We start from the raw sequence: 144,179 nt of genomic DNA, 5'->3' as shown, positions 1-144,179 counted from the left end.
TTTGTTTGATTGAGACTACAGAGCCATTATCTCACTTCCTTATTTTGGTTACAGAGATGGTACAGATGCAATGGGAAAAGTAACTGGTAAGCAGCAGAATTGTAGAACTCTTTATTTTCTGAGTTTCTTTAATGTAATTTGGAACTTATTCACTGAAAACAGATCTGGAAACTTCATATTCTTCATATATTGTACTGGAAAAAGAATCCCAAAGGGAATTAGTGTGGCTGCAAGTTTTTCCCAATATATATTACAATTACTCTTGCTTAACCTCAAATGTAGCCACTACTTCCTTTATGCAAACAGAACAGAGCACAAATTACAGAAGGAAACTTCATTAAGAGAAACAGAACAGGGCTGACCTTTTAATAGGGAGTATTTTTCTCAATTACCTTATCTCTACATAAAAGCCATACATCAGGTTAAAGGCAGTTCTACCTGGCTTGGAAACTAAGTAGTCCTTGGAAATGAAGTAGTCCTGGAAATACAAATTGAGCATTACCAATTTGAGAGAGTTCCAGCAGAGCACAATGTACAATGGCTCTAAGAAAAAGAAAAAAAAAAAAAAAAAAAAAAAATTGGAAACAGTGCTAGCAGTAAAGGAAGACAACTTCACATTTTAAAGCAGCATATGAGAGGTCTGAGCGTGTTATGTTGACTGGCTTCCTGAATTGCTAACAGTGAGAGCAAATTCAGTAGTTTCTATACAATATATAAATATTTATTTCAAGAGGCATTTCAATTGCCATTGAGCTGTTTGCAGAGTGAGTGTACAGAAAAAGAATGTTTAATCTCTTGATTATTTCCTCATTGCTCATTATCTTTGAGCAATTCATATATCTGTGTAGTATATCCACACATTTCCAAAGTATGGGCAAAACCGAGTGCATAAATATGAGTAGTAAACAAACATTGCAAACACAATGCTCAAAAACATGCTCAGTCACAGGGATGGGTTGTTTCTTAATAAGGAAGCAATAATTTAATATAGCAATAAGCTATATTAAATTATTAATACAATGTAATAACCTTAAGAAAACACACCCTAGTGCCTGTGGAGAATAGCTCCTTTACAAATCCTAGTCATGTGCTCGATGACCTTTGTGAGAAGCGTGATTCAAAACCTAAAATTCTGTAGTGAGCAGCTGGAGGTGACACTGTGCAGGTGCCTACACCACACAGCTGTGGAACCTGTCTTATAGGATCTTTCACCTCCACAGATACAGTCTTGGGTCTCCTAAAACTCCAACACCCACAATTCTTGCACATGATAGTTCAGAAAACACTGCTCAAAAATGGCTTAGAAAATAAGTTCCTAAAACATTCACTGGCCTAAATTTCAGTAGATGAGATTAATCATTTAAATCCTCAGATAGGAACTTATGTTATTGTCTTTCAGCATCCAGACTTCAAAACCATGGCACAGAATGATCTGACCTTTGAAAATGGACACATAAATGTTACAAAGAAATAGTGAAAATAACAAAAATTACTTCAACAATCTTTCTTCTCACCTTTCTTCTGGAAATAGCCCACCTTTCTTCTGGAAATACCCTTCTCAGCCCTGCAGAGAAGGACTTGGGGGTTGTGGTGGATGAAAAGCTTCACATGAGCCAGCAGTGTGCACTTGCAGCCCAGAAGCCCAACTGCATCCTGGGCTGCATCAAAAGAGGAGTGGCCAGATGGTTAAGGGATGTGATTCTCCCTCTCTGCTCAGCCCTAGTGAGGCCTCACTTGGACTGCTGTGTCCAGGTCTAGGCCCCCCAGCACGAGAAGGATGTGGGGCTGTTAGAGTGAGTCCAGAGGAGGGTCACAAAGATGATCAAGGGACTGGAGCACCTCTCCTACAAGGAAAGGGTGAGAGAGCTGGGGGTGTTCAGCCTGGAGAAGAGAAGGCTCCAGGGTGACCTCATTGTGGTTTTTCAGTACTTAAAGGAAACATAAAAAGAGAGGGAGCAACTCCTTGCTCAATCAGATAATGACAGTATAAGGAAGAATGGTTTTAAACTAAAAGAGGGGAAATTTAGATTACAGGTTAGGAGAAAATTCTTCACTCAGAGAGTGGTGAGGCACTGGAACACTTTGCCCAGAGAAGCTGTGGATGCCCCATCCCTAGTGGTGTTCCAGACTGGGTTAGATGAGGCCCTGGGCAACCTGATCTAGTGGGTGGCATCCCTGCCCATACATAGCAGGGAATTTGCAAATGATATTTGAGGTCCCTTCCAACCCAAGCCATTCTATGATTCTATGGAATATCACTTTTACTATTTTGCATAAGTAGTAAGTGAAGTAATGCACTTCACTTTTAGCTGATGTCCTCAGGTTCAAACCAAAATTTAAAATATTTTAAAATAACTTTGTCAGGGGCCCTCTTGAGTACAGGTCTTAATTACACGTCAGCTTCTGCCCGATTTCTTCTAAAGTGCCAAAGCCACACCTCTTCCTTATCTCCTGGAGAATCTCATCAGTCTCTGGGTCTTACACTGGGGAAAAGCTTCCCTCAAACCTTCACCAGCTCCTCACCACTTGCTAGTCCAAAGTATTTTTGCCTTCAGGAATTTGAGATTGGTGACCAAGATTAGCAAACTTGTTCCACAACTGGAATGAGACTTTAAAAAAAAAAAAAAAAAAAGAAAGAAAAGAAAAATGACACTAGCTAAATAATCTGTACGCACTTATCTTTCGTCTTTCTGTACTTGACAAATGTAATGACTCTTCTCTGGAGATATGGGAGCAAAAAGGCATTTACCTTCCTAGTGCCTGTTCCAGTCTCCTTGTAGGGGGACAACTCATTTCAAACTCTGTTTCAAATGGTCTTGATAGCTCAGCTGGACAGTGGGACAGAGGCAGCTGACATCCCTAGGGATTTTATTTCACACAAAGAAGCAGAGCACAGAATTCCCTGAGCTCATGCTGAATGGTAATACATGCAGCTGATGCAACGCAGTCCCATGAGGGCAGCCAGCCGCACATCCCAAAAGCAGTATGGCTATGGTTTGAGGTGATGTACATAAGCTAATAAGCTCAGCTGTCCTTGCACTTGTTAGGAACTAATTCAAGGATCTCTGTTGTGCACCTGCTGGGTTGCAACATTTGCCTGATTAATGTTTTTTAGTTTGAGCTAGTAGACAGTGATTACTTTTCTCTGTTTCTTTAAGCAGCAAGGCTGCTTCTGATACCAAGCATCTGTAAACATTTAAGGGACATTTCATCTCAGGCAGAGGATCCATGCAGTATGTTCATCAGGGTGCTGCTAGATCATGGTCACAAGGCCCCACTTACCCATTCAGGTTTTGATACAAGTAGTCTCATTGTTGTTTGCATCCAGTTATTTGTAAATTTTACTTTGAGATGAGAAAGAAGGGAGAGGAAGGAGGAAGGAAGGAAGAACTGGGAGTTGTTTCTGTTTTTCTAATTTTAACCAATCGTTAGCTCCATTTTTGAAACGCCAGAGAGGACAAAACCCGACCACAACTTCCCAGAAGCTGCTTGTACTTTCAACAAAGAAAAGGGCAATTCCTCCAATGGAAAATATCTGAGCACTCCCTTGTGATACAGGATTTCAGAGCTCATTTCTGTTCAGCAGGTTATGTTCCCCACATGTAAAACTTTAAGAAATTAGCAGTGAGATCCTGTCTCAAAGGACCTGTTCAAGTGGCCCAACACACACCTTTAGGGTTCCTGTAGTTCCTACTCCTTTTCAGCTTTTCTCCTCAACTTTAAGTTTATGGGTTACTTACCTACATTTTTCAGCTCTTCAACATTGATTCAGGACTAGGATTAAAACAGATACGATATATTTTACCTCAGAGGACTGAGTGCTTTGTGATAATCTACTCTCTCCAAAAAGAGGAAACACATTTTTAACAATCCTTGGTTAAAACAGAACACATACACATCCAGTTATTTCCTGAGGTTCTATGGTTCTATCTTAAACTCAAAAGCATAAACAGAAGAAAAACAATGAGGGGGAAAAAAAAAAAAAAAAAAAAAAAAAAAAAAAAGTACATCCCTAAACATACGTATATTTTTCATATATATTAACACCAGCAAATTAAACTCACAAAAAGAAAATTGCATAATTTCATGTTTAATCACATAAATGAGTTTATCTTGTTTTAATTTTGGCAAAAATTCTGCTACTAACAATAAAGAGTAGAGAAAAAATAATGAAAAAGAGAATTATAGCTTGGGAGCACTGAAGTTAGAAGGAAACGTGGTTCTTACTTAGGAGAGAATGTTATTGATAGAATATAGCATTAATGAACAAGTCTGTTTTACATCAGAAAGCACAATGCTTTTGCTACAAACACAAATTAAAGTATTTATTTCTAGTACAGAAATCTATCCTATCAATTTGTCCTCAGAGGCTGTGCTTTCTCACTCCTCAGGGTGCCTGGCTGTTGGAAAAGAATAAACATTGATTTAAAACCCAATCCTGCAAGACTTTTAATTGTGGGGGTGGATCTTATTCACAAGTTATCCCAGTGAAGCTAATGGACTTGCCTGTGTGCATATGTATTAGATGGGAGTTTTATTTTTAATGTCCTTTCTTTTCCCCTTGAAACCATTTTTTTTTCCCATGGATACTACAACTTTTGAGGAAATGTGATTTTTTTTTACACTGAACTTTCAGTGGGTGATCTTTTTCCTGGCCAGGATGGAAGAGAGCAAGAAGAGTGGTTAAGAATGTGTGCTCAGGAATGCTCACTGTTACTTGTCCAAGGCACATCTTCCCAATTTGAATGTTCCGTCCTTTTCTAAAATATTCAGTCGCTCATGGGGACAGAGATGAAACTATCAGGCTACATGTCTGAGATGCCAAGGATCTACACTGAGGTGCCCAGACCATATGTACCTCCGTGCATGATGCAGCAGTTCCAAAGGAAGGAAGGCCTGAGAGGGGTACCATCCATTTGATTAAATTTCTAGACAAAATTAAAGGACTCGTGGAAAGTGGGAAAAATAGTTAGCAGAGATTCTGCCTTGGATCTCCCACATTAAATTTAAAAAAAAAAAAAAAAATGCATTCCTTTGGGAGAGGAGTGTTTTGGCTGATATCTGTTTCTTTCACAGATCTGGAAAGGGGTTTCTGAAATACTTTTTCACTCAAGAACACTATTCTGTGCACTGCTTCCTCTCCTGTTTTTAAGTTCTTACTTCTTTCTAGGATAAACAGTAATATTTAGTATAAGAGTGTAATCACATAAACAGTTCTTTACTCTTTGCCACAAAGCTACTTGGATTCAACCTCCCATTTTCCTGCAAAAACAGCTACCAACATAAGCAGTAGAAAGAAATATTGTAGGGCTGCAATCATAACTCCGAATCAGAGGAAATATTCATATTGATACTGTATTACCATATGCTGTCAAACAAGTAAGAGAAATACTTCAACTCTTCTCTTGCACCAGTCAGCCTCTAAAGCAGGTTTTCTCTGAGCTATAGCACAGCAATAACAAGCCTGACATAACCCAAATTACTTGAGCACCTTTACATAAGCCACAGAACTGAGAGCATGTCTTAGATCCAAAGTATTTCTCTGTTGTCATAGCGAGTCCTGCAAGTCCAGAGAAGGGCCATGAAGATGATCAGAAGGCTGGAGCACCTTTCCTATGAAGACAGGCTAAGAGAGCTAGGGGAGTTCAACCTGGAGAAGAGAAGGCTCTGGGGTGACCTTACAGCAGCCTTCCAGTAGCTAAAGAGGGCCTACAGGAAAACTGGGGAGGGACTCTGTGTCAGGGAGTGTAATAACAGGACAAGAGGTAATGGATTTAAACTAAGAGAGGGCAGATATAGATTAGATATTAGGAAGAAATTCTTTACTATGAGGGTGATGAGGCACTGACACAGAGAATCTGTGGATGCCCTATCCCTGGAAGTGTTCAAGGCCAGGCTGGATGGGGCTTTGGGCAACCTCATCTAATAGAAGGTGTCCCTGCCCATGGCAGGGTGGTTGGAACTTGGTGATCTTTAAGGTCTCTTTCAATGCAAACCGTTCTGTGGTTCTATAAATACAGAATCTATGAGAAGACAAATGTTAAGTGTTTCCCTGATATGGCTTTTAAGGCACACTTCACAGTTCAATGCCACATTGTGTGGGCTACCTTTTCAAGCAAAGTGTGTTTCTACAGGCATGGCACAAAGTGACACACTGATATACAGAATCCAAGACGAAATGCAACTCTATCAGCATTGTATTGTACTTGTGTTAAATAAATAGTCAAACTTCTGACGAGAGGAATAGAAGTCTTGTTTATGACCATCACATACTTGAATTTGTACAGATGACCTTTCCTATCAGCATCTGGTACAGAGAAAATAGATTGATCTAATTAAAGCATTAGCCAAGGACCCAGAGAGATGCATTCAGGTCTCCTCAGCTGGATAGATTTTGCTGTGGGATTTGGCCAACAGCAAAGTCTGTCTGTACTCAAGATTGCCGTTTGCAGAATGTGGAAAAGTAGCTTTTCATTTCTTCCAGGGATTTTGTGCAGATAAATATGTGGCACTTACAAGTCCCATGTAAGAATGTAAAATAGAATCTGAACAACCTCAAGAAGATGAGTGTGATACTCATTCTTTTAAAGCAAGGATATTAAATCAGTCAAGCAAAAGTATATGTCATTAAACTATTCTTCTTCCCAAGGTTGCAAGTGAGATCATTCCCCTGAAGGTGACTTGTCAGGAACACATGCATTCTCTGTAAGTTACTGATTTCTATTTGCAGTTTGTTGAATATTACTGATAATAGAAACAAGGTATTTATGCCTCAAAATGTGGTATTTTCAACAGCTGCCTGCAGAATCACACATCTGCCAAATTTTCCCATCATGGAACAAGATGTAAGAAGGTAAGAGGAATGGGATTGCTCTTCCCTAATATCACAGCACAGACATTTAAATCTGAGCTAGTCATCCGAAGATTCATTTAGTGACCATGGTGTGACTGTATGCCTTCTAGTATGCAATTCATTTATTCCTAAAGCAGACACCTAGAAATAGGTCAGAATTATGTCTTGGAGCATTTTCACTTCTGTCACCTGGAAGCCAGCCAGCATAAGAAACTTACATCAAAAGGTCTATACAGTGCCCTACCACATATCAAATTCGTTTCATTGTTTGAAGTAGGACTTTTTTATCTCACTTTTCTTGTATATGTTTAGAAAATCTTGTGGCATAGTTTAACATATCAGTTTTCTAAAACTTAACATTCTTAGAAAGAATATTAAATGCAGATTACACCTGTTGTGGTTTAACATTTCAGGCAGCTAAGCACCACACAGCCGTTTGCTCGCTCCCCCACAGTGGGACGGGAGAGAGAATAGGAAAAAACTCATGGGTTGAGATAAAGATATTTTAAGGACATAAATGGAAGGTAAAATGTTAATAATAATGATAATAATGATATTAATGATAATAATAACAGTAGTAATAATAATAAAAAAATATACAACACAATTGTTCACCACCCACTGACCAATGCCCAGCCAGTCCCTAAACAGTAATGTCCTTTCCAGCCAATTGCCCATGGTTCTATCATTCAGCAAGACACCATTATGGTGTGGGACATCCATGTTGGTCAGCCTGGGCCTGCTGTCCTGGCTGTGTCCCCTCCCACCTCCTGGTGCACCTCCAGCCTCCTCACTGGCAGGGCAGCATGAAGAGCTGCAAAGTCCTTGGCTCTGTGTAGGCACTGCTCTGCAGCAGCTAAAACATCAGGGTGTTATTAGCATCATTCTCATCCTAAATCCAAAACACCAAAACACAGCACCTATCAGGTACTAGGAAGAAAATTAACTCTATTTCAACTCAGGGCAGGACACTTTTCCCTTCTATGAGATGAATATTTTTCATGCAAATTATTTGTACTGAACTTTTCTGGAGCTTGAGTTTGTCATACTTTTCTACATAAAGATTAGAGAAAGTTTTAAAGACATGATGGTCTTCCTTCTGAAGCAGTAAATGTTCCTCTTTCCACAAAAATGTAGTGTTTCCTGCAGGCAGGCTGTACAAGCTATTGGATAAGAAAAGTATATTTGGCATCCCAAAGCTATGTTCTTTTTGAAAAACACATTTTTTCAAGTTCTTAAAATAAATTTAAAAAAAAATACAGTATATGATTTCATGGGGCTAACATATATATATATATATGTATACAGCTTTCTGTGTGATGAGAGGTTCTGTAGCCTGCCTGCAAGGAAAAGGTTAAAAGCACAGCTGGCCCAGAAATACAGCACTGAGTATTTAAAGACACCCTCAGAAATGTCATAAACAATGAGAAGATATGTACACAAGAATAAAGCTCTGTCAATACTAATTAGGAGTAAGTTACATTCTGGTAGCTTAAGAAAAAAAAAAATCATTTTCCTCTTGAATATTGGGATTTAAGAAAGCATTTGTGTCTTAAACAGAGAACAGTTTCCAGAAGTCTTGATGTATTTTCTTAATTTAGCTTCAGTGATCAATAACATGTTTTCAGTAGAGGCACCTTGGGAAGACCTACTTAATTAGCAATCACATTCACCAGAAATACCCTCTTATTAGTAGTTATTTTATAAACTATTATTTCTGAAATGAAAGATGTGAGTAAAATTATGTTTAAACCATTGTCATTAATATGCCAAAGAGGACCTTAAAATGAACTGATTAGGAAAGATATCATATGTTTTCATGGCTTTTTCACACATTGCTAATGGAAGAAAACTGCATTTTAGTTACAGAGCAATAGTACATACATAGTTGCTGTTTTTATAATCTTTTAAAGGGAAAAAAAAAATCCTCTAAATTATGTTTTTAATTCATTTTAGAATAAAATGGAGAAAATGGAAGAAATTAGAGGTTTTTTTTTTCCTTATTAAATGTTCAGTTTCTCCTTTCATTGATTAAGCTCTTTATTTGTCAAAGAAAATTTCAAAAGTTGTGAGTTTCCAATAAAAATCTATTCAACTTCTACAAGGTAGGGTCTGCATTAAAAGGCTATTACCACTTCTAATAGCCAGATGGAAACAGATTTACTTTATGTGGGCTGCATTAGTAGGGGAAGTGCTGATATGTGCCTGACACCTGAAGCAGTGGAACCCAAGAGCATCTGCAGATCATTTCCAATGCTCTTCAGCTGTGCTCTGTCCTGTTTGTTGTGCTGGGTGTCCATGTCAAGGTGTTGGCAGCAGGGGGTCTTTGGGGTGGCTGCTGTGAGAAGAGGCCATGGACAGTCCCATGCTGGGCACAGCTGGTTACAGCCCATGGCTGAACCCATCAGCCACATGTGTGGCACCTCTGTGAACAAATAAAAAATGAAAGGGCAAAATGACACACAAGCAGAGGAGTAAAGGGAAAGAATGTGAGGAACAGCAGTGTGAGCACCAAGGTGAGAGAATAATAACAAGGAGGAGGTGCTTCAGATGCTGGAGCAGAGATTGTCCTGCAGTCTGTAGAGGAAATCACTCTCAAACAGTGAAAAAAATGTGAGGAGGAAGGAGCAACCAAGTGGAACTGTTATGGAGTGGCCCAAGCTCCCTTTACCTACCTGTCACTACACCATTTGTTGTGGGGAGGAGTCTGGAATGAAGGAGTAAAAGTGAGTGTATGAGAAGGTGAAGGAGAGGTTTGCTTTTAATGTCTGTCCTTCTATTTACCATTACCTAATTAACAATTATATTTTATTTTTTATTGGCAATAAATTAAAGTAACTTTCCCCGGGTTGAGCCTGTTCTGTCTGTGACAGTAATGGTAAGCAATCTCCCTTTAACTCAACCCAAGAGCTTTCTTATTCTGGTTCTTCCCATTTTCTTCCCTTGCCAGGCTGAGGGAAGAAAGTCAGAGAACTGCTAGCCAAGGCTAAACTGCATTTCTATACTGCTGCCTAAACATCAGTTGGTACAACATAGAAATTTCAGTCTGTTAATAAAATTTTGACCACCAACATTCATTAATTTAGGATTTAGTCCTACCAGTCCTCACTAATAAGAGTATTATTATCCATTGAAATATACATTTAGCGAGCGTGATAAAATAACATAGTATTTCAAAAAAGTCCTTAATATCCAATGCAGAGGGTGAGAGATAGAATCATAGAATCATAGAATATCCTGAGTTGGAAGGGACCCTTAAGGATCATCAAGTCCAACTCTTGACACCGCACAGGTCTACCCAAAAGTTCAGGCCATGTGACTAAGTGCACAGTCCAATCTCTTCTTAAATTCAGAACAGGAGCTTTACACCCCCACCAAACCTGCAGCTAGGCCTCAGTTTAAGCTAAAGTAACTTCAAAGATGCATTTAGAAATTGACGTCTTTTTATGAACTCAGCAATTAAGTTCAGTATTTCACAAGAATTCAGTCTCGCATGCATGCGTGCACCAACACACACTTGTTTTCTAATTTCTTTCTCTTCTTGACAGAGCTGTGTAATAAATTAGAAATGGTAACAGGCAGAATTACCACACGGGAGAGATGAACTGGAAAAATACATGATAGTATTTATGTTCATAATTTACATTCAATTTGCGACCTCATTCAGAATTCAGCCCAATAGCCAGTTACAGTCTGCTCAAGTGAGTTAAATAAAAGACTTTTATTATTTCTGTTGAACTATCCCTCAGCTTGCCTGTAAATACAACTATTTGTTTTGTTAAAAATTGGTGAAGTCTCTGTAGGTAACGAACCATTTGTGACACAATCTGTCCACACAAATAAAAAGAAATATATGAACAAGAAACTTGCATATGAATTAGTAGAATAGTAGAATCAGTTCTGGCACTTCTCAAGTTTGCAATTATGGTAAAGAATCTGTCTGGAAAAACAAATGCCAAAGTAAAACTTAATAAAACTGAAGAAGGGAACAAAACAAACAAACAACAACGACAAAAGGATATCTGGACAATTTCAGCTAGTTTTCAAAATGCACTTTTGTAATGTGCTACCAGAAAAATTGGAATTCTCCTAAGAGATAGAGTACAATACCAAATAGATTTTCTGACATGATTCTTTCAGGCAAACTGGTGAAATGACATATAAAAAGATACAACTATTTATGTCAGATATTAAAATACTAAAAAAATGTAGTTTCTCCTGAAACATGGCAAGTTTTGATCTCTCTCTCTCTCTTTTTTTTTTTTTTTTTTTTTTTTTCCCTAAAATGAAACTGTGTTGTTGTTTTTTTCAAATACAGTCAAGGTCAGCAAAAATCATACTTGTAGAACATACTACAGAAAGGATTTCCCAGGAACACCTGTGTTCCAGAGGCAATGCACAACTTGAAGCCCATCTTGAAAGATCTTTGGCATTTTCATTTTATTTTTTCTGGGAATTGAAAATTCTTTTGCCCTGTGAATAATTCTCGTACTTCCTGCTTATTTCCCTAAACAATTCACAGGGTTGAGATATTCTGCTTACTCCGTAGCACAGCTGCAGTACAAGGCTGGAAAAATCTTAATTTCAATCCTCTCATTGGGAAAAAAAAATGCCAATAATTTGAAATTAAATTTCCATGTTGAGCAATATACATTTCTGTGTATCATTCCAGCAGAAATTTCTAAATTAATTCCACTTTCCATTTCTCACATATGGGAAAAAAATGCTCTCCATTCTGGCAGGGAGACTCACAGGGTCACATCAGCCTGCTGCCATCTTTCCCAACATGGAAGAGACAGGCACATGGGCTGTAACCCATGCAAAATACTGCAAAATATTCTTTTGGTGGTGGTGGTGGTGGTGGTTGGTTGGTTGTTTTTATGTTTGTTTTTATTTGTTTGTTTTTTTGTTGTTTTTCAGGGTTTCCTGGTCTCTGAAACTATTCCCTGAATTTTTATCCCCCAGATCATGATTTGTAACATTGGGATTGCAGAAGGCCCTTGTTTGCAATAAGCTGTATATTTGACTTCATGTTTTCTGTCTGCAGATCTCTCTTACCTTTTTGCCCCTTAGAGACTGATCCATGTCCACATTTCAATTCTTCCTGAACTACAGGTAAAGTCATAGCTAAAACCATTTCTCTATTGAGAAACTATTTTCTAGGGGGAAAAAAAAAAAAAAAAAAGAAGTTTTCTGTCACCAAAAATATGAAAATATCAGCAGTGATGAGACCTAAAAGGGTCTCTACTATGCATACAATCCATGCTTTCTGTTATTTGTAACAATTACTCTGTACCAGAAAGTGGATCAGTTTGCTTCAGCTGTAAGAATGGAATAAGCACAGATCAAGCTATGGTGCAGATGATTACAAATCTACATATATTCCCAGCTTCATCATTCAATAGAGATTCTTTCTTCCAGAGACAGCCTGAAGGCTGTTCAGAATTGTTCAGATTAAAGATATCCAAAACTTGGAAGAGGAAAAATGGAGAAATGGTTAGGAGAGCAAAACTCCTTCTTCATTTGCTGAGAACTTGTTCTTGCAAAATATTTTTGCAAGCCTAAGCAGCAGCCTTAAAGCTAACTCAACTCCTTTTCAATTGCTCACGCAATGCATGAACAAAAGCTCAGATACTCTGCATAAAAACAGGATTGAGATGATCATCTCTGTTTTCCTTCCATTACAGAGAAATATAAAACCTATTCCAAAAGCTGTAATGATCAAATGCAGCAAATAACAGTCCTAAAGCAGTTTTGTTAAATGCACTCTTCAGTGACCAAAAGCTTGCCCTAAAGTTCAGTCCCCAGTGACAACTACACCACACAGCCCTGTAAACTTATCTAGAGAAAACATATTGGATAGTGTACATTTCTGTCTCATGCTCTTATTAAAGGAATGCAAATATAGCTGCAATCTTGCCCTAGAGACCCACTTATTTACATTTTTTCCTCATAGAATCATTTTGACTTATCAGCATGACTGTAAGTTATCTGAAACATGAGGCAATATGGTGATCTCTTCCTCAAAATTGCTTTCAGAAACTGGCAGAACCCTTGATTTACCTTGTTACTAAGTACGTAGTATGCCAACCATAACCAACAATTTAGAGGAAAATGCCACATCTGGAGTGATAAGCTATTTTTCCCCACTTCATAAGCACTTCAACATTCACTTTATTCCAGGTCACAAACTGAATGCACTTGCCAAACTTAACCTTTTAAACAAGTGCTTTCTGCCAGTTAGTTTTCTAAATGTTCATGTTATACTTTAAGATCAAATTAAAACCTTCTCTGTACTAGAGAGATACCTTTTCCATTTTTCTCTCCCCACTCATTATTCCCTGTCTTAACAAACAAGGTCTCATAGATTGACTTCAATATTGGAATTAAAAGAAAAAAAAAAAAAGAAAGAAAGAAAAAAAAAAATGAATGAATACTATAATAGTACAGTGCATTATCCATTCTTGTAGTTTTTAAGACTATTGTTAAAATTTTAACATTGGTCAAACTTGGAAAAAGTAGTTTAGTTTGGAATCAAGCCAGAACTAATATGATAGTAGATACCAGAATTTAAATACAGTGTACTGTTCAGCCTAAAGCTTAAAGGGATTTGATTTCCAGTAAATACCTATGCTTAAGAGGCACACAATTGAATATGTACACAGTCAAGACACAAACATCTCATTTGGGCTTGCCTGACTTAAGATTTAGAAGCCTGTTAAAATAAACAGTACCTGTAGAAGAAAGTGTGACTTGCAGGTTAAAGTAGAGAATGAAATATGATCAGGCACAGAAAACTGTCTTGACTTATCTTTTCTCCTCACCTTTTTTTTTCTACCTATATGTGCCTTTAGCCTGTTCAAGCTCGATTTCTCTAGAGGATGACATTTGGATTGTGCTGGTAATTAGCCTGTGGAAGCAAGACTAATGACCCCAATTATTGCAGGAGGCACGGCCAGTCAGCTTTAGAAGCTAAAGTTTATCTGAGTGTGTATGTCAGGTAGGGATACAGCGAGCTAAAATACAAACAGAATAGCTTTCCCTGACATGAAGAGATGAAGAATCTAAATAGGATTGCAACATTCTTGTCATGTGCTGTAAATTGAAGATGGGGGCGACGAGGGAGTGAGGGCACCCAAAAGAAGAAGAAGAAAAAAAAAGTACTTTAAAAAAAAAAAAAAAAAAAGTACTTTTAAGCAATCCAAATGCTGAAGATGTGCGATGTGCTGATGACAGTATTTTTGAGATACTTAAGCATACATTTTAAAAATGGCCACATGTATTCAAAAGTACCTTTTCCTGTTTTAATTGTGCAGCCGTGCAATGCAGTATTGCCACTGCTAATAACAAACCACATTCTTGTACTCCTTCTGGATTTGCAAGGCTGCTATACTGATACAGCCAAACTTTTCTCAACCTGCTTGTAGTTATGTTTTACTTGGTTTAGCCATGATCCTCTCTCCAGTTGACCTGGCATCTCTATGTATATACATGATGTCTATAGCATCTATGTCTATAGCTTCTATGCTATAGACATAGTGTCTATAACATGTTTTACTTGTGTTTATCTCTGTGGTACAACTGTAACTTCATCTCTGTAACAGTGACAAGCAGCTGTTCTCAGCAAGATGAGGTATTTATGACCCTAACACAAGTGCAGAGAAATACAGGCCTGCAACTAGAGCAGCAGAAGCCCTGAGAAGCAGGGGCACAGGAGGCTGAGCAGAGGAGTGGGATGGTGAGAGTTGGGGCCCCCATGGTGCTGGAGCCCCCATGGCTGTGCACAGCTCCCCAGCAGTCTCTTCATGAAATGAGGATCTGGAGCAGGACAATGCTGGTCCTCAGGGTAACAAAGAGAACACGGAGCTAGAATCTGACATATGCAGGGTACTGCATACAGGAGAGTTAGATACCAGCTGCAGCTGCAAAACAATGAAGAAAGAGAAAGATGTAAAAGCATATTAGCAAACATACAACCAACCCCAGGTGGATCCTAGGAGAGGAAACCAACAACATGAACATCATATTGCTCCTGGTGGAGGACTCCAGGTGCGGGTGACATGTTGCAATACCCCCCTACATCCAACATCAGAGCAAAGCCTCCGACCTTCAGATGCTACAGAACAGGGGAGGAGTGAGCATAACCGCAGGAAAAGGGGTAGATATTTAATGTGTGCTACAGTTTTGTTTTGCTTTTTTTTTTTAATTACAATTATTGTGTCGTTTTCTGTATAAGTACTCTGATCGCATTATTATTCACTTTTGTGTAATGATTAGATACAGACTAATGATAATGCTTAAATTAGATTAATAAGATTTCTATTATACCTGCAGGAAGATATTGGCTTTTCAGACAGACTGATAGACAGACAGATATATATATATGTACACATACATGTATGAGGTGTAGTTCCATTGCCCATAAACAAGATTCTGAGCATAAAAATATATCGTTTATAAAACACTATGAGTGTATTTGTTAATTATAGTTGTTTGCTTCACAACAAACCTCATGATAGCTCAAATCAGTCAATGCTTAACAATACTATTGTCACTAGTATTGTTGCTCTGTTGGACACCTTGTCTTTCTGGTCATCCAAAATGGGTACCTTCTGCAAAGGGACCCAGGAACACAGATTACAACAGCTGTCTCATAGGAGAGGGCTTGTGGCAGTGTCTGTCTCTCATGAATTCATGTTTAAAAAGATCAAAAGACTTATAAGAAAAGTATGAGAAAAAACTAACAAAACTTTTTACTAAAGACTGAGAACATGGCTATTTAATTATATATATATATATCTGCTAGTAGTGATTATAAAGAAAACCTAGGTGTAATGTTATTTGAACTTTTATGGGACTGTAGTCTAGAATATATGCTTAATTTACACCATAAGATGTATTCAGATTCTCCTAAAACACCTGGGAGCTTTCCTCTCCAAAGTTCATCCCAGACATATGTTTTAGTTTTGCCCTTTCCCCAAGTACTGCTCAGTTTCATGTGCAAGTGCCAGCCTTGAGTGAGCATTTCTTCTCAACCCAACAGCACACGCAAAATTTGCTCTGCACAAAAGATCACTGCAAAGAGCACTCCAAACCTGGGGCAATTGTGAGTTCTGCATGTCCTAAAGCCATCCATGAGGATCTTTGGAGGTAGCATCTAACTCCATTTTAAACCTCTATTGAGAAAGTGCAGTTGAGATGGGCTCTTTCATGTTCCCCAGGCTAGGGCAGGGGGCACACATAGAGAACCACACCATTTTTCTTCTCTCAAACTCTTTTTATTTTTGCTGCTGAAATATAACATCCCTCTGAAGTGCTACACTAGTTCCTTTGTTTATAATGAGACCTTTCATGTGTTAGACGTGTATATAGATCATGCACAAGTGTAAGTCACCTCAGGGGCTTTGTAGTTCAAAAATGAGAGAAATTGAAGCTATATCTCTGTAACACTTTGATAATTATTTACATTTGGTGAAATAGTAATAATCCATTTCATAAAGCAGAAATGAAATACACATAGACAGTAACTTCTCTGAATTTTGAAGATAGAATTTCTGAGAATACTTCTATACTTTTTGGCTCACTGAGCCTGAAGTCTTTTTCTGGGAACAAATGGACCCCATGAATGTTTAGTTTTGTAGTTATATGTGTATTCTGTCTGAACAATTCTGCTGATCATCACCACACAGAGATGGCCAAAGCTATCAACAAAGGACCCATCCTCGTCCTGATTCTGAATTAACATCTCCAGTAACTAAAGCATTGCAGGTAAGAAAAGCATCTGTGCTAAATATTGTACTTGTGCAAGATCAACACAAGGAGAAAAAATCTTATACTTAATTTATTGTCCTGCATTGGATTGGTTTGAATTCACAAAGTCATCTAAAGACCAAACATCAGTAAATACACTTAAGAATCTGCATAAACAGAAGCAAGAAAGTTAGCTAATGCATTCCTAGGGGTTCACATTCTTCCTAACCTCTCCAGTTTCTCCTGTGACACAGCCCCTTGGTCAATACTGTAAAAGCTTTATCGTTTCATGCAGCTGAACAGCTCATTAGTACTGCAGTTGATAGTGACGCACGAGGCAGCACCCATACTGTGTCAGAGCTGAAGATAAGAAAGAAAATGAAAGTAGTAATTTTCTTTTGCTCAGGCTTTTTCCCTGCTTTGATGTGATTTGTTAGAATGCACTGAGTAATTTGCTAGCATTCTTTTTCTCCCAGTCAAGTTCCAGCAGTACTTTAAGGGCACCCCAGGGTGCCTGTCACTACCTGACATCTGTTACTATTGAAGGCCATCAGACGGGTTTGCACGTCGAAAACAAATTCTCAGTGGGTTCTGCAATTTCTCTGTGCTGTTGCTGTGCAGCAAAGCCGTATCTATTGATCACTGACTGGAACTGCGGCAGGTCAGCAATTACTGCTGACGGGAGCTCTCCTGTGCCTTGGTGCAGCAGTGTGCATTTATGTAGCTCTAAATGAGCAGGTGGAGGGGACGGTACTGTGGTATACAGGACAAGGAAAGTGTCAGCCCCTGAGAAGAGCTTTTGTGAAAAAAAGAAACTTTAAAGCACCTGAAATTATGAAAATAAAACCACATTATGTAACACAAAGTATCCATCTGACACAGGAAAGAAAAACAAAAAGACCTTGAAAATTGAGACTTACATAAGATTAAATTAAATATATCTACATTAAGAAATCAGGGATGATAATGAATCATTCCTAAAGCCTCCCAATATTCCATTAAACATCTGATGCTTCAAATGCAAACACATATGCACGGAATTAAAGTACTAATGTCTACTGAAAAGTAGTAAAATAATTTCTGCTTGGAAGTGAAGCTGTTTTACATAGTATTTCTTCCCCTCCCTTTAATATCATTATAAGATTTTGCAATTACCATCCACACCATAGTCAAAAATTACCATGCTAATTGTAGGTAGGAGAATTTTAAGTGATGGCACTCTTAAATGCTGCCCTGATTTAGACACTTTTTTCTTTGTGGGAGGGGGGAAGGGGAGGAGGGAGTGTAATTTAGACTAGAAATTTGACAATAAAGTGGGATTACATGTGTTGTTTTGTATCAGAGGAGGTAATATATAAACATCAACCCAATCTCACTGGCCAGAGCCTTGGTATTAGGACAATTAGATTTCCAAAACAAAGATCTGGTTTCAGCCTTGGGGGTTAAGACAGAGCCCAGAATGAATGCAGTATGTGATACTTCACTGTCAAGCCTGTGGGACACTGAGCAGATCCAATTTTGACCTTTCTATCTCCCTCACTACAAAAAGAAATAAACTGTTTAAAGTGTAGGCTCTACAAACTGTGCCCAATGCACAGGTTCCAGAAACAGGCCCAGGAAGCCTGTTCTTGATTTCCCTGGGCCAGCTTAGAGCTGCATTTCTTGAAAAAATTACCAAGGCCCTGGTTTTCTCCCCCCCGTGACCCTGTTGCTGGTAATGTGGCTCCTCTCCTGCCAGGCTGCACAACTACCTGGGGCAGGAGGTCTGGAGGGGCTTGAGCTCCCTTATCTTTCTACAACCCCACATCTTCAATCTTCCAAATACAACTAAACTCACCAAAATAGTGCAAGTCTGTTTTCTGAGCAGAAAACATACTTTGACTCTGAAGCAGTCCATAACTGGTACAAACCCTGCCTCAGTCCTACAAGCTGCTCATGATCAGAACAGAAATAGTCTGCTGAATCCTTGTTTTCACCAGCTCTACCTACAGTTTTGATGTGATAATGAAACTAAAGAACAAACACACACGGACTGACAGACCTTCTTCTAGAAACAGAAAACTCCATTTATATGGAGAAAAGAGACTTTGTCACTCTTACAATGACACATTAAGGATGATTTTGCTTTATGGCACCTCAGCAGAGAGCAGGGGTGGGGGGAAACACAGCATATGGGAGCTTGGTACTGACCATTTTTCCATCAACAAGCAAAATAAATAAATAAACATAAATTGGAAAAATAGCTGTATTTGTTTTAAATTATAGCAGTTTTATATTTGGAGACTGCATTAGAAATATCAGAAACGTCTAGAAAAATAACAGGAAAAATAACTGATAAAATCAATTTTATGAAAGTGCAAGAGCCATTTGAATTATCCACACCAGTATGACTTAGGCAAAGGGGCTAAAGCATTTCTAATAACGTCTCTTTCCACTAATTAAAATGACACCATATGGAATTAAACCATGCCCACATTCTTGCTGTTTTCAATTAAAGAATATAATTTCAAATTTGCAATAAGAATGAAAGAAAGAGACTGAATATAAGCTGGACAAATGAAGTAGGATAAAAAGTTTTGTGGCTTCAGTCATACCTGAAAAAATAGCTGGTGATAACTATAACATTAAAGATGCTCTCTTTTTGAACAGTAACAACACAGTGCTTGCTATGCATTGCTTGAAACTTTGAAAGCATAAAAAGTGTATCAGAGACATAGACCTTTTTCTCCTAGGTAATATATCTATTTGTTTCAAATTCAGCATTTCTAGTAGGTATGCATCACTGGATATCTAAAAGCATATTTGCCACTTCTCTAAAAGCTTTTTTCCCTTCCTTCATTTTAAAGAATGCAGCAGACAGCAAAGTGCAAGTTACTTAGGACACAGCTGTAGTGCTGATACACCAGCAGCCGCAGTCACAGCAAGTACAACTAACTGTATGAATACAAACCAAGTCAAGTGCAGACACACAGTTTGCTCTATCAGAAGATAAAGTCCTCACACTGTTTTGGGGGGCATTTTTTGTTTGTTTGTTTGTTTGTTAATTTGCGTCTTTTCTGAAATGAATTTGAAATGTGTGACCTTTTTTTTTTTTTTTTTTTGGCCTCTGATTATAACCTTGTCATGCCTTTCTGCTTCTAGACCCTAGTTTTTCAAATTTGCTGTCAAGTCTCCAGTAGTTACGTGCTTCAGTTTAGCCTAACCTGCTTTTCTCAACAAAGTTTCATTTTTTTAAGGCTCCAAATTCTCCTTCCTTTACTGTTATTCCATAACAACATTTAATGTGGTCAGTGATGCTGAATTTTAAAATGTAATTAACCACATTTTAGCAGCTTTTACTTGGAAGATTTTTATAGTGTTATAAACCAAGTTTAGTCATTTTATTAAGAGTTTTAAAATAAGTAAATAAAAATATATATTTTCATACTATCACTTAATGATATCCAGATATAAGCTGCATTTTTTTTTTTTTATTTAGCTGTCATTTCCAGACCACCTTTATTTTCTGTCCCCATGCTTTGATTGATTGAGAACTGGGAGGTGGTATACCTGTAAGCCTTGTGGATGGTGTAACAGAACACCAGATTTCTCACGCAGACAATAAGAGCTAAGCAGAGACAGAAAAGGCATAAACTAAGCAAATGTTAAAAGTTCTCTATTATAATGGGTTCTGTATTGATACTGAGTTAAGTATCCTATTTAGCATTCTAATGAGCAAAAAGAATTTGAAAAATCAAATTCTTATAAGTCAGGTAATCTATATAATATACATTTTTATGTATCTGTAACATTGCAAAGAACCACCATATAGACTAATGCTGCTAATCTTACTTGAGACCACAGATGTAATGAGACAATTTAAGTAAGCCAGAGGATAAGCTATGCTCTTCTGTGTGATGTTGAATTTCATGAATAAAAAGGTGCAAGAATTACCTTTAGCAGATTTTGTAAAAGAAATGAGCAGCAACTGAAATTGTGAGAAGTGCATGCCAGAAATTATACTAAAGCATGTCTGAAGAGAAGCAAAAAAATATATTAAAATTAGGTAAATGCACTGTACCCTGCTCTTCTGCAGTGCAAATTGCAATGCAGTTCCAAAACGGTCAGATAATTTAAAATAAAAAGAGTAGTGGAGTCTGTTTCCACATCAGTGGCTACATGCAGAGCAGATTTTGCTGAAGTAATCCAATTATTCTTTCTACTATATAATTTGATAGCATGCTGCCTCCAACTAATTATCAGAAAAGTTGGATGGATGTAATTCCATAGGAATTATGCTGCTGCCAGCAGCTAATATTCAAATACTGTCAAATATTAACTGCTGAGAACAAGTTAGTGGAACACTTCATTCCTAGATGGTGTTATCCATTGACATAAAACTTCTGCTCAGTGATCCTCAGGCTCCAGCAGTTCCTCCGATGACTCTTATTGCAGTGATTTAAGACTTTATCTACTCCAGATCTCTGGCAGACATCTGGCTTATTGCCAGAGATGACCAGCAACTCCTCCTCTGTCCCTATTCCCAATGTGACATTTAGGGCAAACAGTTAACAAGGGGCATCTTTGGTTGATTCAAGCTACTGCAGCTTGGTCAGGAGTTGTCTGTGAAGGATCTGGACCTTTGCTGGCCAAATGTCCTAGAGACAGTCTTTGCTGTGGCAGCACATGCAGCACTTTTCTGTTCTGGACCTTACATTTTAGTGGAGTGTGAAGTGATAATCATGGCTGCTGTTAAGAGATTAAGGTTAAATAAAAAGAGAAAGATGTAAGAATCCCTCAGAAATTATTTACTTATTTTTTTATTTTTATTTTTTAAAATATCCTTTTAACTACTAGGAACATGTTTTTTGCAGAATGAGCAAAAGTTATCATAAATTTTTATTTAGAATCCACTATGGTTCTGATAGTCTTTTGTAAAGGTACCATTTGACTCAACAGCAGTGATCTGCATCCTATACTGCCTTTTTTTTTTTTTTTCTTTTTTCTTTTTTTCCCTCCCTTCTCTCTTTTGGGAGAATAGAAAGGAAGTTTTGAACACCATCTGGGGACTCTACCTCTTCCACGAGGTTATTCAAGAGAATAAACTATCTGCTGAGTCACAGTCCTTATCACTTATTTAAAATTTCAATTTTAAGGGAAAGCAATTCTTTCTTCTCCACTAAATTAAAGCTTTCCAAGAAATGGACATGAAATGGGACAATTTCTTGCACCATAGAAGCCAAATGTTCTGTCACAACTCTGAAATGGAACTCAGTTCAAAAAGTACAAAAGTTATTTTTTGGTAGGCATGTGTTGTTATTTTCTTTGTCTTTCAAAACAAATGTGCAAAGTCTTCCTAAATAATCTGAGTAACCAGTCCATGCTAAAGCTTTGCAAATCTACTTTTGAATTTCTTGTTCTATATCCACTCATTCAGTCCAGTAATTCAGCTTCTCCTTGATAGACTGCCATTAACAATTAAGATAATTATTGCTGGCAGTGGTATTTTCATGCAGACTCACAGCCTTTGACTCTTCTCTCTTCAGTCCAAATGACTGATAATTTTTTCTCTCCTACTCTTTTTTTAAAGATCCAACCCTTTCTTTCTGAAACATTGTGTTTCTAGTCATAATGAAAGAAATTTACACATTACGAGAGAATTCTCCCATGAAGGGAAATTAGAGAAAGTTGAACCTTTGGTCTTTAAAGGTTCTTACAATTAAATATTTCCCATCATTAATTTAAACACACAAATTGCTATCTACAGTCATTGCCACTGAAATTGCAGACTTCAGTCCAAGAATTGTTCAAGCAAAATTCTCTACAGTAAACTGAAATACCTATATTGTTTTGTTTCCACACTCCTCCCCTGATGGCTTGGTCAGACCTGCAAAGACATATCCCATAACTTGACATGCAGAGGGAAAGACCCGGCCCTCAGGGCTGCATGTGCATGATAAGCAGTCATTTACTCTTTGACAAACATATTTGAGGAGTCTGACATGATATCTGCTGTTCTGAAATCTGCATCAGGCTCTAAAAATATCATCAAAAAGGTTACAGGGAGTAAATAAAAGGAACAATAGCAAAAGTACATTGCGTTTAGCCCTGCTGAAAACCACTGGAAGTATAGTGGAGCCAGTAAGAAAAGATTCCCCACTTCAAATGAAAATGAAATAAGGCAATATATTTTGAAAAAAAAAAAAAAAAAAAAAAAAGTGTAGGGGTGTAGGTGGAATAGAAGCAGAGGGAACTGTATCTCTTCCACATATTTTGAATCTCTATATTCGTATATAGAAATTCCATATTTAGGAAAAAAAAAAAAAAAAAAAAAACACAATTATAGTTGCATGCACTAACAGGATCTGTACTTACGGTAAGTCTGGTTTGATCATCTGACATTTAAAGAAAGATGCAAACCTAGGAAAATGTATATATATAAATTTTTTTTCATTATTATTCAATATATATATATATACTGGAAATATTAAACAAACTAGTGACCAATTTGAAACCTGAAAACACACCTTTCTGATAGTTTTGTACTCTTGTCTTGTCATGTTATTAGCAGTCAACTTTTAATATTATTGCTTGTAAGCAGAATATTAAAAAAAAAAAAAAACTCTACTGATTCTTGCTTTATATATTCAGAAATCTTGAAAAATCTACATGAAAAAGCTTATGTAGAACATTAGAAAAAAAAACAGAAAAAAAAAAGCAAGTGATCCATTCACAACTACTATATAACTAACACTTTATGACTAAATACTCCTCACAATAACTTCCTTTTTTTTTTTTTTTTTTTTTTTTTTTTTTTTTTTTTTTTTTTTTTGGGAGCAGGGGAGGGCTGCTGAGAGGAAGGTTTTTCCCATGGATGTGCTGGTAATCCCCAGTGAATGTCCCTACCAGACACCAGAACCTGCACCTTCAGCTCCCAGGAACCTATCTGCAGTACCACCAACCGTAGTGCTCCAGTGCACTTTTAGACATCACAACAGCATCATGGTGCCTTTTGTGCAATCAGTTCCTACAAGAAAACTTTAAACTAAACTACTTTCTCTCTGTTTTGCAGAGGAAGAGAGGCACATATATGGTCATTCACTATCTGCTTTCATGGGAGATGATTACTCGGTCATCAGTGAAGGCAGGACAGTACCTGAGAGACATGAAATGGAAAGTCCTATAGGATCATAGGTTCATAGGATGGTCTAGGCTAGGAAAGACCTTCAAGACCATGAAGTCCAACGGCAACCTAACCTACTGAGCTCAATCACTATCCATGTCCCATAGGATCAGACAGACAGCACAATCAGTACAGGATTCATCCACAGCTGGACCAGAATTATAAAAGAAAACAAATCTAGAAATAGACAGATGGGATAACCAAACTAGCAATATTTAGAAACAGCATAACAACATACTTCACAATTTTTCCCCCCCTTCTTATGCCATAGAATCATAGAATCATTCAGGTTGGAAAAGACCTCTAAGATCATCTAGTTCAATCTTTAACCTTATATTAAAGTCCGTAAATCATGCTACTAAGTTCTAAATCTACATGTTTCTTTAAGACCTCCAGGGAAGGTTACTCAACCACTTCCCTAGGCAGCCAGTTCCAATGCTATACCACCCTTACAGTAAAGAAATTTATCCTATATCCAACCTAAACCTCCCCTGGCTCAACGTGAAACCATTTCCCATCTTATCACTTGGTGCTTGGGAGAAGAGCCTGATTCCCATCTCATTACCTCCTCCTGTAAAACAATAAGGTCTGCTCTGAGGCTTCTTTTCTCCAAGCTAAACAACCCCAGCTCCTTCAGCTGCTTCTCGTAAGACTTGTTCTCTAGGAAAAAAATAAAAAATAAATTAAAAAAAAAATCTGTCCAATAAGACTACACAAATTGTTCAGGAAACATTTATGCTATTTAAATATTCAATGAAATCATCTTCATCTTTGTAAAATTCTTACCCAATAACAAAGACAGTATCGAGAAAAGGACTGATAAAGGAATTTACTTCATAGTAAACTCATAACAACATAACATTGATATCCAGGATCTGAGAAGTTTATAGTTTTACAGATCATTACCAGCAAGCATGGTAAATGACAATTTTTGAATAATGTTCTGAAATAACATTCTTTAAGTATTTTCCAATGAAGTATATAAAAATGAACATAAACTGCACTTCTCTCTATTCTGTATAGTAAAATCTGTTCTCAATTTAATTTTGTGGAACAAAAACACACATAAAAGAAAGGGAGTGTAAAAAGGCAATATACTGTCCTACAAGTACAGTTAAATCAGAAAGTTTTGCTAAAATATTTTTCTTTCTCCACTGAAAGCACTCTATTGTGAAATCCTGATATTCCTCTGCTACCCATCTCTCTTCACTTATTTTAGAAGAGATTTTTCTGTGCATATTGCAAAAGGAAGTGTGTCATTAAAGTCTTTTCAAAGTGACATTGCTGAGCACATTAGAACTATTTTGTGTTTTTCATGAATGACAGGCTGCATGACCAAAGCATCAGCTGTGTGCAATTCATTAGTGCTACAACTGCAGCAAATGAAATGACTCCTCAAAGGGAGTAATAGGCAGCCAGCTTTCACTGGCTGAGGAAAGGATGAATCCTACAGAACCAGTTTTTGAAATTTTATTTTTTTAATATAAAATAAATAAACAAAGAAGGGATATATATATATATATATCCTATATATAGGATACATGGATATCTTTACAAAGAACTTTTCTAAAGAGGACAAAATGGAAAGCAGAAAATTGTTTGCTGGGAATTGTTCTTGAACAATCCTCTATTTTTCTTTGATTCTTTGCCTTATACACTGTAGAATTTCTTCAGGGAAATCCAACATAGGCTCAAGAACATCCAATATCTGGAAAGGGTACATGGAGCCACTGCATGAAGAAGTATACTTGAAGTTTCCTTAAACGTGTTAATATATTTAGACTTTATATTTAAATTATTACTGATTCAGAAAGATTTTCTATAAATTTAGATGTAAGTGGATGCAGTGGGTTCAGTTCATTACCACTCAGCTCAGTTTCCTCAGCATTAAATCCATGCTGTCCTATATGACTAGATTGTCATGAATTGAAATTTAAGCAGTAGATTAGGCTTGCATGTTTCCCAATATTTTGCATATGGGGAAAAACTACAGCATGAGTTACTTAGGTCTTGCAGTGTAGAATAATTCTGAAGGTTAATTATCTTTGTGCTAGAGCATAGGATATTCCTTACCAAAACCTGTTTACAGAGACAGAATATTTTTTAAAAGCTTGAGGGAATGTTTTGTAACATTTTCTATTAGTTCTCTAAAACCAATTTGTAAAGTTTAAACCTGAACTGATGAATACTTTCAGAACCTCTCAGAATGGGGGTGGAGGAGTGCTGAAGGAGAAACAAAACTTCCCATCTGCCAAATTGTACTGCTGAGGACTATGAGATGTAAACAGACATATATATGTATATTTTAAGCATAAATGTAACTGGTTGCTGCAAGAACAAACAACCAAAACAACCCACTTCTCCTAAGATCTATCTGACAACCCCTCCTACAATCCAGGACACTGAACAGTACAGAAGCAAACTTGTTCAGCCTGATACCATACACCAAAATGAAGATTTAAAGAGAAGGCAAGTGCCACATTTGTTAGCATGCCCCATCGAAAAAGATTGGAATTCAAACATCATTTGAACCTTCAGAAGGATCTCAGCCCTGACTATCTGGCATATTCTCATGTCTTCTTTGCTTCTTCTTTTCAATTTTAGAGAGGTAAGATATCAGCAATAGCCTTAACAAACTTCAAACCTCAAACAAAAGATTTCAGGCTGGTTAGACACTATCCATGCTTCATCTGTCTCTGCATCGTAGCACCATAGAATATCCTGAGCTGGAAGGCTCCACACAAGACTACCCAAAAATCAATACATACATGTATGTCTGAGAGTGTTGTCCAAACACTCCTTGAACTCCAGCAGGCTTGGTGCTGTGACCACTTCCCTGGGGAGCCTATTCCAGTGTCTGAATTTAGAGAGTATAGAAAGCTGTTTTCTAGTAGATGCTATTGACATGTCTGGAAAATGCCCAACACAAAAGCAATGTGAATGTGGTTGGTCACTGACTGAGTGTAAACTAAAGTCAGTGCAGATCAGCTTGTGACGATGGATTGCTTGGCTCTTAGGAGATCCATAACTAGACATCATTAATATACTAAAAATGACCCTTCCCTAATGGCTATCAGTGAATGGCAGGTTTGACAAGACATAAGGTGGAGAGGGGTAGATGCGGACTGCAGACTCTTCATTCAGGAAACCAGGTGTTGCATTGGCTGCATGATCACAATGTTCCTACAACTGAGTGCTTTCATAAGCATCTCAAAAAATAAATAAATAAATAAATAAATAAATTATCCATACTGAAATGGAATTTCCAGCTCAAAAAGAAAAAAAAAAAAAAAAAAGCACAGTAGATAACAGCATTAGGCATATCATCATCCAAGACATGAAAACAAAGCTGCACGTTATCACCACTAAGGAGAAATGAACTTCTTGTGATCTGATAAAATGCACAGGTTAACAGCTGGAATTAGAGCTGCCATATCTCAAGTAAAATTTTATTTTGTTCTTGACAAAGCAGAAATGATTTCTTCAAAAGGGAAAAAAAATACCTTTTGTTCATCCTTTTTATTGTGTGCCTCATTTCTTCAGTTTTTCACCAATAAAAAATGTCATAAATAGATCAAATATAGATTAGATGCAAATCAAATGAGAGATATACATCCTACATTACATAAAAGGAATTCTAAAGTAGAAAAAAAAAACAGTTATTTAAAACTTATGTCTGAGGAAAGCATCACCTATAATCACATGATAACCAAATACTGCCCCTGTTTTTTGACCTTTTCTTTAGTTGTTATTTGTATTTTATATACATACTGCTACAATGCACCAGAGAATTGCATAACATATTGGTGTGCTCATAACACAGAGCACTCAGCTGAAACGATGGAAACGGTTAGATTCTTTGTTAGCCAGAAGTTTGTTTGCTTCTAAAAACATATATTTATTACCAAGATTTTTTTAATCTCCTAGTATTCTGATCCATTTCAAAAAGTAAAAGATTTTGTATTTTTCACCCTTCAGGCCAACAAGGGAATTCATGCTTTTTAAAGCACTTTAATGGTATCTCACATGCATGTATAACTAGGTTAACATTGAGGATATAGGATATGAGTTCAAGCAGATGCATTTCTGCATTTAGCTTATTAGGTTTGTGTTTAAACAGACCTAGTTTTGTGCACTTTGACAGAATAAGGTTATAGATTAAATTAATAAATAAAGTAAACAGGGCCAATTAAGTGCATAGAAACCTTTCCCTAGTGTGCTTGTGGATACATTTGTGGCATTGAGCAATTTTTTCTTATGTTAAGTAAGCAGGTCTGTTGCAGAGCAGAGCTCTTTTATCACTTGAATCTTTTTTCCAAGTCACAGGCTTGAAAAATGGTACACTGCAGGAGTTCAAGGTATTGCTTCTAATATATCACGAAGCTTTGTTACCATTAAATTAATTTAAATACTTTAAAATAACTCAGAGATTTTAATTTATCTTCTAGGCATATTCCACCTTGCATGCAGCACATGGTCTTAATTGTCTTTTAAGGTCCCATATGAGTATTGTGCAAAATACTCATTAATTATACCGTGCCAATGACAAAGAAAGCTACTAAGATAAAACCATACTCCATCTTGTGAAAGGTATGCAACAATGAGGTTTATTAGGCACCACACCACAGGAATGGTAGATTACCCATGGGCAGCAGCATGGTGCCCAGACTGCTGACTATTCAAACAATATAACTTCTGGAAAAAAATCTCAAATGTAAGATACCCATGGTATACAAGAAATTGCACTTGGACACTGATGGTCCTAAACAATATTTTGGTAATAATAAATAAATAAACTAAAATTGCAAAATGTATCCATTGAGTAAAAGGGGCATTGTTACAGGCTTCTCACCCATTCTTTTACAGTGAGCATAACACCTTTCTGGTGTTACTCCATCCCTTCTTCTACACAGTTCCACATTTTTTTCACCCATAGGCAGCATCTCACCAGGTGCCTGGCCCTGACTGGGCAAGCCATGCTATTCAGTAAACAGACAACATTTATATAGGACCCCACTGTCCTACATAAGAGGCTCCTGCATGGAGTAATTGGTAGGAGCTGGCCTTAGGCTGTAAGCTGGTACATGGACTGTGCAATGGGCTTGAATTTTGGGACCTCCATGAATGATTAGTGAACAAGTTCAAAGAGCAATAGCAATGTTTCTGATATTATTGCTGTAATTCATCATTTAATTCCAATATAATACACAGATCCTTTAACTTATTAACTAAGGCTTCCACATTCAGCTGTAGGTAGGTGCTGTGACTGTAAATTGCTCTTTTCTTCTCCAGGAGAAATAAATGGGTGAGCTACAGTGAAATTTTCATTGACCTGAGCTTTAAGAAAGAATCTGAAGGAATAACACACAGTGTTGTGGCTATAAAACTTGATGCTTAACAGCTCCAGGTAATAGGCTATATTTGAGGAGATTAATTCAGCTGTGGTCAAATTCAACCCAAAGTTCTTTCATTCCCCTGTAATTTCCAGCCAGCCATTGTTCACCCATTTAATAAACTACCACTTGCTTCCCGGGCTCCAAAAAAAGCATCAGGCAGATTGCCATCATGGCTATAAAGACAAAAACAATGATTACAAAGTTCTCAGCATGGCTGTAACCCTAAAGGTAACCTACTGTGGTGGTTTTACCGTGCTAGGCAGCTAAACACCACAACCACTCTTTCACTCCCCCTCCTTAGATGAGGAGGGGAAGAAGTAAAGCAAAGACCAACTCACGGGTTGAGATAAGAATAATTTAATTAAAGGGGGGAAAATAAAATAATAATAATTAAGGAAATATTATTATTAACTAAATTTAACTAAAGGGGAAAAAAAAAAAAAAAAGGAAAGGGGAGGCGGAAAGGGAAAAATAAAAATAAAGTAAAATAAAAATAAAGGTTATGTGGAAGTGCAGAGGAAAGAAATTACTCTCTACTTCCCACAAATGAGCAATGCTTGACCACGTCCTTGAAGAAGGGCCTCAACGCACATAACCAGTGTTCAGGAGAAGGACAGATGTTTTCACAATGAGAGCCCACCCCTCCCCTCTTCTTCCTATTTCCACCTTTTATTGCTGAGTGTGACATCATATATTATGGAATATCCCTTTGGTTGGTTTAGGTCAACTGCCCTGGTGATGTTTCTCTTCTCACTTTTTTGCCCACCTCCTTGGAGGGTTAGAGAGAGTCCTGATGCTGTGCCAGCACTGCTCAGCAGCAGACACAACACTGGTGTGATGCCACTGCTGTTCTAGCTACAAGTGCAGAGCACAGCACTGTATGGGCTGCTGCAGGGAAAGTTAACATCCCAGCCAGACCCAGTACACCTAGCACAACTCCTGACTCAGATCATCTCACCCACGCACACGGAAATGGACAGACAGACAGAGTGTGTTTGTCCACAGCAGTTTTAATCAGTTATGATCAAACTAATTTTGATTTTAAATGGTTCAGAGGGAGGTGGCAGGATCAAAATCTTAATCACGTACAAACACTTACTCTGAAATAACAGTCATTTGATAATCCCATGCTGCTGTAATCATTAGTCAGTGTTCCTTGTTCATTTTGCACTCCTACAAAACAAGCATTTCTAAACATCCCCTTCTGATGTACAAACATAAGGAGAGCAAAAATTACATGTGGGAACCTTAACTAAATGACAGTAGAAGTAATCAAGCTGAAAAAACATCTGCCATTACTGACTGTGCAGTGAAGTTTGCTGTAAGAACTACAGTGTGGGAGTCTGATCTCATAAGCAAACAGAAAGGATATCCTGGTTTAGCAGCAGGGAGAACCAGCAAAGCCCAGACCTTCAGATGCACATCAGACTCCATGTTTGCAGACATTTTCTACTATTTGTGTTGCTGCAGAATCCAGAAGCTTTTTTATTCATCCAGGACACCTGAGCATGATGTGATGCAGTGACACAGGGTGGGAAATGAGCATTTCTTATTTAGGCAGAAAATGTTCTGTCCTGCTGCTGTCTTGTGTTCTGCTTGGAGGTCCTGCCAGCACTAGGCTCTTTGCAGCTGCTGCAGTTTCACCATTGATGTTTCCAGAAATTTAGATATTTCCACTGTCCCTCTCTCTCTCCTTGCTGCTCAAACTCTTCCAAACCAAGCTGTCACCTGTGGTCTGACCCTTCCCCAAAGCTCTCCTGAAAGCCATCTGAACAAGACCATCTCCCGTGGCTGGGGGTAACATCTGGGGAAGGTGCAAGCACACCACACATCCCCAGGCACAGAGACTTTTCAAATGGAATGGGGAGAAGGAGGCGTGGTGAGAGCTTTTCCCCACCTGAAGAGTAATGAAACCCAGGCTGAACAACTCAGTCACGTGCATGCATACAGGGCAACAGGATGAATGTTGCAGATGACAAACTGAACTGTCCTGCTTCATGCAAGAAGAGTGTTACCAAATGTGGTCCACTTACTTAGCTCCCCAGAGAGAATATCAATCTCAGGATGTAAACAGAAAGAAGAAGAAAAAAATGCTTGAAAAAGCATTTGCCAAAAGGGGTTCTGTGACATACAACATGTTTTCCCACTGGGTAAACTGAGGCACAGGATAGTGACATGCAAGTCATCTACAGACCAGGGAAGGACTCTCACATTCCCCCCCAGCTTTCCTATATCTCTATTACCAAGAAAAGCTGTTTCCCTGGATTCACTGGCAGAACTGGTAATTTGTGGGTAGATCTAGTAAAGGGATCTCACAACTTTAGCATTAGTATTGCATATCATTCCCTAACTTTTGAACATGTTGCCTACAGAGTGCAGGTGCCCCTGTTGCCAGGCAGCACTTTAAAGCCTTAAGAAAAATTTTGGAGACAGGCTCTTTGTTTTCAGCTTGGCATTTTGACGGATAAAGATTGGCATCTTTAGAGGAAATTAACATTGCTCCCTTTGGTCACAGTGTAGAGGGTCTATATTATTTCAGTCTCCTGTGAGACTCATACCAAAGTGATATTCCACAGCACCCCCCTGCACATTCTTGTCAGCCCCTTCTTAACTGCAAATTTAAAGGTACACATGGCATTAAGCATTCTCTACCCCAAGTCTGGGCCAAGTGACAAGGAGGGTAGGGGGAACCACACAGGCCAGGCATAGCAGGAAGTTAAGAGGAAAGGCTGAAGAAAAGGTACAGGGCTAGAAGGTAAGTCTGAAAAGTCACGGTTTTAGGAATAGGGTATCTCATTCAGTCACTGAATCAAAGAAGGGCTGTGGGTGGAAGGGATCTCTGGTGGCCATCTGGTCCAACATCCCTGCTCAGGCAGGGCCACCCAGAGCAGGTTTCACAGGACCATGTGCAGGCAGCTTCTGAAGATCTCCAAGGAGGGAGACCCCACAACCTGGGGCAACCTATGTCAGTGCTTCATCACCCACTCATAAAGAAGTGCTTCCTGGTGTTCAGAGGGAGCCTCCTGTGTGCCAGTTTGTGCCCATGGCCTCTTGTCCTGTCATTGAGCACCACTGAACAGAGCCTGGCTCTCTCCTCTTTGCACCTCCCTTCAGGTATCTATAGACATTGATGGTTTCCCCTGAGCCTCCTCTTCTCCAGGATGAACAGCTCCAGCTCTCTCAGCCTCTCCTCATAAGAGAGATGCTTTAGCCCTGCAATTTATCTTCACTGAGACTGAAAGCCCTAAGCACTCACCTGATAGATGCCTATGCTACAATTTTCTCATGAAAAAACAACCAAAAAAAAAAAAAAAAAGTGCTAACACCTTCCCTTTTATTTCCTCAGTTGCTGAAGTAGCTGAATTACTACAGGAGAAGTTTTCTAATATTTTCCCTGCCCCATCAAAGGAAATATTCTGTCATGGTGAGAGATGGGGTGTTCACAGAGAGCTCTGGCTGAAGCAGGGCTGGTGAGACCCCACAGGGAACAGGAGCTAGGGGCCACAATGGCATCTTGTGGCCACCAGTGAGTTCATCCCAAATCATCTTCAGGGGCAGCCACAGTCCCTTCCTCCTCCACCCCACAATCTCTGCATATCTCCCACCTTTTACCTCTTTCCGGACAGAACTGTCCCTGTGGCTCTGCCCTGTTGAGTACCCACCCCTTTTCCTTCCTCTCCCCTGTGTCTCCCTGTGCCTTCCTCCCCACTGAGAACTGCATTTAGAGATGTCTCAGCCTAACTGTTGTCTTGCCATTACTCATTATCCCCTCTTTGGGTAGAAAAGAAGTTCTGGTTTTAATTTGTTCATTTGAGGGTGACTAAAATATTTAAACATACCTTGAATAGGAGGATGAAATTCAAGTTCCTCCTCTTCCTATCAAAGATTCTATGCACCAAAAATAATGTTGTTAGCTGTGTTTCTGACCTAATGTTTACTGAGTTATTCCATGCAAATGAGAATAATTTCAATTGAAGAGATACAGAAAATCATGTTTTCTTTAATCTACTACACAGAATAATCTACAGCTCAAAAGTTAGCACATTGTCCTTTTTTCAAATGAGACAGTTAATTTTCTTCCTAGTACCTGGTATGGTGCTGTTTTGGATTTAGGATGAGACTAACAGTGATAACACACCGATGTTTTAGCTGTTGCAGAGCAGTGACTACACAGAGCCAAGGCCTTTCCAGCTCCTTGTGCTGCCCTGCCAGCGAGGAGGCTGGCAGTGCACCAAGAGCTGGGAGGGGATGAAGCCAGGGCAGCTGGCCCAGGCTGCCCAAAGGGATGTCCCATACCTTAAGGCATCATGTTGAATGATAAAATGGGGGAAGGTGGCTAGGGTGTGTGTATGGGTGCTGTTGCTTGTGGTCTGGCTGGGCACCAGGCAGGTGGTGAGCGATTGCATTGTACATCATTTGCTTTGTATATTCTTTTACATTATATTATATTTTTGCCACTTGAACAGGCTGCCCGGAGAAGTTGTGGATGCCCCATTCTTGGAGGTGTTCAAGGCCAGGCTGGATGGGGATTTGGGCAACCTGGTCTGGTGGGAGGTGTCTTTTAGATCCCTTCCAACCCAAGCCATTCTATGATTCTTTATTATTGTTGTTGTTATCCCTTCCTTTTCTATCCTATTAAGCTCTCTTTATCTCAGCCCATGAGTTTTTACCTTCTTTTTTCCATTTCTCTCACCCATCCCACTGTGTGTGAGGGAGAGGAAAGAGAAGAAACAGCTGAGTGGTGCTTAGCTGCCTGGAAAGTTAAGCCACAATACACGTTAAAGTGCAAAGAGGAGTTTCAAATGCTGATGTATGGCAAAATTGTAAATGCATACCACATACATTCAGTGGGGCACTGTTTACAACTATTTCTTTGAGGTTTAATATACATTTTAGATTGGACCGTAAAAGAGAGTTGGATAAAAATCAGGTTTGCAGAACCAAGGGGTTTCAATGTGAATGAGACCAACCTATTCCAGATCTAAGGGCCTTTGTAAGTGAAATGTTTTCTTGCTATCCTCTAGTCTATTTGGAAATATCTGGGAAAATTAACTGGTGGCCCCTTTAGTCACACTATGTCAGAAGTCAAGCAAGGCTGTGTAATAGCAGCCCAGCAACTACTTACCAGAGCCAGAAGGTCCTGCTGGGACTTTAGAAGCTTACAAAACCTCAACCTCAGAAGCTTCCTATGCAATAATCATCAGCATGCTTTTCCGTGATACAATATTGTCAATGCTATTTCACATTTTCTCTTTCATTGGTGTTCATTAGCCCCATTCCATCTCACCTTTTCCTACTAGTAGACTTCCAGACCAAACCAAGTCTATCCTTCATGCTTGTTCTCTCTCCTTGTTTTCTGCTTCATCTGCTCAGCTCATCTCCTAGCATAACCTTCATCTTCCCATGAATGTTCCATTTCACAGACTTCAAAACAACCCAGAAAAGGCCTTGCTTCGAATCAGAACAAATTCTTTCAGGAAGAAATAAAATGCAAAAACTAATGTGAAAAGAAACTCGCTATACTCTACTTGCAAGCTGTATTCCTTTCCTACACAATTCATCTCTTTGTCTTATACTTTGTCTTAAACTCTTAAAATAAAGGATTATTTTTTTATATACATATTTTTAACAGCGGGGTCCTGTATTAATTGGAGGTGATAGCAGAACTCCTATTGATTTGAATGGAATCAAGCTTTCATCTTTTTGAAGGCTGCAGCTGCTCTTTATCAAGACACATTAGTTATATTTGCAATTGCAAGCAATGCTGATGCTATAAGTAAAATCCAAGTTAGATATTTATATTCAGTTTAAAGAGATGAAGTCTCTAAAATATAAATTTTTAGTATGGCAGAGGATAATACAGTGAGAAGCTTACTGTTCAGCTGTTTTCTTTAATGATTTTATTGTCTGTTCTTTGCTGTATCCCTTAGCGCTAATTAGAAAATTGTTTTGACATGGAGCTTTAAAAATTGACAAAGAAGCATAGTTGATGCCTTTGCCATTATCATTTCTGACCACTTTCAATAGCCTTTCCCCCTCCGTTTTTATACTGCTTTTGAGATCTCCTAGAAACTTAGCAGCAAAACAGGGATCCATCATTAAAGGCTTAACAAAGCTGTCATACCTTTGGGGGGTGGGAGGTGGGGGGGGAGAGAGAGAGAGGGAAGACATAAATCTAACATAAAGCACATGTAAACAAATACACATTCTGCTCCACAGTGGAAAAGACCATGTTATTGGTTTGTTTTCTTTGTTTTGGTTGTTTTCAAAAGAGTTATATACATAAAAGAGACTTGGTGTCCTGCTATTTTGCAAAAGCTACACTTCTTAGATAACTTAAATACCTCTGCACAGGATTCACAACATGCAGCATGGTAACATATGAACTAACTCAGTTCACCAGCCTAAGAGATGGAAGCCTAAGAGGGGAAAAGATGGTTTTTATTCACTTCCATAAGTTCTCTCAGCACAGATCTCTACTTAGCTGTCACAGAACTTTAATTGAAAACCTTTGTTGTTCTGGTCTTGAGAGGAGACTTGTGTCAGTACCTCTTCCCTTGTGGAACAGCATTATTCACCTTCTTTGAGGTCTGAAGCACAATGCAGCAAAAGTGTTTTGAGCTTTCAGGACAAATTGAATAGGAAAATACCTGTTCTGTGATTCTCATTAGGGCTCACGTGAAAATTAAGTTACATTAAACCTCATGGCAAGCAACACAGATGAGAGGCAGCTGCTTAGTAAAGAAGCTTTGGAAATACAAACTTCTATCTTAGGTGCCTAAAGTGGCAGCTAGAAAATTGAACTCTTTTGTGGACCTTCACCTACATGATTTGCAAGAGCCTTTATTTATTTATTTATTAAAAAAAAATAAAATAAAATAAAACTTCTTAATTCCTTTATCTACCAGTATAAAATGTGTCACCTTTGATCATTTCCTAAAGCAGACATTCTCCTCTCAGCATCTTAGACAATCAGTGGCTTGCAGTTAGTGACCACGGGAGTCCATATAAAAGATCAATGATGGATTCAAAAGGCAAGATTGCTGTGACAGAAATAAATGTGTCACATGACATTTGCTACAACCACTGCAGAAAAAAGAAGGACATTAGTGTAATAGTTTGAATGGCAGTAAAATAAGATGTCATGCTTACAGGAAATATATGTATACATTTACATTTTAATGTATACATACATTAATATACATACATTAATTGGAATTTATTGTTAATCTCAAATTAAGTTCACATTGTTATCACTCCCCAAAATGTCTGTTTTCTCCCCTTCTCCACACACACATACACAAAACCAAAACCAACCAACAAAAAAAAAAAAAAAGTGACTAATTTTAAAATCTGATTTCTGAAGTGAGATGTGGTCATGGAGATGCATACCATATTGTTAAAGAAAGATGCACTAAGTATTAAAGAAAAACTAAAATCCCAACATCTAGATATGGCCGAAGTCACTAAGTGCAGGTGTTTAAGATGAGGATTGTATTACAGCTTTCTAGAAGATATTCATACACTCTATTTTACAGACATGAGTGTGAAATAGAAGAGCTGTGGAATGAAGCAGTAGAGGATTTCCTAAGGAGAGAGTTCTTGCTACCGTTTCCCACATCTCACAATGTACAAACTTTGGTCTGAAAGCTGCTTAGCAGCTTGTGCTATTTGAGCTAACATATCCTGCCAACCTTTGCATCTGTGCAAAATCTCATTCTGGCCTTTGAAAGTTCAGCACTCATTTCTTGCCTCTGATACCACAATCCTTTAGAAATGTATTTTGTTTTTCAAGAGAAATTGAAACTGTGTCCGAATAAGATTGTTGCCAATGCTCATCTCAGCACTGGCATCACTAGCAAAGCTGAGATCATGCTGTGGAAAAAGTATTACAGATCTGTTTGTCTCATGCTTTAAATAAGACACTTTTTTTTTTTTTTTTTTGGCCAATGTTTAATATATCTTTCAATTTTCAGAAGTAAATCATCAATTGCCAGTAAAGTGGTAGGACTCTCAGGGACTGCAAAAATACCACTTTGCGTAGTTCAGAGGCTTGGACAGCCACCAAGGCTGTTGTTGAAATCACTGAAGGTAGGACTTGCGTCTGTTTGAAGCATAGCTAGAGAGGAACTAGGATGGACAAAACTCTTGTTGCAGCCCTTGGTAGCAGTGTTCCCAGATGCCCCTGCTTCCCCCCATCACCTACAGCTCTTTCTCTGAGAAATGGTGTAGCACTGGGGCAGGTTTTAATGCCAAATGTTTCAGAACATTTAACACGTATTTGTTTCATGCCTGCTGCCTCCCTTCCAGCTCATAACCATAGGTGATGGATTAATGCATCTGCACCACATACTCAGCTCCAAAGCTGAGGAACAGCAGCCCCACACAGCAGCTAGGTACAGCATGCACAGCAGCAGCCAGCTACTGCATCACATAGTCCACGTACATGGCACGGATTGTATCCCACATAGTAGTTTTCTACAAAGCTGTGGGGATTCTTCACATCCCCAAACGTCCAACCTTCACACATGGTTCTCAAGTAAGCAGTGGTATAAAACCCAAAATGGCTTGGGCAACTGAAGATACCTCATGCCTAAATTACACTGCTAGTCAAGCTCTTACAGACTCTTCTACAGAGTGGTACCTTAAATTTCTAAGGACAGAAGGCTCTAATAACATCAGCAATACTGTAAAGATATCAAACCACATTAAAATGCACCCTGGAAAAAAAACCATTGTACTACGTTTTCAAAACAGAAATCTCAGAAAACATATTTAGAAAATCATAAAAAGTATGTAGGATTATGCATCTTTCAGCTATGTAGCTACACAAATTACTCAAACACCTCGTTATATAAGCTTCAACGTACTTTTTTTTTTAATGCCTCTTCAACTAGTTGTGTCAACACAATCTTTAAACCTGCTGTAATGCAATACTGCCCTCTTCTGGTGTGATTTGATACGCACAGAATTTTTGATGCAATTCAGCAGAAAGGTGAGAAATTTTTTTACTGAGTAAACGGAACAAAAATACTGCATTATGTTTGCTCTTGCTGATTAAAATATGCAAATCTACTCTATCATTTAGTAGAGAGAATCAAAGTGAAGGCCAAGACAAAAATTAATTCAACTTCAAAAGCTTAAAAGCAGATATTTAAAGGGCTTAAAATGTCGAACAAAATCTGGTTTCAAGTTAACATACAAAGATTATTGATTGTATGGATGTGAGAAGAAATATGAATGAGTGAATAAACTGGTCTGTTGTTACTCTTTATCTGACAGTTACTTCACCCCTATATATGTTTCCCATCCTTTGTTATTTTACTCCTGCTTGTTCTTATCCTTCCAATCATGTAACCCTGTAATACTGCATTGACATTGCCAAGAACAGGTGATATAGTTTGTACTGAAGCAGTTCAAAGTTTCTACAAAGCCTGCTACATCTGAGCATTTTTTTTAATTTTTTTTTCCTGCTTGTAACTTATGTTTAGTTTAACTGTGACCTCTCTCCACTTAACCTGGCATCTATAGCTATACATTGTGTCTATAGCATGTTTTTATCCTGTTTATCTTTGTGGCACAATTGTAGCTTTAAATTGATAGCAATGACAAGCAGGATGAGGTATCCATGACCCTAACATAAGCACAAAGAAATAGTGGGCTGCTACAAGATCAGCAGCCCCAAGAAGTCACTCTACCACAGAAAGCCACCAGGTAGGCCATGCACGATTTGCCCTTGGTGAAGCCATGCTAGCTGTTTCAGATCGCCTCTTTTTCTTGCACATGCCTTGACATCATTTTCCAGGTTTCATTTTCCAGATTTGTTCCATATCTCTCCAAGTACAGAGGTTATGCTCACAGGTCTATTGTTCCCTGGATCCTCCTTTTTACCCTTACTATTTACAGAAAAGAATGCTGCAGGGCTACAGGGTGACCTCATTACACCCTTTCAACACTTAAAGGTGTTTTATAGAAAGGATGCAGAAGGATTATCTACTTGGGTAGATGATAGGACAAGGAGGAGAAGGGTCTTAAACTAAAAGAGGGGAAGATTTAGATTAAAGGTTAGAAAGAAATTATTTGCTTGGGGTGGGTCAGGCACTGGCACAGGTTGCCCAGATAGGTTGTGGATACCCCACCCCTAGAGGCGTTCAAGACCAGGTTAGATGAGGTCCTGAACAGCCTGATCTAGCGGGTGGCATCCCTGCCTATGGCAGTGGGGATGGAAATAGGAGATAGTTGAGGTCCCTTCCAACCCAAGCCATTTTGTGATTCTAAAAATGGGAGTGATATTTCCCTTTTTCCAGGCACTAGGGACTTTTCCTCTCATGATAGAGAAGGGCTTGCAACTCCATGAGCCAGTTCCCTCAAGACCCAAGGGACTCCTTTGAATAGAAGCCATTAGGCTTCAAAAATCAAAGTGTACACAGCATGCTAGTGCAAAACCACAAAAGGATGTCTGAAAGGCTTAAAGACATAACACTGTACCAAAGAACAATAAAAAGTAGGTTTGTCTGCAATAATTTCTAAATTTGTGGAGAGCATTTATGCGCATTACAAGTTTGAAGGAGGTGAGTCAAATAAGCAAGGAAGTAGCAGGAGGATGGCTCTGAATCATCCTAAATGAGAAAGCGCCAATGAATGAGGAAGATTACAGCAAAAGGGCAAGGACATTGCTCAAAGGAAAAAAAAAAATATTGATAAACCTTCTACTTCAGTTTCATATCCTTCCAGCCACTGATCATCGTGGCTGCAGGTGAACACATGAAGGAGGAAAAGAAGTATTTTACTGCTTTGCTCCAGCAAAGAAGTAGTTTGTAAAAACATCCTGGAAAGGTGTAACAGATTCCTAGTTTGCAGGCAGCAGAGGAGGGAGCTTTAGGTGGGAGGTGCAAGTTTCTTAACCTCCCCTAATAAACTTCTGAAACATTACAGAATAGAAAACATGGCAATCTAGAAAGAAAATATCACTATCATATTAGCTATTAGAAAACATTGATAAATCCATATTCTTGGTTACCTACTGTCCATACGCATGGTGCAAACCTGTTCCTACATGAGACAGCTTTATTTGCAGAGTAATTCGCAAAGCTGGCATGCATTCTGAAGTTACAGAAGGAAAACAGTCATTTATCTAGCCGGCAATCTAGATTTTACTGTATCAAGAAACACTTAACTTAAAAACTCCAGTGATTCAGTAAGGAGTACAAGGACCTTCTCAAAATAGGTTTATGGAAAATATCTCACACAATTCTACTGTTGTCAGAGTAATTACTAGCTCATTAAGGTAGCCTTCTGTATACACATCTAGGAAGAATACAGCACACAATTCCTTTAGTTTTTATAATTGATTAGTAAGTCACAGAAGGAGAAGCTTTCAATTTTAATCAACTACATATACAATGGAAGGAGACACTCCTGAGGAGAGATTACTATTTAATGAGGTAAAACAGCATTAATCCAAATTGAGCACATTCATTTAAATTCCTTATTTGTTTTCAAACTGACCAGTAAAAAGTAGCTTAGAGAAAAGGTGGGTGGCTATACTAAGAAAACAGTACCCAACTGAACAGACCTGGTCCTGTGTGTTTAAATGTGAATAGATAGACGTTTTTTGGGGATGGCCATAGTTCAGTTTTTCATGTATGAGATTAAAAACTTCAGGTCTCCCAAAAGACTGCAGTAGTCTCAAGACCGCCCTCCAGACCAAAGTAAAAGGGAAAAAAAGCCTAAAGTTCCTACTCACCACAACCTTTCTTACTGTGATTACAACTATAATATTGCTAGTCAGCTTAGCCTACCCACGTTTTGCTGTCTTCTAAGAACATATGGCAATACCAAGACAGCTTCGGTAAGCACTCTTCAGTAAGTAACGTGACTCACTATTTGCTCACAACCCTTGCTATTCTTACCTCAAAGTTTTATTTTGACCAAGTAGTAGCTTTGTTCAAGGTTAAACCAATCTCTGTATTTAGGAAAAAAAAGTAGGAACTGTTCTGGAGTGTGTGTGTATATATTTCTTACATATATATATCTTAACTGTATACTCAAGCTTATGGGCTCACCAGAAAAGCTAACTTTCTACACACGTGCTTCAGAAGTAATACTAGGCCCAAAACAGCTTTCCTGTGTCACGAACAGTATCTCACCCTACAACCTCTAAAAAATTCAAGTTTTATGAAGATTTATCCATTATTTCTGAGCTTCAATAATAGTCTTTATTATGAAGTCAGTGACCTAGCTATGAATACACCAATACCTGAATTTCCAGACGATCCAGATGAACTTGATACTTTCACAGAAACGAATTCGAGCAAGCAGAAAACACCAGAAAAACCATTTTATTGCAACAATGTCCCCATCATCAACTGAGATGGCAAAAATCAAGTTTTAATACAATTTGCATTTCTACCTTTTTATTTATGTAAATATAAATTCAAGAGTGTAAAATAAATCCACATATAAAACACAGAAGAAACATTCTCTTTCAGTGAATGCAAAAAACTTACATACTGAATAATCATGACAAATCATCCGTTGTCCATTTTTCCAAGTACACAGGAGTGAAAGAACGCAGAAGTTTATTCTCCAAAAGCATCCTGTATAGAGTCCTTAAAGTATTTAATATTCAGTAACCTCAAATCCTTGAGCTTATAGATGTAGATTCCAAGAAAAGGCTAGAGAAACATCTCAAGCTTCAGATGATCTGAACTCCATCTAAAATAACCCATTTAAAACAAGATTATGCTCAATTCTTACAGCTGAAGCATCACAATTACTTTATTAGTATCATTATTTTGGAAAACTATTTCCTAGTAGTTTTTTCCCGCTTTTAAAATAGTCAGGAGTATTTATTTCAAATAGTATTGTTTACTTATACTGTAAATATATTGCGGAAAGTAACTCCACATGCTGGTACAACAGGCCTTCAAGAAGTTCCACTTAAACATTACTACAATGTACCTTAAAAAAAAGGGGGGGGGGGTCTAGAGCATGAAATGCATAATAAAGAGTCAGTATTGTGGGATTATTCGTCTTCTTTCTCATCTTATATATTTCAAAGTCAATATTGGACTGTTAGACTGCATGAATATTGGCTGGTTATAAATACTTAGACTACGAACCTTTAGTTTTAGAAAAATATTTTCTCATTATTACACAAAAAATATTACCAGCATTATAAATGCATCATGCAGGGTATTTCTTCACAAGGAATGTTTTTCACTGGGTCCAACAGGCAGATTGTTTCAATGACTGTGGCTTTTAATGCAGATCATGCCAAATTCTTAATAAGCAGTGTTTTCCCTCATGGTTATGTTACAACACAGATTGAAGAAATTAAGATGTTAAAAGCAAACAAATTTAAAAAACAAGAACTGCAAGTAACTTCACAACTAGGAGAGGAAAAATTGTAGAAGGATTAAGTCAGCACTATTGTGGGTCCCCACAGTTGCACTGCTACTCTTAGGTTTCCAAAAGATGCATATGATTTTATAAATATTTTTGTGCTAAGAGCCATGCTCAGAAACAAAATATAGGCTAGCACAAGTCTACCTTCTTGGAGATGCATCTTAAGTATAAAATCCACTTACTAAAGTGCATTTGCCAAACAAATTCTAACTTCTACTATAACAGCTATTCCAAAAAGCAATACAAACTAAATTTGTTGAAGTTCTACCTCTACTTAAAAGCAGTAAATATAGATGACTGAAATCTACATTACAATCTTGTATTGCCAAACATTGTGTCTCAATGCCATGAGCTGTAGAAATAAACAAAATGTACTGTCCTAAGCTTCCCACAACCAAGGAAGTGCCTCCACTTAGGAATACTGAAAGCATAGAATGGAGTTAAGTACAAGCAGAGCTGAAGTAAGCATTGCTTTGCTTTATATTCAATGTTTCTTTAAGGCTCTGAGAAAAGCTATTACTTTTCTCAAGATCTTTTGGCAAAAGATGCAGAAGTAGCAGGGCCATCTGACGTTCCAGAACTTGTGTTTTCATATTCCATTAAAGCCAGCTCGTTCAGTGTCTGTATACATTTATTGCACTTGTGTTGTTGGAACACATCTATACCAACATAGGAATAATGATTGCAACAAAGCCATAGTAAAATAAACTTTTAAAAGGGTCTGATACCAACATTAGAGGATAAGTGTCTGCATGTTTAAAATGTTCCCCTAATAATAAATACAGACAAATTGCTCAAGTCAGATGCACATGTTTAACAATTATTTAGCATATATAAAATTTCACTCATCCTTTATCAATACAAATCTGTTAGGGATCAAAAAGACTTACCATGCAAAATATTGATTAGTGCTGCATAATGGAATATATATTTCTATCAGAGTTAAAACAGCATTTTCAAAATTTAAAGAAAAATAGATTTTTAAAAAGGGAGTCTACTGTTGAATGCAAGTCTTCCTCGTAGCAAAGACAAGATAGAGATAAGTTACAATTTATCGCTGTACTTCAGTCTTGATGAAAGACTAGTAATAATTTGTCCACCTATTTCTTAATAAATGCTACATTTTCAAGAATAAAGGAACTATCAGTAGGCATTACTTCTACTTAGAACAAGTTACTTCTCTCTGTAATATGTCAAGTATGCTTTTAAAGATTCAGGTAACGGTAGACTCATAATTTTCTCTCTCAGTAGATTTCGAGGAGGCTCTTCTGGCTTCAAGGCCTCACTGTGATCTTTATCCTCCTCCTCTTTATTATCATCTTCCATTCTTTCATCTTCTTCACTATCTAAAGGCTGAGGAATGAGCTGATTACCAACAAACACATAGGTATTAATCCTGCGTCTACGACATCTCCTGCGTTTTCGTTTTGGAGGAGCCTTCTGAGCAATACCCTTGGCTTTCATCTCCTCGTTTATGAAGTTTCTAAGGGTGCGTCTGATATATATTCGAGCTAGGTCCTGCAGATTCCTAACAGCACATGGAGCTAAAATGAAAGAGAGTGAGTTAGATTCACTTAGCAAAATTTTTTTGTAACAAAAACATCTGCAAGACAGCAAGACTTTTAAGAACAAATGAAATTTTAAGTACAGAAAGAAATATACAAATGAAACAAGGGTAGAGAGATCTTGGCAAACCATTTAGAATATTCACAAGTGTTCCTTACTTCAGACATACTCAGATTTGAGCTGAAGATGACTTCTGGAATATGACTGATCTTTTATAGAAAATACCTAGTCCAAAAATTAAGAGATCTTTTGACAAGTGCAAGTAAAGCAGAAAAACATAACAGATTAAACAAATTTCAGGAAACATACACCACATACTGTCGTATTTTAGGTTTCTGACACAGCCTGGGACAAGCCGCTAGCATTCTCTTTTAAGATTCTGCTGATAGAGAAGTTTCCCTACCATATCACATTAGTTTAAACAACTGCTTTTCTTCCTTTCCACTTCTACTCGCTATGATTTTTCCTGTTTCTTGCTGATGAGGGAGAGCCATGTCAACTTCACAGCTGACCAACCAGGTAAATCACCCTTATCTTTGCAGCAGAAAAGGAATCAAAATTTCTGAGGTTCTAAACAAAGCAAGCAAGTAACAAAAAACAAGAGCACTTAAGTGATGATTAAGTAGCACTTAATCATCACTATGTACCATTTTTTCAATGGTACATAGTGATGATTAAGTGCTACTGAGCTGGTGGATGACCTGTCTTAGATGACCTATGGCTGGATAACTCCAAGGAAAACAAAGCAAAAATGGCACACCAAACACACAGTCTGTTCAACTTTGTCATTTTTGGTCCTACACAAAATAGAATAAGATTTATGGGGGTTACAGAAAAGGAAAATTTAGTGAAGAAGTTTTGATCAAAACCCTTCCAATACACATAGCATTCAGTTTTAAATGATTCAATTTCAAACTTTTTTTTTGTTTCATACACTGACTTCAGCTACGTGCTAGCTAGTCAGAGTTTGAGACAAAAAGATGTTTAGTACTGGCAATACTAGCTGCAGTTAAAGCCAACAAAAAAAGTGTATTTAAGCAGTGGAAAGTGCATCTTACTAATTTCACTTTACAGGGCAACTTCATCCCCTAATGAATTTATAATTGTTTAAATAGTGGCAAGGTGGTAGCATATTTGTATATTATTTCCTTCTTCCTAAAGAGTTTCTCACTGAAGAGTGAGAGGATCCTATTAAGCTATGTACAGGAAACACTTATATTGTGTCATAGATCAAATCTGAATGCCACTGGTCCGTACTGTTTTCATCTGTAGTATGAGCATTCAGGAGTGGTAGTAAGGGAATACTTAAAAATCCTCCTGTATCTTCTAGGGAATTGGGTTGTATTAAATCATATTGAGACCAGAAAATAAGTTTAAGCCACCTCTGTATTTCACTGTTCATCATGACACATTATCTATTACGGACTAAGTCTAACGTAAGGAACAGAATAAAAGTCTTGTATTAACAAATGAATTCCAGGAAGTAACTTTGAGGTCTGAAAAGCAAGCATTAAAGTGAAAAAAAAAAAATGTTATTTTTGCAAATAAGTGATTACGTAAGTGAAAGGATCATCTGTACTTTGAAGAAAAAAGTTAAGGTAACTATAATAAGGAATCATCCTTTGCAAGCTTACACATACCCTCAAAATTAAAAGCCACATCAGTAGTTACAGGCAATGCAACCTGACATGACATCCTGGACTCCTGAATGGTTTACACTGTTTTTCATTTTAAAATTGTGCATGAAGGTAAGAAGCATGTGGTAAGTACAGGGAAATTAGTTCACATTGGTCATATGTTAACACAACAAAACAGTAGAGAAAGACTGTTACTGTCTAGTTTCTTTGCTGCATTTCAGACCCAGATGCTACAGAAGCCCTGTGTACTACTCTACTCTACTCCTAGCAGAAGTTTTCATCTCTATAACTTCCTCTTTTTAACCTCTTTATTATCATACTATCTTACCTTGGCAATGACCTGTTGGCTTTCACAAACTTTTTAAACCCCTTTGCTAACCTAACTCAAGAGCCCTGCAGTTAGAAAGCCCATCCTAGCGACTACTAAAAACAGCTAGGTGTCACTGTATTAGCTGCAGACAGACATAAGCACACTCAGCTATTAACATTCTACAGTACCAGAGTAGTGTAGACCAGTTTCTTCCTTTTCAGGGGGAAAAGGAAGTTTTTCTCTGGAAGACTGTCAGAGACAAACTTAATATTGACTCAGTATGTTATCTGTGCCTCAGAAAACAAGAACCTGAACGTGAAAGGAAAAGTAGTCTGGAAAAATAAGCAGGAAACACCAGGATCATTTTAATTTGGGATATTAACTGCAGAGCAATGCAGAATAGCAACCAGCAGATAAACTTATCAGTGAGCTACTACTGTCCTAGACTGTGTCTGTTCTATCTATACAAGGATAGTCTTCCTCATTTCCAGAATAACACCAACAGGCACTCTGAAAACCCAACAAACCAAAGGGAGCCAGCACAAGTGACACTTACGCAGTCCCACAGTATCATGTTTGCCGTTGTCATTTCTGTTCGGTTGCACTAGTGGAGCAAATGAAACAGCAAGGATGTTTTTACTTTCCCACGTGTTTTGTCCCGTTCTCAAGATTTGTGTTAGCTGCGTAAGAACAACAACAAAAACAAAAGTTAGTGGTTAGCTTTGTCATACTCACTATTATTCAGACTCGTATTCAAACAACAGTATTTTGATTTGCTTCAAAATGAACGTATAAAGTTTGTTCTCTGAACAGCCAGGACTTTCATATTCCTTAAGTATTTAGTCACCAGAGTACTGAAGATGGGTCTTCTGCAATGGGAACAGATGCAACAGGAAAAAAAGCCTAAGTCTTGCATTTTTCCTTAAGTTTTCCAATATTTTAGGTTGGAAACAGCTTCTGGCATCCAACCTCTAACTTGTAGCTAGCTTTGTTCAAGCAAAATCAAGTAATTCAGAAGCTTTTCCAATGAAGTCACAGAAATCTCTCCTAGGACTGAGATTCCACAGCCTCTCCAGACAAGCTGCTGTGGTATTCAACCAACTCATATCATTATGAAAAAATATTTTCCCTCTATCAAGAGAAATTATCCCTTTGCTGTAGTTTTTAAAATTCTTCTTTCAGTCCGCTGTGCACCTGGGACAACACTGTTTACAATCAAATCCCACACACTTTTGGGCAGCCAAATCAGGAGGTCTGATGTTCCTGATTTTTTTTCTTCAGGTTAGACAAACTGAGCTCTTTGAGGCTCTTATGTTTTACAGGTTCTAGTGTCCTTACTACTTGTAAGGCAGAATTACTCAGTTTTAATTTTATGTCCAATTTTGGTCTACTTTTAAGTTCAATTCCATTAATTTCAACTGATGGTATCTTAGCCCAATAAATATTGGATAAAGTATTTATGGAACTGGATGACACAGGCTACATTTCAACAACTTGTTTTTTTTTTGAGAACGTAGGTATATATGCACTGTGACAATTATTTTTGGAAGGTAACTAGAAAACTTATCAATTTAAGTGTTTCAGTAATTCTCTGTATTCATGAAAATAAAGTGAGTCATAGCCTTTCTTTCTTAACTTCCCAATCAGTAAAACAGGGAGAATACTACTTACCTTTGTAAAGCCTTTTGAGATCTAAGGATGAAAAGTGATAGAAGTGCGAAGCATTATTAAAATAGTACACCTGTCTGAAAATGAAAAACGTCTAATCTAACAAGAAAAAGCAACACTGAAAACTGCTGGAAATAAATCTTTTGTGTCTCCCCTTACCATTTTCTGTTAATTATAGATATTTCATCATATTTCTCTGAAATCAGCGTTCCTGTTTTAGAGGATGGTTTTTGTTTTGAAGTGTTGACTGAAAGTGTGTGTCACGGAAGATTTCAAAGCAGTTCTGGGAATGACGTAATATTCTTAAAACATTTACAAATGGAGTTCTAGCTACACTGAAGACAAAACGGTTTTGTTACAGACAAGCGGGTTTCAGTGTTTTAAGGGGGGAGTTCAAGACTGCATTGCAAAAGACTGATTATCTGCTTAATTGCAGCAATACACTGAGTCAAGATGTCATCAGCTGAACATTAACTTAGTAAAATATACATTTTAAAACATTTCTTAAAATTAGTATAATATATAAAGATAGCAAGGGGAAATTGTCACTAAGTCACCTGATCTTCTATAGGCATTACTAAAATGCCTCCAACTTTCAACAAAATTTTCATGTAGTTTTCATGGTCTTTCTGGACTCCAGCTCCACAGTAAATCCGGTCATACTGATGACTGTCTGAAGCTATTTCCAAACAATTACCAACCACAAAGGCAGGTTCACAGAACTCAAATCTAAGGGGAAACAAAAAAAAAAGAGGGGACATTTCAAAATTAGGATTTTTGAGAAAAGCCAGTCCAGACGACAGAAAAGTATTTTTCAGATCTTCCCTTATGTAATGGGAACAAATAAATAAGCATGCATATTTCTTTAAAAAAAAAAATGTATTTTATGGAAATACTAAATAACAAGTCATTTATTGCTTCTGTCCCATCAAGGACCAAATAAAAATTCTTAAGTTACAGTCACTGTATTACATAAGAACAAGAAAGCCTGAAAGAAACACCAGACTTCCTAACTATAAGCAAATAAATTTGTTTAAAGAAACCTTACAAGCCATACAGGAAAGTCTCTTTAAAATAGAAGACTTGTCAACACTTGTGCAATACCCAGCCCATTGAATAAATGTGGAACCACTCCAATTCCTAATACATTCTCCCATCCCAGCTTTTAAAGGAGTATGCTCTGTAGACTCATTTTTGTGTCACACAAATTTCCACCTTGAGCCCAATCTGTTTTTCTCCAAAATAGAATTTAATGGAAAAAATTGGACTACACACAAAGAAAGGGAATATAGTATTAGTTCTGAGAAGCATCTGTTCTAATTTTCATCAGCAAATGAAAGTTACATAACTGCCTTTAAGTGGACTTGAGCATATAAAAGAAGTTGCCAAAAGTAGTCGCAAGGACTAAGTTCTCTTGGACACTGCATAAAATAGCAAAGAAAAGATGCATGGGATAGAACTTAATTTCCAAAGCTGTGTATGTTTTCTATTACAATGATATTTTCCTGACATTTTCCAGGTCTCCACAACACATTATTGCTTACATTGTTAATGCCATGATAATGTAATTTACATCTTTGTTTAAAGAAACACAACACCTCTCTACCTCTCTACACACACACACCCCAACAACATTCAGCCATTAACTGTTTGCCCCACCACACACACACTTTAAGATGAGAAGTTACAGTTGTTCATAGAAAAGAATTACGGTTTTCTTGGAAAAACCACTAAGTGAAGTCTAACACTTTGTTGTGGCATGAAGTAGTTCATAGGTCATCTGACAGTATCAAAATCCAAGACCCCTCAAATTTCACCCAGGAAAAAATAAACTTGAAGAGTTCTAAATACTTCATTGAATGCATACAGCCATTTTATTAACTTTATAGCCGACATTCAAAAGGAAATTTTGACTTGGCTTGCAGTAGGAAGTCCCAGTACAACTAACAACATTCAAATCAGTATTTCCTGCCAGGCTTCACTGTAACCAAGTTGTCACTGCTTAGGGATACGGCCTATAAGGCTTGGCTGACTCTGATCTACAGTATTGCCATTCACAAATTAAAATTCTATTGAACTAAATTTTTTGCTTAGTCTATTTTATTTCCAAGATGAGGTGCTTGACCTTGGAAATAATTCAGGTCTTCCTTCTTTGACTAGTCAAGGACAAACCCCAGAATCCTTTACCAACCAAGTAACTGAAACTCCCTTATGTGATGTATGTGGCCAACAGTCCATGTTGTTTCCTCACCCATGTCCAGTGGAAGAAATGAAAGCTACAAACACTGAGAAGAAAAAAAGGAAGGGGGAGTGAGGAAGAACTGCACACAACGAGGCACAGCTAGCCTGAACCGTGGATGAAATAATTTCAGAGGAAGAAAGAAGTATCTGGAAATATGTAAGGCAAGGTTAAATGTTAGGAAGAAAATTAAACCCAAAGCACTCATTACTTCACTGAAGAACTCATCTCATTTCACAACTATGTGAAATATTGTGCGTTTTTTAACATTCAGTGAAGATCTGACAGTTCTACATAATTTTAATTTCAGGTTGCCTACACATGAATTCAAGCATCAACACACTGATTTAACTTAGGTTTGAGCAAGGTACCCTTCGCAGTTTTAAGACAGTACAATAAGAACAGGTGGCAATAAAGCACTTCTCTAAAATGCAATTTTAGATCTTATGACATTCACTGGTTCTATGTCCTTAGACAACAGAAGAGAGCCTGCCTGCCTGCCTAACCTGGCAACTTTCACAACTTTTTAGTAAAATGCTCCTCCAAAAGCTGAGAGGATTACCCAGTATTTCTGAACTGCCTCCTCTACTAGAAGCCACCGGTCACACCCTCTGAAAACAAACACCAAATCCTCCAAGGATGCAAAACCACAAAACAAAGACCCACAAAACATTTCCCAGACACTATTTACAGACATTTCTATTTACAAAGCCTGGATGAAAAAGGGCTTATAAATACAGTAAACGCTAAAAAAAGTTTTTCATATAGCTTCACAGCTTGAAGCCAGAAAGACGCTAAGTGCCAGTGACACAGATGTGGCTTCCTATTACACCTGTAAGAATCAGACAGGCTAAGCAGTGGAGACCAACTCTGCCTATAGAGGCATTACATTGTGGGTTGACCATGTTATCAGTACAAATTTGTGGAGACATGGCTTATTACCCAGACAGACAGGTACTGGTTAGTTCATTTACTTCAAAAATACCTCCTTCACCCCAGTAGCTTCAGCTAGTTCAACCCAGTTTGTCAAAAGCAGGAGCATCCTGAAAGACTTCTGAGAGCACTATGATACATGCAATTTCCAAAGACATCTCCTTAATCCATGTCAGATGAAAAACAAGGGGGTCTACTCAGCTCACTTGGCAGTGCAATGGTAACACCCATCTAGACTACAGTGGTATGCTGGTTGCCCATTCAGATCATATAGGGTTCTAGAACTGTCATCTTTTTTTCTGGGTATCAAGAAGCTAACAGCTGGTAGAAGTGGGGCAGAAAAACTGGAGTGGTATCTCATCGTGGCAACACTTGAGCTCAGAAGCCAACGCCATCCATTTATACTGCCTGTAGAGTTAACAGCTTTGCATGTTATGGTATGAACAGTGACAACACACCAAGAATAGAAAGGCATATATGGCTGATACTCGGGAGAATTACAGACTTAAATCTAGTTGTACAACAGTCAACCTTACTTTTCCTCACTACAATACAAAATAAACCTAACTGAAGAAATTAGACTCCTTCTCCACTCCCTTAATCTTCAACTGATTCCATTATCATGAAAAGATGCATGCACCTTAGAATCAGAAAGAATTCATAAACAAATATACCAACTTGTGGTATTCATGTAATCCAGCACCTTTGTGAATATCTTCTAGTAGAGCCTAAAATATTATTTATGAGAATTTGTCATTAACTTGCCCAAACCATTTGCAAAATGAGCAAGGTTGAAGTTCAACCTCACTGAAGCCTCCCCTCAATCTGTTAAGGGAGTACTCTAAAACAGAAAGATCCTGCAAATAAACGGGAGTAAGCAATTTTAAGAGTACCTGCCCAACACTAACACAAGCTTGTTAGTCTTACTGTATGAAAATAGTATCAACCACATTGTTTTACAATGGAAGTTAACCGCAAACACAAATTTATTTCAGTCTTATTTGACACTACGTTCAACAAGCAAATTTCATTCCCATTGCCTTTGGGATGTCAAAACAGATCAGTTATTCAATCTGTTACACTGAGCTATTTCTAGTAGATTATAAACTTTGCTGGAAAGGAATGGTTTATTGCTTTAACATGTAATAGTGACAGTCACATAAGCTACCTATTAAGATGAGGTAGTATTTCATCTAGTTACACACTTGAAATGGAATTATGAAAAAGAGTTAAGAAATGTCAAGTGTTATTCACCTTTTGTTGATCTCTATCAAATTGCCAGGGTAGCCTTAGAGACAACTACATAGGTAACATGGAAAAAATGTTATTTCATAGATTAGATGCCAAGAAGTGTACTGGAACAAGCCAGAGAAGTTTGGATCACACTAGGTTCTTCAGTTCAATCTGGTATTTTGATTAAAAGCAAGCAGCCAACCAAAGAGAAATTAAGAGTTCCCACTATTGATAGCATAGCAACCAGGTTTCTATGTCTGAATGAACACTTGCCACAAGGATAGATTTAATTTCACACAGATCTTGTTTAGCAATGGCCCAAGACATTCAAGTACTTTCAAGCTGAAGTGTGCTGACCTAATCTTGTCCTTTCCTTTGTATTTCTGTATTCTGTCCCCCATCCTCCCAGTATAAAAGGATTATAAATAAACAGCCACAGCACTTCGCTTTCAGGTAAGCATCAAAAATTACCTGTGGAATTTAAAGGGCATTTTTGTATTCACTACAATAGCTTAAGAGAATAATTAAGGAGTAGATTGTCACTGCATGCATTCAAGTGAAATTCTCCATAGGTACCAACAAAAGAAAAACACTACCATTCTAATAAAATGAACATCCATTTAAAAACATTTCGAGTAAAGAACTAAGATTAAGATTTATTGCTTTTGTATCCATATCCACCAATCTAGTATTTGTGTGATAAAATATTAGTAAAATATGACAGTACAATAGCCTACCCTCTAATAGTTCCCCACACACATGAATTCATTTGCTGGTCCTCAGCTAACACCTATTCACACAACCCACCATTTAAGTACTTCTGACTATGAAGATGTATAGCATGTTTTTTTTGGCCAAGCTCTTCTGCCTATATGAGTGCAGGACATTATTAATTCTCATGTCTCTTGAGGATCAAACCAGAGGCAAGAATTTTTTTTAGGTAGGAGATGTTCATTTCTACAGAATCAAGTACAAGTTCAATAGACCTATGCATAAAATTATGTAATTTGAAGGAAAAACAACCTTTAGCATCAACAGATTTGTGTTTGAAGGATAAAATATATCATAAGATGCTTAAAAAAAAAAAAAAAAGTACTGAGGAACTACTTAAACTGCTGTCTTTACCTAATAAAAAAAAAAATCAGTTTTTAAAACCACTATCACTCCAGCTACATTTTACACCTCTCCTATAATTCATTAGCAGGACACCACCTAATAGTATACTTCTGCTCATTTTACTAACCACACTCATATCAGTTTGCTGCTCACAGTCCTTACAGAAAAAAACAAACTTATCAGCATGAATTTAAAATTTCTGTGTATTTGTTCACCATCCACATCCACTTTCTTTGATCAGACAACTCAAACCCCTCCAAAAGGGTCTGAGATTTCAGTATCAAATGTTCCAACTGATTCACCTCATAGTCTAGAGGACTATAGTTTCACAAAAAAAAAAAAAAAAAAAGACTTAAACAGTAACACTCAGCAGCTCCAAAAAGGCAAAAAATAAAACAAATGACTTTTTTTTTTTATACACAAAGGAAGAGTAGTAAGGCAGGTACACATAAGATTATTGGAATTTACAGCACAGAGGCTGGCAACTTAATACTTGCTGTTTCAACTGTGATGATGCTACAGCGGAATAAGAACTCCAGAGCATCCCAAGTTTTGGATACAGCCATTCCTGGGGCTAAAGTAAAGTTTTAAAATGTTTTAATGCATATATGCAAACAGCAGTGAATCCAGTTTAAGAACTCACAGGATGAGATTTACATTAAATTCCCTTAATATGTTAGTAAGCAGACATTAAAATGAATCTGCAAAGTGTGGAGACTCTGAAAATGTATGCTGTAGACTATTTCTGCTACTGTAACAAGGAAGTAACATACTTTTGTCCTATACTATACTAACTATACTGTTGACCACATTTTTAGCAGAAGGATCCCTCAGAATGGGGGATGAGGATGACAAATTAGATTAAGATTAGTAAGCATCTTTTGAATGATTTTCACTAAAATGAAAAACAGGCTTATCTTTTTTAAAAACACAGCTACAGAAGTTGGAAAATAATTATTTCCAGAAGTTATCTGGAAGGACTTAAACTACAAATAATTTAATCTACAAACTTCTGTCTCCTTCATCCATTTGTACTATAAAGATAATACTAAGAGCTGCTTCTATATAAAAGAATTTCATAAAATCTTAATCTAAATCTTACTCCAAGTACTCCTAAAACCTGAAGGAAACCTTCAAGAAGCCCTCAGATCATTTAATCAATTTCAGTTTTTAAACTGACGTAAAACTTTCTTTGAAAACCACAGGTGGAGGTCAATAGTCTCAGTTGGGCTTGGCATAATACAGCAATGTGCAACTAATGAAATTTTCCAATTTTCATGCCTTATTAACATTTTTCAACTTACTGTACTGCAAAACTAATATAGAAGTAGTATCAAACAGATTTAAAGGTGTTTATTTTATACAGGAAGCAGTTTTCCCATTTCTCAATAAATATTTCCCATGTTCTATCCTGACAGTGATTTCAATTTAAGATTAATCACTAATTAAGAAAACTACACTTAAGATTAAGAAACTTAAGAAAAGCAACGGGTAATATCAGAGAACAATTTTTAAAAAGTGTTAGTTCTTTTCTGATTAACTGAAACAATAGAGTAGCAAGACAGCAAGTTCTTTCCATCCTTTTTCGGCATTTTTCTCCATTGTTCATTCTGCTTTGTGTACGTATTCATTCAAGCTCTTTAAACAAAACTGGTTCATATATAAATGCATTTTCATGACTTGCTACTATTTCTACTGCAAAATTACATGTTACTATTTTCTACACGTACACTGTGAACATTAGAATAAACGAAAGTATTAGATCTTTACAAAGAAATACAAGTTAAGATCTACAATAGCAACTGAAATTGTTTACATCCAGTTACAATAATGGTAGTTAGCATTACGGAAATAGCCAGAAGTGATACTGGCGTAATTTCTATCCAGTAGTCTTTTCCCTGTACTTTTTTTTCAGCTTCCAGGCATTACTGTAGGACAGTAAGCAAGAAATATAATTCAGCTTCATTTCTGTTTCTCAGTTTTTCAACACAATTGTCATGGTTCTTCAATCATGTGACTTCAGCTACCTTGCTTATGATTTCTGATACTCAGTTTCCTCAAAACCCATTCATTTCTGAAAACAAAACTAAGGGCTAACTTCACTCTCCCCTTCAACACTAGTTTACAGAACTTAAACTTCACAACTGCAAGTCATGATAGACAAATCATGATGGTAAAAAGTGAAAAGATATTCCTTCCGTTTACTTCTTTAATTCTGCAGTGAATTTTAAGAAAGCTGGACTCCTAAGAAGTACAGAAGTCAAGTAAGTTTTTCACTTCAGTTTGTCAAGGCCCTATTAAATACAATGACAGATGTCTGAAGAACAGTCTCTTTCTGGACACTATACTACTGCATACTGCAGGCTTTTCTGAAGCCAGTGATTTGTTAGCAAAGCACTGAACATTTTCATTGGCTACTTTAATGTAACAAGTATTATAAATACTATCAAAACTTGCAGTAACTTAAGACTTCCAAAGAATGACATTGCCCACCATGGGACTTACTTTTTATTTCTAGAAGATATTTTATATGTAGCTTTGAGAAAGCAAGAATATGGATTTCTCCAATTATCAAATACTTTAAAAATACGTTTTTCTTCCTAGATAGTACTAGACCCATTGCCATTTTTGGAGCATTCTGGCTTATAGGGTAGAGGTGTATTGCTTCCTTTTTAATGTCTCCAACTAAAAAAGGGATATTCCAAAAGCCCTTTTTTGTTTGTTTGTTTAATGCAACTTCTGGCCTCAAAGAATCCCACTAGATTTCTTACAGTCCTATGTTCTTGGGATTACTCAACCTCAAGGAGAATTGATTCACCGCTTTAAAAACACATCGTGTTTACTACTTGAAATTAAGAGTAAGTTACCAGTAAAATTTAAAATGAAAAAAGCCACAGGTGATTTTGAGATGGGATGCTTTTCCTGCTTAGATTTTTACTGCTATCATTATCCGGCTGCACAGGAAGGAAAGTGCTTTTTCGTCATGTTTATATAAGGAACTTTGTTTTAACTTAGCATTTATGAAAGTGAGCTTTCAAACACTGTATCACTAGCCTTGAATTTCAAGGAAGATGAATACTTGGTTGGAAGAATAAGCTATTTTTCAATGCCCAACACAATTTATTACAGGACTTCAGAAAGAAGTTTCACCCATAACAGTTATCCCAGAAGTAGTACTAGGGTTCTTGTCACTTACCATTGAAGTGGTTTCTTTTGATCCCGAGAAGGGTTCGTGATTTTCTTTCACAGCAGGGACTTCACCAGCTTACCCAGGTTTGGTTTTTGATAGGGTGCTAGAAGATGGGCAACCTAGCCTTGCCCTGTGGCTCTCTCTCCAAGCTGGATATTCTAGGTCTAGAAGTTGACTGGGAGCAGAAAAGACAACACATTCCCCTTCAATAAACAGGTGAAGCGGGGCCTGGTACTTTCACAAATGTGTTTTAGATAGAGCCTTCTTAAGGAATGTTTTTTCCCCTTAATTAGCATGCATTCCTTTAAGGTTTTAAGCATGAAAGAGAGCCTTACACGTGTATCAGATTCAGAACTTTCTTTACACCTAAAATCTTTTACACTTCAACCACGACAACACTTAAGATGCTGAAGACAGCACATCTCCTTTGCTTCTCCTGGTGAAGGTGTTACCAAATAAAACCAAGGCATGATTTTACCTCTCAGAATGAACAACTCCACCTCCATTTAAAAGGAAAATATTCTGATAGATTGGTAGGATATGGATACAGATACAAGTGATTATTGGAATTATCTGTCATTCTGAACCAGGATCTGAAAAGCTTCCCTTCTAATGAATAGTTCAAGAGACAACAGATAGAAGGACAACCTGTCCTTTGAAGAGAGTGTCTCAAACCCTTTTGTACATTTTTACTTTGCTATCAGATTTCAGTCAAGCACCTGCCCAATCATAGAAAAATATTACATTTCAACAACATTTTTAGTAGTAATCATTAAAAAGCATTGTATTACACTACACAGCACTGGATTATGCCTTCATAAAAAGTAGCATCAAAGCAATACTCCCTTTTATTGGAGAGGGGAGGAGTACACATCATAATGACCCATCTCCGTGCCCAATGTCAGATGCAAAATTAAAGGCGTATCACTTCAAGTGGAAGAACACCATAAATAAAGTATTTATTTAGGATACTAGTTGAAGATTTTCAAGGATATACATATAAGGTAAAACCCATTTTATTTCTGCTTCAAAAGGAGACTGCTTCAAAAATTCAGATCAGACTGAAGAATGTTATCCACAAAGAAAGAACACAGGGAAAGGACACCACAGTTTTATAGCAACCCCCATCTTTAAAACTATGGTCAGGAAACCATGGTGTGGTCTTCTGTGCTTTATCCTCTATATACCTCTTTAAAGGCTGCTGACAAGTGTAATGTACTTTTCCCCAAAACACGCACACATCCACTGAGACAACTAGCTTCATTCATACCAGTCTGCCAGATAAAATCCATTTTCGAACAGTAAGGACACCTGCTAGGTGTACACCTGTGTGCAACAGTAGACAGGCACTGAACACCTTAGGAATCCTTTCTGTTTGGTAGTCTTTCACCCAAACACTAGGTCGACAAAATCATTAGTTCAGAAGTCAGCTCATGGATTTTTTCGCATCTTTCTTTCGCAAACCAAGATTCAGGAAAAAGTTATGGAAAAGTTACTGATTTACTGACCCAGAGCACATTATTTTGAGAAGTAGATTTAGACACAATGCACAAAATTAAATGTTTTTAATAATATATAGAAAGGACCCAGTCAATCACAGAAAAAACACAACCCCATCTTCATCAACTATATTAAAAGACAGTTAACCAGGATCAGCTATGCAGGCATGAAGTTACAAAGCCTCCCACAAAACACAAAATCCAAACAGATCGGTATTATGTCATCTACAGTTCAGTTATTACTAAGTAGATTTATATCAAAAAGCACTTTCACAGATATTTTTAAGGTGGTGAGGACGGTGCTTCTATAGCCATTGCTGAGAATTTTTCTGTTGTGAAGAAAAGGTGAATTATTGGAAAGTATATGCCAAGTGATATATGTATAAATTACTCAAAGTTTAGAGGATATTCACCATCCTGCTTCCATTCCCTTGCTGGAATCACACTGTAACTGAAGACCAGTTTAACTATCGGTATAAATAACACAACATTCAGAACAATGTTCCCATAGCCAATCCATCACTGAATTAGCCAAAAATGCATTTATTCTGCTTTGAGAACATTTACATCTTTTTAATAAAAAAAATGCTCCTTTTTCCTTCAAACAATACACACACTGTAACATTCAGTTACTCCAAATGTAACGACTTTGAAATTTTTTCCTTTTTTTTTTTATAAGCTTCAAAGTGCAAACCCCACTGTTCTGCTATTTATTCATACACATAACCTAATCAGATCCATTTTGTTTAAAAAAATAATCACATATTCCTTTGGTATCCCTCCACTCAAAAATCTCCTCATTTATGGACATAAAGGTATTACCAAACTGGAAAGGCATTTCAGTCAAAACCATCTTTGTTTTGTATGTCGGAGTACACATACAGGAATAGAGGTACGCACAGGAATTCATTAGCTGGCAGTTACATCCTACTTACAGAGCCATTAATGCAGTACTAGTAACGATCATGAGTAACCACAGTTCTCACTTGTATATGTATTAACATCAACTAAGGTTAAAAGCTCGTATTAAAATCAGGACAGTGATGACGACACATACTCGTATTTCATGTTACGTAAGTATAGTAATATATTCCCTGTGTTCTTCTGTAGAAAAAAGTAAAGTTCTCTAACAAGTGTTTGAAGTACAGAATTGAATACAGGTAACACTAGGACAACTCTTTGAACTAAACTTCATACTCCACACTCCTCCTTTTATGCAGGAGCAGAAGGAAGAAGGCCTATGGTTATGACCACAGCTCCTGAAGTCTGGTTTAAGGAAAAAAGTGGGCTGAACTTCAGATAAGAAAACCAAGAGCACATCAGTTCCTGAAGTACATTACAAAGGCAAGAAGATAAGACTTTTCTCTGCTCCCCTGTGAGCAAAAGAAAATGAGTAAGGACATGCAACTCTTATGCTTTACTGACAATTCAAAAAAAAAAAATCTGGATTTTCAGCAGCTACTTTATAATTAGTGCTGGAGAACATACTGTCTGTAAGAAAGTCTTATTCTCTGTAAAGAGGACTAGAGGCCTGTTTTTCCTTTCACAGAGGCAGAGAGGCCAAAGATGCAGACTCTTACAGGAATGCTTAGAACTAGTAATAAATTGTTGAGTAAGTGGAACCAGTATGTTTCACAGCCCTGTAACCCTGAAGTATATCAGTAAAAAAGAGTTGTGTATCAGCACAGATGAAGACTCCAAAGTCCATCTCTTCAAGTAAAGATGAATACAATCAGGTAAATTCACCTGTTTTTCATTTCTAGATCAACAGTAGTAGATTACAAAAAAGTTAATTCTGTACAGAAAGATGCCCAGTTTTATTATAAAAAATTACATATAAATTGTCCTATACATGCAAAGACACCTACATAGCACACATCATTCTTTATATATATACACACACACACTTACCTGCATGTATATACACATACCCAAAAATGCAGTGAGATCAATTCTGTTAAGTATGACACAACTGAAATACTCCCACACTTTCTAAGTTTTAACTTACCTCATGAATTAGAGTGACAAATTGGAAGTTCTTTGTTGCAGCAACAAATACCATTTACCATGTGTGATGCCATTCTCCTCCTCCCCTTACTAAACTCGTTTTAAACTGACTGCATCATTGCAAAACAAAAACTGCTGAAAAGTGAACTAGACAAATGAGATACTTACTTATCAAAGCTATCACTGTATTTTATGAAGCTCTCCAATTTTTCCTTCGCATATTCTACCACATCTGAATGAAGCTCTATTCCATGATTTATCCCAAAAGGTCCTGTAAATAGAAACAGCAGTTTTGTTGTTTTTCTTTAAAGCACAACACAAACATGTGGAACAATATTGTACCTTTTGCCTGTAAAGTACTAACATCACATAAAACAGTGGAGTCATCCAACACTCTACACAGAGATAATGATCTGTAGTACAGATAGAAAGATACGAGGAAACAAGGTAAAATGCCAAAGGATCAAAAAAAACAAGGACAGAACCATGGCAAAACAGTTTTGTACAAACAACTTTCACCATAAGGATGCATAAAATCTTGACGGATGCAGAAAGCCTCGACTATATGTAGGACAGTCCAAGCAACTTCCTTTTCAATATGTTTAGTTGGAATACAACAAATTCAAAGTATGATTTAGTCTGTATTTTGTTATTCAAATTTTGAAAGGTTTTCTTATCGTAGACTTCTCAGTTCCTAAGAATTCAGAGATTTTGTATTACATTTATCTACATGGGTTCATCTATTTATTAAGTTTCTAAATCAGAAGCTCACTCCTGATTTACTCATTCAGTAATTAACTTCCACCTAGAATACTACAATTGACTTGCATTATGTTAATTCCTCACAATACTGTAACAGTTGCACCACTGCTTTTCTGCAATCAAATCCAAGTATATTTCCAAGTTAATTTGTGGGCCAGAAGGTAAAGCTTTTTTTTTATTATTATTATTTTATTTTTTTTTTTTTTAGGAACAAGAAGTCATGAAAGAGCTTTATGACTTATCTACAACAGGAAAGAATCTGAATCAAATAGTCACATTTGCTGTGGGGATTCTATATTTAACATGTATGCAATAGACCAGAGACTTCAGTAATGGAAACATATAAGAGAAGGGGAAGAAAAGAAAGCAAACATCAATAGCATTAGACAAAAACTTACATTTAAATCCTCTACTGCATTCTAAATCTCACCTAAATATTTGACTTAAAGATGTTATTCCAATAAAATAGAGTAAAATTTGTCTTGTCTTGGACACCAATGAAAAATAAACAGACCTAGGGTTACTGAGAAAACATTTTCTACAGTAAAAAAAAAAAAACACTAATATATGCTTCTGGGATCATTAATAATTGCAAATTTTAATGCAGTTTAGAATATTTTCTATTACAGTACCAAACAATAGATAACTATACATGCTGCTCACAAGACCTCTTCAGCATCAGCCAAGAGGTAGATACATCATCCAAGGGATGTACTTTGAACTTGTGGAAACGCATTCAAAGTTGACATTCACGCCAATTTTAGTTTATTATCTATCACACAGAGAAGCATTAGTACAGCACATATTTTAAGGTGTTCATTTAATGTTCCCTTGCACAGTAATAGCCTATAACATTCCTAACCAGCAGTTACACTTCTATGACACACTGCAGCATCTAATGCAAGTTTTCTTTTTATTAAAATTAGCCTCTTCACTAGAAACAGTCCCACTTGTCCCAAAACTCACACGTGTTCCTTTCAAAACTCAGTTTTAACAAACCAAAGGACTAAAGAATTGTATGTGCTGGTTTTTCCACGTTTTAAATTAAATCTGTGAATGTAATACACTACCACGTTAGGATACACCACAATAAAACTAATCTAAACAGAAATAAAAGATATAGATTTCATTCTTTCATCAGTGAAGTCAATTTCAAAAAGAGTCAGCTAATCTAAAAAGTGAAACCAACTCCTCTGTTGCTCTCCAAAGTTAGCTGGTCTCTTCCAAGGTAACTGGAAACAATTCCATCACCTAGTTTGAACTACATTAATATTTTAATGATGGCAACACAATCTCTACGGAGAGCCTTTTTTATATATAATTTTTTTAAATATATGTCACTATATTTGCAAATGTTCACCAGTTCCAACTCACTAATTTCATCTATTTAATTTTGACACTGTCAGCATGGCAAAAATACACTCACTATATTGTCAAATTGAAAGATGTCCAACTACTGTCAAAGAACACATGGTTCCGTTACTAATTACGCTACACACTGAAATTGGTTTAAAAACATGGGCTTTTAAAAATATCCGTGCTTTATACTGATCAGAAGCATACTCCTTTACTTCTATATTTCTACTCCTTTTTAAAAGCTGGCGTTCCTTTGCTTAAAACAAAAGCAAAATAATTATTATAATTAGTGATTTTATCCAAGGAAGCAGAAAATAAGAAAATGAAGAACTACACAGCCATGGAAATCCTGCTTTTGTCACTGCAGCAGTCACTGCTACAGGCTCCTTGGCACTGCTAGAAAAGTATCAGCACCTGAACTGGCAATGTGGAAACATCTGTATCATAACTATTTTCCTTGGGGCTGTCAGCCAATCTCACCCTCTGTAGAAGACAAGTGTTTTCCATTTTTATTTCTTCAACTCCGTATATAATACTCTGAAGGAGAAGGATTCTGCTTGATAAGGTCAAACCCAGGAGCATTCAACAAGCAACCAACAACCATTCATAACAGGTTAAGTACACAGATACAGGTGCAATATATGTGATCCAGTACCTTACGTTTAAACAAAGTCCAGAAGCAATAATGAAAAAGCAAAGCGTTATACTACAGAGAAATGGATGAATACTATTGCACACTACTCTTAGCATCCATTTTAGAAAAAAATAAATTAAGTTAAAATATTCCTAATTAAAATACTTTTTTCATAAATAGAAACTCTCAAAAGTGACAAAGCCACTCTAATGGAGTAGGTATCTTTGGTTTTAACTTTTACCTGTGAATGAACATTATTTGTTTGCACAATAGAACAGAAGTTTGCCAATGAACTGAAATACAACAAAAGACCATCAGAGATGCCAACTGAAGTTCGTTATATGTATTACTTGTAATTTCTACTTTTTAATCAGAGAATGACAAAAACTACAGATGAACAAACCAACTATTCACACTTCAGCATTGTGCATGTATCAACATACTCCGAAACTGTACCACTTGTTACCAAGTTTTCTGCAACCAAAGAAATACAAAAAAACTCCATTTAATTCAGTCATTAAAATTACACCTGTGAAAGGTATATTCTGAAGTCATTATATAAGAAAAGTTGTAAAAAACAACTGATTTGCTAGCACACATTCTACATTCTCATTACCATATAGGTGTTGGGAATTTAAGCATTTTTCTCTAAGATAGCTTGGTTAAATTTAAAATTCTAAAACAATTTCTCGTTTTACCTGTTCTCCATATAGGAAGTGTATTTGAGGACAGAACAGAGAATAAAATAAAATAAGCTAAATAAAATAGCTTTTAAAACCTAAACACTGCTGAGTCTGCAGATCTGCAGTCTACATCTCAGAACTGATTCAATACAACAAAATGATTCAACAAACATATCATGAGAAAGCTGTTTACATGCTCATGGAGACTTATTTTTCAATTAAGTTTCTCCAAGAGATATAGCCTTCAGAATTTACTTTTTTAGATAAATAGAAAAAAATCAAAACAACCTAGAGTAAGGGCGTAAATATGGTAAAAATGCAAACTAAAATTTTAGCACTCAAATTGTTCCTCTATGCTTTTCCATTTTATGTGAAAAAAAATACTGTTTCCTTTCTCTCAAATTAAAGTTTTAGGCTATAGAAAAAGACAAACATGAATAATTGCACCTTGCAAGACACTCCGTGAAGTGTCGGTGAACATCTGTATCAGAATACATCTTGTAGATAACCTATCATATTGTAAAACCACAAACACTCAGTTTCAAGTATAGAACTATATTTTGAAAATGTACATTTTACAGGGCCTGTATAATCTTCAAAAAATATGCAGAAACAATGTATTAAAAAAATTCAAAGTTACCTAATATTAATCCCACCATTGTACTCAAATATCCGGTTCCACTACCCAGATTTAGAAAAGACAATCCAGGTTGAAGCTTCAGAGCTTCCATGACTTCGGAATAAATGCAAGGAGCTGACAAGTGTATATTTCCATGCTTCCAGGCCAAGTCTTTGTAAGCATTGTCCCTGTATCCTTCCAGATAATAATCACCACGATCAATTGCTCTGAAGGCTTGCTCCACACTCTCAGTGCGAATATACTGAGCTTCTTTCAAGTTATCAATTAAATCATCATTGTCTTCTCCAGCACTCACAGCTCCTCCCATGCTGAACTCCTATGGTGATTCAATTAGTTTGCAAAATACATCAGGAGGAGTTTTCCAAAAAGCTTTAAGTACGTAATGGATTCTTGGTTCTTCTTTCAAAAGCACATCACAAATGAATCCTGGAAAAAAAAAAAAAAAAGATGTTTACATAACTTGAGTTTCCAAGAGAAACAAATCAACAATGAATAAAGGGTGATAAAACATCATTAGTATTGGACCACTTCACCAAACAACCATTATAGACTGGAGAGTTTATTTCATAAAAAAATCTGCCTTTCAGATTCATGCCACCTCAATCCACTGCTCTTCAGCTTACCTTTAGTATGTCAACACGGCCTGTCTACATTAGCAAGCAACACAAGAGTTTATACAGACAGTGAAAACACTAAGAGCCTGTCACCTATTACTACCTAGATTTGTGGGGACAATAGCTGTCTTTGGACTAGCTCTAGACCCTTCAGAGGACTAGATGTCCAACAGCAGTTGAAGCACACGCCAGCTTAGTTATGTTTAAAAGGAGCTGAGTTTACATGCTGTGAAGTCACCCTGCAGTGGGAGACAAAGCCAGGTGATTAGTGATGACCATGAGATGCATTTCAGATACTCATTTCTGAGTTGAACCAGAATACTCATGTTGATAACCACGTATTGTTCTGGTCTGGATTCAGCACCAGGAGTGGTTCTGAGATCCTCCTTATGCCTCCCGTATCCACTAAAGGATCACCATTTCCATAAGTACCTAAAAACTCTTATCTTACTAGCTTTTAAGCGACTAGAAGGTTTTATGAATTCCACACTACGTACTCACTTCAAAATAATTCCTTCAAAGCAGTATTTTATCTGCATTATTACATAATTAACCACTAAATTAAAGCTAGATGTTAATGTTTTGAATTTTACATGAATTAGCAAAATAGAGTACTGGAAAGGAAAGCTTTTAATCCACCAGCACTAGACTAATAGAGTAACTACAGCGAGCTAGTTGTTAACATTTAATTAAGTCACCTTAGCCAAAAGAACAAAACCCAAGGAATCTTGGTCCATATGTTATGTTATCTTACTTCCCTCCTTTCCTTTCCCCAGCTTTGTGTTTTGTTTGAACCATACATCTAACAATACACAATTCAAGTATGAACACAAGCTGTTTTTCCTAATATTTGGTAGATTTTCCTCAATAAAAATATTGGCTTACAATACATAAGGCAGACTAGTTCACTTCTGAAAGTATTATTCCAACTGTACAACAAGTAGTATGTTAGACAAAATAAGACAGAAATAAGCAAGTGCCACTTTCCGTGCTTTACTTCTACATGCTACACACAAATCCAGTATCCCATTAGTTTCTACAAAATAGAGTAATTCTACCGCCAGCATGAATGACTTCAAGTACATGATACTGATGCTCACAAAGAAATACTCACCCTCCTTAATTGCATTAAGTACCACCATTTTTAACACAAATCCACCTGCTTCTTCAAATATATTTAAAAAAAACTGCTCAGTGAAATATGAGTATTATCTTTTGTCTGAGATTACTCCAACAAAATCCAGCATATTCCTGTTTCGTACAAATTAGGCAGTAAGTAACTCATGGGAACAATCAAGATACCAAAGATACCAGCAGTCACCAGAACGAAACAGGTTCACAAACCTAGATTGTGGGGATCATTGCTCCATAATTTACAGTTCAATACTTTAAATGAAAACCTTCTTACACTAATGAATCCTCTTCCATGTAACAGGTCTGTATCAAAACTGTACTCATAAGCCTTTCCATGAAGACTAGTGGAAATCTCCATAAATTATGACCAACTTCTAATTCTGTGTGTTCCCCAGCCACCAGTGCACAAGATCTGTGCTTCCTGGAGTGCTAAGAGGATCAGAATAGTGAAGCTCTGCAAAGGAGAGCTAAACCTAAGAAGGCATTGCTTGAAGCCATTCACTGTAGCTTCTGAAGGAAATAAGACTTAAAAACTCATATTAAATCCAGAAGTAAACCCACACTTACTAACCTGAGGATTGGAATTTTATTTCAAGTAGTGTTACTTGGTGAGGAAAGGGAAAAACAACTCAAAGTTTAACAGGAGAAGGAAAAATACCACATGGAACTGTTTCAGCTGAAAGATTACATATTCAAGATACAAACATCCACTTGTAGGATGCACAAATGCACTCCCAACCTGCTCACTGGCCAGGCAGTGAGAGAAGCAGGTAAGACCTTGATCCTGTGTAAGCAGCTCAACGTAAGGCAAATCATCAGTTGTATCAACAATATCTTCATCACAACCCCCCACAAAACAGCAAATGAGCTACTACTATGAAGAAAATTAACTATGCCCCAGCCAAAACCAGTATAACAAGTAAAAGTCTAGTGACAAAAACAGTTTTGCCTTCCCTTTACTCTAAAAGCACTGTAATTGTCTTGACAGATACGTTTAGAAAGAATTTTAAATAGAAAGTAAATGTTAAGAATCAAGTTTTTGAAGATTAATGCAGCTACTTCACAGGTTTGAAAAAGAAATACCACTCTCAGCCCTACCTGCAGAATGCATTCACTACCTCAAGCCAGCAGGTGGAGAACTTCACTAACTATTTATACTCCACTGGTGAGCAGGCAATCTGAAACTGTTCTGAAGGAAAAAGCCCGTTCTTTCAACTTAAAGCTTTACAGAGTTTCTATCAGTGTCCTCAGTTTCACTGCAAACTGTTTCCCTGTAAATAATATTTTCCAATTTCAAGATAGTCACTGAACTAAAATAGAACTTATCAGAAAACACCTAAATTTTATGGTCTTGGGATTATTTGATACCTGAAGTTAGTTAAAGTATCACCAGAATTTCTGCTGATGATACCCACAAACAAACACTCTAAGTTAAAGAAAACAAAGTAGACCTTTTCATGAAAAATAACTTCCTGTGCTGTAGAGAAATATTCTGTCAAGGCATAACATACTTCCTTCTAATGCTTTTATGTAAGCTTTTGCCTTTGTGAAGGTAAAATTACTTGCTTCTAACAGAGACAAGAGATGCGTGAAGTCAGATAAACTTTCTGTAACTTTACATATACAAATGAAGCCACCCCACAAGCTATTTTAGTAGAGGCTAAAGGAAAAAGGCAAGTCAGTCCAAGGTTCCTTGTGACTGCTGACCCAGGACCAAAATAAGCACAGCATAACATGCAATGATAAAAACATTCTACATAGCTGCACTCCACAAAGCTTACAGAAAGCATACTGTGAAGCTCAGCAATCCAAAACTGCAACACCTGCAGAGACAGAGCTTAAGGATCATTCTGATGACTGTATTACAAAGAGTTACAGAAATTACAGAAGAAAAGTGCATAACATTAACAAAATGCAGCCACTGTCTAAGCCCCTGGAATACAGTAGCCAACTGAACTTGTAGTTTAGGAATTTGAATTACAATGAAGTCTTAATAAAAAGTTCATGCACTGATAAAAACCAATTAAAATGTTTCTCATTCTACACTACTTATGAATGTATTTTTATAAATTGGAACATTTTTGAATTTTCTTCTCATATCCACAAATAAAAATATCACAGCTTTCAATTTCGGTAAAACGCCACACAACTGCAACACCCCACCTCTGACCTGTATCTGACCTAACTTAAGGAATTACAGTAAAAACTGGTTATCATAAAGAGCTTAGGTTGAGGCTTTTTTTTTTTTTTTTAAATGTATTGTCTCATTAAATAAACAGGTTCTTGGGCTATGAGAACCTAAGAAGTGTTAACAAGTTGAGTGTATTTTAATTCTTAAAACTTCTTATAATCCACAAACTCTTGTCTGAAAGGTTAGTAACTGCATGTTTAGTCGAGTTCTGTTTGCCAGCTCTCAAATGGACACAAATTTTGCACATTTCAGAAGCTAGTTTTGTTGTTTTGTTTTTTGCTTCTGAAGTTAATTCCTCGCATCAGTAAGGACTACATGCTTTACTTAAAACAGACTGGATACCACACTAATATTGGCATATCCTGACCCCATAGAGGTGACTTCCTTAAAATATGAGTTATTTTAGCCTACCATTTTGACTCTTGTCTTGTTTCAAAAGATGAAAAACAGTATGAGCAGCATAACAGATGTGATCAAAAGTATATTAAAGTCTGCTCCTCAGAACCAATGCATTCTGAGAAAGTCCTCTTTGCATTAGCATATCATCCCTGACAATCCCACACATATCAAATTCAGACTGTGGCGCATTCCTCGCAAGTCACAGCGGGTATGCAAAGTTGCTTGGTGAACCTTCCCCCTTCTTGGGGGGAGCAGCATACAGAGAGAAGAAAAGGTGACAGTAAGCCACAAAAGTATTCATAAAAGTAGACACAGGAGCCAGCTGTTGAGTTTACTTAACGAGGAATGTTCTATGACTGTCAATAGGAAGGAATTAACCACACATGATGTAAGAGTCTGAAAAAAAGTCTGTTTTATAATTTCAGCTCACTCAGTTTCAGTTGTTAGACCTACTTCTGTTAGAGTAAGTTTCTGCCACTCCTACAACTGTAATGAACTTGAGATCGTATTTCACCTGTTCTTGTCCCACCCACTGACTCCTAAAACCAAAGAACCCCATTTTTTGTTCAGCTTTCCATTTCTTACCAAGTGTTGTGAAAGTGCCACAGTAAGAAGAAATTCAACTCCCAACTGCAGTGCTAAATCTAAGGCTTCAGCAGAACTTCACGAATACACAGAATGGTTGATTACTATCTGAAAGGGAAAGAGAAATTGTAACATTATTTTTGCTGTGCAAAGACTGGAGACAGACAAAACATGAACTGTGAACTGGAGGTGACTGTAATAGGTGACTTCAAGAACAAGAACAAACTGTGGGACACAGGTATTTCAGACGGAATTCTTCACACACATTTTTGAAACATTTACACATACGCCTTGTTGCTGAACTACAATAAAATGAAAAAAAAAAATAGATGTTCTAGGAAGAATAACTGCTACTTGATCTGCCTTCTCTTCCACAGCTATTTGTTTTCTCATTCCAAATAATTTAGAAAGGAAGGAAACAGTTGTTTTAAGGGTATACTGCCATACTTCCTGGTGAATTAAGGGGAATTCTATTGGAAATACCATCATTTGTTTATTTTAAGCCTATTAAATTTGTCTCACTGAAAAAACATTCGCTCCTAACCTACTGTTTAGTCGATCGTTTCAACAAGCTTTTCAAGCTAAACAGAAACAAGTACAGTCAGTCCTCCAATTTAATACGCTCCACACAAAGCACACTTCAAGGTTCTTTGCCATGTAGCAATGGAACAAGGAACAGACCACAGGATTAAAGTTAAGCCAAATGAATGTAAACAGATACAACTACTGACTTAACCTGAATTGCATTGACCTACTTGGGCAGAAAATGTTTGTCAAGTCTGCTGTAAGCTTAAACACTGATCCTCCTGCTCAGGCCTTCAACAGATGTTTACACAAGGCTCCAGGTGTGCCCTTGCTCTCATTGTCTTCCTCCATCTCCAGCCACCTGAACACACCACATGCCACAGACAGCACCAAGCTTCTCTTGGAAGATGCACTGAGGCTTACGGCTCCACGAGTTTATAAGCAGTGACAGACAACACCACAGGTCTCATTATAAAGTTACCTTCATAATTACACAAGGTTGTATAACTTCCAAATCAACCCTGCTGAATGTCTAGTTGTCCTCTTAGCTTTTTTCTTTGTTTTTATTTTCAGTTCCTGTAATTATTTTTTTTTTAAACAAAAAATGTAGTTTTGTTGGTTGTCCACCTAGATTTTTTCCCCTTCTTTCTTAGGACTGGAATACATTCATTTTTCAGTAAGTTTTCTCCTATACTTGGATTTTTTTTCCCCATCTGAAATGCTATCTACCCTCTTCACACAACGACAAAGCCTGAATGCCAAAATAAGCATTTTTTATATACCAGTTCTGTATGCCAGGTCTGTTTTCAAGTATGCCAATAAAGAATTTAAAATTCATTACTTCATATAACAAATGAAAAAACCCACATTATTTCCTGAATGGGGCTTTTAATGTGCAGTTTACTACCACATCCTGACTCAATTCTCACTACTGCTTAAAAATCAGCAAAAAGCACTGCTTGCAAAGATGAACCAGCACAGGATTTGTAAGTTTCTTCTTCAAACTCATTTCCCCACCTGTGGCACCACACACTTGCATTCCCACTTAGAAACATGGACACGAGGTCAGTGTTTTCACCAGTTAGCCAACAATGCAGGTTGCAGTACTGGGCTGAAACACTGCAAGTCAGTTTCTGAAATCTGAAGTTGTAGATCTCTAACAAAAGAGTACTGAAGTAGCTCTATGTCCTCAGATTGAGCTCTATGACCTCAACCGTCCTGTCTTATCTGGGGCTATGCTTATGATCTTCCAATAGTTGTCATTATGGTCACCACAGACCCAGCTTCAGTGTTCACATGCTAGAATATCCCCTGGGCCACCAGCTGACCTTTCTTAATTATCTCCTGCAGAAACACCCTGTTGAGAGACAGGAAAGCTGTCTCACTGCCCTGTTGTGAGTGATTAATTGCTAGGAAAAACCATCCATCATTTGCACCAAACTGTTTTTCCCTTCCACCTCTCTCCTCAGATGTATGCCATCTCTGGGATCCACCTAACTGCATTTTGAATCTCGTCATTCATGTTACAAAAAGCTTAAGTCTGAAAGCAAGCACAGTTTGGCAAGCAAACACTTTCAACACGATTTAGTAGTATCCAATTTCACTGAAAGTTTTAGTCTAGCCAGTATTTGCTGTAAAATTTCAATCAGTTATTGCTTCAGCCCCTAGAATCAGGTCTTCCTCATATAGTGAAGCATAAGATGAATAACAAAATACTCTAAGTGCTCTGAGAAATCGGTTTTCAAAACAGAAAGATGCTGTAAGGTAGTACTATAGTTACAGAAAACCAAAAGAACTAAAATGGTGTATGTCAGTCCTATAAGTCTATAAAACTAAAAAGTTATTCAAAATTATTTTCCCAATTTCAGAGAGCACTTAAATGCTAAGAAGAAATGTCTGAATACCTGAGGAAAATTACAAGGACTGATGTCTATGGCAGCGTATGATGGAACTAAGAATAATGGTATCATACAGTTGCTGGCAACATTACTTCTGTACCAGTGATGGACCAGAGCAGCATGATGTGCTTTTTGACAACCTGGGGTGGTAAGCAACATGTCAATAAGACACAGTTGTCAGTCTGTTGCTTATCATCGGCAGTCAGCCATATGGAAATTGGTGATTATACCTCAAAAGGTTTTATGTTTACCTCTATGAGCGAATGCTAACTCTGGCCTAATACTGTGTTCTCTATCGTATCCTACCAACTGTAGAAATCAAAGCAATTAACATCACTTCTCTTCCCCCACCAGCCCAGGAAGTTCAGTGGTGCTCGTTTGCATGACACTGCATAAATTGGCCTCATCTCCAAGGAGCCTAAGGTGCTGCAGTGACCTGTCAAAGTTCCACAAGAGCATATCATAAGCAAAAGTATGTCAGCCACCATCCCAACATAATAAAGAAAATCCCCTACCCTTCCTCTGACAGCAGTCCATGAAACAACCCAGGAACAGTCCCCTTATAGAACACTCCTTTTTGAAGGACTCAGATCCTGAGAAGTATTCTGACAGCTCCGTCTATTCCCAGGTTACAACTATTTTAAGACTGTCAAGCATAAACTGGAAGAGTACTGCTTTGTAATACAATGCCTGGGAGAAAGGGGAAAAAAAAAGAGAAGCTACTCTGGAGGACCTAATAGACCAACGGGAACAGCAAGTACCAGATAATATCAGCTTGTTCAACAGCAAGACTAAACTATCAGGACTTCATAAGACAGATATATAAATAAGTGATGCTCAATACATACAGATGTCTGTTAGTGTCTGAGTTTGTATCAAGCACCTGTTATTTCAGAAGAGAAACTGCTGTCCATGCACATATTTTACAGGAATTAATGAGTTACAGAATGACCAGGCAGCAAAATTCATTGCCACAATAAACAGCTTTGTATAACAGTATTTAACAGAGAATACTCCTTGCAAACAGTTTTATACAAGCTGTAACAGTCAAACATTAATGAGAAGACCTGTATAGATGTTGGGGGGAAAAACACTTCTGGAAGATCTAGTCCTGATTCATCAGTATGAAAAGTAGTAAGGCATACAAGTAATACAAACATTTTTGCAATATTGAATGTTATTGTGACCATACCACAATTAAGCAGACACCTTGATGTAAAGGACAAGCCAAATTTTCAACATCTTTAAAAGCAATCTATTTCTTTCCACAAAAGAAAATGTGTAATAATTTAGTATGTAGTGGCCAGAAGACAGCAAATCACACAGTAAAATATGATACTCCTTTACCTTCAGTGTCACCCTCATAAATCACTTACGGAATAAGTCACAAAATAAAGCCACTTTAAGAAAATGCAAAGCAGGTTTAAGTACACAAATCAAAACATTCTCCTAAACTCTTACCATAAATGCAGTTTCTGCAGCTAGTCTTAAGCAGATCAAGTCACAGTCCATATAATTTTCAGTAGGGTAAACGTGGCTCACGACAAAATATTCACTAGTTCAGCTACTGCTGAAGTTCAAAAGCTTATTGCACATAAACATTTCCATTTATTTAAATAAACTCGCTTTCAGCAGCAACAGAACAACACAGGCCTGTTGCCTTTAGCAAAAGAAAATAGAAATGAGGTCAAGTGTAAAAATAGAAAATGGTTACATTCCTGACACTTGAAACCTCATCTCAGAGCTATGTATTTACAGCACTCTCATAAAAAACACCACAGCTGATCAACTATCAAACTCAAAGTGTACTAAAACATTTGGATTTTCTGGTCTTTAGATATAATTCTAGAAGCATGACAATTGCATACAGTAACAGTGCTACGAACAGCTCATTACTATACTATCAAAATGTTTACTTTCACAGCCTGAGGATGTCAACTTTTATCATGCATCCCCTTCTTACAAAACACTATATAAATACAGCTTCATCCTGATCTTGTTTACTCAATTCTTAAAATGGTCTAGTGCAATACAACACACATACAGTATGCATACCACATCCACATTGCATACAACAGTATGTTTTAAGTTATTACTTAGGCCTGTAATCTTCAGGAGAGGTGGATGAGGCCTGCCTACTCGCTTCCTGTCTTTCTCAGCACCCCACTACAAGTTTTCCCTGACGCAGACTTCCAGAAGCATGGCAATGGGTCCACCCATTGTTTCAAATGTAACTGGTTACATGCACAAACAACTACTTGAAGGCAGAACCTCATCCACAGACCCGTATTTCTTAAGATAACCAATGCCTACTTTAATATAAAGCAGAGATCAACTACCCCACCCCTTCAAGGTTTTTACCACAGCCATGATTTACCATAACTCTGAAGACCCACAAATCAAGTACGAACTAAATGTATATTTAAAATCTACCAAAAAGTCTCCATGGAAATGCAAAAGCCACCCAGGATGAGTCTTCTCACTGGACTTTCACAACCCTCTTGCATGAGGGGCTCTATTCTGTGTGCACAGAGGTCTCCACAGCAGCAAGTGGGGGGCCATGTGGCAGCAGCTCACTGGGGCCCACACGTCCATGGTGCCAACGAAGGAGGACGTGAGCTCTATCTAGCAGTGGTACCCACAGACACAGAGTGGCCGGGGAACCAGGAACTGGGGGAAACAACTGGAGGAGCCAGCTCTTGGAGGGTAAGGGGGAGGCCCAAGTCTGCTGCTGGAGAACCTGAGGCATCGGGGAACTGCTGACACACTGAGTGAGCACACACAAGGCAACAGGGAAGAGTAGACCCAAGGGGCAGTTGGGGTAGAAGGGTGAAACTTTTACTGCAAACGCTTTAAAGCCTCTCATTTTAAAGTGGCAATTCAAGTGTTAATCTTACATTCAAATTTGTTTAACCCAAGTCTACTCCTTTTCCTGGAAGAGACCCAAGTGTCACTAGCACTCAAACCAAGCCCAGTTCCATGTCTTAATGACAGGTGCCTTGCCCTCCTTAAAGCCTCAATCCTTAAAGCTACTGAACGCAGCAAAACATACATATAAGCAGGCCTCATTGTATTTTATAGCAGCAAGAAATGAGTAGTACTTCCAGATATGAAAAACTAAATCAGGATCAAAGCCTAACCACAGAAAACATCCTTTCCTTTGTGACTAAGGGAGAGAGTTTCAGAAGGACACGCTATTATGCAAGAACAGACTCTGAATTTACTTTCAGAGCAAGAACCTATGCCCAGTAAAAAAACTTCAAGACCTTTACAGAGAAGGGTGACATTATGCTTATTCATCCAAGTTCCAACAGATTTTTAAAAAGCTACATAAATTTAGAAGAAACTGACTTGTTTGCATTCTCAGTCATATCCTAAAAAGAACATACCTCTGATTAGCAAAATCCCATGTTTTTTGGTGTTTTTTTTTTTTTTTTTTTTAAATATTTTGTGGTGTTTGTTTTGTGTTTTTTTTTGAGCTACAGGAATTTTTTTTCACTTACCTGAGTATTTGCCATACTCATCCCTCTTTCCAAGAGCACAGAAATGCTTTTAAATCGTTGACATTTCTTTACTGTAGTCATGGCTTTCAGTATCACTCTGAACATGATTGACAGAGGAATAAGAGAAAAGCAGGCAAGGGGAATCATTTTATAATTTACAGAAAACACTTCTGCATATCCTTTTATACTATGCTTTTATCTACATAACCTAAGATACTGAAAAGCTTCTACAGTTAAGATTACAAAATTAAAACAGATTTTTCAAAAAAATGTGAAATACTAGACTTCACTGAGTTGATAATGACCAAAACCATAAAACTTACACAGCTACTTCACTACTTTTTTTTTTTTTTTTTATGAATAATTATTTGTTCTTCACAAACACCCCAACCTATCTTTGACCTTTCAACAACCTCAGGCAGGCCTGATATCACAGTTTTTCAGAACTCCTCCAAATTAGAAATACTTCTCATAGGACTTCTTTAAGTGCCGAGCACAAACTACATAAACACATTTTTAACTTGAAGATATTTCTGGCATTGTTGATTTTTTTTTTCTTCAGGGAAGAATAAAGTATTATTGAAAAATTAGCATTTACCCACAGTACCAACAGCGGGTACAGTCTGGAGATTTGGGAATGCATCAGTGACCATTTCAAGATATTCATACAAATATGTCATATTTCATATACAAATATTCCATAAAAATGGAAGTTCAGAACCTTTTATCATTCTTTGATGTAGCAGCTGTGCACTGCACACTATTGTGTACTCATCCCCACAATCCTACCTTATCAATTTTTTTTTTTCAGTCAAAAAGCACATGGCCTTCACCTGACAGGAGTGTAGTTTACAGATGTAACACAAGAGGCTGCTACACTCACATAACCTGCCTTGGTTATATCACATTCAACTCCAGTTTATCCAACATACTCCAGAACTTGTGAGTCAAATCCTACACTTGACTTTTCTCTTGAGAACTCGGTTACTCCAGAAGACATCAGGAATCTCAGGAAACTCAGCAGTAATGAGTCTTAGTTATAATTAACTGAAGTAAATAAGCAGAGATTAAAGCCTATGGGATTTATAATGCTGCAAATTGTCAGCTCTGCAGAAGTCATAAAGAAACTCAGCAACAATTCTTCTGTGCCCTTCCAGTTTTTACTGACCTAAGTACTGCAATAACACCAAATTTAGAATTTGTAGAAATAAGACAACAACACTTAAGAGAATAGACAGCAGGTGACTACACTGAACGAAAGCAGACCCACATTTCATTCTCAAAAGGGAAAGGGGAGAGTTTTGCAAATAAACAGCAGGGTCACATGCCCAGCAGAAGAGCCAGCACACCCCACCTGACAGAATCCAACATCAACAAGAGCAAAGAAGAAAAATCTGGGTCTCAAGATTTTTCCGAAAGAAGTAAGTTACTTTAGTGGCAAACTGATGTCCCGACAAAAATACTGACAGAATTCCTTCCTAACTGAACATATTACAGCAAGAATATTAACCTCTCGTTTTCCTAAAAGTAAGTACTCATTTGGTGATTTTAAGAGTTCATTCTTTCAGCACTTAATTTCCATACAATTTAGCCATACCTACAAGCAAAAAAAAAAAAAAAAAAAAAAAGTGTTGAAAATCATTACCAAGCAAGTAGCTCCAACAGTTTTTAACTTCTACCATTATACATTACAGTGGTGGTGATTGAGTTGAGGAATATTACTTGATTTTTTCTTTGAAACACTTGTCAAGAAAAATACATGGTAATTCCTGAATATCTGCTGAAAAATTTGCTACAGAAATAACACAAACTTTCAGAATAGTAACGGCTTCTCATTTTCTCCCCACCACAATCTTAATTCCTCTTTCAGTGTTAAAGCAACCACTTATAGGAATCTAGCCTTTCATTTGGGACAGGGACACCACAGGCATACAGATTTCTGTATGTAAGTCCCTAGCTGATTATTACCATTAACAATTCCAATGACTGTCAGACTTTACTGATGGAAGCCACGTATCAATGCAGTTATCTCCTCTTGGAGAAGCATCTTTGGAGGTACTTTTGAAACAAGCATGAATAAAGAATTAAGACATCACCTCTGAGATGTTCTCTAGGATTTAGTTCCCTTTCACTCCTGAAGACAGAAACTGATGTCCAGTATATTTTTATTTTTATTTTTATTTTTTTAACTTGAAGACTAGTACCAATACTTTGCACAGTGACATTCAGACACACACATATTTTGTATCTGCTGTATTACCTCACTATATCTTAAGTTGGTATTACGTAAGAACCCTGACTTGATTGTACCTCTTACCTCTAAATCTACTGACAGAGGTAGGTAGGTATCAACTGAAAAAAAAATTGCCAATGACAGTCAAATGCCTCCTGACTGAACATCATCCAGTATTACAGAGTTGTTGCTACTCATTCTGAAAACAGTTTTTGCATTTGCCATTAGAAATATGCACCTATCATTAAGGACAATAATAAGCCAATCGTTAAAAATGTAAGGAAGAAACAATCATGATTGACAGGTTAAATAAGCATTTCTATTTAGCAATTATGCAAATAAAAGCTTTTGTAATAACAAACTGTTGATACTTGACATGTGATTCAGGTGCTTAAACACAGACCTCTAGTATTATTGCAGATGCTCACACTAACTATAGGCTACTCAGGCTATGATAGCAACAATTACTGTTAAGTAATGCAACGGAAATCGCTTCTGCACACATCCTGTCCTTGCTTCCCTCTGAGTATGCGAGAAGAGTTGCTGCTGCTGGGTGATTTAAGACCCTTAGAAAAGAAAAAAAAACAAACTGCTCGTGACTGAGGGAATGGGTCCTTCGAAATGAAGTGGCAGTTGAGTCTGGAAAAGTAACCAGGTAAGTTAAAATATCATCAGCCAAAAGATCTGTAAGTCAAGAGACCAAAAGAAAATAACCTGGAGGCATTCCAGATCCTGTGAGCAAACTAAATACAGTCACTACGCAGGCTGGTTGTGCATGTGTGTATATATAAATATATTTTTTATGTATATATTAAAATACAATCTCCAGTAAGGCATGCCTGTTAGCAGCCTAGACAAAAGTTATCCTTTTTCTAACTGCTAGGCTACTTCTATCTGGATTTATCCTGCCTGTCACTTTTTATTCCCAAATTTCATAAAAATTTAAGCCTTCAGTAGACTCTCTGTCATACTTAACAGCTCACTCCCCAGATAACAACACTAGACATCTATTTGAAGGTGCTATTAACACCCTTTTATACCTGCAATGTGAAACTATTTTCTTTACAAGCTTTCAGGCTCTACATTTCACTATCAAACTACTTGCTCCCTAAACCCAATTTTCTAAACAGCATTTTTAAACAGTAATTCTATTTTTCTTCCTGTACACCCTAAAAACACCGCAAATCAAGTTAAACATTTGTTTTGTGAACCCACAGTGATCAAATATTATCTTGAGAAAACGTGCAGTGAAATACAGCATTTTAAATAGAGGGTTATGATTTCCTAAGTCACATTAATGACACTCCAGGTACCTTAACCTCAAACTCCCTACAATTCATACAACTCAGTATTCTGCATTTAGAACAAAATAGGTTTTTATATCTTTTCTTCACTGAACACTATACAAAATAAAGCTGAACTCAAAAACTAGACTTCATCACATGCATCTTCTAAGCACTGGGCTCCAAGCATTGAACTGTCACATGGCAGCCTTCTAACTAGAGGAGCAGTTTATTCCTGTTTCATGGTCACCTCCCCAACCCAGAACTCCCCCACACGAGAAAGCACCAGAATGTGTAGCCCAGAGTTACCATGGTGACTTCCTGATGTCACCTCTGAACTATTTTTGGGCTGTAGGGTTTGGGTGTTTTTTTTTTTTTTTTTAACTGCTCTATGGTTACTTCTAAAACACTGTTTTCCTCCTAACAACGAGGGAGGATTTGTGTTTATGTATCATTTTAAAGGACTGATAAAACTACTTGAGAAGTCACATACCTATTGTAGTCGCAATGTACAAGTGATGGACACCTCAGTTTCTTTCTAGTTACAACTTCAAACACTCCTTGCATTCAGAACTAAATTCCTCTGGATTAACCACCATTTTCAAAGGTATCTTTGCTTTCAGTTTACTTGTTACCTTAAAATTTTCCTACAAGCTTCTAATCATCTTGCAATTCAGATTTCTGTAGATTTTTAAAAAGAATTGACATGCAGTTGTCAGGATTTCAGGCTCTTTGTGATGAGTTAACAGCACTGCCAACTTTGCAGTAGCAACACTAACTCTGAAGCAAGAAGTTGGCATGATGTACCAGGAGGACAAAAAGGAGAGAAAATTAACACTACTGTTCTGAACAGCAGCCAGATAATCCTTCAATCCTGAAAAAAAAAAAAAAAAAAAAGATACTCAACATCCTAAACTGCTACAAATTCTGTCCTTTCTTCAACACTCAGAAGCCCAGCCCAATTTTCTTAAACAGAACGGCAAGAACTGCTTTAAGGGCTTGCAGTCAGCAGGCCTAAAGCCTCTAATTAACATCCAGAATACACAAATAAGCCTAAGAGGAAATGGAGCACAGTAGTTATTTCCAGATGTTTCAATGTAATTATATCCACGTTATTTAATATAAACTCCCTAAAACTCCATAAAAGAAGAGGTAAAAAGTGAAAAAGTGCAATCACACGTCTGCAAAGCAAACATTAGAGTTCTCCTTCAGAAAAACCCTATACTCTGGTTCTAGAAGAGGCACACCAATCTACCTGATCTACCTCTGACCCTACCAGAAGGCTCCTAGAGCACCTTTAGGCAAGTCACATCCCTAAATATTCATTTGCAAAACAAGATGGCACACATTCTTCCCACCTTAGGTTTGAAGAAACTATATTCTAAGTAGGAAAAATGAGTAAGATAGTATTCAGTGATGTTTGCATCTGAAACTGCCAAGCACTGTAAATTTCAAAGCACTTTTCTTACACAGAAGTAACTCATGATCAGCTAGAGAATCACTTGCAGTTCAAACAGCAGAGTAAAACAGAGCTTTAATCTCTATTTTACACAAAATCCTACTGACTTGGAAACATGGTAGGAAATGAAAGGAGCGGGTACATGTAAAGATGTTTCTCCTCCAGAACACTGACTGTATTCTCAGTTACTTCCTACCATCCACTGAAGACTTCAATAAATATTCCTATACTGCCCATCTATTTCAGAATTACTTTTATTGCATTTGTCTTAAAAGTCTTAAAATTACTTGCATAAATGCTTCTGGAAGGCTGCATGGAAAAGTTATTTCGCCAGTATTAAATTTTTGGAATACCTTTGGAAGAAGCTGTATTACTAACCAGCTCTTGCAGCAAGAACCTGAACATTTGTCCCTGTTTTACTCTTCTTTCAAGTTTGCCTAGAAAAGTTATAGGCAACATGCTTTTTAGAGACTTCCACCTGCATCAATATCGTGCCTGACCCTACCTTTTACCTTCAGAACACACACACAGTCTCAAAGCAAGAGCTCTTCCAAGTTTATAGAAACTCAGCCAAGTAACTGCTCTGGTGCAGTCCAGCACAGGCATGGAAAACTACAATACATGTTTGGCAGCTAGGTTCTATTATTAGACTCCTGTAAGGCAGAAACCTCTTCAGAAGGAGCTGTTGCAGCTTGGGCAGTCATCAACAAGAAAACAGTAAGAATGACCAATCTGGTAAGATCCCAAATTCTTGCCAATCTGGACTATAAATACAGAAAGACTTCATAAATTAATAAATGTGGTGTTTCAGTATTGAAGCTGGCTGTTCAATTACTTGGAGCAAGTCACAACAAAAACAAAAAGGTTGAGGTTGCATGAAGAAAATCCACAGAGTAAGCCAATTAGGAGAGGCAGAAAAATTTTTACAAGACCTTTGATGTGAAGATTATGCAGGGAAGGCACCTTATCCTACACAAACCCAGAGACAGCATTTGGCTGTCCTGAGTGCAAGTTCAACATTATGTAATCATGCCCAGTTCTGCAGTTTTATGACGTTCTCCACACTGCAGACCTCCCAACAACATCCAATTGTTTTTCCTTGCATTTCTGAGGGACACTGACTTGTCAAGCACATCTGGCTGCATGTCCATCTCCAAAGCCCTCATTGTGGTTCTCTGACCTCCACAATGCACCTTATGTTCCAATCATTACCTTTATTCACCCAAATGCAGTTAAGATGGTGCTAGATCTTTCACACATTTGTCCGCCTACACACACAAAATGTTTTTCAAACTCTTCCAACAAATCAGGCATGAGTTCTGCAGAAAACAGCTCCATTTATCCAAACCTGATCCATTCCAGAGATGGGCTATCCTGTACCCACAATGAAGTAAGGGGGGGAGAGGAAAAAAAAAAAATCAGATTATTATTCCTTCAGAAGAATAATACAAAGGCATCCTCACAACACTTTTATCTTATTTACTGACTTTAAGCATTAGATTTACCACGTTTTTGCAACCTGAAGGCTTTTTTTTTTTTTTAATACAGAGGGCACAGGAACAAAATGAATCAGTATCTTCATTATATCATTCAAGTGCTGATTATCCTCATCTGTGCACCTCCTCTGTGTGCCTGAGAGTTTACTGCTCGTTATCAGAAGAAAACTTACTTCTTTGAAGAAGCTTGCAATTGAGCTGTGCTTAACTTTTACTTGACAAGATACTCAGTAAGAGGGAAGTACCTACGCAGCTACTAGTAAGTACCACAAGGACATAAGCATTCTCAGCATACCGCAGCAGCTCCATCTCTTCTCTTACAGAGCCCCCAAAACTGTTTTCCTCCTTCTAACCAAGAAGGAGGGATCTCCCTCTCCACCCCAGCAGCTCACTTTCACCACAGGCGTTGTGTTTTGTGTTTGTTTTTTTTTTTTTTTTTTTTTCCTGTTTTAGCTTCTCCCTTCTGCTGTCAAAGTCAGCGCTGCACAAACCAGGCCCCAGCTGCTGCCTGCGGATCCCACACACGCCAAGATTCCTCCCCTGGCTCCGCAGCCAGCCGACAAGGGGACGGCGGGACGAGAGACGGGGCACAGCCGGGTGACGATGCCGAAGGGCACCCACCACAGCGAGCAGGAGGGAGAGGAGGCGGCCGGGTCCTGCTCCTCCTCCCGAGCAGGAGCACGGAGTAAACAGCGCCCTTATGGCAAAGCACCCTGACCCTACAAAACGCTGCCTCCTCCTGCTGCCTCCTCCAGGACCCCACACGGCCCTCGGGCTGCTCACTCAGGCTCGGGGGAGGGGAGGCGAAGTCACCTCCCGTCCTCGCTGCGCTTCCCTGGTTAAATAAATAAATAAATAAATAAATAAATAAATAAATAAATAAATAAATAAAAGAGAGAGAAAGAAAAACAAACGCACCGGGAGGAGGAGGAGGAGGAGGCAGGGCACGGACCTCCTACACGGGACAGGCGAAGGCTGGAGCCCCCCCCCTCGAGCCCCGCACAGCCGCTGGGGACCCAAGGCACCCCAATTTTTTTTTTTGGGGGGGGGGGGGGGGGGGACCCAAGGCAGCCCAATTTTTTTTGGGGGGGACACAAATATTTTATTACGCAGCCGACGGAAGGACGGGGGAGGGTTGGGGGGGGGGGGGAGGGGGGAGGAGGCGGCACGGGCTGCTGAGGGCGTGCGCAGGCGAGCCCCGTCCCGGACCTTCCCCCAGCCCCCCCCCGCCACCAAAGGGGGCAGGCTCTGCACGAAAACAACCACCCCCCAAGTCCCCAAAATCCCAGTTTTTCTCCCCAAAATCCAACACACCTCAAAACAAAACAAAAAGAAGAAAAAAACGCGCCTGCGCGCGGGGCCAACGGACAATAGGCAACAACGCTCCCTTTTTTTTTTGGGGGGGGGGGTTATTCCCCTTCACCCCCACCCAGCTCTCACACGGTGACCCCCAGAGAGACCCCACACGCACCCCGGGTCCCCCTTCCCTTGCGCCCCCCGACCCCCAGCACTCACCCGGCCCGCCAGGGGACGGTCAGAGCCGCTGCGGTGGAGCCGCGGGGAGCTGTCGCCTGCCGTGCGCGCGTGTGTGAGGGGGAGAGAAGGGAAGGGGAGCGTTTGGGGGTGCCGGAGGTGCCCCCCTTTGGGGCCGAGGAGCGGGGCGGCCGCCGCTGTTTGTTGGTGTGAGACGGCGCCGCCGGGGGAGGAGGGGCCCCAACAGCTGAGAGGATGTAAACAGAAGGGCACGTGACCGGCCCCCCCGCGCCGGCTCTCAGAGGAGAGGGGAAGGGAAAGGGGGGGGGGCTGGATTCGGCCCGCGATTGGCGGCGCTCGGAGAGAGCGAGGGCCAATGGGAGGCTTCGCCTTGGCGGTTGTCGTCATCAGTCGCTGGGGCACGGGGGGATGCTTCCCTCCGCCGGCCGAACCCCCGCGGCGCAGCCCGGCCCCGGAGCGGGGAACGGGGCAAAACGGCGAAATTTAGCATTTTAGGAGAGGTCCCAGGGAGTTTGGGAAAGGAGGAAGGGCTGTGGATTCAGGGTTATCACATGCACGGTGTTCTGGTGCAACACTACGTTCCTACGGACCCACTGTTCGAGCATGTTTTGTTTTGTTTTGTTTTGTTTTGTTTTGTTTTTAAGGGATTTAAGGCCACCGGGATATGAAACCTGAAGGTCCCGAGCTGATGTTATGATTAAAACAGCGGCTTTGGTACCTCGGTGACATTTAGGGTGATAATTTAATCCGGAGCAGTTTAAGCATCGAGAGTCTTGCCACATGCAAGCGAGAGGCGTAAGGTTTTGAGCTGTAGCCAGCGTTTGAGTACTGGTGGAACAGGATTTCTAGAAGTCCTGAGACATGAGCTACACCAAAATGTAGCTGTTAAGAGCCCGGGCGTGAGTATCACAGGGGGTTGGGGGCCTTAGAGGGGATAGGTAATGCCCACAGCACACAATTAAAGTGGAAGAACTCTTGGACAGATTTGTAAGTGTGTACAATGTCCTGCCTATTGGGCGTGTGATCTCCTGCTTTTCATTCCCTCGCTTTCCATCATATTCTTAGATCTGCTCACATATAGCCCACACATCCCCGTTACCTGCCAGAAAAAAATGCACTTAATCGATATTCACTCAGGACAGAAGTTGTGTCCATATTTTGCTCATTTGATTTTAAGGACATTTTCTGATAGCTGTTTTCCTTACGGGTTACAATGAACCGAAGATACAAAAGAACTAATAATACTGTTTTCTTTCCATTTGCAGTGCACATGAACATCAGATTAGGAAGGTCATTGAGCCCTCCTCTCTCAAAGCTGAAAAGAAACTTCAATATTGAGGTCTAACAGAAAATTCTACCCAGTCAATTATGGTTCAACTAATGCCTTATCCATCTTCAAACCAGAAGTAAGGTGCATATTTCTGTTGCAGTAACTTGCGTCTTGATGAGAAGCTCTTAATTAAAGCACAGTGAACATCCTTTCATAAAACAACATTTATTTAAACTAATGTGCCCCCTAAACTTCATTATTCTTTCAAAGTGTTTTTTGTTTGTTTGTTTGTTTGTTTTCTATTTATTTTCTGTGCAGATTTAACCATTACTTATTCTTTCAGTATTTTGTCCTGATGTTCTGTTATTTTTTTAATGATCGTACAAATAAAGTATGAAATAGGTGACAGGCTCCAGTTTGTCTTCATTCTCTGCACGTCAATTTATAATGAAAACTATTCCAAATAAAGATGATGTCATATATATTGAGTAGTTAGGCATACTGAATTTCTTATGTACATACAAAAATGTTACTCCTTAGACTAAAACAGCATTTTGGCCTTCCTAAAAATGGCAGTAGCTTAGAAATAGAATGAGACAAACAGCATTAATTAGATATAGTCCTCTTAACTCAAAAGTAACAATGTATAATTTATGATGTTTATATTTTTGTGCACATCTCAGATTATGAAAACCATTTATATATATCAATGTATTTAAAATGGCTTGCCTTGAGTCAGTTTCAACTTTATGTTCTGAGGTACTGAATAATTTTCAAGTATTTTCATATGCTTTGGGAGATATATATATATATATATATATATATATATAAATAAAATACAAAACTTTATTTTAAAATGTTGTGTTTTTTTTTTTTTTTCGGAGATATTCAGTTGCCAAAATGGCCTCTAAAGATTGACCTTGTAAAATTTTTGACCAAGTTTTAGCTGACAGCATTCAAAATATTTTTGATGTTCTGCAATGCAGTCTAATAAAGTTATAACATTATAATGTTCTGTTCGATTTCTTAAGGTTTGTATTTCTTAGGTATTACCCCTACGAAGTAAGAATTTTTTTCCTCCCTATGGAAAGCTACAGGAAGGAGAACATAAACGACCCACCTTTAAGCTCTATTTCTATGTCAATTATTTCACATTATGGTGCATGCATTTGAATGTTGACACAGATTTTTAGACAACACTGAAAACTTAAAAAATGTCATTTTGAAACACTGATCATTTTAGGATGCTGCCATTTTCTGTAGTTCATGAAAACAGATTTTACAGGTAATTTTTTTTTTCCTTTTGCATTGACTTTTCTAGATGTGTAAAAAAGACATATAGTACAAAGGCATAGAAACAAACCCTAAAGTAGGTGTTTTAACTAAGACTATTTAATGTGTGAGCTACCAGCCATTTGTTTTATCTACTGATGAACATCAGAAGTACTGCTCTGAATTCCAGCACTTGACTTCCTCAATCACAGTTGTTATAGCTAGTGTCTAGTTATATAGAGCTTTAGTTAGCTCAAGAAAAATAATGAAGAAGTAATTGATCGTGGCCCTGAAATCCAAAAAAATATAATTCCTTCTTTATGGAAAGTACATGTATCTGAGTTTTCAACTGATGCTTTACGAAGGGAATAAAATTAAATTAAATCAGAATGTAGTATTGGGTCTGCACGAGTCTGAAAAAGACACGTAAGAAGCACCCCCCAGGAAGTAATAAAATAGAGATGAACCAACGTAGAATATAAATTATAACTAAAATACTATGGGAATCTAATTATCCAAAAATACATGAAACTAAAGCTAAATTTCTGTTTAAAGCATAATCCACAGGTATTCCCTATATATTCAGATGAACTGGCTTGAGTGAGATGATACAAAGATCTAGGTAAGTAGTACTTGATAATATATCATAATTTTTGTTACATCTTGTTTGAAAGTTGTTTTTAAAATAATAGAAATGTTAAGATCTTCCAATCCAGCAGGACCACTTGTTAGCGATCCAATGGAATGAAGTAATTGTGAAAGATATAGTATTGCCAACTCTTGCAAATTTAATGCTTTCTAACATTTTCCCTTATTGAGAATGATCATCATCTTCCATTATGCCAGTGAAGCATGAACGAAAAGTTGGCCTCAAAGAGATGGCAGCACCACAGTTTTTGGAGTTAATGGTAGTTACTGTCTCTGTCTCCTTTATTGTCATTAGAGGCGCAAGGCATGGCCAATGTAGCACAGCCATTAGAAATTTAAAATGTTGAAGAACTCTGGACAAATAGTTTCACAAAGAGCAGCCATACATAAGATAAGAAGAATTCATTATTTTCTGAACTTACGGTTAGTCCAATATTTAGATTGATTTGAAGATCAGAAGCTGCTGCTTTCCTTCTGTTCTGCAACATAAAAATAGTGTCTTCATACTAGAAACTACACCAAAAGCTGATATATTTTTAATTTATGTTTAAGTGTTGTAACTTGGGGCAACTCTTTGAAGTATGATATCCTGTTTCTCATTTGTTTTGTGTGTAATTTTTTTCTCAAGTTTCCACAATTAGACTTCCTTCCCCCAATCTAATCTCACTTTTCTTTTTTGTTTCATCTTTAATTATCAGGCACTTTAAAATTACAGTAGACTTTTCAGTCTGTTTGGTATGCCTTTTGCTTCTGATATTCTTGCCTTAATATAGTATATAAATTAAGCTTATTTTTATGTTGTTGTTTTGTTTTGTTTTTCTGTCATTGCCTTCTTTTATTTTTGGTGACCTTTCTTGACAAGCATTGATTGTCCACTTTATAGGCATAGAGCACACAGAGCATGGCTGTGTAAGTAGAAGATACACTTCTTGGATATTGTTTTCTGTTCCCTGTAGTACATACTGCTTCTGGAAAAAGGGTACAGTGAACATGTACTTCAAACTGTATCCTATATTGTCAATGACATAGCCTGTGTCAGGAAGAAGGCTTTGAAATTCAGCAGAGCTGCAGTGTCTTTCTTCTGTCTTGAAGATTCGGTCTTCCCACATTAATATCTTGTCTCAGAACAAAAAATACTGTACTCCCGAAAACATTTCAAACAATACAGAGGGAAACGTAATAACTTCTAGAAAGCAGTTTATTTTACCCCAAATGTTTGGCCTATCTATCTTACTTTTAGAATGTTTTATGTATTTTTTTTTCCTTCCCAGAGACTGGAATATACTTTTTGTATCTCTCATCTATATCTCAGCAGTTATAATGTCACTTCCAAAGATTTATGGTGAGTACTGTTCCAGTTCCCAGGAAGGCCGATGAGGTCCCACAGTGCGCCAAAGCCAAGCAGAGTCTGTTCTGTTGCATATACACCACCAACCCACTGACAGTTAAACTCTAAGGGAGTAGTCTGACTACATGGTCCTGTGTCAGGTCGTAACCTCCAGCTCCAATGCATTAGCAAAACATCCAGCTGGCTCTGTATGATGTTGTTGTGGTCCTCTGAAACAGGAATGCAGCTACGCTGCTTTCAGGTGTGCCCTGGCTCTGGAAGTAGTTTAGTCACATTTGGAGGGTGCTGCTTTTACAGATGAAACTTGATAGATCTCACCTGTAAGGCTGGTGAGATCCACATGTGCAAGCTGTAGTGTTTCTGTATCTTGGGCCTCTTTGCTTTGCAGTTTGGGTAAAACTAACAGTCTTTGTCTGTTTTTTGGTTAACAGTCTTAGATAAAAGTGTTTGTATGCTGATCATGCTTAAGACCAGAGTAACGAACGTCTCCCAAAGGCTCCAAAGCTAGTTGATTGAAAGAGGTACCTTTAAAAAGGGTGATTTTTTTTTGTTGTGTCTCCGAGTAAGCAGGAATAGCAGTGATATTTACCTAAAGTGATTTATCAGCATAAATCGGGATGGCAGAGCACAGGAGGTTTTTTCATTTACATGTAGCACAGGGTTCTCTGTTAAGGTAGTGTTACCATTCTCAGGTCCCCTGGAGCAGTCACGTTGGCAGTGCTCCTTGCTGGGTGTGGGCAAAGGGTGGCACACACCTTTTGGGAAGAAGTATTATTTTAGCTGCCAGAACATACGTTATGCTCAGTTTGTATTTTGAAACGTTGAAAATACATGCTAGAAATATATATATATATGTATATTTTTAACTGAAAGATGAAATAAAACCAAATCTGTGGCCACAGTCATTGGTCTTGATATGCCACTTATGATCTGCTGTTTGACCTTCTGATTATTTTTCTAGTTTATTACTCATGCCTTCATCTTCTTTTCTCCTGTTAGGAACCAACCTAGGATCATAACAATGGAAGGGTTCCAGTAGTCTGTAATCACTAATAATTATATAACCAAAATCAAGATCAATAAAATGTAAAAAAATAAAAATTAGAATTTGTTACCAAGTCAAGTGTTTGTCTTTCAGATCTCATCTGTAGAATTTACCTATTCATCTGTATGATATTTTACAAATAATAGCGTATTTTAAGCCAAACATTATGAATACTTTCATTACATATTTTTTCCATGTTCCCTAATGGGAAAAGAAATGTCTTCCTTCAGTGTTTCTGCTTTCATCCATTTGTAACTTGTCACAGAGGTATATTAGTATACAACATGAATATTTCAGCAGAAAGTGTCACCTCTGTCCTACTCATGGATTGTAAACTGTAAGCACGAGACATTCTCCATGAAGATATGTTGATTTGTCTCTAGCTGTAACTGACAGTGAGTCAACAACAGATTTTGTGTCATTCTTTGCTTAAATCAAGAGGGTGTTTTGCTAAATTTATGATGTTATTTTCTTTAGAAGCAACACAGCATTTCAAACTGAGAAAAATTATATGCCACCATGATTAATACTTTGAAGCCAAACAGTTGATGAGCTTCCCTTGAATGAGTCACTATTAAAAGGAAGTTACTATATTTTGCATCTTAAATAATTACTCAATTTTATTCTGAAATAATAAGTGTTGGGAGATTTCCTGTTTTTTTTGTTTTGTTTTGTTTTTTTCTGATTTTTGTTAATCAAATATGGAACAATATATAATTTCATTTATATAAATTAACTTGTAGAGCCACTCTTCTTGTGTATGAGCTAATAATACATTATCATTAATCCTCTTAAGGATAGTCAACTGGCTTCTGTGCGATAATTTAAGAGGCTTTTAAGTCCAGTCATTCACTTAGAGTTAGCTATCTGTTTCTTACATGCTGCTTTCAAGTAGGAAAGATGAAAAAAGCTATCAGTATGTTGCAAATTTGTCAAAAATCCACATCTCTCTTCATTTCTAACACATTTAATATTTTGGCAAAGTGAGAAGGTTAACTTTTTTCCTATGAAGATTTAAATCTTTTAAACAATAGAATTCAGTTGTTATACATATTATGTTAATCTTGTTTTGGATGTATAAAACCCTCCTTTGCCATTGTTATAATTACTTGAACATGGATACAGAGAACTATATGCATATCAGTGAACTACATAGCAGTAGCAGGGGGTTACTTCCATGACTTTATGGGATGTAAAAGTAGGTAGGAGAAGATAAAGAGTGAAGTGAAGTAGATGGGTAAAGGGACAAGGCAGGAAAGAGAAGAAAGAGATTATGACATGCAACTGGGTTTGAGAAGTTACAGAAGATTGCAGAAAATAGCTAATGAGAACAGTGTAAACAAAACTCAAAAACACAACTTTTTTTTTTTCTCTTCCTGACTACACAAATCTCTTTGGTCATTTCTGCAGCTTTCTACTATCACTAAGTGCAGGATATTTTCTGTCTGCAGCCTTTTTCATACAGGGAGATATAGACTGAGTTACAGCTAGGCCATAGTGTCTGTATCATGGAAAAAGTGTCACTAGCATATTTTGGGAAGGCTCTGGAAAGAAAGAGTATGCAAAGAAGGAAAAGAATTTAAAAAAAAAGACATTGAAGGCAACATCTTGTAAGAGGTATACTGATAGTGAGAATGGTAGACTTGGGCACCTCCTTGCATGCCTATTTGTGTGATATGCTGAACACTTTCAAGTGACTGACTTTTAAGAGAAATTCCCTTCTGACAGTCATGATGGCCCTTGAACTTACACCAGAGTAGGGGTGTGCTTAAGGTATGTCAGGGCAAGCCAGGACCATGGAATGTACCCTTCACTGATGGGGAACAGTGGACGTGGTGCTTGGGGACGTGGTTTAGTGGGTGACATTGGTGGTAGAGGGTATGGTTGGACCAGATGACCTTGAAGGTCTTTTCCAACCTTAATGATTCAGTGATTCAGTGATTCAGTCCAATACCACCTGAGCTAAATAAGCAAAGCAGAGTGGTGCAGCAACAGCTCCTGTGAACAACCCGTCAATCACAAGACAAGGCAACAAGCCAGAACTAAGAAGGTGAATGCAGGAAGTCGAAACAATTTAGGGATGGAGATACGTATACTTTAGGTATACTTGCACTGTACAGCAGCCTGAGTATAAATGAATCTCCAGGGGCCATGGGCAGGGTTTGTGAGTGGAGGTCCCAGGTGGGCCTGCTAAGGCCAATGAGTGCATTTAGCCCTGATATTGAGCTTTTCAAAATATTGAGCCCAAATTAAGCTCTTTCACAGGTTAACTTGGCAGGCCAAACTTTGCAGTGAATATGTCAATGTATAATAACCAGATTAACTTTGTACTGGCTAGTCATGTTTAAGGTCCACCGAAAACAAAAAGCAACAAACAAACAAACAAACAAACAAAAACCCACCACATTATTTTAGATGATCTGTTGTGGTCAAAAAAAAAAAAAAAGTTTGTGATTTTTTTCATTTGTTTTATTTGGCCTAACACATAAATCTTACTGTGCGAGACAAGGACAAATAAGCAGACCATTGTTAATGTATGTTAAGCCTTGACTTAGGCTAGCATTTTCTTATTGCATGCTGCTAATAGTGAAAGACCTTGTTAAAGCCAACTCATTCTAATGTGCAACAACAGGAATTAACATTTTGTACTCCAGGTCTGAATAAGTGTCTAAGCCTCTAAATCATATGGAAGATCCTATCATCCTGATTCATCACAGTTCTCAAATTTCTACCAAGCCAAAAAAGTGAAAAACTAAGTAATCAAATATTTGACAAAAACAAAACAAAACAAAACAAAAAACCTATAAATCTTCATAGGGATTGAAGGCCCTTAACTGTTCTAGTCAATCTCTTTTTAACTTTTCACAGAATTTACATGAAAAGAAAAGCTCCACTAAAGAAAACCTAGGTATAGGAGAGAAAGATTTACTTGACTGGCTTTTTGAATAGTGTGCAAGTTAGTCAGTCTGATGAAGTCAGTAGCTTCTCATCAAGTAAAATAGTAGCTTCCAATCTATGGGAATACATATAAATAAGCATGTAAAATAGCTAAAACTTTCATAGCAAATTAAATTATTTGGGATCCAACTGGGCAACTGGGTTCATGTGGTTTCTTCAGATACATGGGTATTAAGAGTAAAATTATATACAGGTATAGCATACGTATAAAAAACAACAACAACAACAAAAAAAGCCCAAAGCTACAACTATTTAGTCACATTCCCCTTTGTTCACACATATATTTTATTATAAAATATTTATATGAAGACTACTGCATAGCTTCATATATTGTATAATTCCCTTCAACCTTCAGAAAAGTTGTCAGATTCTTTAGAAGATGATTTAGGAATAAATAAATAAAAGTAATTGCAGTCATTTCCTGAACCTCAGTTGTGAAGAGGAGGTGGTAGAAGTGTCTTATTTTTGTGGAATAATGCACTAGAAACATATTTTAGAAAACCACAGAGAAAGATGCATCATAGACATCAAAGAGCTGTTCTGAATAATTTTACAAATGGCACACTTTCTTAGACTCTTGTTTAGGATTTTTTTTCTCTTCTGTTATGACAGAGAAGCAGCTTTAGGCATTGCTCAGTCCAGCTTTGTCCCAGATCCTGGAAAATTTGTGTGACATTTCTTATTTGGAACTTATGGGCTTTTGACCATTAGGGTGGCTTCAATTCCTTGTATAATATGTGTGAGGCTGCTGTTAGATGATCATCTAGCCAAGTGAGACCCCAAGGCTCTTTTTTTTTTGGCCTTTCATTTGCTGCTGTCTTTATTATTACTGACATTAACGAAGTCAATGCATTACTTTTCCTTATTCTGGCTTTCTACCCAGTAGCCAGGAAGAATCATTGCAGAAGAAGTAGTAGAAGAACGGTAGTTCTTCTTTCTTCTTGTGATTGTAAGAACCATTTAATGACCTTCATTTAAGTCATTCACTGACCTCCTTCAAACCTTAAAACTAATTTATTTTTTCATAGGCTAATCAGTTTCTGGCAACAGAAACAAAGTACATGCTTGTAGTGTTTGTGTAGCTTTTCTTAACTAATTTAGCTGTTGCAGAGGAGCGACACCATTCATCTCAATCAGATCCTGGAAATCAAAACACAATCAGATGCTGATGATCTAAGCCATAATAAGTACTTGATTTGTGACTCTGAGCTGTAGGGAACTGTAATGGCTGAAGACATTTGTAGTTAGACGATGAAATATGTTCTTCATTCAAAATGGGAAAGCAAAGATCTAGCAACTGAGTAATGTAAATTGCCTTCTTAGAGATGCATGCTGCAAACTTTCCAGGTGTGCTAATGAAAATCTGACCTGCTATAACCTGCTATAATGTTTCCAAAATTTCAAACCAACTTACTCAAAACCTATGTTGCATCTGAAGACATTTAAACTTATTAAATATAAATATATATGAAAATGAACTGTGGTAAACTTTTTCCTTGATGTTTATTATGTAAGCACCCTCTAAATATTGTTAAAGTTGCTCGTATACACATTTTTATTTCCATAAAGGTCAGAGGAGGCCAATAACACCCAAAGGTGGTGTTATTGGAAAGGTCAATAACACTTCTTTATTTCCTCTGCCTAATATCAGTATAAATTTTTGAGGACAGGGAATGTCATTGCATGTTTTTATTATTGCATTTCACCTATGTATCTCAGCTATCACAATTCTCCCTTTTAATAGATCAACTGGCTTTTGACATTCTGATGTTCGTGTGGTAATCTTTATGCTGATAATTCTGATTTTACAAGAACTGATTTGAGAAATATGGCCATTAGTTAGCACAAATGAGGGAGGGAGTTATGTCACACTAGTAATAATTGTTACTAATTCTCAAGGGAACCTTGCATAGATCTTAAACTAAAATCATACTAAACAAACCAAAAAGTTTGAAATAACTGTCAGCACTTTACTGAGGAAAGTTTATTAAAAATCTACAGAGAGATTTGTGTTTAGTTGGCATCCTACTGTTTTTTTCTTCCAGATGGGACATTAATAGCAGAAAGATTGATTTGTTTTGCCTATTTTTAGATTATTTTTCTTCACATGGTAAATACTAGAGCAGCATCATAATGTTAGCAAAGCCCCAAAACTCCTAAACCTGGCTGGGAAGAATGTAAGCTGAAAAGATTATGTGAATTTGGTAGGATTCTTCATCCAACAGAAGGCAGTGTTTCTCCAAAAGGACCTGAATCTGCCAGTCAACTCATATAAGTGAACACCTCACCCATACAGAAAATAAAGGACCATGGTATTCGTTACGTCTACCCACTCCTGTTATATTTAATGCCAAAGTTTTTAATGGAAGTTGAAGGATAATTTTTAATATAATTAAATAACAGTGAAGCAACGATACTTTTCATTCCCATAGCTTTTCAATGTAAAGATAATTATCTTTGCAGATCTCTATAGAATAGGCATGTATCATTATCCTTACCTTATTGAGTACAGTGAGGCTCAGGTAGGTTAAACAATTTTCTCAGAATTAGAAAGAAAATATGGAAAACCAAGAATAGTACTCTAATTTCTTGTCACCGTGTTCTGTTCTGTGTTCACAAGATCAGCCTTTATTAAGTTGTCATCTGAAGCACCTTGTAACTGGTTATGCCATGAAGAAATTAAATGAGAGGTATCCAAAGATGATTTAGGAGTGTATTGGGTTTATGTGACAAGGTTTTGGTAGCAGGGCTCTGCAGGGGTGGCCTCTGTGAGCAGAGCCCAGCAGCTGGCCCGTGCCAGATCAGAGCCAGCTCCAGCTGGGTCCAAAACGGACCTGCTGCTGGCCAGAGCTGAGCCAGAGAGTGATGCTGGGTGGGCCTCTGGGAGAGCAGACTGAAGAAAAGAAAAGATAAAAACCAGCAGCAGCTGGGAGAGAGGAGTGACAACCACCCCTGTAGACCCCAAGATCAGTGCAGCAGGAGGTCAGGAGGTGCTCCAGGCACACAGCAGCAGTTCCCCTGTGGCCTGTGGAGAGGCCCCTGGTGGAGCAGGCTGTCCCCCTGCAGCCCATGGGTCCCACATGGAGCAGATCTCCACGCTGCAGCCTGTGGAGGAGCCCCCGGTGGAGCAGGTGGATGTGGCCTGGAGGAGGCTGCGGCCCATGGAGAGCCCCCGCAGGAGCAGGCCCCAGGTTGGAGCTGCAGCCCGTGGAGAGGAGCCCACGCAGGAGCAGGGGATCTGGGGGGAGCTGCCGCCTGTGGGGGGACCTTTGCTGGAGCAGTGGATGAACCCTCGTGGGACCCATGTTGGAGCAGTTCTGGAAGAGCTGCTGCCTGTGGGCAGCCCCTACAGGATCAGTTCAGGAAGGATGGCATCCTGTGAGAGGGACTGACCACAGCCCCCATTCCCTGTTCTCCTGTGCCATTCAGGCGGAGGAGTTAGAAGAGGGTGGTTGGGGGGAAGGTGTTTTTAGGTTGCTTTGAGTTTCTCAGTGCTCTAGCCTGTAATAGGTAATAGGTAATAAATTGTATCACTCCACCTATGCTGAGTCTGTTTTGCCCATGACGATGGAGCCCTTTGCATTGTATTTTCACCCCCCTTCCTTTGAGGAGGGAGACTGAGAGAGAGGTTGTGGTAGAGTTCAGCTGGGTAAAATCACCACAAGGAGATAAACTATCAAGGCATAGATTATAAAAAGCATTGCACTGAAAATGACTTTTGTCAGACATAGACCATTTGAAGTCCCCGGTGTGCTTCTTTGTTGGATGCAAATTTCTCGTGGACTTTCTCTTCATGACTGGAGCACTCATCAAAACAACAACAACAACAAAGGTTTGATTATATAGTAGAAATGGCCAGCTTGTGTGACAGCTGGATTTCATCTAAGCATAACAAGTTTTCTTATGCTGTAAGGAGCCCAATATACTGGTGATGTCCTCTAGGAGCTTTCATACCATAACCTTTCGTTTTTTACTAGGAAAGGGTGAGTGATCTGGAGCTCATGACATGCAGGGAGAGAGCCCTTAGCTGTAGTTTTGGCAGTCTTACTTGTTTGTGGGAAACTGGACAAAATAGGTGTACCTGCCATTATTATTACTATTTTTTTCATTTGTCAGTAGATCTCACCAGATTTTGGAGAACACTGCAACTTGAAATCACTAAAGGAAAACAGTCTCCTGACAAAATTGGATTATAGCTGTCAAGTACAAGCAGAATTAAAATCCCAAACATCCATACAGACTGGCTGATTAAAGATTTTCAAGCAGCTCTGCAAAGAAGGAATTGGGAGTACTGTTAGATGAAAAGCTCATCATGAGCAAGCAACATCTGCTTACATTCCAGAAAGCCAACTATATCCTAGGTTGCATCAAAAGAAGTATGGCCAACAGGTCAGGTGATTGTCCCCCTCTACTCCGCTCTCATGAGACTCCACCTGGAGCACTGCAATCAGCTCTTGGACCCTCAGCACAACAAGGACATAGACCTATTAGAACAAGCCCAGAGGTGGGCCACAAAGATGATTAAGGGGCTGGAGCACCTGTCCTACAAAGGCAGGCTGAGGGATTTGGGGATGTTGAGCATGGAGAAGAGAAGACTGGGGAGACCTTATAGCAGCCTATCTATACTTAAAGGGAACTTATAAGAAAGATGGAGAGACTCTTTACAATGACTTGTAGTGATAGGACAAGGGGGGATAGTTTTAATCTGAAAGAGGGTAGATACAGATTAGAGATGAGAAAGAAATTCTTTACTCTGAGGGTGGTGAGACACCGGAACAGGTTGGCCAGAGAAGCTGTGGATGCCCACATCCCTGGAGGTGTTCAAGGCCAGGCTGGATGTGGCTCTGGGCAACCTGATCTAGTGGTTGGCATCCCTGCCTATGGCAGGGGGATTGGAGTTAGATGCTCTTTAAGGTCCCTTCCAGCCCAAGCCTTTCTATGATTCTATGAAAAACAAAAATAATAACTAACACTTAAGGTCATTTTTTGTTTGTTTGTTTGTTTGTTTTTCCCTGTAGGAAGAAAATACCTCAATACTAAACTGTAAGGACCATATACCAAATAGGGTGCCTGAAGTAAGTAAAAAATTGTAATCCTTACATTTCTATTTGGATTTGTCTTTAGGGGGCTGACATTTGGATGAGTTCAAAAACTGTTTTCATGAGTTTTTGCAAATTTCATCGACAGCAAAATTTAGCTGCTTTCACTAGGCATCACTGCCAGTTGCCAGGAAAGTGTCAGAATTCTTCTCAGTAAATCTGTTTCTACAGTTTTTTCCCAGGTAGAAAAAAAAATGCAAAGAAAATCTAAGAATCTAAGAAAATCAAAGACAATCTTCTGACTATAGAAAAAAAAAAAAGAGAGAGAACTAGATTTGGAAAGAAAAACCCTGAAAGACACCTCTCCAAATACATTTATATATATGTATATATGTAAGTGTTAAGAATATTATTTTTGTCTTTGTAGCAAGTTCTACTGTTTACTGATCTCATCATTGGTAAAAAAAAATGTGTTACAACCTCCGCAATATTTTTGTAATAGTTGAGAATGATAAGGTTTAAAACTGTACAAAAGAACAATTTTTCTGTTATTAAATGTTTCTCTCTAATGTTTTCATAGGCTATTTTGCATCTTTTTGCTCTGTAGTCTTTGCTTAAATAAGTCAGTACATTTGCATCTCACTCCATGATGATGACTGTACAAAATGAGTTATTCCTTCAAGACCTGATGAGGCATACTGCTGATGGGTGGACCCCAGCCTACTGATGTGTGGTACACCAGAGCTGCCTGCATACAGAACCTCATAACACTTGCTGCCAGGAGTGGGAACACTAAAGAATAGCCTGCAAAAATGCTGGAAGAATGCTTGAAAATCTTACTGCAGCTCTAATATTTTATTTTATTTTATTTTATTTTATTTTATTTTATTTTATTTTATTTTATTTTATTTTATTTTATTTTATTTTATTTTATTTTATTTTATTTTATTTTTATTATTTTTATTATTTTTTTTTTTATTATTATTTTCTGAGAAGATTTATCATGGTATTTCAATTTGAGGGCTATAAACAAGAAGTGCTTTGCTGGCAGTGACCCCAGATACATTACTGACTGTATGCCTTACTTGCCAGAGGTCTTAACCCACTAATGATAGAATGCTTGGTACTCTAAGGAGAGGAATACCCAGTGCTTCCACAGTAAACATGCAAACCATGCTTGAAAGGTCTCCAAGATGCAGTCAGAGGTTCAAAGCAAATACTAATTCTAAATACATAAAGGACTTGCAATACTGGGGTTCTCTCTCTCTCTCTCTCTTTATGTCTTTTCTCTCTCTTTGTTTGGGATGGTGGTGGTGATAAAACACTCTTGGGTGGATTTACATTTTTGGGGAAAGTTTTTTGCAGAGACAGAAGAGAAAGCTTGGTACAGAAGAAGAAAATAATTGCAAGCTTATACATTACTTGGAAAGCATTCATTCATTCTATAAGAACATAATCTGACACACACAAAAAATAAAAAGTAAAAAAAAAAAAAAAAAAGTGGTATTCGTCATGTCTAAATCTAATGTAACAAACATGAGTCCAGGGTCTCTTGCAAAACCTCATTTGCTGGACTGGCTTCTGTCTTTAAACCTATGTGTGTTTTGTTTTCCTGCAAACTTATGTTTATTATGTTTGTTTGATTTGTTTTTGTTTTTGTTTTGTTTTGTTTTGTATAACCGTTTGCAGTGAACATGGGAGTCCTAACACAGAACTTGCAGTCCCAGGGCTTCTCAAGCTTCTACATCTACAGCATCGGACCCCTTAGCTAAGGTCATTCAGAGTCTGTGACTATAAGGCCCACTGGAATGAGTTGTATCACAGAAGGGAAGGAGAAATACTTAGACATTTCTGTTCATTTAGGAAAGGATTATGTCTGCAAGCATAATGCCATTAACTTTCCTTCTCAGATGTAGAGAAATGTCAGGCAAAACCCTAAGGGAACCGTTCTGGTATGATTTCTTTTATATTTAAAGATAGTGTTCAGGAGAGGCAATCCACTTGTTAAAAGGGTAGGTGTTTTCATCTGAAGTGAAAAATGGAAGGCATTCTGTAAAAGACTTGAAAACAAATTCATCACTTCACACATTAGGCTATCTAGAGATGAGATTTTGGCACAGCTTTTGAGGATAAATGGCATGTCTATTTGATCAAAGAAGTTTTTGTAGATTAGCTGAATATTAAATATGTAAATATACTCGCCTCTAACAGGTATGTAATTGGCAAGAATGATCAAAGTATCCTTTTGACTCTCTAGACAGATACCAAGTATACATTTTCCAGTGTTAAGAATTGCTTCTGCTTCCCCCCCCCCCCCTTTTTTTCTTCTTTTTACAGCAGCCTCCTCATCTGCTCTTCTTGGGGGGGAGGGGAGGGGAATCATACTGATAAAGACTTCTTTTGAAAGGCAGAAAGAGGAACATTTGTTGTGAAATACTGATCCTTTGGAAGCAGGAGATGGTAGCTGATTGTGGCAAAGCCCACTCCATCACTCAGGAGTCTGACATCTCTGGCAACAGGCTGGCCAAACTGCATGAATCTGTTGTTTGCATTGCATACATCCCTGTGCTAGCAGCTGTTATCATACTATTAGCCTTCTGCGGTCCTCATGTAACCTCTTGAAAGTTATATGGGCTCCATGCTCTGAGACTACCTGCCAAATATTTAAAAAAAGAATAATCATTACCTCTCACTTTCTTTTCATTTTCCACCTGGGGGAGAAATAGCTTGATTAGTTTGGGTGATGATAGGAAGCTGGAGGAAATCCAATCAGGATTTTTCAGTCTGAAGGATTTATTTCCTTTCATTTCATTTATTTCCATTCAGCTGAAGGTAATGAGGTTATGCAGGTCTGATTTCAAAGGCCACAATTTTGAAATGACGGCCTTTGCTTAGGTATACTATAGCTTTAAATAGGTGATTTTGATGAAGTTGCATAAACTGGAGTATAATCCACTGTCTTCCCCTAGAGACATGTTGGCTCAGCAGTGAAGACATGCAGTTGTGTTTTTGTTGTTGTTGTGTTTTGTTTTGTTTTCCTCTCCAGTAAAGCACACAAGAGCAATCTGCTGAGTAGGAAGTGCTATTTTTACATAATCACTTTTCAAACTAGAGCCTCACATTTTGAAGACATTTTGAAGAGACCAAACTAAGTGTCCTAACAGTCACTTCTCTGGCTGCAGAACCGTGCAGGAGAAGCTGTAGCATAGGTCATTTAATAATTTAATAATTTCCTCTTTAGCCATTCTGCTGTCAACTAACTGAAGTATTTCCCAATAAGCATTCTTCACATTTCTGGGACTTTCCATCTAGAAATTCTCTGCTTACATACAAATAGCTTATTTTAAAAGAGCTTTTTGAATTGTAATTATATAAAAAATAATGGAAACGTGTATATTGTGTTTTCAAAATTAATTTTAATTTACTGGGATGCATTGCTTTAGTATCTGAGCATATAATTTATTCTCACAAACAGCTCTCTGAGATAGAGAAATGTTATTATTCTTATCCTCATTATTCGCATGGGAAACGTTTTTCTGAAAGACATTCAGTACACGCATAAAGGAGCTAAAGCCATCTTTCTTATCTCAAGACAGTGCCTTAAGAATTGTTCAAATGCTAATGAAGTAGCAAATGTGATTAAAGGACTTGTTTACAAGTGATGCAGAGATATCTCTCCCTTGATCATACTTAGTGTCTCTTTTCCTCTGTCCTCTTACTTAGACAGCTGCCATTGACCCACGGTTCCTCTTGTTAGCACCAACACTAGAAGCAGCATGTTTTTCCCTATGAGGGTTAGGATAAATGCTTCATGATTCTTTTGTCTAGGCCTTCCTATAGTTTGGGATGACTCTTAGCAACTCCCCTCTAGCTCTTGCCTATCACAAAGAAGCAACAGTGTTAAAAAAAAAAAAAAAAAAAAAAAGTCTTCCCCCCCAAGAAAAACACATTCATAAATAACCTGATAATTACATGTTAACAATAACTATTCATAACTTTTGTTGAAGGCCGACCTTTGGCTAGAAAGCAATTTTTTTTTTTCACTAATTTTCTTACTAGTTAATATATGGATGCAAATTTATCTCATCCATAATTAGCTTCTATGTATAATTGCTGCAAAAGTTTTTACTTAAGAAGCATGGCATGAGGCAAATTAACCTTTTTGAATGGCAAATGGGTTGCATGGTGTTTGTGATATGCAGCTGACTTTTTTTGAGGGGAAAAAAAAAAAAAGTGCAAAAAAAGGAGTAGGTAATATAAGGTATTTTTAAGGCCTCCTTCCACTTCTTCCTTGCAACGTGAAGCACAAGTTCTGTTTTCTATTCTGTTTTCAGAGCTCAGTTTAAGCACCTGCAGAAAATTTTGTACTGAGACAGCATGGCCCGTTTCCAATAATTGGGCTTTGAACTGAGCTCTCACTCTCTTAACTTACTGGCTTGGTGGACAGAAGTTACTAAACATTAGTCAGCTTAAAGCCAAAGCACTTTTTCATTTGCTTAGATGGTGCTGAAAGTTAATTTTAGGCTTAGTTGGACAAATGACTTTTCCCACCTAAGACTGACAAAATGTTTTACTGAGTTTTGAAACAGGCAGAAGGAAAGCACAACCAAGAGTGTTTGTGTGCCACTTCCATACATGTCTCTGGGCATTTGTCTTTTTATTGGAAAAACATTTTTCCTATGGTCTTCTAAAGCAAAAGGAAATAGTATTTTAATTTTAGGACTGGACTTAAATTCAAACATTGTACTTCCAAATGTGAGGTAGATTTCCAATATACACATTATTATAAGCTACTAATTTGCTGCTCCAGTATTCAGGTAAAGAAACAAAACCACACTGTATAAACAGGCAAGTGAGTGCATATTTCCAAGTAATAACATTTTGTAAGTCACCTTGGAAATCACCCAAAGGAATTGTAATATCCAAGCAATGGATTTAAGTCACTGTACATCCTTGCATTATAAACAAATAACAATTATGATATGTTCACCTTCTAAGATCTAAAGTTAGATGCTCATCTATGAACTTGAAGAGCTGGAATGCTTTGTATAATAAAAATATCATTGGTTGTTATATTCTTTACATCCTTGCTGTTATATATGGAATGGAAATATATATATATGGAAATTCGTGTCGAGAAAATGGTTGATATTAATAAAGAAGGGGGAGATTTGAGAGTGTGACCATGGGGGTCGGCAAGATCCGTGGTTAATGATAACATCAGACTCTTAACGATGAGGCCATCAGGAATGTAAAAGAGTTTAGAGGGAACAAAGAAGGGTGATTCAGGAGACTCCATGCAATCTCGGGTTGCTTGTTCTCCAGTCGTTAAGGCATGGAAGTTTCTGGGTGTTTGCTGTTGCTATTATATTCAAAGTTGTTTGACCAATGAAAAGTGGTTTTGAAAAGGACTGCTGTGGGGAGAAGGGTATAAGAGGGGAGCCTGCCCTCAAAATAAAAAGAAAAAAAAAAAAGAAAAGAAAAGAAAAGAAAAAAAAAAAAAAAAAGAAAAGAAAAAAGAAAAGGCAACACGATGAAGTTATGTCATCAATAAAGAAGTAGAAAGAAGGAATGAAAAGGAACAGGCTGGCAGAACGGAGACCAAGACAGGAACAGGCACATTGATCGCCTCATGAAGATGGGTTCAGCCGAAGTCAGCAAACTGCTCAGAGAAGCTCGTACAGAAAGTCGCTGGAAACGGGCACACTGGAGCTGGAAAGAAGCTCCAGCTGAGAGAAGCGGACCCACGCACACAACTAGCCCTCGCTGGTAAACGGTTGCACATTATGGGGAATCATACGTCCTTAGGAACAAAGACTGTCCTGGTAACCTTACAGCTTATTCTCCTTGATAACAATCAGACAGTTTATGATCCTGAAATATGGGACCAAATTGAGGTCGGGGTGTGGGACTCTGCAACTAAAAACGACAAGGTTGCGGTGGGATTGCTCGGCACCTGGCGAGCAATCTCTGAGGCCTTAAAGAGCCATGTGGGGCCACAGTCAGAAACGTGTGGCTTGCCAGACAGTGAGGGAGCTGCGGGCTCCTTTACTGATCCGACTGCTACGCCATGGGCCCCTCTGCTGCTACAGCCATCGCAAGCCTTTGCTGTTCCGCCCCCTGCTGACCTGGACGTGCCTTTTGACCCAGGCCTATTAGCCTTGAAAAGGAGATGGGTATGCTTTTCTTCGATCCGGGAAGAACGGGATACGTAAGGCCCGAAGGCCGAGCTGCTTGACAACTTAAAGCAAGACATATTGTTCAAAGGGAATGGAAAATGGAGACTGTTAAGTCATGGGACTTATAGGATTGTTTGTTTCCTTTTCTGATTGTACATATGTGCGGGTTTAGTATGTAAAAGCAATGTTCTGTATATTTAGAAATTTTGATGTTCATGTGTGCGTGTTGGTGGAGCATAGACTCCCCGCGCACCCAGCGCTGTTTACTTGCCTTTTATACCTTTTATAAATATTACTAAATTCAGATTGAGTTGAGACTTCATTTATAACATTGTGTAAAAAATGCAGTCCACTGAAGTAATTTTAATTCTCACTGTTTGATGTCTCATCTGTATTTTATTTTTTTGCTTTCTTGCATAACAACAGTTTTGTCAGCAACCTCAATGATAATTGAATATTATTTTGGAAAGAAATATTTTATTTTATGCAGTTTATTCAATAAGCTTTGTTTTAGCATGTTTCAGAAGTACTCAGTTGTTTCTAAATTTTATCTGATGGGTTGAACTAAAAAGTTTCTTCTCCTTCAGTTTTTTTTTGTTGTTGTTGTTGTTTTGTTTTTCAAAGAGAACATTTTACTAAAATTAATTGTAGGTCACAGTTAAAAAGTATGTATTAGATTATTTGGTAACACAGTTATGCACTGAGGCATTAGTGTATGAGCTCTTCTGTTGTAGTGCTTTGTCTGAGGAATCTGCTTCTAACTGAAAAACCCCCAGTACAGAAATGCAACTGATACCAAGTAGTGAGAAATTATGTGGTAGAAAAACATTTGTAAGAGAACTTCTTTTCAAATCTAAAGATGAAAAGGCAAGCTGAGACAATTTCCCCCTCTAAATAATTAATAATATTATTATTATATCCAGGATCTGTGTAAAAGGCTGAAGGCCTGTACAAGGAATGCAAGATTTATTTTTCTATTGCTGTTTATTTGAAATATGTACTGCCAGCACTGGCTGATCTTTTTGACTAGCCAGGTTCAAAGGCTGCCTCCTCAGCTGATGGAGTTCAGTTCTACTTCATGCTAATAAAGCAAAATCCACAGAGACAAGGTGAGAATGTGGCTCACTAAGGAGAAAAGGGTGCAGTGTTGTCAGCTAAGCAGCAGGAAAGAAGAAAACAAAAACTATCCCATGAATAGGTTAAAAATAAGCATGCTCTTAGTTTCTGCTCAGTTTCAGTTGCTGAGAAGGGAAAATAAGGTTTCAGTTCTATTCACTGAGTTTCACCTCTTGTTTACAAGTGAAAACTAACTCGTTTATTATTTTTCCCAGTGAAAGAGCTACTAGAATGAATGAGCACTTGAGAAATATCTGTTAGAACCTGTGCTGGGGAAATTTCAGTTTCAATTAAGCTTTTGTTTAGCTTTCTAAAACATGCAATGTCCTCAGAAGGTCAGAAAAATATCCCCTTCCTTTGTAATCGTTTTGCAATCTGTATTTTCTTGAGGCGTGCAATGCCCTCTGCTGGTGCGTAGATTTTATATCAAGTTAGAGCACAGGAAACACGGCCAAGTTAGATGCAAAGTTAACAGCTGGGAAAGCATCTTCTCTTGTTCTGTGATTTATACCTCAGTGACAGAGCTTTGCTAGCTATGTGCAGCCTGTGTAACCCTTGTGGCAAATGGCTGGGAGTAACAGTGAGGTTTTATTCAGTGCATCTTTAAAGAGGCACAAAGCCATTCCAGCCTTGCCATGGACTAGCTGTGCTGCCTTGGGAACATGTAAAACTCCTGTCAGTGCTGAAGAAGAATTAAAATCAGAATTATGCTATCATAAGACTAGAAAGAAATCACAGGCCTCATTAAGAATTTAAGGCTCATATTTCACAAAGAATAATCAGATGACAAAAAAAAAAAAAAAAGAAAAAAAGAAAAAGGATTTCTCCTGCTAATGTACATCAGTTGCCTATGGCCTATGTCTAGCATTTTTTCAGAGCTCATCTAAGCCTTCATCCTGGCAATTGAACGGCTCTGTTGCTGCTGGACATAATGAATTTTTATTTTTTTATTTATTAAACCTTGTTAACACTTCGTATACCAATACATTTATATAAAAAGAGCTGCTGTGAATCTGTCTCCATCTTTATTTAGCACATTCACAGAAACCCCACGGTGGAAACATTATATTTTATTCCAGCATATATTCATATTGGAAAAAGAATTTGCCTGGCAAGTGTTGGGAAGGTTTTCATTTGTATCTTTTATTTTTTGTAAAAGAAAGGATGAAAAAATTATTGAAAAAGTGCTGAATGAAGAATGGGCATAGACAACCTTCTTTCTCCACCCTTGCATCTCAATCCCATTTCCTTTGGAAAACTGGGAAGTGGAGCTAGTCAGGGAAAAGTAAAGAAAAAATATATATGAAGTGGGAATTGGAAATGGACTTCAAGTTGCAAGTAAAGATCTTGTCTCTGCCCATTTTATTCCTGTGATGTTCCAAAAGACAAGGGCTCTCGATCAACATCAATGAGAAAGTAGGGATATACTGGATAGATACATTATTAAATTTTCTTGGCCCCATTCAAAACAAAACAAAACAAAAAAAAACTATTTATATATAGCTTTATAAATCTACTGGCTTTTTAACAAAGAAGTCACTTTTCTGTGTCAAAGACCATCAGTCTTAAAACATTCTAACCTTCACGCCCAAGACAAGACACAAAGTATAAACCAGACATAAAAAGAAAAGAAAAAGAAAATATTACTTACAGGATTGCAGCAAAAGAGAAAGAGCTGATGCACAAGACTTTTTGAAAATTCAGAGACACTATTTTGTTTCACTTCAGCTGTATTTAAATACTACTGGTGCTGAAAGGTGTTGAGATTATCCAGCATAAACCGATCTAGACATTAAAGAAATTTTTTGCCTTTGGTCAGATTGCTTGTGACAGTGCTGTGTGTTGCAAAGGGCTGATTGTGAAATCAGGCGAACAACAATAATTCAGAAAGTTCATTTGAACATGACAGAGCTGACTGGAGGCTCATTATAAATACCAGCTTCATGTAAGGAAAAGCAGGGGGGAATTGACTTCAGTATCCCCAGCTGGTATTATTCCTGGGGGAGAGACACATACACACATGCACACGTGGTCAAAATAAATAAATAAAATACTTGCTTGTGAAAGGTCAAATTTGTTTCCCCTACAAACATTTTTTAATTGAAAATGATTAAAACAAATGAAACAAAACATTCCAGTTGTTTCAACTTCGACATCTATTTGACTGAAAACCATTCTACACATTCAAACAAAAATCTTATTTTAGGTTATGGCTGTTCTATTCTTGGGAATGACCTGTCCATGCCTTTAAGACCTCATCTATTATTTATATGATTCATATAGAAGCATGTTTTGGCAGTTCACCTGAGATATGCTAATTAGATGAGAAAGCTATTGTCCATTTTTAAGTGTTTGCCTGCACTAAAGTCTTAAGCCAGCTCTTTTCCAATTAGTGCAGATATCTTCCCCCACATAACATATCTTCACATATGCGTACAAGTTGTGGGTTTTGTTTATTTCTTTCTTTTCTTTGGGGGACACAAGTTCATTCTGACTGCTCTCAACTGAGTAAAACCTGCATTACCTTGAGGAAGAGGCTGAGACAATGTACCAGTTCAGAACTAGTGCAGAGTAAGCATTCACCACCCTGAAGCTGCCACACATTCTCCACACACTGCAATTGGATAGTTACTTCTCTTACTTAAGGTTAGCACAGTAACACTGGACTATGTTTTCTTCCTATTAGAAACATTCAGTACTTATGGAAATGTATATATAAACATCAAGTAAAAGATGTAGTGAATGATCCATCCAATGTGGTCTGAAACCATGAACACCAGATGTAGGGATGAGACAAGAGGATCTAGAACTTCATACCTGCAAACATCAGCAGAAGCTGCCAAGAGATGTATTTTAAGACATGCAGTACTACCTACCTCAGGTATGAGGCCCCAGAAATTGAATACATGTCCTCCAGAATTATGTGTCTGCCATTTGGTATGGCAATCTGAACAGGGTCTGAAAAATCACAAGGCTACTTTTTTTTTTTTTTTTTTTTTTTTTTTTTTGGAGGAGGGGTGGAAGTAGTGAGGGACAGGCAGGACAATGTCAGATTGACTCTATGGTAAATCCCATAGTCAAAGCTAATCCTAATAAAAATGAGAGTTCAGGAAAGGCAAGGGGAAATGACACACATTACAATTCTAATAAATAATTGCCATATAGATTCTATTTTGTGGCTTACAAACTTCTGAGGGACAGGTCATTTATTTGTTGGAGATACTGCTTGCATTTATCTGACATTCTGTCCCTGAATAATTTCTCAGTTTCTCAAACAGTATTGTATTGATTACCTTTCACTTTTTATTGTATGTTCCTTAAAGAACAAATCACCCAGAGTACATTAAGGAGTAAACTGACTTTCAATTATATGCCTTTTTGTTATGCTAGGTGTTTTGAATTAGTGGCATATCAGTTTGAGAAGTGTGTATACAGCTTTGTCTATTAATGTACTTCCATAATATCTAAAAAAAAAAACGGGAGCTGCGGTCTTGGAAAAAATAGTAAATCAGCTGAGATGTAACTATTCATTCTACAGAGAATTTCATTGAAATAAAAGGCGATTAAGTTAATTGAGTGAGGTCAGACACTATTGAAGCAATCTATATTTCTTTAAAGCAAAACAGTATGCAAATCATATATGTAAAACAAAGAGAAACAAAGTGCTAATTTAAATCAATCCTGAACAACAACAAAAAGTACAATGTGAAGCAAATTAAGAGAATTGTAGTTGATCTACAAAGCTTAAAAATAAAAGGGGGGAAGGGAGGAGGGGGCTGGGTTGAGGGATCAGACTGTATCCTGGAACAGGTTAAGGTCAGCCAGGCTGAAAGTGATATGAAAGGAAAAACCAGAATCATATAACATACTATATATGGTGAACTGTACTTCAGGCACAAAACCTGAAGTGTGGGAAGACAATATTCCTTTATTCAGTTTAATATGTTTATTACTACACAAGTCCTATCCATTCCTCAACCCCTGTTTGTTTTCTCTTCCTCAACTAGTTGATGTGGGAAGTGATGGCCCTTGCTATTGGGGCTTTCAGCTCATCATGAGAGGACAGGAGACATGAAAAGTACCAACACCGTAATCAAGGACCAGTGGTCTGCCAGGGAACATGCTTTGGTCAGGATTAAGCTTTAGGATTATGCAGCATCCTAAAACCAATTTTGTACTTATGCAACACCTGAAACTACCCAGGACCTCAGAGAATTCTCCTGGAGGCAATGTTAAGGCACATGCAGGACAAGGAGGTGATCTGGGACAGCCAGCATGGCTTCACTGGGGGTAAATTGTTCCTGACCAATCTGGTGGCCTTCTGTGATGGAGTAACTGCATTAGTCAACAAGGGAAGACTGACTGATGTCATCTACTTGGACTTCTGTAAGGCCTTTGATACGGTCCCACATGACATCCTCATCTCTAAATTGGAAAGATATGGATTTGAAGGGTGGACCATCCAGTGGATCAGGAATTGGCTCAATGGTTGCATCCAGAGACTGGTGGTCAATGGCTTTTATGTCCAGGTGGAGATCAGTGATGAGCCTCAGGGCTCTGTTTTGGGACTGGTGCTTTTCGATATCTTCATCATTGACATAGACGATGGGATTGAGTGCACCCTCAGCAAGTTTGCAGATGACACCTGAGCAGTGCAGTTGATACCAAAGAAGGAAGAGATGTCATCCAAAGGGACCTGGATAGGCTGGAGAAGTGGGCCCATATAAACTGCATGAAGTTCAACAAGTCCAAGTGCAAGGTGCTGCACCTGAGTCAGTGCAATCCCAGACATGAGCACAGTCTTGGTGAGGAATTTACTGAGAACAGCCCTGTGGAGAGAGACTTGGGGCTTCTGGTGGCTGCATCACCAGAGGAGTGGCCAGCAGGGTGAGGGAGGTGATTGTCTCCCTCTGGACAATCCCCAGATCTGGACAAGCCCCAGCTGGAGAAGTTATCTAGTCATCTAAGAAACAGATGAGTTGGATTCTAACTAAATGTCTAACTAAACCCTTAGGCTACAGCTATAGGTCTCTAATCCCCAAAACTCACACAAAAATTCCTGAGCTCATTGTAAGCTGATGATAATCGGGATTAATGACTAGCACTGAATACGGAAAAGGGGCTTATAAAAAAGATGGAGAGCAACTCTTTGCTCAATCTGATAATGACAGGATAAGGGGGAAGGGTTTTAAACTAAAAGAGGGGAGATTTAGATTAGAGATTAGGAGGAAATTCTTCACTCAGAGGGTGGTGAGGCACTAGAATGGGTTGCCCAGAGAAGTTGTGGATGCCCCATCCTGGTGTTCTAGACCAGTCTGGATGTGTCTGTGGGCAACCTGATCTAGTGGTTGGCCTATGGCAGGGGGATTGGAGTTAGATGCTCTTTAAGGTCCCTTCCAACCTGAGACATTCTATGATTTTATTCTGTGAATGTGCGATGTGGGTTCTCAGCCTGTCTTCCCAGGCTGATGTTTCTTCTTCAGCTGCTAACTGCACTACATCCCAGCTGGTGACAGAATGGAGGAGGAAGATGAATCATTTGGATTCTACTGCCACAGAGTGACTTATCTCTGACACAACTGATGTGTTCACCAAGAGATGTAGCCTTCATCCCCCACTACATGACTGTTTCCCAACTCAAGGCCTCCACCTCCTGTGAGCATCATCTTTGGCAAACACAGTCCGCTGCACCCCAAGCTGATTATTGGTAAGATAACTGAAAATTCATTAATCCCTAAAGACTTTGTTTATGCAGCTCATCATATTGATTTTTTTTTCCAATCTCCTGTAGTAGCTGCTGAGCAGACCTACGTGACTAATCACAAAAGCAGAACTGCAAAACTTATTGTTCAACTTGTGCTCCTTAGTTGTTTCCCATCTGCTCAGCTCTGTGTAAACAGCACATGCTGATGAACATATGGCTCAGGCAGAGTGAAACTAGAAGGTGGGAGAATACCCTAGCAGAGCAAAGAGCTTCCTACACTAGAGCTGGTTGAGCCTTGGGAAGACAAAAATCCTAATTGTTTACTCATTTACCAATAAAACATTTTGTTTACTTGTATATCAAAACAGTTGCCTTTTTTTTTTTTCTCCTTTTTTTTTTTTATTTTTGGTTAAAACGCAAAAATCTATATGAAATGTAGATAGAAGGCTAAGGCTTTTAAATGACAGCATCTTTTACCATAGGTGCAGACTGGCTGATTGGCCTAGAGATTCTCTTTTAGTACATTGTCCAAGCCCTGTGCAAACTTGCACACTGTTCCAGCACTTCCAGCAGTGATGTCTTGTGCTGGCTCAGAAATTATGTCCCATTAATGTGTCATGGGCAAGGGGTAAGTGTGCAACAATATGTATGTACGTATAGTTTATATGTATGCATAGTTTACATGTATAGTTTGTATGTGTAATTTACCAGACCTCCTGGTGGTTTTTCACCTTGATCAGCATGCCACACATATTAACTTCATTAGAAGACCACTAGGTGGCAATTTAGCAGCCCTATTTTAAATGTTTAATATATTCCTTTTCTTTATTGCATCAGACACCAATTGATGAATGACAAACTAAACAAAGTTCTGGAAAGTCTGTGTTGGCTGTTCCTGCTAAATTTACTGAAGTGTTTGTTCTTACTGCACCCTCCTTCCTACCCCCAGATGTTCATTAAATTCAGTGAGTGCCTCTGAACACTGCAGTGAAAATCCCCAGCCAGTTGGCAGGACAGGGAATTTTTATTGTGGAAAACAGGAGTCTTTCAAACTATTAACGTATACTTTACATTGCAGGCTATATATGAGCCCTGAGAGGAAGCTGACCCTGCCTGCAGCCATATCTATATGATCATGAAGTAGTTATATGCTTTAATGGGATGTGAATTTATACAGATGCACACCTAAAATGTCAGGGGAGTTGCTGTGGCCCTTATGTATATCTACTAAATGGCTCTATGGTAACCCCCCTCCCCCTCCTTCTACTAACCAAAGAACAGAAAGCTGGTATGAACTACTTTCATAGAAATTCAAAACTTTTTTTTCCAAAGAAACAATGATTTTATGGTTGTCTGAGAGGATTGTATTGCTGCAGAAAGCACTCCACTCCGTTTAGATGACTAGCATCTAAACAGAGAAAGGGAAGTGACCAATTCAAGTACATATGTATGCAAAAGTACATTATTACAAATACTTGATAACTTATAGGGAGAATGCATAACCTGTATAAGAAAACATAGATAAGCTGCATAGAACTCGGCTGCATAGAACATGTACTCAGCTCTGGTGAGGTCGCACCTTGAGTACTGTGTTTGAGTCTAGAGAAGGGCAACAAAGCTGGTGAGGGGTCTGGAGAACAAGTCCTACGAGGAGCAGCTGAGGGAGCTGGGATTGTTCAGTCTGGAAAAGAAGAGGCTCGGGGCAACCTTATCGCACCTTAAAGGAGGCTGTAGCGAGGTGGGGGTTGGTCTATTCTCCCATGTGCCTGGTGACAGGACGAGGGGGAATCGGCTAAAGTTGCGCCAGGGGAGGTTTAGGTTGGATATTAGGAAGAACTTCTTTACCAAAAGGGTTGTTAGGCATTGGAATGGGCTGCCCAGGGAAGTGGTGGAGTCACCACCCCTAGAGGTCTTTAAAAGACATTTAGGTGTAGAGCTTAGTGATATGGTTTAATGGAGGACTTGTTAGTGTTAGGTCGGAGGTTGGACTCATTAGTCTTGGAGGTCTCTTCCGACCTGGATGATTCTGTGATTCTGTGAACAACTATGTTTTGATTGTATACCCCCATAAACTTTTGGTTAATATTGATCTTTAGTCTCTTGCTTTTGAGTAGATGGATTTATGGGTTTTGCTTATCTGTGAAGTAATGCTCAAGTGACTGATCCCAGAACTTTTGTGAAAAGTATTTTTAGCAGCACCCACGGTTTATGATTCAATAAGGAGACATACAAAGTATTCTTTTTTAGTGATCTCAAGTGACACACACTAAAAGCAGTCAGCTTTTGATGTGCTAACATTTGTTCCCATAAAAAAAAAAAAAAAAAAAAAAAAAAGCAATAGCATATTGTAAAATTTCAGCCTTCAGATGCTAAAAATATGAAGAAATGGAAGAAAAGAATTGCATGAAGTCAGAAATCAACAACACAATATGCAGTGCTTCTGTAGCTTCAAAGCAGGCTGACTCAGAAGCTAATGTTTTGGTAGAAAAGGTCAAGATGAAAATGGTTTATGATTCCCAGTGATCTTTATATTAAGTGACTCTTTGGTCTCCAATTACATAGCTGCTACTTGATGAAAAAAAATCAACCAGTCTGTTAATATCAGAAAATACTGCAAGCGAGCATAGCCTATAATTGCAGGGAGTGAGATGGGGGAGAAAAGAATAAAAATGGATTAAAAATAATGAAAGATTTTGTGAAGACTGCCTCAATCCAGAAGAAAAATAGAGCAAAGGATGTTGCAGGATAACACAGTAAGAGGAGTCAAATTTGTCAAGAACTAACAGTATGAATAATAGAGAGATTGATACCGACAAAGCATTTCTTTCTTCTGGGTCCTCTTTCTATTGTGTCTTTCATCTATAAAGAAGATGTGATGGGGATTCTCACTTAGGGTAAGAATAGCTTAGCATTAAAAAAGGTTAGCTGAAGTGGGCACAGAGCTAAGAAGGGAAGATAGTTGTTTCTAAACCAGCTAGGAGTAAAGGAAATTTATTTCTTCTTTCATTTATCCCAGTTTGAGAACTACATTCCTGCTTGTTAATATTAATGAATATGAATATGAATGAATTAATGGGAAAAAAATAGGATTTATTGGAGTAAGAGGGTTTGAATAGATCAGAAACTGAAAGAGATTTTAAGGTTCCTAAGTCCCATTTTTGGACAGCTCAAGACTTTGAAAGGAAGAAGAGTTGTGAAGCTGCTTTTCATACTGTCACTGATAAACAGCTGTTGTTTTCATATTTGTTTATATCTCATAGACACAACCTGCTAGAAATCCCAGTGCAATAAACCAAAGATGCATGTTTATGGAAAGGTACTGAAGTCCTAAAAGATTTTATAGCATGTTTAGGTGTTTTACTACTGACATTGTTCTACAAATGTACTTTTCTTATTCTTCTCTAACTAGGAGGCTCAATTAGTAGCATCCAGTAACAACCAATTGGAGCAATAGCCCATGACTGATGTGGACACCGTAGCTCTCACTCTGCTGACTAGACGTGACTGTTACCAGTGCACATGCTTACCTCATTCTTCAAAGGCTATTATAGATTTCTTTGCAAGACTGCTTTCCAAGCTCTTTTTTTTTTTTTTTTTTTAATAGCCTTTTGTTCTTTGTGCTTTGAAGCTTACAGAAGCCCTATGATTTGATATTGTTAAAAGTCCTCCTTCCCCTGTGTTTTTTTGTAGTTTAAGAGAAAAAAAGAAGGCACACAGATTATCTCCCAGGGTTTTGTTAGGCAACAGGTACAGGAAACCTGAACTAAAGGAGTAAAGATCTCTAACCAAGGCTTTCCTTGTTTGACACTCTTTCTTCAAGTGAAGTAGTTGCAAAATACACTTGAAAAGGCTCATAATGGAAATATTTTTTAGATTAGAAAAAAAAAAAAATCAATGAAAGCATAAGAAGTAGTTTCAGTTGTTTGTTTCCTATGTCCAAACTGAGAAGCTTCATGTTCCATTGATAATCAGCAGCAGCAGGTATTTACTCACCACAAAATAAAAATCGTTAAAAAAATGTTTTTATCCCAGACAAAAAAAAAAAAAAAAAAAAAAAAAAGTGTTGTAAAACACTTTTTTTCTTTCATTTATTTTTACTTTTTTTTTTTTTAGGTAATAATATTAAAAAAATAAAATCACATAAAATGCTTTCTTTAACAGAATTTTAAACAGTTTCATAACATCCTTTTGAAAAAATAATAATTTTCCAAACACTCTTTTCTGCCTTTAAGCCAAGGCAAGTCAGTATATGCAGGCATTTCAACACATGTATCTTTAAATTTTCCAATTTTAACTCATTTTTACAGCAATTGCTATGTTATATGTTCTGTTATTTTTTTTGCTGTATTATTTATTTTATTTAAGTCAAAAAGAAATGGCCAACCAACAGCCACTTCTGCTCTCTATCTGAAACTCTCCCAAATCTCTCAAATATACTGTTATTTAAATAACGTACTTAAAACATTAAACAAAGAATATCCTTTATAATGAAATTAAAGGCTATAGAGTAATTGTTTTTATCATTACTTTCTTTCTTTCCTTTTTTTTTTTTTCTTTCCTATTTTTCCAATTTATACCAGTTGTCTTCCTACTTTATAGCTGTCTTTTATCTTCCAGCAATGGCACCCAACATCTGACTTATGATCACTCTGCGGGAAGTCATTGAGTGACACAATAGAGTTAATGAATTGGTTTTTCACCTCCAAAAACCTGATCTAAATACTAGCCTGAGATAATGAGCATGATGGAGTTCAGTAATGTCAGCAGAGTATTAACTTCTGTTTAAAGGAAGAACAAGCACTGGCAGGAAAATGGATTTTAAGAGATATTTGGAGCAATTGCACCTGCATGCATTATGGCAACTCTAGCCTTCCTTCATTAGACTCATATTCACATTATCTCTTTGCCATTTGAATAGAATTTGGCAGGGTTTTATCTGCAGAGCATATCATCTGTCAGGGATCTTTCTAGATATTTAAGTTCCCTACCACTGTAATATCTAAGCAGCACACTTACAGTACCTGGCAGTTCAATCTCAGGATATCTCTATGTACAGAGTCAGAAAGGAACACTTAATCAACCAACAGTAACATTTCTCATCACATACATAAATAATGGCAATATACTTCAGAAAAACAGAAGTACTGTAATCTGGCAAGCACTAGGCTAACTGTAGAAGCCTGCAGGACTGAGTGCTCTTTGCAGTGCAGAAAGGCCAAATACAGTTTATTTCACTATGGATCTCTGTCCTTGCTGAAGGTGGATTGCTGGGATGTACTATATGCCTTTAAGAGCTACAAGGCTAACTCTCTCATGCTAGTAAGAGGTCAGCAACACCTTTCCCAGCTCTTCATTAGTGCAGAAGTTTAGTGCACCAGTATGCCCATAGATCACAGCTGAAGAAACTGCAAAGCATGTGATCTTGTACAACTTCTCCTATCCAAATGTAATAAGTATCAATCACAATCAAATAAAAATATTTTTGATTTTCCAAGTTCCATAACTAATTAAATAAATAAAAATCTTCATCCCTCCCAGAAAAAAAAAAAAAAAAATCCAAGAAGAAGGTTCATTTCTAGAATCAAAAACATGCTACAGACTGTCAAACCATCTGGCCAAAGAAAACAAAAAATATTCAAGTTCGTTGGCATGTTTACGTCTTTGTTCCAGCTTCCTCTCTTTATTGTTTAGAGCACATCTCTTCTGCACTCTCATGGGTGACTTTTTTTCAGTTCCAAACAGAAAGCATTTCTCATTCTTAGTGGAGTACACACTGGGAGAAAAACTCATTGAGAGCAGCCCTGCTGAGAGATACTTGGGGGTTCTGGTGTATGAAAGGCTTGACATGAGCCAGCAGTGAGCACTTGCAGCCCCGAAGGCCAACTGCATCCTGAGTTGCATCAAAAGACTGGCCAGCAGGGTGAGGGAGGTTATTTTCCACCTCTACTTTGCCTTCGTGAAGCCCCAGCTGGAGTGCTGTGTACAGGTTTGGGACCCCCAGAACAAGAAAGATGTGGACCCATTAAAGTGAGCCCAGAGGAGGGCTACGGAGATGATCATAGGGCTGGAGCACCTCTCCTCTGAAGAAAGGCTGAGAGAGCTGGGAATGTTCTGCCTGAAGAAGAGAAGGCTCCAGGGAAACCTCATTGTGGCCTTCCAATGCTATAAAAAGGATGGAGAAGAACTTGGGTAGAGTAAAGGGCAAGGACAAGGGGTAATAGTCTTAAACTAAAAAAGGATAGATTTAGCCTAGAGATTAGGAGGAAATTTTTCACTGTAAGGGTGGTGAAGCACTGGCACAAGTTGCCAAGTTATGGATGCCCCATCCCTGGAGGTGTTCAAGGCCAGGCTGGATGGGGCTTTGAGCAACCTGATCTAGTGGGTGTCATATCCAGCTATGGCAGGGAGGTTGGAACCAGGTGATCTTTAAAGTCCCTTCCAACCCAAGCCATTCTATGATTCTTATCACAAATTCATGATGGGCCAATAGCTATGCTGGTCCACTGATGTAGATACATATCTTAAGGCTATTTCAAAAAATGTAATATCTGACATAAAAAGATCCATATGCACCCACCTACTTCCAAACTTACACACACTTGCCCAAACAGTAAAGATTCTTTAGTTGTCACTTAAGATAGCATTTCCTCTGAAAAACAGCAGCAAAATGACAGATTGTCATGTCTGTCAGTTATTCTCAATCTGCACTTTTGATTTTACTTCTAGAAACATAGAAAATAAAAAGACAGAACAGCTGGATTTCAAAGAGCAATGGGGAAGGCTGCATCCTCTTAGCTGGAGCTACAAAACAAAGAAACACCTGAGCAGTAGTCCCCAGAACTCATCACCAGCAAGAGAAAGAGGCCCAAACAAGTAAAAGCCTAAAGCAACAGCAACAGAAGCCCCTTCCTCACTTTTATCTCCACTGAATTTATTTCTGTGAGTACTTAACATATCTTCAGAGAGAAGCTCTACTCTTCCTACATGCTTCACAAAACTGTTCAACAGATCCAGATTGTCAGAGCTGATAGGGTGGCTGTCCTGTTGCCTTTGCTTTGATTTCTTTCCCTTACAAAACAAAAATCAAGCTTTCACCTCAATATGCAACAAAATCAGATATTTACAAACTAGCCACTGAAACTTCTCAAGGTATTGAAAAAGAGAATAACCTAAGGAAAACAGGATTTTAGTATAGTGAAACAGTTTGTACCACTCTGTTTACACAAAATAAACCCCACTATATTCACCTCTTGCCACATAAGGTTTATGGTTTTCTAAGTGGCAACAGCTTCTGAGTAATTAAATCCCTGAACATTCATTGACGCTTTACACTCTTCTGTGGACTAATAGTGTTTATACATTAACCATTTTTTTTCTCTCTCTTATTTTAGTCTTCCAATCCTAGCAAAATATATCTATTGACTTGTATGGCTTGTACAGTAGGCAGAGTGTAAACTGTTTATAGGCTGGTCTATTTTGTCTTAACCTTTGTCAACTTTTCCCTTTCTTCATGTTCTTGTTTTGTTTTTTGATTCATCCCTAACAATAGTCTGCAAAGATATAGTTTTAGTACAGCTTTGTCCTCCTCATGCCCTCTCCTTCCTTCCCTTCAGCAGCTGTCTGCAAATCCCACCAAGCAGCTGCTGAGACCTTTACATTTCACATGTTCATACCCAAGCTTATCTGAACCCAGTCTATGCCTGTCTTCAATCAAAAGTTAATTTTAAACTTAAACAGATGTTTGTCTGCAGTGTTTGCACAGTTGATGTATTTAAAAGGCAAACGTTCTCTCTCTTGGCCTTTGCTATTCTGGATTATACAAACCAAATTCTCTTCAGGTGTGACTGATGTGGGAAAGGTGGTTTTGCTTGGTTGGTGCCCAAGCCAGATGAACCCCTGGTAGACCTGTATGTGAAGTCTGTCTGATTGCTGTGCGTGTTCATGCTTTGTGCTGTCCTATGGTATTCAGTGCCTCAGGGCCTATCTACAACAGCAAGAATCAGTCCAGGCCCACATCTGTACTGGGTCAGGTATGTGGCTTTCAGTCTTGGACGGCCCTGTTGTGACTAGAGCACAGGTGGAGAGAATGTTCCTCAAGTTGTAAGGTAGAAACTCAGTCTCTTTTCAGAAACAGCCTACAGTCTCTAATTTACCATGACTTTCCTGCATCTGATCCACATGAAGTTAACCTTTCCAAACATAAATTTTAAACAGATGAGCTCTCTGTTCATGGTTAAGTTAGTTTTTAGGGCTGTCTCCTTACACTCAATAAAGCTGAACTGGTTTCTGATATGTTTGAAAGTTTTATTCATTTGTTTGCCTTAAACTGAGATTATACACTGTAGCACTCAATTTTGGTGTCTTGCCACTCTGGTATAATCCAGGATTTACTCACAAACTTCATGAGTATGCACCACCAAAATGCTGAGTGTGGCATACATCCCAGTGTCTTCTGCACCAGGGTATTGTGCCTTTTGGAACCTGCAGACATGTGAGAAGAGAGCTTAAAAAACTTGCATGACCACAGTTCAGGAATCATTGCTTATGAGCACATATGTCTGGGGGAAAAGGAGGAATGCAAGGATACTTGAAAAGGAGTTATCTTCTACTTTTACTGTCTGCCTGGCAATGCTGTTAACTCCCTTTGCCCTACAGTCCAGCTCCATCTGAGAAAGAAGCTCTGAGATGTGCCAGTGTGTACTGTTATGGTACAACTGCTAAGCTACTTTAAGCTTTGGTGTATTTTTAGACTTCAGGTGGCAGTCTTTAATTATCTTATTTTAGTTAAAAATTTTATCATTGTGATAAGCTTTAGGTGAGTTTAATGGGTATAGGGGGTGTTCTGATAATTTCGTTCGTAAGTGTGTGTATGGCAAGACAGCAGAAGGCAAGCTACTTGGCCTCAGCCTAGCTGCAGTAGGCCTCCTCCTCCTGGAGATAACACCTTCCTCAAAAACTCCTGGACATGCCCTCCTCCGAGGGAGGCATCCCATGTGAAGGACAGGGCGGACAGAGGGGAAAACTGAGGAACTGGAGCCAGCAAGTAAACAATACAGAAAACAAGGGTGAAGGAATCCTGGGGAGGGCAGCATCAAAAACATAGCCAAAACAAAAGATGAGAAAAAACAATCACCTTTTCCAAAGGTTTGAGAGAAGGTAGTGTGGCTTACAAAGACTCAGAGAATCTGCTCCAAGTTGTTAGTTTGAAACCAAGATTGGATATAGAGACTGTCTCTATCTTGACACACAGGCCTGGGAGGATCCTCAAGTTCTCTCCTGTTTTCCATTCCTGTTTTGAGTTTTATCTGATTTAAAACTATGTGTGTGTATATATATATATATATATATATATATCAGATCAGAAACTAGAAAAACATACTGATATATATATATATATCATATCAGAATATATATATATATATATATATATATATGATATAATCCTAAAAAGGTTTTCTAGTCTCTTTTGAGCGACTGCTTGCAAGGAAGAGACTTACGCAGATCAATGTTACAGCTTATTCAGTGTGAGCATCTAAATAGCTCTGAAGTATATCTCCAGTCCTTGATGGCTGGCACAGCAGTATTTGGCTGTGCTAGGCTACCTGAATTATAGTTTACTTGTTTATGCCTTCCCCCAGCTGAGTATTTTGTGTTCACAATCGTATTTCAAAATGTAGTTATCCAGGGTGTATCATGTCTGGATGTGCTCAGAGCAAAATAAGAAATGGCAGAATGACATATTACATGGTGCCGTGGTCAGGTTAATAAACCTTGCAAGCTTTCCAGATATTATGTTGTTCTGGAGCAGGGCTTGCCACCTCAAGCACAATGTCATCTTAAATATTGTTATGCAGCTTCTGCATCTTTGAAGATTTGTGTCCAGTCAGCTGAAAACATGGAGCAACCAGGCTCATTTTTGTCAGCAGAATACCAAATAACATACTCTAAAATCAGCTCTGGGATGATTTGTATTTGTGCCAAAAATACATACATAGAAACAGTAGCTATATTTTCAAGCTTTAGGTTTGGTTTTAAGCAAGTTAACAAAAAAGGCTTTATTTTAAAATCAGCAACTATGTCTGGTATGATACACCACAAACACATTAAAACAGCCTTCTGTGAATGCACAGTATGCATCCAATGATAATACTAACAACGTATCTTGTGTACATAATCTTATTTGTACAAAAGCCTAGCAGGGTTCTGCTTTTTGTGACTATATACATGGTGGAAAATTGATCAGATTAATATTCACTTGACAAGCTAAGATCTTAGGTACACTGATAGGTGTTTTAATGTCCAGTGTAAACACTGCTTATGTTTTTCATTGACACTGTTGTGGTTCTAAGCCTGTAACAGGGATGGAATATAGGCTGTATTTTTGTCGGATGTTCAAAAAAGAAACAAGAGCAAGGAAAGCAGTACTTATAAAGCATTTCAAGAATATTTCCTATGCCCAAAGTGAACCACAGACCCCAGGAAATTTATTTATTTATTTATTTATTTATTTATTTTTCAGTAGTGCAGCACACCCAGCTTTTTTAGGGTAAGAAATCTGTCTCTGCAGCTCTGTGCTAGGGAAGTGAAGCTGCCTCAGCTGTCAGCTGAGACCCAAAGTCACAGAGGTGGCTGCATTGCAGGTACAGGCAGGCTGCAATTCTTGAGTGAGGAAGCTGCCTTTTATTACTTGAAAGTACTTTACACAAATTTCATACATTCAGGCAGAAATACACACAGTTTTTCTTCCCCAGGACAAGTTCCTGGTTTGGTGAATTTGGAAGTCTTTGTAATTCAGGTGATGAAACAGAAAGTAGATGTAAGGTGTTTAGAGATTTCGATTAAACATCATTCATCTGGAAATGGTGATGAGATTCCTGGGAAACAAAGAATGAGTCATTTGTCAGTTTTTTGATGTAACCAAATTGAAGAACCCTCAAGGAACTCACCGCAATCCTAGAACACAAAATTTAACCAATAGTCCCAGTGATTAATTTTATGCAACTTCTCATGGCTCAAAATAGTTTTGTTTGTTTGTTTGTTTGTTTGTTTTCAGGATCTGAAAGGCTGTTTGCAGTCCTGACTGGGTAAAAACAGGAATGTTTTCTTGTAACAAACACAGAAGCACTGACCTCCAGAATTAAGCACTAGTGGCATTAGTGAAGGACCTCTTGAGGGGCTGGCAACAGCACACAGAAGCTTCTGCCACTTCAGTTTATTGTGTCTAGGACATACATGTAAGTCATTATTACCTAATATTGGTATTGCCATACTGCAAAGTACATGTAATTTGGGTATTCCAGTATTTTAAAAAGACATTTGGCATCCAAACTCCAACAAGTCTTAAGTTATTATTTGATGTATATTTTTAAATAGGAGGAAAACTGAGTAGTCTGATCAATATGAAATCTCTTTCTGTTGGATATGAAAATGGAAAACCAGAAAAATTATATTTATACAGTATAGTTATAGTATATTTATAGTTATAGTATAGTTATAGTATATTTATACAGCACAGCAATCTGTTTTCAGATCACAGAATCATAGAATCATTAAGATTGGAAAAGACCTCCAAATCATCTGGTCCGACCATCACCCTACTACCAATGTCACCCACCCATACCCCTAAGCATCACGTCCTTGAACATTCCTAGGGATGGTGATTCCACCACTTCCCTAGGTAACCCATTCCAATGCCTGACTGCTCTTTCCAAGAATAAATGTCTCCTCATTTCCAACCTGAACCTCCCCTGGTGCAACTTGAGGCCATTCCCTCTAGTTCTATTGCTAGTTACCTGTGAGAAAAAGCCGACCCTCAGCTCCCAACATCTTCAGGTAGTTGTAGAAAGCAGTAAGGTCTCCTCTGAGCTTCCCCTTTCCCAGAATAAACAACCCCAGTTCCCTCAGCTGCTTCTCGCAAGACTTGTGTTCCAGGCCCTTCACCACCAGCTTTGTAACCCTTGATAAAGACCTTGAGAATGGTGAATGAAAAATTCAATACATTCACTTTTTTTTAGATGTGCTACTGGTAGTACTAATTTCAATGGAGAAGAAGGAAGTTTTCAATTCTCTCTAAATTTAGGAAGAGATCTGAAAGTAATACTGTCAGTAATACTGTGGTCTAACCTTTGACCTTTATAATCATATCATTTGCTATTTTTAATTTACATTCAAGTCACACGGATTCCATTTTGTGGACAGAAAAGAGATCCAAAACACACAATGTGGTTTTAAAAATGTCTTTGAAGTAAATTCTACTCATGCAGCTACTGCTACCGGTTTTGTTGCTTGAACAATCCAAAGAGAGAGAGTTGCCCAGAGAAGCTGTGGATGCCCCAACCCACAAGGCCAGGGTTGGCCTTGTATTCAAGGCCAGGTTGGATGGGGCTTTGGGCAACCTTATCTAGTGGGAGGTGTCCCTGCCTATGGCAGGGAGTTTGAACTAGGGGATCTTTAAGGTCCTTTCCAACCAAAACCATCCTATGATATAAGTACAGTTTACTAACTAGATGTATGGAAAATAATTTCTTAAAACTCAATCCTTCTAATAACACATATAAAAACAAGACAGACGAAATATGTCGTAAGAGGGAAAACTAAATCTGATTAAGCTTTCAAGTTTCTAGTAAAAATTAGATAGAAAATTATGTAACGCATCTTAATGTTTTGTTGTTGTTGCTGCTGTTTTTCCAGCTGTTTTGAGTGCAGAGATCATTGTAGCCCAAGCAAACCTCCTGTTTGTATATCAGAATTTATGGTTAGTGATAAGGGGGAAAAAATGAAGGATTTAAAAATCTGGAGAAAAAATATAAGAATTATTCTCAAAAATAGCCAAAGCTTCTAGCTGCATTGTACATGGTAGAACAACAGAATGCTGAGGGAGATTTAGTGAATGATAGCAACTTAACATGTTGCTTGTATTCTGGGTACTGTTCCCCTTTCTGAATGTTCTTAGCCCAGAGGTGCCTCAGCCCAGGAAGGGACAGTGTCATTCACTGCAAAATAAAAGACACCGGTAACTTCCCATTCTTGCTCTGCTACATAAGAGGGAAACACATATTTCTACGTTTTAACTTGAGCATTCATCTTCTTCCTCAGTTCCTTCACACAGAAACTGTGTGAACTGTCACTGCATTTTTTTCTTTGCTGTCAAAATTAAAACACAGGCCCTGTCTATATTTAAAACTCTGTTGCCTTCACTGCAGGCTTCTCAATACAAAGAACATCTTAGTCTTTATCTGTCTCTACCCACAACATGTAAAAAATTCAGATAGATATTTTTAATCCAAATTTAGTAACCATGTTGAGAGGTTTTCATGCTTTACAGCTGTTGGTAAACATAAAGGCTAAGCTAAGCCAGGAGAGTTTAAGTGGCTTTTGTAAACTACAAAGGCAGATTGCTTCACATTACACAGAGAGTAAGCAAAACCACTGAAGTGGTGAGGGGAAGAAAATAGGCAGGAAGCAGCAGACAAATCCAAAGGGCACTAGAAAGCCAAGCAGGTTTCAGGAAGCTCTCTGTCATGCACGTATCATCTGACCTGAGTATTCCTGAGAGAACTGGTGCAGCCCGTCCTGTCCCTGCTGCCTGCAGGTGGTATTTTGGAGTCCCAGTAGGTGAGGAGCAGATCCAGTGAAAGCCAGAGTGCCCTGCAGCATCCTGCTGCCACCACAGAGCAGCTGCACTGTGATTGTCACCTGATTTTCCTTCCACCAGAAGCTGTTGAGGGACAGCAGTCATCACCTGCACTTGTACCTCACCTTCTCCTCTGGGTTGGAGCATGTATATGCTACATCTGCCCTTGGTGAAACTGGGCAATGCCAGTCTGTCAGGAAAGGCCCTTTTGGAACTTAGAAATGAGAATTTTGCAACTGACAAAGACTTTCTGCATAGAGGTGAAACATACATTTGTTTCTTTGCATGTTCCCTGCCATCAGACTATGTGCTTGCCAAGTACCTGGGTGTGTTGAATGAAATGAAACAGCTGAGTGTGTGACCTCAAATGTCTGTCACACATCAGAAGAGGTGACAGAGGGGGAAATATTAAGAGCAAGCTGAGGAAAAGTAGTTTGTTCCAACACCGTTTTATAGGTGTGGCAAAATGTTTGATAATACGGTCCAGAGGCAAGAAAGGAAAATACCCCAGCTGTCAGGTGCTGTTCTTCATAGGCACAACTAACAACTAGCAGAGTCATCATGTTCAAATACCTAGGCATATCCCTAAAAATGGAGGTGAATATTTGTATACACCCATATACACATTCTGTTTAATTTTTTTTTTTTATTTTTTTATTTTTTTTCATGCATGCCATATGGACATTTGAGTGTTTCCTGCTAACGGTATATATGTGCTGTCTGTGATCATTACCCTGGAACAGGAAAATTGGAACTTAGGAAGGATTTTGTTAATAAGCCTTTTTTCTAAATGACACTTTTACAGTCCACCTCTCAAAGGAGTACAGTGCCAACTTTGTTGTGAGGCAGATGGTAGTGAAAAAGGTGGATGTGACTCTGATCATTTAACAGGGAAATTAATTTATGTGATACTAACCAGCCTCCAAATTGGGTTTATTGGCTCATTACAGTTTCTCCAAAATGCCAAAGCTTTATGTTTTAAAGAAGCTGAAGGTTATTTTCAGGATATTTTTAAAAGAGAGTAAGAGAGAAAGAGAAGAAAAATGAATGAAAGAATGGTAATCTGTATTAAAGGTAAGATGGCAACCTCTGTGCAATTTTGGACGAAGGACTTTGCAGATCACCTAATGAATGTTTAAGAAATTGTCTTGTGACGTGATAAAATGTGCCTTTACCCATCCTTGGCTACTCAATATGAATGTTGTTAGCTTATTAGCATTGTACTTCTGAAGTGGAGACATCTTTCATTCACCAAAATAAACTAAATACACCATGGCCTAGCACTACAACATATAAATATTTCATTATTTATTTTTATAAACAATTTTTATCACCTTATAGAAGAATAATTTAATATCTATTTAGTTTGTTAAAGACAGGACATTGAGGATGAAAGTTGGACAAAAATGAAGATCGTTTACATGTGAGTGTTTTATGCCAGATGAATAATCCTTATATTTCACTTAAAAAGTTCATTCCTGGATGAACATTGCAAAGAACAAAGAAACTAACTAATGGGCATAATTTATAACTTCAGTTTTGGTAATTTGTGAGTAATAAATCAATGTCCATCATAATTTCACCATATATCTCATCTACAGTTAGTGTGTTAGCTTTTTTCCCAAAGTACAACATTATATATAATCAACACAGGACCGCATATTTTATCACTACTTGTTGCTGTCTGTACTGTTATCCTAATGATTATTAGAAGCCTTTAATACCAGCGTGCTTGAGCAAATAATTAACTGTATTCCTAGATGTACTGCTTAAATTTAATTGCTTCACTTCCTTCCAAGTAGTTTTTGTGCTTTCAAATCATCTAAGCTGATTTCATGTACAGTATTATGAGTTTTGATGAGTTTTGTAAAGATTCCTTAAAATTTAGTCCTGAATTATTATTAGGTAGCAGTATTCAACTGTTATCTTTAATAATTTTTGACATTCCATGAAATACGCACACTATAACTACATGATTAATAAAACAGTACTCCAGAATTTTACATCTTTCCTTACTATAATTTATATTTGTACTATGAAATTAATTTCTAATAGTTCCCTCCCTCCCTCCCTTCCTCTCTTCCTCCCTTCCTTCCCTTTTTTTCAAGAACAAATAGTAATTTAGGATTTCTGTTTTAATCACAATATTTTTTTCTAACTTGTGGAGTAGAGACTTTAAAAATACTGGCAAATACACCTGCAAAGAAGCACCAATTGTGATGTGGCTAATTCTCAGGCTAATTCTCAGATTAGGCTAACTTCTTCACATCAATTGGATGGGCTTTCTGTAGATCCTGTGATGTAACCTGAAGATGCACGATGCACTTGATTGGTCTAATGATTTGAAACGGGTCACTCTTATGTCTGTTTTTTCGTTTAGTGAGCTGATATTTATCAGCAGAAAAAGAATCATAGGAAATTTTCAAAAAAGAACAAGATGTTGAGAGCCAGAAGCTCTCTCTCTCTCTTTTTTTTTTTTTTTTTTTTTTTCCCTAGGGGAGAAGGGAGGGGGGATTTGAAACTTTGGGGAGTGTCTTCTTGCATGATCAGATGAGTTCAGGTTCCTTTAAAGTAACATGCAAAAAAAAACTGATTTTTTTGGAAAAGGTAATATTTCGTAGACACTCAGATATGTCTTCTATTACATTTCAGTCTGGCACTAATATTCATTTTCTCCAGAACAGATTGTCTGTAATCTGTAGAAATAAATACCTGCTATAGAGTTTACAAAGTCCTCCAGAAGAGTTTAGTTGGCATTCAGGGCCCCCAAATCCCAAACTGAGACCTAAAATAGTCTTCCCTCATCCTGGAGATATTTATGATGGGTAGCTACAACCCTGTTTGGACTGGACATTTTCAAGGCATCTAGAGCTCTGCTTCTAGTGCCCAGAAACACCTTTACATGTGCAGTTCAGAGACTGTCTCCCCTCCCAGACTATAATTAAGATCCAGACAGTTTGACTCCACCCTGAGTATTCCAGTTCAACTTTTTTTTTTTTTTTTTTAGAAAAAAAGTCTTGCATATGGAATGTTCTTACAAAAACATAGGCATGTAGGAATATGAGAGGAATTGATAAACGCGGTGCCAAAGCTTAGAGGACAAGAGCATGTAGATAACTACTGTCCCTAGTATTAGATGCTCAGGATAAAAACTTTTTCCTCCATTTCAGCTGCAGGTGGCAGTTGTAGATCAAAATGCCAGTCAAGATACATTGGGTTAGTAAGAACAAGAATTTCCTCCCTATTGGCTAGGCTTTCATTTCAATTACAGCCTAATTCTTCCCTAATTTACGCTGAAGACTCTCTCTTTGGTGCAGTTGCCTGACTTCTTTCGAAAATCAATATGGCTATAAACATTGAAATGGCAATTAGAGACAAAAGAATTACTTATGGAACCTGGTGCAATGAAATGGAGCAATGCAACAGAGGGATTGTTTATCAAATATTTTCCAAAATTTGATTGTAGAGTATATCCCTGTGAAAAGCTGTAGTTGTCCAGTGATCTGAATAACGCACTGTTGTTGTGAGCAAGGGCTGCATGAGCCCATCTTGCAATATTAGGTAATGCTGGCTAGGAGAATAGTATGAATTATTAAAACTTGAAGAAAACTAGTACCTTTCAGCATGCCTTAAGACACACCACAAGTGACCACAAGTGGGAAATGGAAACATTCTTAGTTTATGGTTTCACACACAGCATTAATACAAAACTTTGTAAACTTCTTGTAAATCTCCTCCCTTCCAGCTACCAGATTAGAAGATTCTGAGGCTCTTCTAAAAATATATATATATAAATATATATAAATATATACAAATAAATAAATAAATAAATAAATATAAGAAAATAAGTGTTTTATTAATCTAAGGTTGGTGGTCCCCAAATATATGCCTTTTTGCAGTCTTACCTTTGATTGCTCAAGTCCAAGTCCTGTTTTCTATCAAACTAGCATGTGTGGCTGAAAAATGCTGCAGCTTTCTTTAAGGTTACATCCTGAGAGGAACACGTGCTGCTACTCGTAATGCAGACTTCTGTGGCAATACCTCTTTTCTGTTAAATTTTCATCAAAGCAGTAATACTTTCAAGGGGAATAGGAAGGAAGGAGAACTATTTTTTTAAGAAAGAAATGTGGGCCATCTATCCAGACCAAAGCTATCAAAAAGTGCTACAAACACAAAACATATTGCAGGACTAACCAAAAAACACAAGTCCCCTCTACACCAGCTCACCACAGAGCAGCATCATTGGTCTTTCCCCAGGTCCAAATATTTTCATCTTGCCTGTGTCCAAAAACATGCAGGATGAAGCTTGAAAAAGTCACTGCTTACTCCGAAATAAAAAATAACTGAAAAGTAGAAAACAGGCAAGCTTACATGCAGGTCAGACTTCTCTCCTCCTTACCTATTATGTAATTAAGGGCTGACTTTGAACACTAGGCTCTGAGTTTCCTTAGATGTCGAGGATACTGGGTTACATTGTGTAACCCAGTAACAGGCATCCCAAATGTGGCAGGTAATGGCTTACACTTTAGGAATGAAAAATGCAAATGAAAGGGCCTATTACATTAAATGATGTAGGCTTTCTGCTCCCCCTACATCTATGGCAGTAGTAAGCATTCATTGCCTACAAAAAATCTTATGATAGCCTTCTCTAAGATCCCATGGGAACATTTTTCAGGGTACTGTAATTGATTTAGTACTGAATGTGAACACTTTATAGAATCATCCTGCACTGACAAGTCTGCACACTCCTTCCAAATATAATCCCTTTTCTGTTCAACTGCTGATTTCCACTTGCAATACTATATTCTCATTTGATACAGAATTATCAACTACTTAAAAATGGTTTTGAAAATCTTACACACTGTGGTTTGGATGATTGTCATTTTAACAGATTATCTGTTAGTTAAAAGGGCTAAGGTCCTTCATAAAGCCTAGACCATGTTTTTCAGAGCTACTACCTCCCCTCGTTTTAAGTGGCTATTTGAGGCACCTCAAAGGCAGACTTTCTTAAAATGTCATCTTTTCATCTAAGTCAGATCTGTTTAAAACGGATTACTTTGGTACCCCAGAACATTTTCAGTGAACTTCCTGACACATTCCTACAAAACAAAGCACAGTGACAAGATGTCCTTACTGGTTCACATGACATCATTTAGGGACATAATCCAGCAAGATTTACTATCTGTGGCTGCAGTAGACCCATGCTGATAACTGGGAGAATTATTGTTTCTCCTCATGCTTTACAGTGCTGCAGATCTGGGAAGATGAACATCCAAGGAAGACATGCTGAACAAGGTGGGTTCCTTGTTAGAGTTTTAGGGAGCCCTGCACAGGCATATAGGATCAGCTTTCTGTAAAGCCAGCCCGTGTCTGCCATCACTGGTCATATGTTAGAGCAAGTAGGATGAGGTGGAACAAACAACTTAATTCCTGTTGGATCAAGCCCAGTTCCTGAAGAGCCATTGTTTTGTCTTAGCATCACAGTCCATCATGATACATGTTCTGGGAGGACACGTTCAGGGCAGTGTGTGATCATTCCTTGTGCAGGTGCTGTGCTTCAGCAGTGCCTGTCAGCCTCTCCCTGAACATAAAGCGCCGGCTGCTATGGGAGCCACGTGCCAAAGTGGCTCTGCAGGACCCCGCGGGTGTCCCAAAGTGTTGGCAGTAAGCCAGCGCTAAAGAGCCCAGCTGGCATTGTGCCACATTTTTTGCAGAAATTCTTGGGCATCTCTACTATCTGCTATTCTGCTATTCTGCTAAGAGAGCACTGTTCTAGTAGTCTACTTTTCATATTTTTTTTTCTTTTCTTTTCTTTCTTTTTTTTTTTTTTTATATATATATCCATAATAACTCTTTTCCCATCCCCATTATTTATTGTGCCTTAGTCTGAGATCACAGAGCTGGCAACAGTAGCTCTGAAGTTAATTTTGATTCTTTAATCCCAAGAAAGAATATTAGCCAATATTTTCATTGTCAGGAACATATACTATCAAAGGCCTTAAACCCAAATCTTTATTTACATTAGTATATTAAGTTGACAGTTTGATAACATTACAAAAGACAGAGAAGTCTATTTGATAGTGATTTTTTATTTTTATTTTTATTTTTATTTTTTCATAAGTATCCTGGCTTTGTTAAATGGGCTAAAGCCAACTGAATTCTTCACTGTCAATCACCCATTGTCTTGTTTCATTACACAACCCATTTCTTAAGGCTCACCACAGCAGGAATTGTTTTCATTTTTGTTCTGCTAATGGAACCTGATTTGGAAAAACTCAATGGAAGTCATTTAAGGAGCCTTAGCTTCAAATGAAAAATATGAAACAATTTACTTCCCAGTGGGGAAAAATGTGGGTTGGAGAAAGAAAAAGGCAGTGAAAGAAAGAAATGCACATAGATATAGAATCACAGCTCAGTCCAGAGTGTGGGAGCCCAAAACACTGCAGGAGTAATCCATATAACAAACCGTCTGAGAAACCCACAGGGAGTTTCCAAAACATTTTGCCTCTGAAGGAGATAAAAATAATTTCCATAAGAATTATAGTCAGGGGTTTGTAACCAACACAAAGACGGTATGCTACATTTCTAGCCAACTGTTTCTGCACTGTGGTTAAACAAAAGTTGGTAAAGCTTGTTCCTGTTTCCAGATAATTGTCTTCATTTTGCATCTCACACAGCAGAAATGTCCTTGTTTCAAGTCCTGTAGTCACATCTGTTAGAAGGGTTGCTAGGTATCTCTTTACACACATGCATATATCCATAATAACCCCTACACAATTTTTAGTTTCTTCTGAGTTCAGCCTGACAAATATTTTGTGGCATTTTTACAGTTTTAATTTATTGTTTTCTCTCTTTATAAATTTCCCACCAAAAGAATTCTGTGGTTTGTTTTTTTTTTTTTTTTTTTTTTTTTTTGTCTGTTTTGTTGTTGTTTTTAATATTTTTCCCCAAATATTCTTTAGCATATGGGTAGCAGCAGAAGCAGAACAATCACTATTTGCAATTGGCTTTCTCTTACTCTGTAACTAGCTTTTGTATTTACATTCATGGGTATTCAGCACTGTAGTATCAAAACACCTTATGTCAATAAATTTTTGCTTTTAAGGATTAATTCTCATTTAAAAAAAAAAAAATAGTAAAACATCACAGTACTAAACAGTGTAATATTATGGTTAAATGCACAGGTTGCATTATTACCAGTGAAAAGAAAGTACAGCATGCAATATAATTACATTGTCAAGAGTTTCATCCATGGTTCTTGTGAATTCTGTGAATTATTATTTTTTAATGATGATAGCACTGGAAACAGCATGAAACTTAGCTAGAATTTAAAAACTAAACAGGTAGGTCAGCCAAAGCTGGTGTTAAAGAAAAGCAGTGAGCACTGAAATATTTGAATCCTTCTTTTAGTTTGGTGGTTGGAAACCATAAGGAATAAATTTTCTAAAAACAAACAAACAAAAAACAACAAACCGGACCCTCTACATTGCTTCCTGATCAACATCATAAATGTCAAATGGGAATTCTACCATACTCAAAATAAATAAATAAATTTAAAAAATAAAAATAATAGTAATATATAAAAAAAAATCTCCGTGTCCTGCCTCAACAAAGAATTTAACGCTGAACTTCCACTCTCTTGGTGGGGACCATCTTGCAGCTCTTCGTATTGGACAAGGTCCTTTGACTTGTGTTTGGACCATGTCACTGCCACTCAACTATCAAGTTTCTGCATTCAGCAAAATACAAATGGATTAATGAGTTGCTGTGAATGAAGCGTGTCTCTGTCCTCTTACCTTGAAGTCCCATATTCCCAACTGTCAGAAAGTACAGTCAGAAATACTGCTTAAGACATGAGCAAAAACTTTCTATATGTAATGCAATCAAGGTCATAATCTCTAGAGTGCCTGCTGTAGCTGTGGAAGAATATGTTGCCTAAGGGTTTGAACTGAAGGAGAAAGAGTTTTGAAAACTCAGTTATATTGGTATTAATAGAATAGAGCCAGATGGTGCAGTCATCAATAATCTAAAAATATCCCTGGTGCATAGTGAAAAGCAAAGTAGCATGAAAATTAAAGTAAAAAAATTGCACTTGCCAATAATGTCCTAAAAAACCTTTAATGGCAGCTCACCCTATGTTTGCTGAAAGGTCATGCACAGATGCACAAAAGGCTTTTGCAAAGGGTTGTATTCAGAAATGCAGCTTTTTCGTATTCATATAAAATTTTCATATTCATATAAAGAGAATCTTACTGTTACCTGACTGTTTTTAATGTTTTGTTTCATACAACTTAGAATAAAAACTTTATATGGTGGGTTTAATTGATGCCAACATTTTATTAGAAAAAAGCCCTCTTCTTCCTCTGTACATAGCCCAGTAATGAGTCAAAACTTCCTCCAACAAGCCTGATTCATCATTCTCATGTGGGTTTTGATATTGTTTTTACACCCTTGCACAAAAGGGACAAAAATTTATCATCCTGATCAGGTCCTGTTTGTGCAGCTATTGACACCTGTCTATGTACAGTGACAATTGTGGTACAGTGGTAATTGAGACCAACTTTTATCTATATCTACATTTATATAAATAGAGAGAAAGCTATGAATGTAATTAATGTATATAATAGTTACTCAAATAATATATGCATGTGCATATACATACATACAAACATATATATATTTGTAAGCAGTGATCCACCCTGCTATCTGCACAAAAAATAGTTCTAGTCCTCAGCTGCTATATTTTTGCATTACTACAAACCTCTCCATCTAAGTCTGCAGTTGGTAGCTGAATGAAAGAGGCTAAAATAAACACCACAGCAAACATTCTTTTTCCTGTGTTCATGAATGCTAATGAGATTTTTAATATTTTTGTAGACACTTATGAACAAGTAGTCCACACATACAACACCAATTACTTAATGCAAACTTTAAATTTAGTTTAAAACTTTAAATTTGGTTTAAAAATAACCAACTACATATTTACTAATTTTTAGAACCCTTACCTGGGCATAATCTGGGGTTTTATTTTTCCCTGGGCCTAGGGGACGAAATGGCACCAAAAAGTAAACCAATTTTATCTCTTTGCTGATCCCCAAAGGAAAAAAAAAAAAAAAAAAAAAAAAAAAAAAAGCTTATACCAGCACATTTGTATAGAATACATATAACCTATTTCTCACCAACTAAGGGTTTTTGTAGCATAAGTTAAAAGGCAAGTAGGATTTTTTTTCTCCTCCCACAGGTATTCCTTAACAATGAATCTGGGAGCCTTTGTTCTATGAAAAATCAAACATCTACTTCATGCCTTCAGAGATCTGCATGCACAGGCTTTGTAAAACAAAGGGTACACAGATTTTCTCAGGACATGTCAGCTTTTATGAGACTTTTATGTCACTTTAGTAACAACAGAAGCAAATGGAACAAAACATGGCAGGAGATCATACTCGCCAAGTGGAGGAAACAGCACAATTGCCTTCAATAAAGCCACCTCAGCCCCACAACTGCCTGTTGGTATTGAAGAGACAACTCAGACCAATAATTCTTAAAGTGATGATGCATAGGGAAGACTGAGTAAAACTTCTTTTTGTATGTATCTCTGATGGGTGGTAGGGGTTGCTGAAAGTCTGTCTGTAAGAGACAGCAACAAAGTGCATTGCTTTGTCTATGGTGGCTTTCCTAAAGTATCAAAAAAAGATCTCAAGGGGAATAAATACCATGAAACCAGGAAGAGAGGTGCAAGTTTGGATGCAGAGTTTGGGGAATGCTAGAGACAACAATACATATAGGATACTCACTTACACAGACATACAGGGAGCCCACAATCTTAAACAGCCTAGTTTGAAAACACTTGAGAGCCGCTTAGGAGAATGGTAGTCAAAGGAAATAGTAGGTATGGAAAGGCTGCTTTGCTCATAAGAGCAGGCAACTAAGCAATGCTAAGATAAGATGTTTCGCTCAGCCTCATGACTTGCCACAGCTGCATATTAGGGAAATGCAGTAACTTCAGATGCATGACAGATGCCTGAATCTAGCCCAAATATATCCAGTTCCGTCAATGATCTTCAACAGCTACTTCTGGGGATGACATTCACTTATTTTCCAGAAAGCTATTCAGTCCTTGAATCATTTCAGAACACTCGTTAAAACAAAACAAAACAAAACAAACAAACAAACTAAAGGCCAAGATAACCTCATTATAGATTTAGAACATCTATAGTTTTTTATATGTTAAAAAAAAAAAAAAAGGAACACAAAATTTATGTTTATTTATTTATTATTTAATAAAGCCAGTTAAGACCTATTCATTTGAATGTGATTCATTGGAAAAGCCCAAACAGCAATATGGTTTTGGTCTTGTTTTGTGCTTCCTTTTTATTTAGACAGATGGTGATGTCCTTCTTTCTGTGAAGAATTTCTATTCATGCACACTTCAGGAATAATTTCCCCAAATTAGCAGTGCTTCTTGGGAAATAAATCAATTTCCAGCAGCCCCCTTTTAAGAGTAAGGAGAAATGATTTCAAAGGTACATAAGTGACTTAGGATCCCACATAATTTTCAAAAGTGATTTAAGCCCCCCTAGCCTAGTCTTGTTGCATCCAACAAGACTTAGGATTTGGAGGGATTTACGTGGATGGTTTTCAGCTCTGCTTGGCAGAGGAGCACAACAAAACTTGGAATTTCAGCACCTACTTGAGTGCCTGGGTGCAGCTTGGGATCCCTGTATGGGAATTGTTAAGCTCGTAAGAAAGGGATTTTCAGCTTTCTAAGGCAAACAGCTGAGCAGGGAGCTGCCTCAAATAGCCAACAGTGCTAGACTGAAGAATGGGGCTTATGTGTCTAAGCAACTGATGTGATGCCAATCGAGAGGTGGCTCCCCACGCTCAGGCTCCTTGGCTTTGAGCTCTCTGCCGGGCATGGGCGCTGCAGCCAAGGCAACTCCTTAAGCAGTCCATGCCCTAGTTGTCAAAATTTCTGCCTGTCTTGAAGGCCATCTCTGCTGAGTTTGCTCTGCAGCTCCCTCAGCCATCACATAGGATAGCATTGGACTTTCTTACCATCCAGCAGATGCAATTTATTTTATTTATTTTATTTTTCTATCTGGTGTCCTGGGGGACAGCAAGTCTCAGACATGCTGAGGATACTGCTGGATGGATAAACCACAGATGAAAGGACTGTTTTGTTACCCAGGTCAAAATCCCAACATCAGGGCTCACAGGACCCCTGTTTGAGGCAGAGCTTGGAACAGCTCATTATCGTGGTGCTGAAGCTGTGATTAAGCTGGTTTGAATGCCTCACATAACAGCAAGCAGGAGGTGTTATTGCTGAATTCCACTGATTTAACTTGATGTGGTTTTTCAGCTCTCAGTGAAGCCTCTTCAGAGGCATAATGGTCTTCACATGCTTCAGATCTTATGACCTGGCTTGAAGGAAATGAATTGTTTTTGAAAAATTGTATTTATTATCATAACTTCTTTATGCTGAGATCCCTAAAAGTGGTAAGTATCATGCCAGCATAAGTAACTAGACACTTAGGTATATGTATTTTGGGGAATCTGAATCTTACAAGCTTTAAAAGTCATGGTGCCTATGTGCATCCTCACATACCAAAATGTCCTTACAAACTTAACCCTTAACACTGTTGAAACCTCCTTTTATTTGGTTTGAAGGGAGCTTCTTTGAGTATCTGAACTGCGATTCATAAATTGAACATTGAATAATTATAAAAGTATTCAAAAAACTCTGAAAATGAACTTGCATTCCTTCTAAGTTAACTATTAAACTACTGACTATTGAGGCAGCTGCGCTTTGTATGTGAAGCTCCGTTGTGATTTAATTTTTTGTTTGCTTTGAAGTCCTGCCACCTATTGGTCAATCACAGCAAGGACCGGACCGGCTGGACTTCTCCCTGGGAAACCACAAAGGAAAATGTATCCTACAGCACTAAAATCCTAAACGGTAAGAAGCTTAATAATGTGGCCAGAAGTTAGTTAGCCCCTTTGCAACTGCCAGATAATTGCCTAATGTTGTATTAGCACCCCATTGGGACTAGGCAATAGCTAAACTTTAATTTCTGCCCTGTTGAACCTGGAAAAAAAATCCTCTTCAAAAATCAAATCATTGAAGCACTCAAATCTTATTCAAAGGATTTGCAGACTTCCCTACAAAAACGTACATATGTTTATTGATGCAAAATAGATTTAAATATACAGATATGCATGCACTACATTTACTTGTTTCCAGCCAAGTTGCACATAAATAGCTCATTTCAAAGCTGCAAACAGATCAATCATTCAGGCTTTATTTGCAAATGCATTCTTCTCTACCACCAACACACTGCTCTGTGAAGATATTGTAGAATTCTCTTTTAGCTCATGTTATCCTGGTACCATAAGACTTTCAAAGGCCTGATGGCACCCTCAAAACCTGCCTGTACTGTCAAGAACATTTGGGGAATGGCACCAGAGCACAGGCAGAAGCCAAGAGGTATGTGAGCTGTGCAGGACAAAAAGCCTAAGCAGAAGGGTGTAAGCAAAAACAGTGTGGATGCAGGAGTAAAAACTGAGTGAAAAATTGTTCATTTGTATGCCTTCTGGTACTGCGATTTTTGTCTTTATTTGTATGGAAAGTGAGGATTTTTCCAGACATAACCAGCTTTTAACTTTTCTTAAGAACCTTATTCCTTCAGGAGACACTTCACTCTCAGAGTCCACGTTTGTCAAGCCCTGTGCCTGACTCCTGCCTGATGTCCTCCAGGGCAGAACAAAGCCAACAGCTACCTGAGGAGAGGAGGAAAGCATGTCACAGGGGCCAGCCAGCCCTCTGCTTTCCCTGCTGTACAAAGCAGTCAGCAGCAGGGACTGTGCAGAGGGAGCAGGGATCGGCTTGTCACAGCTGCAACATGGGCTTTAGAAAATAAGGCATCATTGTCAACATGGCTTGCCCTGACAGCTCAAGCAAGTTGTGTTTTGATTGTTCATGTGAAAGGGTCTGGATGGAGAAGACAAAATATTTTAAGAAAAGGGCTTGAAAAATATATCACCAACAAGAAACTTCCAATCTGTTAGCGGTTCTTTAAATATTGGGGACATTAAACTGCTTAATTCACAAGCCTTGCTGTCTTCTGTTCATTATTTTGTGTACCCAAAAGAATTCACTAAAGTGCACTCCACACGATGACAGTATGACAAGGGCCAATTTGTGAATAACTTGTCAACAGCTTGAATGAAACTCTAGAAATCCATAACAGGTGCTCGATAGCTATAATCGAGTGACAGATGGATTAGATACATGAAACCACAACAAACTGACTGAATGGGAGAGGGAGAGAGAATGAGGGTGAGAGTGTGGGAGGTTCATTAACTATAGAAGAGAGCAAAAATACATGAATTATTAAAGAAGCAGCATGCGCCAATTTGTGTGGATGCTTCCTGCTCATCTTCAGCGGGCCTGGGAAGAGGAGCTGTGATGCCAGCTACTGCGCGCAGCAGCAGCGCTCTCATATCGTGACTCCGGGCAGGGCTGAACCAGAGCTTGGCAATGGACTTGATTGCAGAGATCACGGTTGTGTTTTGGTTCAGGCACAGGAGCTGATTCAGCAGTGCTCTCTGGAGCAGACCCCACCACCAGCATCTGAGCAGCACCAGAGGGTGAGCAGCATGACTGTGCTCAGCACATTTCAGTGTCTTGCCAAATACCCACAGCCCATGAGCCAGGGGGTTGCTGCCTGGGGCAAACCTGGGTGCCACAGACCTGTCCCCGTGCTCACAGCCCACGCTCTCTCCCTGCACCCACCCCGCAGGCTTGCCCATGGGTCCTGCAGTGCAGGTGGTGATGGATATCCTGGGTTTAGGCACCAAACATCGTCAGTGGTGCCTGCAGCCCATGGCCTCTGCACTGTGTACACCAGAAAATTATATTTTAGACTCTCCTGAGTCTATGCCCAACTTGCATCTCCTAAGCTGGCCATTACCACTCTGCAACTGACTCCCCCCTCTCTCTTCAATGTGTGTTCCTTTAAAGTATTTTTCCTTTAAATTAAATCTTTCCTCTGGTGCACATAGCACTATGCTGCAATCCCAGATTTGCAATCACTCTAGCCAAACAATGGTTTTCCACAGCTACCTATTAAGGGAGCAAGCAAAACCTTGACAGCTGGTTTGCTTTTATAGAGTGACCTATAGTTTTTTGTTTGTTTGTTTGTTTTTGTTTTGTTTTGTTTTTTCCTGACAACTCTTGCTGTGCCTAGCGTCTTCTCTCAGAGAAAAAAAAAAAAAAAGTGAAATTTTGGAACCTGTTTTGATAATGAACAAGATATAGTTACTGAATATTTCAGGTGCTTTTACATCTGAAGACCTGCAGTAGGTAAAAAACATTAGTAACTTGATTTCTATTCTCTTCACCACAAATTGCATGTAAACACACAAACAGAACCATTGCTTAGAAAAAGAATTTGCTGTACCTACAAGGATTTATTTGTTGTGTAGTCACTACTGTACTAGAAATGAAGTACAGCCATCTTACCATAAGATAAGGGATTTGAACTCAGACACAATTTAATCTTCTTGAAATTTGGCATAATTCTTACGTTTTATGACTCATAAGATGCACACAGCCCGCCACAGTCCAATCTGCTGGGTTTCCCTGGGGTAAAGCTGTGCTCCCAGGCTGCATGGACAGAGAACGGTCCCCAAAATGTCCCTTCAGCCCACTCCTATCCCCAAACCATGCTAACCTCGAAACAACAAATCCAAAGTGTCAAAATTACACAAGGAAGGCACAATTTCATATTCAAATGCCTTTCAGCTCCTAACAATGAAGAAAAAAGTTGAGTTATAGATACAAAGTGCAGTGAAAAGGCAGTCCTGTACAAGCATATGAAGCTTATGCATTAATTAAATCCCTTATTATTTCATTTAAGCTGTACTTTATAGTTTTTCTTTGGTGCATATCTGCTTGCCTTGGGTGACAGAAAGATTTAATTGTCAGGTTTTTGTTTTTAATTTTCCTGCCTGCAATAACGTTCATACAAAGTTGTGTCCAAGAGGCCAAAAGAGCAAAAGATAAGAGATGGAAAGATCAAAAGCTCTGACAAGGACACTCAACATGCCACTAACTGGGTAGGAAGGAATGATAATGTAATGGCTAGTGCTTCTGCCTAAGACAGAGCAGACACGTGCAGCAAGCAATAAAAGCATATTAAAGCAAATTGCAAATCCATAGAGAATCAATCATATTTCAGTATCTGGAAGAGTTTGCATGCCTGGGGTAGTTCTTAACCATAGCTTCTGTAGAAGCAAAATTGAGACTAGAAAAATTGACCTTAGAGAAAGTTTTCTGTTCAGGAAGTGAATTTTCCAGTCTTTTTCAGATCTGACTAAATGTTCCCCTATTTTGGCTGAGAAACCCATTTTATGTATATTAGCCTTGGATCTAGCAGGGTTGCCCTGTTCCAAAGTAAAAAAAAAAAAAAGGGGGGGGGGGGGGAGGGATGGGGAACTGATTGCATGCTCTTACGACTGTGCCTCCTTTGTAATGCACACTGTAATTATCACCATGTAGAAAATTTTGCCTGTCTACTCCACAGCTGCTTGTGGGTGAAACAGCAACTATATGTGAGTGGGTACACAGATGTTCAGCTATTGAACCACTTCTTTGCAATCCAGGCCTGACAATAATTTGGATGTCAGGGATCTTCAAGCATCTGATCCAATGTTGGCTTTCTTATTTTGAGAAATAAAGTCAAATTTTGGCCTTGCTGATTTAAAGGATTGAACCTCCATGACAACTGTGTTGACTAGGGGAGATTGGCATCTGCAACTAGGAGTTTCAAGAATATGCTTGTTTTGCATCTCTCTGCTTTGCCTAACCTTTTGAAGCAGGCAATGGGGCACTTTCACTAGAATGAGTATTGATTGAACAAGCACTAGGAAATAGCTGTTGTTTTTTTTGATCTGGTATGCCAGGCACAAACGCCCTGTCTGCCCCAACACTTTCTTAATGGTTATAATGGTTGTATCACCAATTTACACTTAGGATCACATTGAGAATATTATAGAGACCACTGCACATCTTGATCAAGCTTACTGCTGACAGGAAGATGAAAGGAGCATTATTAGTCCCCTCATTTCACAAATGGAAGGTGAGACAGAAGCACCAGCACCTTCACAGGTGCAGATTCATGCACTCAAGTAACCAAATGGCAGGAAGATGTCTGCCCACATCTTTCACTTCTGCATGAATAAGAGTGAGAATTTGCACCATGTGCACACAGTAAACTGTTTGAGATGTAAATGGCGTTTACACCATTCAGATTTGTTTTTCAGACTCTTCTCACTAGGAGACTTCCCTAAGATCTATAGGTTGCAGGGGCTAGAGCCAAGAACAGCTGCAAAAAGAGTGTTTTTTTCCTTGGCATTATAAGAGCAGCTATTGAAAGAAAAGGTGTTTGCTTTTTTGGATACTATATACAGAAAACAGACACAATCTGAAATGCTTCAAATTGCAACTTTTGTTAAATACGCTCATGTAGACCATGGGTGATTTACGTCCAAGTAGCCGTTGTGAGCAAATGAAGGGCTTAAGACAGCCATTACTTTAGCTTAAATGACCTTATCCTTTAGCCAGCCTGACCTGTGGACACTAATTTCTCCACAATTCAGTTTGGGTTAGTGCTTTCAGCTTGAACCAGCAGGTAAAAGGAATAGGAATTTCATACACAAAGTTTCCTGCATAATTCACCATTTTCCCAGCCAAGTCATGTACAATTTCTACACAAAAATAAATGAAGTGTGCAAGCACAGTTTTTACCCCAAAATATTTTATATAAAAATTGTACCTTCTTGACATTATAAAACCTTTCATTAAAACATTCATTCTTTATTATCAGCATGTGTCACTGATGTAGGGATTCACCCTGTGTAAAGACTGAGTCTAGGTTTTGAATTTACCAAAATTGTTTTTGAGAGACCACAAAGCCAAATATAATAAGCATAATTAGAACTCCTTATTTTAAAACTGAAGTTGAAGGATGACTTAAACAACAATCCATGTGTAAATTGTAATTTCCAGGTTGGTTTGGGACCTGAAATAGCAATATGTCACTGGATCGTATTTTTCAGTGTTAGGGCTATTCCTGTATAAGTGGGGTGCAGGTACAGAGGTGCATGAGGATGTATTAGGGGAGGTGATGCACAAACTTCATGTTAATTTTCAACTCTTCAATATCTTTCTGGGATACCTTTCCTTACTCACTGGCTTTGAAAGCCAACCCAATTACATCTTACTCTAAAGAGGACAAGAAATTCAAAGGATGAAAGAACTGAATCACATTTCAAAGATAAGCATTCATTCCACAGGGGAAGAGAAAGACAGTATTAAAATTTTGGAGGCTTCATGATTGTGCCCCAGGCCAAAGCTGTATGTTCAGCAGCAGGCTGTCACACCCTAATTGCTAGTACCCCTTTGTGAATCAACATCTCTGAGAAGCCAATTCTCCATGATGCTTCTTTAATATACATTTTCTCATTTGCCCCACGTATATTTCAGTTTGCCATCTGATAATTGGAATTGTGTGGGTAGCAGCCGGTACCATCTGGCTTGTTAATAAGTAGAGGATAAAAATGTCTAATGCCTTGCTCTACATAAATACAAGAATTACCCTACAAATAAACAGCTCCTTGAAACCCCAACCTTTGAGAACAAAAGAAAATAGTGTGGTCCTAGCTCATTAAAAAACACTGAGGAGAGAATGAGAGAGCAGTGGCAAAGCCTCATCACTTCTCGTCTGAAGTTTTAGTGTAACTAAAACATATGGGAAAAATAATGCAAAATTAAACGTGATAATGCACTTTTCACACCAAAACATATTGGGCCACTATACAAATGATGCAATTAAAACTGCTGCCTTCAGGAGCCAAAACCCAAGCTGAATAAGTACAGTACAATTAAAGTTTTTGATTTAAAACCAGCAAAAGATTTATCATAATGAACCTCGGAACTGAGATAATATGACTTGGGGGCATCAAAGCTAAGCTATAGAAAGCCACATGTCCTACAATGTGGAGTTAGAATTGGAAGACTGACATCAGCAGATTTTAGGGCACAGAAAGGCTTACAAGTTCATTTGCATGTGAATGGCCAAGACCATGCAAAATCTTGCGTGTAAACAGTGCGGTATTGTAATCAATACTTTAATTAACGGGAAGGCAGTGCAAAGCTGTCTGCATTGGGGAAATAAACTCTGATCCTGTAGGCTGGATGCAAAAGCCGCACTGTTGTGTTTGGATGTTGCTGGAGCTCGTACAGAGCCTTATCTGTGAGGCCTCATATGCACTGCGACAATGTCCTCTAATCTGGGCATAGAAAGGGCATCATGAGCAGCGAGGGCTGCAGCCCTGCTGCACTCCCAAGATGGGGAATGGAGATTTAAGCTTCTTGCAGGGAAGGGGCTGTGTGGCATGGCCTGGGGCAGGGGGACATGCCGGGAAGCACAGCCAGGCAGCTGCCAGCTGGCTGGGAACTGCCACACACCAGTGCTCACAGGGTCGGGAAAAGGGTCAGGGTAAGATCCCGGATCCCTGCCCCTCCACCAGTCCCCCCAGCAAGTCCTGGCCCAGGCAGAAAGCTGCAGTGGCGGTGCTGCTGTCCTGTTCTGCTGGGGTTTCAGAGCCTCAGGCCTTCAAGATATGCAACAACCTCTGTGTGAGTCTGAGCTCAGAGATAGCTTTCCCTTTCCCTATGCTCTGATACAATAGCAAGCCCAAGGTTGTATACTGTTGGACAAAAAGGAAAAAGACACAAGTTTGGAAGCCAGAGCTGCTCTGATCAAAGTGGAGCTCGTGCAGCCTGGCACCTGACAGACGTCTGCCTTGTGCCTCTCATTCTGTCACTGTCACAGTGACCACAAGAGCAAGAATCCCCGCTTGTCTGCCTCCTTCCTTGCTCAAATATTTACATGCATGTGTGAGGCTTGCACTTGCATGTCCTTTAACATCACACCAGGCACAGGGGTGCAGTTGTCCAGCTGAACTTGCACAGACTGCTGCTGACAGGTTGGGCTGTGTGTACATCGTGCTGATCATGAACAGGCCCTTGCCAAACAGAGCATGTAGCAGCTGAGTCTCCCTCTGCTTCCCTCTTATGGTGAATCACAATTTTGCCCTCATAGCAATCAGCTGATTTGTCACAAAATCCATAGGAGCTCCCTTAGCTCAAATAAAAGTGCTTCTGCTTTTATAGCCTTTGCTTCTTCAGTTGTTTTGAAATTCAGTTTCTGCATTTCGAAAATTTAGTTTCAGCCTGAGCAGCAGTGCTGGCTGGAAGATATCTTCAAAGAAAATAATATAACAGTTATAGGAATAAAATGCAGACTGTGATAAAGCCTTGAGTAGAGGGGGGTGGGGGTGGGAAGAGCAAAACCTAGATAATGGGCTGTGCACAAGTACTGATAATGTGGAGTCTGAAAACAGAAATGTGGGGATTGGTTTTGAGCCTGTGGCATACAGGCTGAGCCAGTTCTGTCAGGCAGAGAAGCTTACCCAGATGCAGCAGATTTGAATGACTTTGCTGGTACTATTCACTGTCCCAAAGAACCGGGGGATCAGTGTTATTTACAATGACTACAACCAAAGAATTTGATATATAGTGTGGTGTTGCAGGTATCTCCCATCAAACACAGCCCAGAGTTACCAAAAATGCCAACTTAGGCCTAGAGATGGCTTCCCAAAGTGCTGTTTCCTCGTTCATCTGCTGGACACACAGGATGTTCACTTGCAGCCATAAGCACTGAAGCTCCCCATGCAGCACTTCTGTTTAGAGATGAGCTCTTCAGCCTGAGGAGCTGGTACTGCATTTTTTCTGTGAAGGAATTCAATTTACATGTGTTTTCCCTGTAGGTTTTCAGAAGCTTTTTAAATACCTTCTTTCCTTCCCTAACATTTTTTGACCAGACATCGGGATGAAAGAAAGACTCCATCCCCCCAATTGTAGGCAATTCCCTCCCAAAGGAATTAAGCTTATCCAGCTCCTAAAGAATCAAGTGAATTTCATCCCAATAAATTTGAAATCAATGTAGAATCTGGCTCCTAATCCAGATTTTGCTTATTGTGTCAGAAATAATCAGGGGGTACACAGAGACTGTACATATAAAGAAGATGTAATTAAAGAAGATTTCAGGCCAGATACTTTAAGCCCCAGCTCCAACCTCAGCAACAATGACAGGGGACTGTTTGGACAGATGCTATCCTCAGTTAAACAAGGAATGAGATTCAGTCCTTTGTGGGGTATTTTTTTTTCCTTCTCGTTTCGTTTTCCATCAGAACTTTAAAAGATGTGTGCACAAACAATAAAATAGGAGTTTGGTAAGGGTTAGAACTAAGTTTGGGGTAACAACCTTGCTGTTCTACTCTTCTGTACCTGGGATGGGTAGAAGTGCTGGCCAGGAATTTTCTAATGCTACATAAACACAAATAGATGTTAACATGATATATATAATGATCCTACAAAGTAATAATATGAGAGCTTAATAGCTATTAATTTGGATTGGTCAGAAGAAGAGAATTTGGAAAAGTCCTTGCTTGGCAAAAATAAATAGCTGAGCCTCTAGCTTCTAAAAATGAGCCCTCTTCAAGGAAGCTGAGGCTGGGCACGAAAATCAGTATCTGGTTTGGAAAAATCTTGCACAGTAATACTTTCAGAAGTATTCAGGAATAACAGCAACCTAAATAGTAAGTGTTATCATATAACTGGAAATTCCTGAGATTTACTTGGACAATGTCTGGGGGAGTATTCATTTAAGAAAAAATGCAGTTGAAGCAATTTGTAGCATGAAGTCAGACAGGAAATCAGACTAATCTTTGACAAAATTATGTGTAAGCTTGGCTGTCTAAGATTTACTAGAGCAACAGAGACAGAAGAAAACCAAGCCAGAATAAGATATTGAAAGGTAATAAAACTGGGTCACTGTCCTACATTACACAAAAGCTAAATGGAGCTCTGTCATTCCATGGTGTCCTGAGTGAGATGAGCAAAGGACTTCATCTGCTGCCGATCTCCTATAAACATCCAAGTAATGTAGCTACAAGAATCAATAAGCAAACTTTAAGCATAGCA

General features: G+C 38.1%; 1 protein-coding gene and 4 long non-coding RNA genes across 10 annotated transcripts; 3 read left to right on the top strand and 2 right to left on the bottom strand.

Annotated features, from left to right (window-relative positions):
* Positions 1-41,486: 41,486 nt before the first annotated feature.
* On the bottom strand, positions 41,487-83,124 carry PCMTD1 (protein-L-isoaspartate (D-aspartate) O-methyltransferase domain containing 1). Of its 5 annotated transcripts, XM_084511331.1 has the most exons (8): positions 81,081-81,237; positions 74,894-74,990; positions 68,968-69,075; positions 64,045-64,470; positions 60,138-60,240; positions 48,310-48,481; positions 46,641-46,764; positions 41,487-44,115 (listed from the first exon to the last, which is right to left on the bottom strand). In XM_084511331.1, the coding sequence occupies exons 4-8, from the start codon at positions 64,349-64,351 to the stop codon at positions 43,745-43,747; spliced, it is 1,077 nt and encodes a 358-aa protein (XP_084367457.1). In that variant the 5' UTR covers positions 64,352-64,470; positions 68,968-69,075; positions 74,894-74,990; positions 81,081-81,237; the 3' UTR covers positions 41,487-43,744. The 5 variants fall into 5 exon arrangements, with proteins under 5 accessions (XP_084367457.1, XP_084367455.1, XP_084367456.1 ...); XM_084511329.1 differs by lacking the exons at positions 74,894-74,990; positions 81,081-81,237 and adding an exon at positions 82,880-83,096; XM_084511330.1 differs by lacking the exons at positions 74,894-74,990; positions 81,081-81,237 and adding an exon at positions 82,880-83,084 and having other exon boundaries at positions 68,968-69,071.
* On the bottom strand, positions 44,598-44,919 carry LOC311432840. Its single transcript, XR_014690376.1, has 2 exons — positions 44,785-44,919; positions 44,598-44,743 (listed from the first exon to the last, which is right to left on the bottom strand). It is a non-coding gene; the product is annotated as an uncharacterized lncRNA (long non-coding RNA).
* A 151-nt stretch (positions 83,125-83,275) lies between the features above and the next one.
* LOC311432193 lies at positions 83,276-84,531 on the top strand. The gene is made up of 2 exons (XR_014689885.1): positions 83,276-83,757; positions 84,124-84,531. It is a non-coding gene; the product is annotated as an uncharacterized lncRNA (long non-coding RNA).
* Positions 84,532-85,042: 511 nt separating this feature from the next.
* Positions 85,043-96,500, top strand: LOC311432918. Of its 2 annotated transcripts, none has more exons than XR_014690424.1 (3): positions 85,043-87,390; positions 95,519-95,903; positions 96,418-96,500. It is a non-coding gene; the product is annotated as an uncharacterized lncRNA (long non-coding RNA). The 2 variants fall into 2 exon arrangements; XR_014690425.1 differs by having other exon boundaries at positions 95,516-95,903.
* A 20,937-nt stretch (positions 96,501-117,437) lies between these two features.
* Positions 117,438-136,178, top strand: LOC311431420. The gene is made up of 4 exons (XR_014689412.1): positions 117,438-117,542; positions 120,491-120,671; positions 128,317-128,365; positions 134,924-136,178. It is a non-coding gene; the product is annotated as an uncharacterized lncRNA (long non-coding RNA).
* Positions 136,179-144,179: the final 8,001 nt, after the last annotated feature.

Source organism: Aythya ferina (genome assembly GCF_964211825.1).
Source record: "Aythya ferina genome assembly, chromosome: 2".
NCBI lineage: Eukaryota > Metazoa > Chordata > Aves > Anseriformes > Anatidae > Aythya > Aythya ferina.
This window is presented reverse-complemented; position numbering and strand designations above follow the sequence as displayed.

Coding starts and splice junctions, on each gene's coding strand:
- PCMTD1 (XM_084511332.1), bottom strand. CDS start 64,351: ATGGGAGGAGCTGTGAGTGCTGGAGAAGACAATGATGATTTAATTGAT. Junction 48,482..60,137: donor TACAGTGATAGCTTTGATAA/GTAAGTATCTCA, acceptor GTTTCCCCTTAG/ATTTGAGTTCTGTGAACCTG. Junction 44,116..46,640: donor ACATGATACTGTGGGACTGC/GTAAGTGTCACT, acceptor CTTTCATTTTAG/CTCCATGTGCTGTTAGGAAT.